The following is a 135,279-nucleotide window of genomic DNA, read 5'->3' as shown; positions in this document are numbered from 1 at the left end:
GTCTGCTCCCCCTCTAGAGCTGAGACCCACGGGACTAGCGGGGGACTCCCTGTTGGAGTCTGGCAGCCCTGCCTAGGCCCCTTGTGTGCCAGCCTTGGGGGCTGCCTCCTTGGCTTCTCTGTCTCCGGCCCTGTGCAGTGGCTGGCGCCCGCCAGTGCTGTTTACATGAGTGGTGATGGGAGCTGTGCCTGCTGGGGCCTCCTCAGCCTGGGCCGGGGCCATTCCTCCACGGCCCTTTCCCTGACTGCTCATTTTGTGAGGTTGTTGTTTTTTATTTGGTGTCTCTGCATTTCCATTCTTCTCCCCTCCCCCACCCTCTGGGCGTTGCTATGGGAATCGGGCTGAGGTCTTCGCAGCATCCTTGATAGACGGGTTTCAGGCCTGGGCAGGGGTGCAGATTTGTTGGCCGGGAGAGGGGGGTGCTTGGGAAGGGTCCTTGAGGTCTTGTGGTTGGAATCACAGGGTCCAGAGGAGGGAGAGCTGTCAGACACCCATCCCTGCCCTGCATCCAGCGTCCCCACTCAGTGCACAGCCCTGTCACTACCACCCCCTGCTGTCACTACTGTGGGCCTCAACTCCTGCTATCTTTGGCTGGGTTGCCTCCATCATAATGGCCTGGGCTCTGTCCCCGCTGCCTCCCCTTTGACCTCTCCTTTGACCTCTGCGGGTGGGAGCTGGCCACACAGCCTCCCCATGCTGGGCCTCTGCCTCCCGACAGTGAAACGGGGTGGTCAGAGCTACTGCCCATGGCGTGGTCAGATTCACACGGTGACACTGGGGACTGGCTCCCTACAGATGCTGGATGCAGGTCCATGCAGGGCCCTCGGCTTCGCTTCCTCTTACCTCAGTTTCCCCATCTTTGCAATGGCAGCACTTGGGCCATTGTCAAGTCACCAAAGCCACCTGCAGGTAAGCAAAGGGGAGAGAGGATGGGGGCAGGGGCCGAGTGGAGTTGGCGCGAAGCCACAGCCGCAGCCTGGAGCTCACACTGACAGCAGCCCCCGCCTGCCACCGGCCTCCTGCCCACCCCCACCCGGGAGCTCCGTGCCTGGAGTCCCAGTGAGCCGCGCGGGTGGCGAGGAAAGTCTCTGGCTGGGCTTCCGAGGCTGCCGCTCTCCTCCCTCCTCAGCCCCCACACTGCCCGCCGCCTGGCCAGGGGTGCGGAGCTTAGGAATGCGGCTAAGGGGCAGGCAGGGCAGGCTGGGGGTGGGAGGGCTCTGAGGGCCAGAGGCATGGTCTGCAGAGAGGGGCTCTAAAGAGGGTCCTCACCCCACCAGGCAGGCTCCAGGGACGTGCTTCCCCCTCAGACCCCACTCCAGCCCTGACAGCATACTGATAGAGCCCAGCCAGAGGCTGGAATGCTTCCTGCGTGGGGAAAAGTTGGGTTAAATATTGGGACGTATTGGGTGGATATACTGGGTTAAATAAAATATATGATTCAAATTAGTTTCACCTCTTTCTTTTCATTTTTCATCATGGCCACCTCAGGCTGGCAGCGGTGCTGTCTGAGCCCACAGGAGGGAGGGGCAGGGATGCCAGCCAGCCGGGCTGAGCTTTCTTCTGGGTGCAGGGCTGGGTTAGGGTCCAGGTGAACCCCAGAGGAGCGCAGGGGCTGCATTTGCTGATCTTGATCTTTCTGGGGAGGGCCAAGTACAGGGCGTCCCTGGTGCACTGAGGAGCCCCGGCGTCCCCAGCCAGCTTCCTCCCCTCTTGAGCAGATGGCCGGTGACCCAGAGGCCCTGCACTTGGGAGCAGGGTCAGCTGGGAGGCCTGTGAGGCCTGAGGCAGCCTGTGGCAGAAAGGCAGAGGAGGCGCTCTTCCATCTAGGTCACTTGGGGGAGCCAGCGGCAGCGTCGGCCACCCCTTCTTCTGGCAACCGGGCTTCCGGAGCCCAGGGCCACCTCCATGCTTATCCTATCAAAAATAGTGATGAGCCTCAGGGCTGGCAAGGAGCTGAGTGAGGAGCTGCTTCTGCGGCTGCCCCGTACCCCTGGTCTCCATTCCTCCCCGGTAGGCACTCCAGCTCCCAGCTCCTGCTGCAGGCCTGTCCCGAGACAGCCTGTCCTTCCCTCCCCAAGTCCTCCTACCTGCAGCCTGAACCACCTCCTGGGGGTGGCTCCTCCTGCTCTGGCCATGGCTCTCTCCTGGGTCCGTCTCCCCAGCAGCCCTGGCAGGAGGCTGCCCTGCCCCCGAAGCTTGAATTAAAGATGCTGAGGTCTGCTCGGCCTGAGTCCTTCCAGGTGGAAGGCAGAATCTGCATTCCTATCTATCCAGCCAAACGCCGCCTGGAGCTGACCAGTCAGGCCCAACTCTCACCAGACCCTGGGGGCCTGCCCTGTGCCTCAGGCATCCTCTCCACACGTAGGAGGCCACGCAGCCCCACGCTTTGGGCCTCTGTTGGCCTGGGCACCCTGATGGACAGTCCAGAGCTGGCCGTCAGGGAAAATGGTCCTGGGGTCCTCTCCCCACGGTGGCTGGGGCCCTTTTTGTTCCATTGAACCCTGATCTTTCTCAGGGTTAGGCCAAAGGACCAGGAGGGGCTTGGCCTCAGCTGCTTGTAGCCCCCTACCCTGGAGGATGACCCTTCAGCTCAGAGACCACCCCCCGCACCTGAGCATGAGAGGGCAACACGGGGCTCGGACCCTCAGGGGCTCTCTGGGCCGGGCCTCATTAGAGGACCCTCGTTCATGGTGTCCAGTCGTGCCTGGGTCCTGGACACTGGACACTGGCTCTGTTGGATGCTGGTGCCCAGGGGTCCATAGGGGACTTCCTGACTCAGATGTCTCAGGGCCTGCCCAGTGACAGTGCACAGTCCCCAAGCCTGCTCCTGTCCCTGGGTGCACTGTTTACAGCACCCTGCCAGGGGCTGCCATGCCCGCCATGTCCCGGGCATCCCGGTGGCCAAGGCCAGTCTCCATGCCGGGCAGAGTTGAAGGGCTAAAGAGCTTGGGCAGACCAGAGAGAGCATTAGCGTCCTGGCCACCCACTGTCAAGGGGCCCCTGTCTTCCATTGACTGGGAGATCTCTCCTTGTCCACCGTGGTAGAAAACCCATCGCCTGGTGACCGCGCCTGCCCATGGAGCGCCTGTGCAAGAGCCTGGGGCGTGTGCTTGGCTAAGGCCCAGAGGCAGCTCCCTTCTGCATCCCACCTGGGAATTCATTTCAGCTTTCTTCTTCCCTACATATGTGGGGTGCTCTGAGCTTTCCAGTTGTAACATTTTACTGGTTCCCTCATCAATGAGGTAACATTTTGAACATGTGTGTGTTTTATATTTGTATGTATGAAATGTGCACGCTTGGACCAGAGACCCCAGGGTGCCTTCTCACCTTCCACCCTAGCAGCCTTCTCCCCACCTAGGCTCACGGCCCTCCTGCTGCCTCGGGCTCCCCTAGGGCAGGGGCTGCCAGGGTGGGGCCCTCAGCCTGCCCCACCCTCCCCTCTCACAGACCTGCAGCGCCTGCCTGGGCCCCATTAGACCTGCCCTCATAGGGCTCTGGTGTCGCTCCTCTGGCACGGAGGGGCCTTGGGTACCAGAGACGACCCGACCCTGCTCCTTGCCCTGCCTTTGCTCCCCTTCATTGCTGGGGTCAGGGTCATCACCCCAGCACCCTGCACGCTCTCATCTCTGGTCCTAGACAGCCCCCGTCCTGGAGCCCCCACCCCGGAATTTCTCCTCCATCCTAGTACTCCAGTCTGCAATTCCATTTCTGGGCGCCTTGAGGTCACTTGCTTCCCTCCCAGAGTAGCCTTTGGCCATGGCTTCACCTATCTTCCACCTTTACATTCCCCAGGAGGGGTCAGGAGGGGTCCCTGCTCTTGGGAACTTGTGGGTCAGCCAGAAGAACAGGGCCAGTAATGATAACAGGAAAAACCCACAGTGCTTACTTAGGATGAGCCAAGGAGTCCTGGGTGATCACCCATTGAATGCCCCCACCCTTAAGGCCACCGTCACCCTCATGTCCCAGCTGGTGAGTGCAACCCAGTCCTGGTGCCAGCAGCCTCCATGGAAGCCCCTTGTCAGTGGCACCTGGGTGCTGGGGTCCCCGGAGGGCCCAGGCAGGCTCTGCAGAGAACTGAGGGCTGGCCGGGTGAGTCCATGGCCCGAGCATGAGCCTGGCGCCCCCAGGCATCGGTGCTACCTTCTTATGGGAGGTTGGGGATGCACAGGACCGAGGGCACCTGCCCTGCAGTGTGTTGAGAGGAGGGCCACGTGGCTGGCCAAAGGCGCCTGGGGTGGGGGTGCAGGAGGCCGGGGGAAGATGAGCAGGCTGCAGCCTTTGACCAGGGAGCTGAGGACCAGAGGGAGTGGGATGCAGGGGATGGGGCCGGGACCTTCAGGCAGGAGCTCCCCTCCCATCCCCAGCACTGGGGCCGGCGGGCATGGCTAGGCAGAGTCACCTGGGTCCTTCTCCTGGAAGAGAGGTCTTTCCTGCCCTGCCCTGCTCCACTCTCCCTCCACCTTTGCCTGTGTGGGAAAGGAAGGAAAGCAGAGAGGAATCTGAAGCCAGAAAAGGGCAGAGGACCAGACTGCCTGTTGGTTTCCTGTGCAGGCTCTGTCCCGGCCACCCCTGCCCTGGAGCTTGTGCTCTGACCTTTGGGCTCAGACTCCGCCATGGATACACCTGGTCTCCCCTCCACTAGACGGGCACTGGGGCCACCACGGCCCTGCCCTTGCACAGCAACAGGGTCTGGGCCAAACCTGGCGGAGAGACCCACAGGGGAGGGTGTTGATCCCAGGGCTGGCGTTGGGGAAAAGGCCAGGAAGGCACCCCCGGGAGCCTCTGAGTGAGCTCCTTTTCATCCCCACCATCTTCTCTAAGCACCTGCCCAAGAAGGGATTGACAGAAACGGACAGGGGAGGTGCATTTAACTCAGGGGCCCGCCTTCCAGGTCAGGCACCTGTGCGGGTGCCTCAAATCTGGGCAGTGGCGGCGGGGGGCCTGTCTTGTTTACAAATGGAGAAATGGTCATCTACCGGGTGCCAGATCCAGCTTCACAAAGACGGACTGAGGGAGAAATATACGGTCATGCCTGTCCCCTGGTGGGTGCCCAGTGGGAGCCACCTCCTCCTGGCAGGGCGGCAAGATGGGTGAGGGATCTCCTGGGCTGGGTGCCCACTGCAGGATGGGGAGGCCAGCCTCAGAGAGGGCCTCCCAGGTGGTGGCCGGTTACACAACCACGGCCCCCTCCACACACCTACAAAGCCCCAGGAGCCCCTTGGGGGAAAGACCCAGGCTTCCACTGTTGCCCTCCGCACACCATCAGTGACCCCCGGTGGACAACCAAGCTTTTTTAGACCCTCTGCTTCCCATCTGCCGAGACAGGATGGTGTGGTGAGGCTGTGGCCTGGGCGTGCCTTGGTGAAGTCTGTGACTGAGAGGAAGGGTGAATTTACCTGGGCAAAGGTGCAGGGGTAGCCAAGAGCAGAAGAAAGCTGGTGGATGGTCCTGGCTGAGGAGTCCCCCAGCCAGGAGAAGGGGCAGCAGCCTCTGGTTGAAGCCACTTGCTGGCCCAAAGCCCAGTGGGAAGCCCTGATCTAGCCCCTCCCAGCCCACTTGCCTCCTCAGAGCCAGGCCAGGCACCCCTGCCCTCCTGCCCACCCTTCAGGTCGTTAGAAGTCAGCTTGCCTCTTGCCCCACTGCCCAGGGAAGAGATGTGAGAGGAAAAACTTTTTTAAAAAGTAAAAATCCTGATCCATTCAAATATGAAGTGGACACTTGTCACGGAGGTTTTTTAACCCATTAATTCATGAAGTAGCCAGTAGGGAATTAAAACCAGCTCATAATTTTAAAACTAAAAAAAAAAAAATCTGTAGGCCCATGTGGTTTCACTGGATAATTCTACCCAATGTTTAAAGAATTAATGCCAATTCTACACAATCTGTTCCAGAAAAAAGAAAAGGAAGGAAACGGGCCCCATTTCATTTTATGATGCTAATATCACCCCAATGTCAAAACCAAAGACAGTACAAAAAAAAAAAAAGAAAGAAAATGAAAGAAAGCTGCAGACTGATAACCCTCATGAGTATAGCAGCAAAAATCCCTAACACAATACTAGCAAATAGAATGCAACGGCAGGTAAAAGTAATCAAACACTGTGACCAAGTGGGGCTCCCTCAGGATGAAAGGCTGGCTTGATTTGAAATTCAGGCAATGAAACCCACCATATTAACAGGCTATATAATAATGTTAAAGTAATTGATGCCCCAACAGTTTTTGATAAAAATTCTTAGAAAAAAATAGGAATAGAGATGAAATTCTCAACTTGACAAAGGGCATCGACAAACAAAAAAACAAAAACAAAAACAAACAAACAAAACGTACAGCAAACATCATGCCGTTGGTGAAAGACTGGATATTTCCCTTCTGAGATCAGAAACTCTTATTTCTCACAGTAATGGAAGTTCTAGCCACTAAAATGAGGCAAGAATAATAAATCATAGGCATACAGATTGAGAAAGAAGATGTAAAACTGTCCGTGTTGGCTGGGCATGGTGGCTCACGCCTGTAATCCCAGCACCTTGGGAGGCTGAGGCAGGCGGATCACCTGAGGTCAGGAGTTCAAGACCAGCCTGGCCAACATGGTGAAACTCTGTCTCTACTAAAAATACAAAAACAAAAAAAATTAGTCAGGCATGGTGGCACGTGCCTGTAATCCCAGCTACTTGGGAGGCTGAAGCAGGAGAATCGCTTGAACCTGGGAGGTGGAGGTTGCAGTGAGCCGAGATCGCACCACTGCACTCCAGCCTGGGCAACAGAGTGAGACTTCATCTCAAAAACAAACAAACAACCCAAAATACTGTCTGTGTCTGCAGATGACACAATTATCTGTGCAGAAAATAAAGAATCTACATAAAACTCCTAGAGCTGACAGGCAGGTTCAGCAAGGTTGCAGGATACAAAAATCAACATGTACAAATAAATTGTACTGCTAAATGCTAGAAGGGGTAAACAGAAATGAAAATACAATACCAGCTACAAGTGTTGAAATAAAGATGAAATGCTTGGCTGCAAAGCTAGTGAAGCATGGCCACGATGAAAGCCTTGTGGAGGGAATCCCAGAAGATGAGGTGAATGCAGAGAAATACCAGATTCATGGATTGGAAGACTTGACACACCGTAGAGGTCAATCCTCCCCAAAGTGATATTCAGGTTTAAAGAAATTCCCATCAAAATCCCAGCAAGATTTTCTTTCATTCTTTTTTTTTTTTGTAGGTACAGACAAGATGATTCTAAAATTTGTGTGGAAAGGCAAAGGAACTAGAGTAGCTAAAACAATTTTGGAAAAGCGAAATAAAGTGGAAGGAACATGTCTACCCAATTTCAAGACTTATTAAATAGCTACAGCCATGATGACTGTATGGTATTGGTAGAAGGAAGGACACAGAAATGGAATAGTACAGAAAACCCAGAAACCACTCATACTGCACAGCCCACTCCAGTCCTGCCTGCCCAGGAAGGGGGCAAAATGGTGAGTGGCAAGCACGACTGCGGACCAAACCTCTCCCTCCCCTCCCCTGGGGCCCCTTGAATCCCACTACACCGCACTGTGCAGGCAGCCCCTCCTGGGCGTCCCCACACCTGGCTGCATTCTCTGGGAGAACAGGGTGGGCCAGGAGCCCAGGGAGCTTCGCCAGCACAGCCTCGATGGGCCGTGGTCCTGGCAGTTGCTGACTCGGGCGGGACTGCGGTCTGCTGTTCCTGCCTTTCTTCCCTTGCATGTGCTCAGACCTGCATTCCAATTCCTCCACTGGTGAACCTGGGCAATGGTTGCCCCTCTCTGAAACACACTTTCTACTGTCTCCTCTGTGCAAAAGGGTCGCTTTAGCCCTGGGGACTCTGGGGGGCTGCCCATACCTATCCCATCTCCACTCAAGGAAGGGCTTGGAAAGGAGTTTCCTGAAAACCTCTGTGGCTTTGGGGAGATGTTTTTCATGATCACTACCATCGAGGGGGAATCTGGGGTTTTATGTTACCTACATCTTGCCTCCCTCCCCTGCCTATACACATGCTATAGAGGTAGTGAGCTCCCCAGCCTTGGTGGTAACCAAGAGGCCAGATGGCCCCAGGCCACAGATACTGTGGAAGACACTCTTATCCTGGGAATAGGGGATTGGCCTGAGGTTTGGGTAAGACCAGGCAGCTTCTCTCTAAGTGAGCCGGTCCTTTCACAGGTGCCTGGCTGATAGGCGGGTACAATCCCAGCCACAGAGAGGCAGCTAAGGGAAGAGATGAAGGACTTGCCATGTGACTGTCAAATTCTAGGGAGGCCGAGGGCATGCAGAGGCCACTGTGAGAGGAAATACGTCCTTCCTCCCCACCACGGCTCCCGTCATGCTCCTTCCTGCGGCTGGCACCTTGCAGCTTGTGCCAAGGCGGCCTTGGCTCCGTGTGTCAAAGAAAAAGGAAAATCATTCAAATAATAGCATCCGCCTCTGAAAGAGGCTGCCAGCTGCCTTCCCAACACCCACGCCCCTTCTTCCTCATCGCAGAGACCAGGTTTTGTCTGAGGTGACTGCGCACCTCTCCCAGAGCACCTCACAGGCTCTTGCCGTGTGGCCCTTTTCTTGCTGGTGAGACATGGGAAGCCATGGGGTAGAGCTTACAGGAAAGCAGTTGGTTCCAGCTGACAAAGACCCTTCACCTTCTCTGCTTCCTGGAGTGAAGATGTGATGGTTGGAGGTGAAGCAGCCATCTTGGAGGCAAGAAGAAGAAGAAAAAAATCTTGTTAAGACCGAAAGAGGCAGGGTCTTTGGTGGGGCATGGAGCTTCCAATCCAGTCCTAAAATGCCCATTCTTGCTGGTTACATGAGAAAATGCCCACTTATTTAAGCCAGCACAGTCAGGTTGAGGTCACCTTTGGCTGATGGAATTCTAATGGGAGCAGACGCCATTGGTACCCCTTGCTGCACCGTCTGGGCTCCCCTCTGACTCCTGCAGCCGTGGCCACCAGCTCCTGTGCGTGCTCACGGCTTTCCACTCAAGCTCCCTCTTCTTTCTTCTTTGCTTCAGGGCCACCTCCAAAGAAAGGGGCCTGACCAGCAGGTACAGGTGTGCAGTGCAGAGGAATGAGTGTCCCTGGAGGTCCCTCAACTCATGGGGGGCAGAAGTGAGTAGGTAAATAGATCAGCACCCTTGTCTCCAGGGCAACACATCCCTCTGAGGGCCCCACCTGCCCCCAGAAGTGACCAGCTCAACAAGGGACCCTGTCCGGCTCTTCGTCCTTAACTGATTGGGAACTGGCTGAAGGATTCCACATCTTCTGGCCAAACAGACATCCTGGAAGGGTGGCGATGAACCCAGGCCTAGCCCCCAACCCCTGCCTGGAACCAGGAACCATGGGCGGCAGGGCATAACTGGGGCAATGGGCATGGGGAGAGAGACGGGCCAGATTGGCAAAACTGCCAGAGCCACCGACACGCCTTGGCTCTGTGGGGCTGGCAGCGACTCCCTGAGGGAGGAGAGGAGCAGTCTTGGCTGGTCTGCCCCAGGAGGGCCGTCAGGCTGCTGGGAGAGCAGCTCCCAGGGCAAGCCCACCCGTGGTCCCTTCTGACGCGGCCAAGCTGTGTGCTGTGCACCTCTGAGCCCAGGAGGACGCCCCAGTCTGGAAATAAGAAGACTCGGAGGACAGGACGGACCCACCCTGGAGGGGCTCAGCCTCGGAGGACTTGCCCACCACAGAGGGGCTCAGCCGGCCTGTGTCCTGCTCCCCTCCTGGGGACACAGACCCATGGCCAGGACATCCCCTTGAAGAGGGCACCAGGTGAGGGCATCACCAGAAGGAGCCATGGCCCTCCGGAAAGAAGCAACCTGGAGCGTGTGCACAAACTACGCAAGCCACATGCCACACACGCACGGACCTGCCACACACACACACACACGCACACACACACTCTAGAGACCCTGCCACACACACACACACACACAATCCAGAGACCCCGCCACACACACACACACACTCCAGAGACCCCGCCACACACACACACACTCCAGAGACCCTGACACACCACACACACACACACTCCAGAGACGGGTGCAGGAGGGGCCCCAGTCCTGAAAGCTCAGCTTCCCTGATCCTCATCACCTGGCCCCCGCCTCCCCCCAGCGAGGCTTCTACCCCACGCAGCTCCGGGGCATTTGGGGACCCAGAACCAGGAAGAAAGGAGGTGGGAGGGAGACAGCAGGTGGTGTGTGGGGTGGGGTTGGGGGAGAACTTCCAGGGAGTCAGAGACAGACACAGGAGCAGCTGAGGCCTGGGTGGGCAGGGACGGGAGGCGCAGTGGATTTTTAGGACGTGCCCCCAAGTGCCCCTTGCAGAAACCTGAGAAATGCAAGGGAAGGACCTGGAGTTTGATGGGGCCACCTCGACCCCTCATGCTGTCTCCCAGCGGGGGCCACGCAGAGGCCACCATGACTGCTGAGTGGAAGGGCGTCCTGTGGAGTCCAGCAGAAGGAAGGGAGGCTCCCACCTGCATAGTCCCTTGGCCCTGTCAGCCTCCTCTCCTGGCTGCACTGCTGTGAAGCCTCCCTTCAGTCCTAAGACAAAACCTTAGCTCCTGAGCCCTGCGTTTCTAAAGGGCTCTGCAAACCGGCACCGACTCGCTGCTCCGCTGCGGAAGCCACATGGGTCTCCCAGGCCCGGCCACTGCGCCCAGCGCTCCTGCCCCTGGAATGGCTGCACCAGTCCCACTCCGGGCCTTCGAATGCCGTTCTCTATGCTGCGAGAACTTTTCCCTCCTCATCACTTAGCAAACTCCTGTCTGTGCCTTCAGCTCCAACCCAAAGCCCCTTCCTCCGGGAGGCCTGCCCTGATCCTCTCCACTGGCCCTTTTGGATGGTTCTCCCTTTACAAGCCTGTCTCCTCTCCTGGGCTTCGAGCTCTCAGGGGTGAAGACGACCTTGGTTACATCTTTTTCTCCCTTTCCCAAGCCAATGTAGGACAGAACATTCTGGGCACTCAATTATTCTATGCAGGATGCGTGAGTCGGCAGGTGACAGGCCTGCTCTGGGAGCCGTGGGCTGCAGCAGGGCTCAGCTGAGACGGGGGAGGAGCCTGTGCGTGCCCACCCTGTGTCCCACCCAGATGGGGTCCCTCCCCACGCACGAGCTCCATGATGCCTCTGCCACCCCGTGCCCCAGGTCCACGGTCCCCCATCCCCTCTGTGGACTTCAGGCAGCATAGTGGGGGGCACCGTCCATGGGTGAAAGGCACCGAAGGTCCTGCACGGGCTCCGCAGGGCCAGCCACTCTCTGGGCTTGGTGTCCCTTTTGTGAAGTAAGCTGTCACCAGTCAGGGCCCTGTCCCTCGCCGAGGGGCGCCCCGGGGGAGGCGTGGCTGTGTTCAGCCTCATCTCATGGAATCTGGATCTCCACGTACTCCACGTCTGGCTTTCCAGTCCATGCTAGTAGTGACCGGTGCACACTGAGGAACTCAGACCAAGTTCTGGGGACCTTGGGGGAGTCCTTTCTCAGAAACCAGTGGGGTGGCGGGGGAAGGGTGGCTATAGACCCCTGTCCCTGACTCCAGCCCTTCTCCTGGCCTCCCAACCCCCAGTCTGTCTCTGCCCTGTCCCTCACCCCATGATAGAGCTTCTCCCTGGGCTCCGGGCCTCCCCTGGACCCCATTCCAGGGCCCTGCCGCTCCTCCCCTCCTTCCGGCTCACTCACAGCTGCCTTGACCTCAGCCCGGCCAAAACGAAGCTTGCCCCTGACCCCCAGCCTGCTTTTCCTGAGATGCTCACCCCGCAAGGCCTCGGGGTCCCCAGGGCAGCAGCTCCTCCCACTCACTGCCCCAGGGTCCTGACTTTGCTGCTCCCCGCTCCCGTTTCTCCACAAAACCTCCCCTAGGCCTTGGCCGTGGCTACCGTCATTGATGCCACCCCCACTCCACGCCCATGGCGCCCCCAGCTACTCCTCCCCGGCCCTCTCGAAGTATTTCCCGGAGAGAACCTGACTCTCACCCATGCTCTGCCCCACCTCTGGCAGACCCCTTGGTCCCTGTGCCTGGCCGGCTGCACCCAGGTCCCCGAGAAGCTGTGTGTGGCTGAGCTCTGCTTGTCTAAGAATGGCCCTGTAAACCCTGGTTAGACCAACGGCTGCCTGCCCAAGCCTGGCCCTGTCACCTCTGTCCCTGGGTCCCCCTGGGCCAATTCCGGCCCCTCTTCTAGAGGGTCCCCCCTGCTGTCTGCAGGGTTTGTGGGGACTAGGAAACTCCTGTGTCCCTAGGGAGCCCGGGGGCCTGGGTCAGGGTCTCTGTCCCTCCCCCACTTCTGCCTCATCCCACCCTCACCCCAAATTCCCTCCGGAGGTCTGGGGAAGGAGTGAGTCCGGGGGTCCTGTCAGGGAGCAGAGGGGCAGCAGGCCTGCCCCGGGGTCTCCCTACAGTCCCAAAAGCCAGGCTGTCCAGCAGGGAGGGCGCCTGGGGCCCAAGCCCCTGAAGGAGGCCACCTGTGGTCATCCCCACCGGCCGCCCGGCAAGCCACATGCAGGGGCCTTCTCTCTAGGCCGGGCCGCCACCCCTCCAGCTCTGTGCCAGGACCACTTTCCATGGCCGGAGATGGGGTCCCAGACCGAGGCCTCAGCCCAGCGGCCCAGGTCCCAGGCCCCCAGTTCTCTTCAGAGCCCTGGGCCTATCTCTCCAGGAGCAGCTGTTGGCATGGGGGGGAAACCCCGGGGACCACACCCTCTACACGCCCTCCACAGCCACCTGGAGCCCGGAGCCGCGTCTCCACTCCCTTCTGTCCCCCAGCCTCACACACACCCCTGAGAGAGGCTCTGGCCATGGCTCAGGGAGCTCCCCGCTGCAGCAGTTATGAAGCCGGGATATTCTCTTAGGAACTCTCCCAGCTCCCCAGGGCGGGTGGTGGTGACAAGCATCATCAGAGGACAGCTCTTTAAAAAATAATAATAAAAAAACCCACCAAAACTCTATTACTGGACGGAGTTTCCTCAGGGACGTTGTCTCTTAAGAGTCTCCTAAAGAAGACTCAGGGTGACCCCACAGTGGCACTGGCTGTGTCCTAGCCTGGGTCATTCCCGAGGCCGCCAGCAGGACTGAGCGGCCACGTCCTTCTCCAGCCTGCCCAGGCCCGAGGCTGCTGTCACCAGCGTGTCCCATTGTGGGGAGTGGGAGAAGGCTTTACTGCTGAGTTTCCTGACATGGCAGTGGGTTTAGCCAGACCCTAGCTGTCCCTGCTGGGGGCTTGTAATCCCAGGAAAGCCCCTCTGAAGATGCCTGGGCCGTCTGTCATGAGCCCGAGGGCAGCCGCGTCCCCCGCCTCTGGACTGGTTCCATTCTTCAGGTCAATCCTGGACCCGCGATCTCAGGCAGTGGGGCTGACTCAGGGACTCGAGGGTGGACACGCACGATCCCAAATGACAGTGAGCCCAAACCCATGGCATGAGCTAAGGCGGCCACCCCATCGGTGGTGTTCTTGGAGCCCTCCAGCCTCTTCCTGGGGATGGTTAGGGGCGGGTGAGGGTTTCTGGGAAGGGAAGCCCATCCACAGAGCCCTGGTCAGCGGCCCCTCCTAGGGGACCCTTCCTCAGACCAACTGTGGGCTCCACTGTCTCAGGGGCCCTGCCTGGGTCAGGGTACAGCAGCTTCCTCAGTTTCCAGAGCTTCCTCTGTCTCAGCCTCAGGGCCACGTGTGCTCAGGAATTCCCTCAGCTGCCTGCAGAGTCAGTTGAGGCTGGAATCCTTGGGGCGAAGTTCCCCCGACCTCCAGATTGTTGAGAACTGGTCCCTCGTAAGCCCTTGGCTGCTGGACAGGCTTTCTCGGGAAGCAATCCCGCTGATCCTGCCGACAGTGGCTCTCTGGGTCTGGAGTGGATACCTGTGGGAAGGTATCACCCCCAACCCCGCTCGGTGGCAGTTGCTGGGCTCACCTGTGGGGGCTGCTGGGCAGCCTGGTCCAGTTCTAAGATCCCTCAGGGCATCTGGAAGTCTGTCCCCTGCAGCTGAGAACCAAATCTCACCTCAGGAATCCCTTCCCAACGCCTCCACAGCAGCCGCTGTGCAGAAGAGGCCTCTGGGGGCTCAGTGGCACACACGCCCCCTGAGAATGCCTCCCTTTCCGCTGCCGTCAAGGGAGAGTGACGTGGTCGAGGCTCTCCCCTGCCTGCTGTCTGGTCCCTTCTTCTTGGTTGGATGACGTCTAGGAGCCTAGCAAGCAACTGCCGTTTGGGGGTGGACGGGCAGACGGAGCGGTCACTCACGGACGGGCAGACGGGGCGGTCACTCACGGCGGGCAGACGGGCAGTCACTCACGGACGGGCAGACGGGCGGTCACACACGGACGGGCAGACGGGGCGGTCACTCATGGACAGGCAGACGGAGTGGTCACACACGGCCGGGCAGACGGGGTGGTCACTCACGGACGGGCAGACGGGGCGGTCACCCACAGCCGGGGCTGATCAGTCTCCCTAGCAAAGCTTCTGGGACAAGCGGGGAGACCCAGGCTGAGTGTGAGCTCAGGGGACAGCCCCTTGGCACCTCCAGCTCCATCCCGTGGCTGGGCCCAGCCCAGTTTAAATTTCCTTCGGTCAGGACAGCCACACTCTGGAGCTTCCTCCCAGAAAACTCAGCAAGTTTGCCCCAGGCTGAGAGAGGAGAGGGCCTGGTGTCCTGCTCCCAGCAGCCGCCTCTCCCCGCACTCACGAGGCCCCTCCCTGGCCCAGCAGCGTCTCCACCCTCTCCCACCCTCTCCTGGGAGACCTGACCTCTCCCATCTTCTCCTCAGGCTCCAGGGCCACCAGGCTCTCAGACCTCGGACCCCCAGCAGGGCAGAGCCTGTTGGCTGCCCCTCGGCTTCCTCCCCGGCTGGCCCTCCCCCACCCAAAGGGAGTGTTTGCTGGTTTGTCCTTTTCTTGCCTTAAAAAAACAAAAACATCAGTTTTGGCTTTAAATAAGCATTTTCTTCTCTGAGAAGGGTAAATCCATGCTCGCTGCAGACTCGTTGGACAATTTTGAAAAGGATTCAGAAAAAAAAAACCACCCGGAATCCCAGCACCCAGAGATAACTCAATTTTAAACGAGAATCATGAGACTTCTTCACTCCACTTGGATCCTGAGCGGTCCCAGTCATTAAATAGTCTTCAGAAACGTGCCCGTTCTTGCTCTATTTTTGAACATGTGTGGCTATTTTAAACCTGGAAAGAAGCCTTAAGTAGTGGATTTTTTAGACATTTCTAGTTTTTCCTATAGATTCACTCCCTGGAGGTGGGATTCACAGCCAAACCCTACGTGCCGTGGTCAGGGGGCCTGAGGGCGCCTGGCCACCCTTGGGAGTCCTCCCTGGGCAGGTGTGACGTGTCCTGCACTTGCGCCTGGGAGCTGGCTGCAATCCTTCCTAACCTTTAAACCTTACATGTAGCTAACAGACCTTTCTTCGCAGGTGCTTCTTCGGTTAGCCTGCGTGTCAGGAGGGCAGGGCAGAAGCGAGCAGGTTAACCATGAGGCGGGAGGGGCTGCATGATCCCAGGCAAGAGGACAGGAAGTTTGTGCCGAGGTTCCATGGCGTGGGGGCGGTGGGGGCGGTGGGGGCGGTGGGGGCAGGTGTCCTAGGTGCCTTCTTTTAAAGAACTGAAAAGATGGCCTTATGGCCTGGCAAGAGTGGGAGTGGGCTGGGCTGGGCTGGCCACGGGGCAAGGGGAGTCGGCAGTGGACGGGGCTGTAGGGTCTGGGGGACCTTTCCCTCGATAGCAGTGGGGCAGGGTAGGTGCTGGGGCTGTCTCTGGGCCACTGTGTGGCTGGGCAGCAGGGAACGGGGGTCTTGGAGGCTCTCAGGTAGAGGGCCCTCTGGGGTGGAGCCCCTTGGCTCATCAGCCTGGGGCTAGGAGACCAGGGTGGGCATCAGGCCTCCTCCATCTGGGCTCAGAGGCCACCTGGAAGCTTGTATGAAATGCAGGTTCTGGTCCAGATCAGATATGCTGAACCCCAAGGTGCATCTTAACAAGATCTCCAGATGACCCCCTAATGTTTCCAAGCTGGGTCTAAGGGTGGCAGTCCAGGGAGGGGCTGAGGGTCGAGGAGAGGAAGGTGCCAAGCCCTGCAGACCCCTAAGGGAGAGGGCAGATTGGAGGGTGGTAGAGAGGGCCTCAGAGGCAGGTGCAGCCCGCCTGGCTTCTCAGACGTGCGGCCGTCCGCCCAGCCCGCGAGGCTCTGGCCTGGCTGTGCTGTCCTGAGGCTGCCTGAGCTGAAGCTGAGCTCCCAGTACTGGGAAGGAGGCAGGACTATGCGGCAATGTACCACTGCCCCTGCTGTGCGGACTGAGACCCTGAGCTGGGGGGGAGGCTGGGGGGACAGGCATGGGACCCAGGGGATCCCCAGGGGCCTCTGAGGAGTCCCAGCAAGTGGGGCTCAAATGCTAGGCCCAGTGTGGCAGCCTCCTCCTCCCTTCTTCCCAGGTCCCACAGAGAGCCCTCCAGTGCTGCAGTGACCAGCGGTGTTGAGGGCCCTGGTACAGGTGGGGGCGACCTACTGTGGTGAGGAGACCAGGTAAGGACTGGGGTGACTGGGGGTCCCTTGGAGTCGAGCTCCGGCCCCGGCAGGCGTGAGTGACACATCCCTCTGTTCCCTGCGCAGGACCTGTCTCCCCAGGCGTGAGTGACACATCCCTCCGTTCCCTGCGCAGGACCTGTCTCCCCAGGACTCGGCAGCTCCCAGCAATGGCCTCCCTCTGCGCCTCAGGTGGGCTCCCTGCCGGCCGCCCCAGCAGCAAGGGCCCGAGCATGGTGAGCAGGGCTGAGCGGGCGGGCAGGGCCTGGCCTGGGGCCCGGGGCTCCAAGCATGGGCACCATGCAAGGCGGTGGCCAACGCTGACGGTCCGAGGCTCTCTCTGACATCATCCCTATTTCCAGCAGGACCCTGGCGGGCAGCTTTACCATTTCTTTTCTGATTCCAGAAGCATTGGTCATCTTTGCAAAAGCGTTTGTCAAATTGACAATTCACACTTGCCTTCACAGCCAAGCTTCCGGCCTCGTTCTGTTCACGAAACAGGAATCCTATCATTTCATCTGTGCAGCGGTGAACAGGCTCTTTAATTTCCACATGGAGACCTGTTTGTCACTAACTGATTTTGCAACGAGGAGGAGCGGCCAGCCCTGGGGCGTGAGGATGGCTTCCTCACACTCCTTGTCTTTGTCTTGCTGACAGTGGAGAAATCACACCTCCTTGTTGCCTTAACCTGCATTTCTTTCATTACTGGTGGGGTGGACCATCTTTCGATTTAATTCCTGGCCAGTCGGCCTTCTTCTTCTGGAAGCCTCTGTCCATGGCCATAGCCTGGTGCGGGTGGTGGTGCGAGTTCTGTCCCCCCCGGTGCGGGTGGTGGTGCGAGTTCTGTCCCCCCGGCACTCACCCCTTGTTCCGGGCGTGGTGGTGCTTTCCTCAGCTGTCTGTGAGGTGGGCTTTTTGGGTGAATTGTTGTCTACGTTGCTAACTGTGAAGGTACGTCCCTTAGGGCTGCCTCCGTTGCATCTTTAGAAACCCCTGTCTACCCTGAGACTGGGGTGATGAAACCCACATCTCCTCTGTGTTCAGTTTTCGTTTGGAATGTAGTCTGGTGGGGAACAGGGCAGGATGCAGGTAAAGTTTGGTTCCAGATGCTCAGCGGTTACTTTGGCGCTGTCCCTTGGCCCGCGCATCCGGCGTTGGCTTCAGGCTCTGGGTGTGGGTCTGCACCTGGTCCAGGCCCTGAGCCGCTGGGCCTCTGTGGTGTGTCCCGGCCCTGCGGGGGTGATTGGGCCTCTGCTTTTGGTGCTTCCAGCTTCTCAGCTACTTTCACACCCTTTTCCTCCATGTGCATTTTAAAGACAGCAGTTACATGGTCTGTCTGGAGCCTCTAGGGCAGCCCAGATTTTCCTGTGAGCTCCCAGCACCCACAGGGGTCCCAGGCTTGCAGGGGGCAGGAGGCCACAGGCTGGAAGGCAGGGCAAGGGGTGCCTCTCTGCCTCCTGGTCCCCACAGACCGCCCAGACCCAGGGCTCGTGGGAGTGTCCTCGGGTGAGTGCCTCCCCAGGGAGGAAGAGCTCCCAGCAGGATCAGGGCCATGGAAGTCATGGGGCAGAGCCAGGTGCTAGAGACTCTCCCAAACCAGCTGGTGGAACACAGCCCGGTAGGATCCCCAGCCACGCTCTGCACCCTCTGTGGCCCTGACATGTACAGAGCCATGGGGCTCCGGGGGGCCTCTGCAGGACTCACTGGGCAGCTGGTGGCCTTGTCAAGCCCGGAGCCCACGCCTCCCAAGGCCAGCTGCCATCACTCCGTTGTCGCCCAGGCTCCCACAGGCCCCGGCCATCCCTAGAGCCCCTGACTTTCCAGCTGGAAGGTGCAGAAGCGGTGAGGAAGTCAGGACCAACACTGTTGCTCCCTGCAAGGAAAAGGGCAGGGGGCGGCCCTGGCTGCAGCCACTCTGAGCCCAGCCCTGGTCTGTCTTCTCTTGACCTGTGGGGTAGGGAGGACACTGAGGCGTCCCCAGGGCACCAGCTCAGCCTCCTGGGCTTGTTCTCACACCAGGCCTGGGAGTGGGGGCAGCAGGACCCCCTTGTTCTGTGTGCCCCAGCCCTCTTTGGGGGGCCGTGCTCTAGACCTGCTAAGGGCCTGAGCCACTGCCAGAGCTTGTTGAGGGTCCCGGGGTTCAGGGGCCATCCTGGCCTCTTGCCTCTGCATTCCTGCTGCGGCCTGATTCATGTGCAGCCCCCACATGCCCCCCACCTCTCAGGGCTGCTGTCAGCCTCCTTCGCTCTGAGGGACAGATTACTTGGGGGCCAGGGCCTGGTAGACAGGCAGGTGGAGGCACCCCAGCAGGGCCCGGGTGCTTACAAAGGGTGACACACAGTGGGGCATTGGGGCCGACTGCCAACGAAGGCACAAGAGGTGGGACAGAAAGCTGCCCAGGTGGCGGGGACAGGCTGTGCAAAAGCCCTGGGGCCAGCATGAGGCATCACAGAAGGGCAGGGGCACTCCCAGGAGGGGGGGCAGGGCCAGGGCGTCCAGGCTTGCAGGCTGCCCTGTTAAGGGTTCAGCCTCTGTCCTAAGGGTCAGGTCTTTGGGGTGGTGGGGTCTTAAGCAGAGGAGGGTGTGGCCAGAATCACACTTGAGCCTGAGCCCCCAGCTGTGGGTGGGGCCTCACCCCGACTCTTTCCTTCCACCTTTTGAGAGTAGACTGTGTTCTCCACCTGCCCATGGGTCCTGGTGGGGCCATCTCTGTTCTGTCCACTCTGGGCCCTGTCCTGTCCCTAGCAAGAGGGCTGGGGGCAGGGAGTCCATGCCCTGGGCACCTTGTTCTGCCATAGCTGGCCAGGAAGGAGCAGGCGTCAGACACCGAGGACAGCGGCATCCAGGAGCTTCTGCAGCTCTTGAGCCTGGACCCCCAGCAGGCTTCAGAGAAGGTTGGCGCCCAGGTGTGGAGGGGCTGTCAGTCCCCTCCCCTCCCAAAGTGACTGCAGGGACTCCAAGCCCTCTGTATCTGGAAGGTGGTGGATGGACACGAGACCTCCCAATGTGTGGCTCCTGCACCCACGTGCAGGCTCTGGGGGTGCAAGGGGAGGGGAGCAGGCAGTGTCCCTGCAGTGAGAGCTCTGCCCAGGGCGTCTGAGGTCCCCAGGCTGGGAGTCCAGCATAGCCAGGGCTCTGTGCACAGCATGACCCAAGTGACAGGCAGGGTGTACAGCAGCACTCAGCGGGCTGGGGTATGTGCTCGGGACCCACAAGGAGCAAGGCCGACCCAGTCCTGGGCTCCGTGTTCTAAGGCAGCTCCCCCGGCCCCAGACTCAGGCGCCAGTGTGGACACCTCCTGCGGGAGTCATCAGGCTTGAAGTCCTGGGGCAGCCCCCGTGGAGCAGCCAGGGAGCAGCAGGCAGCCATGGGGCAGGGTTGGGGCCCAGCACCTGCTTCCCTCCAGCCTGGGTGGCTCTGCAGACGGACCTGTGAGTGCCGCTCAGAGAGGCAGGCTGGACCCGGCAGCAGCGTCCGCTTTGCCTTGGCATCCTGCCCAGACCTTCTTCTTCCACTTGTATGGGCTGGTCCTTCTAGACTGCGCTGGCGTGGAGCTGGTGCGGAAGCACGTGGGCTGCCTCCTGGAGATGCCCCACCAGTCCTCCGACCAAAGGGAGGTGGGTTAGCACCCTGGGGACCCTCTGGTCAGCACAGCCCTGGCCCTGCCTCAGATGGGCCCCTGCTGATCCCGGGCCCCTGCTGATCCCAGGCCCCTGTCCCTCACTTCACGATCCTGTGTGATCCTGGAGGCACTGGAGCGTCTTGTCAGGCACTGATTGGCAGGAACCACTGAGACCTGCCAGGCTGCGTGTGTCCTGGGCCCACCCTGGCAGAGGGGTCCCTGCTGGGAGGAATGGGACCCCCTGCCCAGTGCCAGCTGCGGCCCCCAGGGAGGGCTGGGAGTGTCTTCACTGTCTCTTGAGGACTGGCTGAAAGGGTCCCTGGGTCCCCAGTCCTCAGGGCATTGCGATTGCCGTGGGATGGACATCCGCCTCGCATCTGGAGGAGGTGTGGGCCCTGCTGGAGCACCTGGGCCGCACCAGCTTCCTGAGGTTGGCCCTCACGTCCTCAGACAGCCAGGTAGAGAGGCCCTGAGCATTGGGCTGATGCCGAACAGGGCGACGTGGCAGGGAGGGCCTGGGCCTTGGCCCCTGGGCCTGGGGAATGTCACCCGCATCTCTGAGCCTCAGTCTGCTCATTGATGACACAAGGGGTTTCCGGCCCCGCTGTTCTCCCTGAAGGGCTGGTGTGGGGGACCCAGGCTGGATCATGGCGAAAGCATCTCTGTACTTGCCTTGGCCACAGAGGTGAGTCCTGGGACCCCAAAGTGGGGTCTGGAACTGCACTTGGGCTGAGGACCAGTACCATGGGGCCTACCCTGACTCCAGGTGGTGTGTGTGGCTGGGCCTCAGTGTCCTCACCTCACCTGTGCACCTGAGCCGGGAGGCCATGTGGAGCGACTTCATTGTCCTGGCCGTCCCTGCCCTGGGGCCATGCTGGGAGAGAACAAGAATCGGAAGGAGGAGGTGCTGCCCGGGCATGCACAGGGTTCCCCGAGGGCCCACAAATAGAGGGGCTTCCTGGAGGAGGGGACTGGCACGAGTCCCAGGAACATGGTCCCACGCAGCGTGTGGACACGGCTGGTGTTTGTCCTGACCCTGTGCACAGGGCTTGAAGCTTTCTCCCCTGAGGGAGGGGGTGGGAGCTGGGTTGGTGTCAGGGGCGAGCTGAGAGCAGAGTCCCCCGAAGGCCCAGTTCCCACTGCCCGTCCCCCAACAGCCAGGCCTCGACCTGCACGGGAGATGGGTCAGCAGCACCACCCTGCTGTGCTATGGACAGATGGCCCTGTGTGCCAAGGAGAAGATCCTGCCCTGGTTGGACAACGTCGCCTCCAGGATGGTGTACTATTTCTCATCCAGCACCCACGTGAGTCCCCTGCACAGCAGGGACCGAAGGGCAGAGAAGGGCAGCGGAGATCGGGGGCGCACACTCAGAGCAGCTTAGGAGACATGCCCCTTGCCGTCACCTCCCCCGATCCAGCACTGACTCCCCCAATCCAGCACTGACTCCCGAGGCAGCGCTTACAAGGGGACGCAGGGCTCAGGTGGGGGATGTGACCAGGCAGAGCCCACCCCAGGTGCTGCTCCCTGACCCCAGGTCACCCCAGCATCACCTGCTGCTGTGGGTCCGGCCGCCTTGGCTGTGAGGTCTGGGGTGAGGCCTAACAAGGCCAGGGCAGAAGGCAGAGGGTGGTGGGGCCCCCTCCCCGCACAGCCCTGGGCCTAGGGAGGTGGGTGTGCCCTTTGCTTTAAAAGGCAACAAGTCAAGTGCTCCCACATCCGAACACTGCATGGGAAACACCAACAGCACGGCCGCTGCAGCTGCCTGGGTGCCTGGGGAGGGGTGTGGGGTGCGCAGCGTGAGGCGTGGGTGGTAGGGCACCTGTGTAGGAGGGGGATGTGTGTTGTGCATGTGAGTCCTATGTTGCATGCAGAGACCCAGCCGTCTCTGCTCTCACACATGGCCACTCCCAGGCCTGTTTGGGAGCCACCACTCAGAATGCACTGAAGGCCTTGCCCCCGCAGGTCCCTCTCATGACTGGTGAGGCACTGGGGCCACCCACCCCTGTCTCCCCAGATGGACCCTTCCCCTGTGGAAGGCCCTGGCTGCCAACCTCCAGCTGGCCCGCAAGGTGGTCACCCTGTTCTACACGAAGCTGAAACTGCGGCCCCCCAGGAGCTCATCAGCCCCAACCCCCAGGCCCAGCGCATCTCCCTGCTGGTGAGTGGCACCCCTGCCCCCGAGACACACTCACCCTGCGTCCCTGCCCCAGTCCCCCTCTGCAACGGCATTGTCATTCAGGGGCCTGCAGGATGCCAGGGTGACCCTCGCCAGTGCCACCAACTGCCCATCACCCTGGGCCCTCCTCACGGGCTGGGGCTGCACCTGTGGGGGCCTGTTGTCACCTGTGGGGGGCTGTTGTCACCTGTGGAGGTGGGCACCATGTCACTGCTCACCATGACTCCTGCCCCTGCACACACCAGGGACGTGCCCGGCACCTGGTGTGTTCACTGAGGGGTCAGCCTTGACCGCCGTCAGCAGCTGTCTCTGCATCCCTCCAGAGGGAAGGTCAAGCCCCCACTGTCATAATAAGCAATGCCTGGAGCACACTGGGGACAGCAGTAGCCCAGGCTGCCCTCAGGGACTCAGTCACTGGCAGTCACGCACTGTGTGGCCCCGTGGTCATCAGAACAACGAGGCCCCAGGGCTGGGCTTGGTGGGAGGCCAGAGGGAGGCCTGGGGAGCGGTAGTGAGGGTGGACACAGGGCAAGGGCATCTGTGGCTGGGCTGGCACGAGGGGCAAGCTGGGCCTGACTGCACAGAGCCCGGGGCCATGGCCAGCACCTGAGCCCCATGCAGGAGGCCACGGAAGGCTCCACTTAAGAGTGACTCCCTTAGCTCTGCCCTTTAAAAAGAGGCCTCTGGCCAGGCGCAGTGTCTCACACCTGTAATCCCAGCACTTTGGGAGGCCGAGACAGGCGGATCACTTGAGGTCAGGGGTTTGAGACCAGCCTGGCCAACATAGTGAAACCCCATCTCTACTAAAAATACAAAAATCAGCAGAGCGTGGTGGTGCGCACCTGTAATCCCAGCTACTCTGGAGGCTGAGGCAGGAGAGTTGCTTGAACCAGGGAGGTGGAGTTTGCAGTGAGCCGAGATCACACCACTGCACTCCAGCCTGGGCGTCAGAGCGAGACTCTGTCTCAAAAAAAGAAAAACAAAGAAAAATAAAGAGAACTCTGGGGCGAGGGAAGGGGCCACAGGAGGCTGCACTGCATCCAGGGACACAGCAGGCAGGGGGCTCATTGGCCACAGAACTGATGAGAGAACCGTTCAGAGGAAGTGCCAGGGGCAGGGCTCAGCAGCCATTCTCAGCCCGACCCTGCAGAAAAGGTGTTGGGGGTCAGCCTTGTGAGCTGGTGGTGGACACCAGAAACCAGGGGCCAGGACAGGCCAGCAAGACTGGGGTGGTCTCCAGAAAGAGCAGGTGGTCTGGGCAGAACCCCCCAGCCGCTGGGAAGGACACCTGGAGAGCTGGGGTGAGGGCCAGGCCAAAGGTCAACAGCTGGTGGAGCCGAGCTAGGGAGAGGGAGGCAGGTGGTGTGTGGGCCCAGGAGGGGCTTGGAGCTCGAGGCAAAGCCATGAGATGAGGGCCCTGCACAGGCACTCCTGGTCCTGCCTCTCGCCGTGGCTGCCTCTCCTGGCCCTGCCACAGGGCTACTGCAGGAAGGGGAAGCAGGAGCCAGCCCAGGTCCAGCCAGAAATCACCAAGGCTCTTGATGCTGACCCCAGGATGGGGCTAACCATGGGCTGCAGGGGCCGGGGGCAGAGAGGCCGTGCGGCTCTGCTCCCAGCCCTCATTCTCATGGGGCCTCATCTGGGCCTTGTTCTGTCTCCCACTGTAGGCCCTGGACACCATTTATGAGCTGCTCTACACCCAGGAGGACAAGCCCACAGTCCGCTGGGCCTTTGCAGGGGTTCTGCTGGGGCTGCTGACGCAGCTGCATTACCTATTTGAGCTGGGCATGCTGTAGGGCATGGCAGACTGCCAGGAAGACATCCCGGACATGGAGCCCCAGGGGCCCTGCAGGTGGGACCCGCGCCCAGGCCCAGGCCTTGCCCCTGCTCCTGGCTCCTCCCACACATTTGGGAGACCCTGGGATAAGCGCTGGGAACCCAGGAAGGAACGCACTCCAGCCCCACCTGCGGGCCTGTGGGGGAGCCGGGGACTGAGTCTCCATCTTGGCCAGGAGAGGACCCCAAGCGAGGGGAGCCCGGTGGTGACAGCACCCCTGGCCCCAGGTGGAGAGTGACCCCTCCCTGACCTCGGCCCCCAGGATGTGCCTGGAAGCCCTGAAGGGTATCTTCTGGACCACCGGCTACTGGGAGGTGTTTGCCTACCTCAAGCTACGGAAGGGCTGGGAGCTCTTCGAGTGCCTGGAAACCTACGCAGAGGGGGTGGCCCTCTTGGCCAGATTAGCCCCAAGCCCAGGCCCCAGACTGCACCCTGATGGGCTCCTGCCTGCACCCCACCTCACACTGGGACCCTGCACCCAGACTCAGTCTCCTGGGCCTGCTCCCTGAATACTGAAGTCAGCCAGGAGTGGGGGGTGTCAGGTGTCCCTCTGCCCCAGGCATGGCCCGAGAATGGGGCCCTCAGGAGCCTTGCACCTGCCCTTCCATCTGACAGGGCCACTTCCATCTGATAGGCCCATTATGACTGTGAGGTCAAGGCGGTCTTGGGGTAGGCAGTCATTGCTCTTCAGAGTGCCGAGGAGCGGGACAGCGTCGTGGCCATCCTCATCATCACAGAGGTCCCCATCCCGGTTCCCCTCTGCTTCTCACTGCCCTCTGCCCCTTCAGAAGCACGTCAGAGAACCAGCCATCCATTCCCCTCCTCCAACATAAAGGCACCCACCGGGTGCAGTGGCTCATTCCTGGAATCCTAGCACCTTGGGAGGCCTAGGCAGGAGGATTGCTTGAGCCCGGGAGTGAGAGACCAGCCTGGGTAAAAAATGGAGACCTCTTCTGTACACACATACACACATACATGCATGTGCACATACATGCATACATACATAGTACATGCATGCACACGTGCATATGCATACACATAGGTACATACATGCATGCATACATACACATAGGTACATGCACGCATGCATACACACACATAGGTACATGCACGCATGCATACACATAGGTACATGCACGCATGCATACATACACATAGGTACATGCACGCATGCATACATACACATAGGTACATGCACGCATGCATACATACACATAGGTACATGCACGCATGCATACATACACATAGGTACATGCATGCATACATACATACATACATACATACCTGGGCGTGGTGGTGCACACCTGTAGTCCCAGGTATTTGGGAGGCTGAAGTGAAAGTATGTCTTGAGCCCAGGAGGTCAAGGCTGCAGCGAGCTGTGATTGTGCCACTGCACTGCAGCGTGGGGAGAGTGAGACCCTGTCTCAAAACACACTTTTTTATAAAGGCACCCTAACTTCTGCCTTCTACGTGCAACACTTGATGGGTGTCTTGAGGGCCTCCTGTGTCTCACCCTCTGTCTCCCGCGGTGTACAGGCTGACTCTCCCTGGCTGCTGTCATTGACGGGCGGGCTAACTGTGCTGATCTCAATTCCTCAACAGTCCGGAGGTCTCCCAGTGGGCATCTTGGAGAATCGTGAACAACTTCCTGAGCATGGGCCTGAATCATCCCAGCCAGCTGGTGAGGGTCAGGAGCCTGAGGGGCCTCAGCAGTGCCTTAATGCAGCCCAAGAAGGTGGGAGGAGAAGGGACACTCCAGGAGGACACCCACTTCTATCCTAGGAAGCGGGGAGGAGGTGGTGCCGGGAACAGTCTCCGCTGCAGGCATCGCATTGGAAGGAATGGGTGGGGAGGGCAGCAGTGTTTGGGAGCCCCTGTGGCACTGCACAGGGCTGGGGAGCCCAGAATCTCTGAGCTGAGGTCAGTGCCTCCGGCCTCCTTTGTGCGTGGGAAGGAACCCCCATCAGCAGCCTCCCGCTGGGGCTGTGGTTCAACTGGGGCTGAGGTCCCCAGGCTTTTCTTCCCTCTGATTAGTGGTATGAAAGGAGGCAGGGAGTGGCCTGCAGCCAACCTCTGCCAGGGGCTCAATCATCCACCCTCTGCCCACTCAGCCACTTCAGAGGCAGTCGCTATGGGATGGGCTTGGGACAGAGCAGATACATTCCCCAGTCAGAAAGCTCACAGCCCCCTGGGAATCAGAAGAGCCCTGTGGCCAGCAGCCAGGGAGCCGCCCCACTAGGGGAAGCTTGGGGAGGGTTCCTGCACAGAGCAGCTGGGCAGGGGTCCCACATGCAGGGCTGGGTCTCCTCGCAGGTGCTCCTGCTCCAGGTCCAGCTGATGGGGCTGCTGGACAGCTTCCTGGAGACTGAGCCCGAGGACCTCACAGGCCTGATGGAAATCCTGGGTGACATTCTGCACCGCCTGGGCACCCAGGGTCTCGGTGCCACCAGCGTCATGATGGCCCAGCACCTGCTGCCCTTGGTCGAGGACCCGAGCAGGCCTGCCATGGGCAGGGGAACCAAGTCCTCCCAGCTCAGCAAGGGGCAGGGAAGCCAGGCTTGGGATGGGGACTGCGTGGATTGCCAGGGCCACCTGTGGGCTGGGTGGCAAAACAGCAGAAATGCATTGTCTCTGAGTTCTGAAGCTCACGAGTTCGAGATGAGGCGTCAACAGGGCTGGCTCTTCCTGGGGCCTCTCTCCTTGGCTTGTGGACGGGTGCCCTCTCCCCGAGTCCTCACGAGGCCGTCCCTCTGTGTGCCTGTATCCGACTCTCTTCCTCTTAGAAGGACACCAGGAATCCTGGACTGTGGCCCACCTTAATGATCTTATTTTACCTTAGTCACCTCTTTTTGTTTTTTTTGTTTGTTTGTTTTTGTTTTTGAGACAGGGTTCCCTCTGTCGCCCAGGCTGGAGTGCAGTGGCGCAATCTCAGCTCACTGCAACCTCCGCCTTCTGGGTTCAAGTGATTCTCCTGCCTCAGCCTCCCGAGTAGCTGGGATTACTTGCACACCAAGCCCAGCTAATCTTTTTGTGTTTTTAGTAGAGATGGGGTTTCACCATGTTGGCCAGGCTGGTCTCAAACTCCTGACCTTGAGTGATCCGCCCACCTCAGCCTCCCAAAGTGCTGGGATTACAGGCATGAGTCACTGCACGTGGCCCTCAATCACCTCTTTAAAGACCCTGTCCCCAATCACAGTCACTCCCGATAGCTCAGTACCAGGTTTCAGAGCTTCAGCATATGAATCTGGTGGCCACAGTTCAGCCCATAGCTGGGGCTTTTCTAAGAGAGGCCTGAGCCTGGGCCGGTGGCTGTGGGTGCTGGCGGCCTCTGGCCCTCCCTTGCACCCCTGTCCCTCATCCCTCTGGTCCTTGAGAGAAGCCCTCGGGTCAAGAAGGAGCCTGGCCTCCCTGGGAGCTCGATATGAATTACCACAGGACACCCATGGGGACTGAGGTGGACACCGTGCTGTGAGACCTCCTCTCTGTCTGGCAGGTCAGCCCCTCCAGGGCACCAGCAGACTGTGCAGCCAGGGACAGCAGGGCGGCGGAGGCCCCTGGGATCTTCGAGGGAGGGGCGTGGTGATGGGGAGGGGAGGCCGGACCTCCTGGGGTGACCTATCTTTCTGCTGCTCGCCCACAGAAGACCAAGCCCACCTTCCTACGCTGAGCCATCTTGCTGAAGCGGAAGTTCTGGAAGGAGCTGTTTAGCAAGTTGGCGTGGGGCCACAGGCTGGGCGCCGAGAACCACATTTTTATCTTCATGGTAAGATGTGGGCGCCCTCTCGGAGGAGGACAAGCGGGGCCAGGGAGGAGGGGAGGGCTGTGTGCGGTCGCCCAGCACCCTGAGGGGTGTCCATGTGAGGATGAAGCAGCTGCTGGAGGGCCCGGGCGGCAGTCGACACGGCGAGGGGAGCCTTGCGGGCCTCAAGTCCCAGGGCCGACCTGAGGAGGGCCCTCAGCTCCCAGAAGCCCACCCCACAGATCCTGCTGGGCCCAGCTCTCTGGCCAGGAGCACGGCTCTGCAAGAGGCAGATGAAGGGGACGGGGGAGAGCGAGAAACACCACTCCCCTATTTTCCAGCTGCCAATTTCATCTCTGACTGCATCTCTCATTCTGTGTTACAAGTGGGGAAAACAAGGCCCCAGCCTTGGCCAGGCTGCCAGGGCAGCAGCGCCAGGCTCTTCGGCAGGGCCAAGGTCGCCAGTGGGCCCAGCAGGCCTGATCTCCACCCGCACTGATCTCAGCCCACAAGGGGTCCCTGCATTTGGGCACCGGGTGCCCAGCGCTGGCTGCGGGCCCTGCCTCACTCCAGCTGCTGGGAGAATTCCTCTGCCTGAAAACCCCACCAGACTCCCAAACGGCTGGGGAGGAGCCCGAAAGCTGGAAGGTTTCCTGTTGTCCGCATCCCTGACCCTGCCGCCTCCTTCCTGCAAGGGGATGAAGGGAAGAGCCACTACCAGCTTGAAGGCAGAGGGAGGGGAAATCCCAGGGTGAAGTTCCTGAGGCTGCCTCCCAGCCACAGTGGCAGAGGTGAGCAGTTAGGGGTCAAAGAAGGCCATGTTTCTGTGGACAGGAGCAATCAGGGAGAGCTTCCTGGAGGAAGCAGAGGCTGGGGCTGGATGTGGGGAAAGGAACAAATGTTTCCTGAGAGGGTGAGGATGTAATTCTCAAAGGTAGGGGAGGGCGGGAATCTGATGGAGCAAAGATTCCCAGGAAGAGATACATTTGGCTTCTACAGGGAACCCTGAAAGCCAGCGAGCCAGAGCCGGCCGGGCCGGGCCCCTTAGCTGCAAGCCACCTGCGCAGATCCTCCTGCATCCTATATGAGGTTGTCTGTGTTTCACTTGGAAAAGTGTGAGAATTCTTTCTACGCGGTGCCTGCATCCTTAGCCAACTATTGGCATTGCAAATATTTTTACACAGTGACCTGTCTTTGGCCTTGTTTATGGTGTTTGTGGTTGGACAGAAGTTTTTGGTGTTAATGGAGCCAAATGTATTCCTTTTCTGTGCTTCGAGCTTTGGGGTCTTTTTTTCTTTTCGAGACGGGGTCTCTCTCTCTCTCTGCCCAGGCTGGAGTGCAGTGGCTATCCACAGGCACAATCCTAGCTCACTGCACCCTCGAACTCCTGGGCTCAAGCAATCCTCTCGCCTCAGCCTCCCGAGTAGCTGGGACCCCAGGGGCCCGCCACCACACCCAGATAATTTTTGTACTCTTTGTGGAGACAGGGTTTTGCGACATTGGCCAGGGTGCTCTCGAACTCCTGAGCTCAAGTGACCCTCCTGCCTTGGCCTCCCAAAGTGCTAGGATTAGAAGCATGAGCCACCGCGGCTGGCTGGGATCTTATTGAGAACTTCCTTCTTGCTCTGTGGAATTGTATTGGTACTGGGAGGGGTCCAGGAGATAGATCAGCAGTGACAGGCTCGGGGTTAAGATGTTAATAATAGAGCAGACTCTGAGGGCAGGGTGAAGGTGTGTGTGTGAAACATGATAAAAATAAAATTTAAAAAATGAAAGGGAAAAATGTAAGAAGGACCACATGGAAATTTTAGAACTGAAAAGTACAATAACGGAAATAAGAAAAATTCCCTGGATCATCTCAACAGCGTACAATGGAGATAAGAGGAGAAGAGTGACCTTGAAGGTCAATAGAAATGACCCGATCTGAACAACAGAGAGAAAAGTGATGGACCAAAAATGAATGGAACCTTAGGACCCACAACACTAACATTCATATTATCAGGCTTCCAGAAGAAGACGAGACAGTGAATGGTATAGGAAAATTCAATAAATAACAGCTCAAATTGCTTGAATCTTGGCAAAGACAGAAACTTACAGATTCAGATATGAACACAAAACAGGATAAACAAAGAGAAATCCATGCCAAGAAACATCCTAATCAAGCTGCTGAAAGACAAAAACATCTGAGGCCAGCCAGAAAAAAATGCCGTAGACATATGGAAGAGCAAGGATTTGAAAGACAGTGGATTTCTCACCAGAAACCATGGAAGTCAGGGAGCAATGGAGCAAAATTTTTTAAATGCTGAAGAAAAAGAAATGGTCAGTATGAATTCTATATCTAGTGAAAACATTCTTTGGGAATTTAGCTGGAATAAAGGCATCCTCAGATAAAGGAGGACTTGGATGTAATTCTTACACCTTATATAAAAGCTAGCTCGACCGTATCTAAACATAAAATGCAAACCTATCACACTTTTAGTATCAGAGAAAAATCCCTGTGACCTGGCAAGAGGTCTTACATATGACACCAAAAGCTCAATCAATGGGAAAACAACTTTGTTCTGCAAAAGATATTCTTGAAAGAATTAGAAGAACAGCTATGACAATAGCCAGCAAGGAATTCTCGAACCATTGTTGGTGAGAATGCAAAACAGAACAGCTGCTCTGGAAAATTGTCATTTTCTTACAAAGTTAAAGATACACTCACCATATGCCCTAGCAATTCCACTCCTAGGCCTTTGCCCTAGAGACATGAAGATATTTCTACATAAACTCAAGCATGAATGTTTATATCAGCTTTTTTCATAGTTGTCAAAAACTGGATATAACTCAAATGTCCTTCTATGAGTGAATAGATAAACTATAGCACACCCATACAATGGAATTCTACTCAAGAATTGGAAAGAGATGGGCTGGCTATGGTGGCTCATGCCTGGAATCCCAGCACTTTGGGAGGCCAAGGCAGGAGGACCACTTGAGCCCAGGGGTTTGAGACCAGCCTAGGCAATATAGCAAGACCCCATCTCAAAACAAAACAAAACAAGCCAGGCACGGTGGCTCATCCCTATGATCCCAGCACTTTAGGAGGCTGAGGTGGGAGGATTGCTTGGGCCCAGGAGTTTGAGACCAGCTTGGGCAATACAATGAGACCTTGTCTCTACAAAAACCGTAAAAAATTAGTTGGGCAGGGTGGTGTGTGTCTACAGTCCCAGATACTAGGGAAGCTGAAGTGGGAGGATCACTTGAGCCTGGGAGATTGAGGCTGCAGTGATCTGTGATTGTGCCACTGCACTCCAGCTTGGGCAACACAGTGAGACCCTGTCTCAGAAAAAGGAAGGATTGGTGCACAGCACCGGGATGGATCTGAGCAGCATGAATGCTGAGGGAGGGGCCATCCCAAGGGGCTGCACCCTGTGTGATTCCATGGACATGGCACTCTGGAAATGGGAAAAGTGCAGTGCAGTCATGTGTGCATCTCCGCCTGTTAGCCAGTGATGGACCATATGCTGCATCCCCTCCTGTTAGCCAGTGATGGACCCCATGTACAACGGTTGCCTCGTAGGATTGTAATGGAGATGAAAGTGTCTGTCACCCAGTGACATCCTAGTGGCCATTTCTCCCATGTGTGGTGATGCTGGTGTAAGCAACGCTACTGCGCTGCCAGTCTATAAAAGTCAAACTCATACAGTTATGCACATTACATGATACTTAATAATAAATGACTGTTACTGGCTTATGTGTTTACTATACAATACTTTTGTTATTTTAGAGTATACCCCTTCTACTTACATAGAAAAAGGTGAACTGCAAAACAGCCCCAGGCAGGGCCTTCAGGAGGGGTCCAGAAGAAGGTATTGCTGCCCTGGGAAGGGACAGCTCCATGCATGCCACCACCCCTGAGGACCTTCTAATGGGACAAGACATGAAGGCAGAAGACAGTGAGGTGGGTGATTCTGACCCTGTACAGGCCTAGGCTACTGTGTGTGTGTGTATGTTAGTTTTTAAGAAAAAAGTTTAAAAAGTAAAAAAATTTAAAAAAAATTTTTAAATAGAATAAAGCTTATAGGATAAGGATATAATAAAGGAAACTATTTTTGTACAGCTGTACTTGCTTGTGTTTTAAGGTAAATTATTACAAGAGAGTCAAAAAGTTATAAAAAGTAAAAAGTTTATAAAGTAAAAACGTTACAGTAAGATATCGAAGAATGACAATATTTTTAAACAGATTTGGTGAAGCCTACACGTACAGTGTTTATAAAGTCTCCAGTAGTGCACAGGGACATCCAAGGGCGTCCCATTCACTCGCCACTCAGGCACTGGCTCACCCAGAGTAACTGCCGGTCCTGCCAGCTCCACGCATGCTAAGTGCCCTATTCAGATGGGCCATTTCTAATCTTTTACACTGTATTTTTACTGTACCTTTTCTATGTTTAGCTATACAAATTCTGTGGGTCTTTTTTTTTGAGATTGGGTCTCACTATGTTGCCCAAGCTGGTCTTGAACTCGTAAGCTCCAGTGATCCTCCCAAGTAGCTGAGACTGTAGGTGCAACCACTGCACCCCGTTTGGACACACAATTTCCCACCATTGTGTTACAGTTGCCCACAGCGTTCGGTACAGTCACAGGCTGACCAGGTTTGTAGCCGAGGGGCAACAGGCTGCACCATACAGGCTCGGCGCGTTGGCTCTGCCTTCTAGACCTGTGCGAGTAGACTCTGTGATGTTCATGCAAGGAGGACGTCACATAAGGACACATTTCTCAGAATGCATCCTCCTCGTGAAGCGACACACGGTTGTACAGGGACGAAGCGTAGAGCAGTGGCTGCCCCGGAGGGAGGGTGGGGAAAGGATTTACTAGAAACGGACCTCCTGAGGGGATGTTGGGGGCTGGTGGCACTGTCCCACTCATGGTGACAGTTGCATGGGTCTGACAGAGCTGTGCACCGTCTGATGGTGGCAGTGGCTGAGTGTGTACGGCCTAACCCATCCAACACTTAAAATGGACGAATCTTAGTATATTGAAGTTGTACCTCCAAGTTAAACCCAAAATGCAAAATTCAAGTGTGCACACCAATATTACTCGCCATGCACAGAGAATGTCATTACATATGGCTTCGTCTCATCTGTGGTGTATGTTTGGCTGTATTTTATATTAAAATAAACCACGTCAAGAAAAAATTGAAAAAGAACAGACGAGATGTACATATAGCAACCCAGATGGATCTTTTTTAAAAAAGTGCTTATGGAAAAAAGTAAAAAACAGATTGAGATCTGTAACAATATAGTTTAAATAAACAGACACTTTGATAATTGTGCCATGGTTATATAAGATGTTAATGACGGGGGAAGCTTGTAGGGGGTAGAGCAATGCTTTCCATACAATCTTTGCAACTTTCTGTTGCCTACAATTATTATCAAATATAAAGAACACTTGCAAAAAAAAAAAAAAGACACATTAACGAAATTAGAGTAGCTGCTTATCGGTTGGGGGGCGGATTATGGAGATTCAAGAGAATAAATAAGCAAGAATGGGGCTTCCCATGGGCCAGCATGTGCTCCGGGAAGAAGGAAAGCATGGCATCTTAGAAGGAATGGTGACGAAGGAACGGCTAAACACGTAAGTCCGTATAACCAGGGCTGTCTACTGATGAGGATAATCCTGTCTCATTCATAGGATTATACATATAGAGCTCAAATGATAGACAAAGTTACCATGGAAGCCCAAAGAGAATGAGTGAAGTCTTCTGAGGAGGATCACTTGAGCCCAGGAGTTTGAGGCTGCAGTGAGTTATGATTGTGCCACTGCACCCAGCCTGGGTGGCAGAGTGACATCCTGCCTCTAAAATAAAGAAAGAAAGAAATACTTTAAAAATGCAGTCACTTCGAAAAATCAAAAAGGGAGTTTTGTGGTTCTTTTTTTTTTTTTTTTGAGAGACAGGATCTCACTATGTTGCCCCATCTGGTCTCACACTCCTGGCCTCAAGCAACCCTCCCACCTCAGGCTCTCAAAGTGCTGAGATTACAGGTCTGAGCCACCATGGCCAGCTGAGAAATGAGATTTTTTTTTTAAGTATAGTAAAAACAAGACATTGATGCGCCACTAAGACAGAGTACCAGATCCAAATACAGCAGCCATCACCCAAAAATAGGAAAAAAAATTAAAAGCCAGATTCTCTGATTGGATTTTAAAAGTCCAGTTCTATGCCTTTACATGAGACATACCTAAAATTTGAGAATAAACCCACAAAAATGTTATTTAACAAAGGACGATGAGGGTATTTATATTAATATCAAATGAGATAGACTTTAATTCAAAAGAAAAAAACATTATTATATAGGGAGATGGTTACTTCAAAATGACAAAAATTCAAATCTCCAAGAACATGTAATAATTCTAAACTCATATTCCTCAAACATACAAAGCAAAATTTGGTAGAATTACAAAGAAAAAAGAAACAATCTAGTATCGTAGTGGGAAATTTCAATACTTCTTTCCAATTCTTGACAGGTCCAGCAGATTCAAAATAATTGAAAGTTAAAAGAGACAAGAAATCCAAACTGAAGTGCTTCTCTTCCTCCCTCTCACATACTCAATACAGCACAAGACACTTCTGTGACCGGCTGCGGGGTCGCTTCCCCACACACTGAGCGTCCCTCTCACATACTCAAATACAGCACAAGACACTTCTGTGACCAGCCGTGGTGTAGCTTCCCCACACACTGAGCGACTCTGCAGTGGACACTTGCTGGGTATCCTCAATTCAATCCCGACGCCATCCATCTGGAGGTCGTGTCAGATCCCTCAAGTCAAGGACTCAGTCCCACGCGAGAACCCCACTTCCAATGCTAGTGCTTCTGACTAGCACCGTGGGAATCAGGGTTCCCACGACCCCCTCCTCGGGTTTGATGGATTGCTGGAGCAGCTCACAGAACTCAGGGACACACTGAGCTGCGTTTACCCATTTATGACACAGGCTGTGACGAAGGTGCGGATGGATGCACAGCAGGTGGAGGAGACGCGTGGGCAGGCACGGGGAGGGGCGCGGAGCTCCCAGGCCCTCCCAGCGCCACCTCCAGGCACCTTCGTGTGTTCAGCTATCTGGGGGCTCCCTGAACCCTGTCCTTTTGGGGTTTTATGGAAGCTTTATTAGGAATGCATGATTGATTACATCATTGGCCATTGGTGATCAACCTTCAGCCTCTCTCCCCCGCCCAGAGGTGGGGGGTGGGGCTGAAAGTCCCAACCCTCTAATGCTGCCTTGGTCTTTCCAATGACCAGCCCCATCTTGAAGCTGTTTCAGGGACACCAGTCATCTCATTAACGCACAAAAGAAGCCCTTGTCACTCTGAAGATTCCAAGAGTTTCAGGAGCTGTATGTCAGGAAATGGGGGTGAAGATTAAATATATATTTCACAATATCACAATGAGGTAGGAAGCAGGACTCAACTCTGGAGGTGGGGCTCAGACACAGGACCGAATTGAGGACTAGCTAAAATAGGGGCAGGGTAGAAAGACCTTTCCAAAATACATGCCCACCAATGTGCCTATCGGTTTACCTTTGCCATGGCAACACCAGAAGTTAGTACCCCTTTCCACGGCAGTGACCCACCAACCTGGAATTTGCCACTCTTTCTTGAAATTTCTGCATAATCTGCCCCTTAATTTGCATACAATTAAAAGTGGGTATAACTATGACTGTGGCAGTGCCTCTGAGCTGCTTCCCTGGGCTCACTGCCTATGGGGTAGCCCTGCTCTGCAAGGAGCAGTCCCTCTGCTGCGGCTGCACACGCCACTTCAATCAAAGGTGCTTCGAACACCACTGGCTCATCTTCAAATTATTTGCTGAACAAAGCCAAGAACCCTCCCAGGCTAAGCCCCGCTTTTGGGGGCTCACCTGCCCTGAATTAGCAAGGGTACAGAGGATTTGAGCAATAGAATTGACCAGCTTGGTTTAACTAACATATAAATAACTACGCACTCAGCAATTGTAAAAGAGGTGTGAATTATTTATAAAAATTAGTCGCATACTATGCAACAAAGCAATTCACTTATAGATTATATTTTATGACAACATAATCTGAAATCACAAAAAGATAGATTTCTTAAATCTCATGGTTTGGAACTTCAAAAACATATATAAAACAACATATATCCAAGAAAGCAATCATAATGGAAATTTAAAAACCAATACGATTGAATGGTAATGAAAATAATACATATAGAAACTTTCAGGGTGGAGCTCAAGTAACGCTTTGAGGGAAATTTGCAGCCTAAAATGCTTATATTAGACAATAACAAAGGCTAAAAATGAATGTGTTCAGCTTTCAGCATAAAAAGTTGTTTTCATTCCTAATAAACCCAAAGAAGAAGGAAGGAGGTTATAAAGATAGGAGCAGGAATGAGTGAAGTGGGGGCATAACACAGGGGAACCACAAAGGCAAAAGTTTGTTCTTTGAAGTGAATGATTAAATAAGCAAGTTGAATAACATAAAGAGAGAAGGCACAATTCAGTGTTAGGGGTGACAAAGGGGACCTGACTACAGACACATCAGAAATAAAAAAATGTTAGGAGCAATGTGATTCCTATAAATTTGAAAACTTAGTTGAAATAGTTGGATTTCAGAAAAGCACAATGCACTAGAAGTGACTCAAGAAGAAATAAAAAGCCTGAATAGCTCTGTAGTTAGTTGCTGACAAGAAGGACTCTTAAGGAGAAAGGCTGGAGAGTGTGGAGAGAGGGAAAGACCTGGTGTAAAAGACCCTATGAGGAGCTGATAAGGAGGGAGGCAGGCTGGGGCTGGAGGTGCTGGACCCAGCAGAAGCAGAGAGCACAACTTCTCCACCGTGAGCTCTGGGAGAATGAGAGAGGTGGGGCACATGGAGCCAGTGCAGCTTTGAAGATGCTGTAGGTGTCTCCCACCTGAGATCTGTGTCAGGGCCTGGCCTGCACTCAAAATTTATTTGACCAGCACTTAGAATAGTCCAGGCCCAGATAATTAATACATCAACATGGGGTCTTACTTCTTGTTTTGTTTTTGGAAATGGAAATTGCTGTATTTTTTCCCTGGTAATACTCCATCGTTACAAATACATCATGCACAGGTGCCCAGTGTAGACCAAAAATAAAATTCTAAGTCCTTCAACTGACTGAATGGACCCCCCTCTTGGCCAAGGGGATTCCAAAGAAACCTAAAAACAACAAGTTCAGGTTGTGATGAGAAGGAGGGATCAGACATGCCTCATTGCACTCTCCTCTCTTGGGAATTCAGGCACAAAACTGATCAGCATTAACATTAAACAGAAATCTTAAGACAGACCGAACAGACTCTTCGTAGAAATAACAGCAAATTCGAACCTGACTCCAGCATAGCTTAGCATAACAGTAGGCTCTGAAAGAAATCAAAGGATTTTACCCCAAAGTATATTTCTTTGACATATTTTGAAATGGCCCTGCAAGGCTGTCTCTTGTGGGTGAAATTTACATTCCGCAAAGAATCCTCTTCCCTTTCCAGGTCTTTTTCTGACCTTGAAGAGATTAGCTGAGAGTCTAGCCTAACATCTTTTAAAGGTCGAATAGGAAACATTTGCCATCTACTGCCTCTAAGGGTGGCCACCTATGAGACTTCATCTACATGCTAACTTTGGTCTCCACAAACTCTTAACTTAAACATGTTTTCTATTGATTCCAGGTCTTTAGATAATAACTCTTCCAACCAATTGTGAATCAGGAAATCTTTAAATCCACCTATGACCTGGAAGCTTCTGTTTCAGGATGTCCCACCTTTCTAGAACAAATATATACGTCATGTGTATTGGTTGATGTCTTAAGTCTCCCTAAAATGTAAAAAATCAAGCTGTACCCTAACGACTTTGGGCAGAGGTGCTCAGGCCCTCCTGAGGCTGTGTCATGGGTCATAATCCTTAAACCTGGTGAAGTAAACCTCTAATGAAGATGACGCTTATGTACACCACCACGACAGCCTGGATGCCTGGGTTCGAATCCCACCACTGGTTTCGCTCTGTGACTGGGCAAGTCACCTACTCTCTCTGTGCCTCAGTTTCCTTTTCTGTGCTGGGCAGTTGTTACAAAGGCCTGCATTACTGTCCCTCATCCGCTTCATCAGTGCCATGGGTAAGGGCACACGTCATTCTGTGCTTTCTCTGGTCTACCCTGAGGTCTACACTGAGGTCCCTTCTCTGGGAGCTTCTACTAGGAGTCCTTGAGCCGCCAGCATCATCTCTGCAAGCCTGGCACATACCCGGGAGGTGTTGCATCGAGACCCGTGGGCCACAGAGACCAATGGGACCCGTGAGATGTGAACAACCACTGCCCTCTGCACATGACTGCTGTTCCTCAGCCTGGACCCGCGGCCTGGCCTCCACCTCGCCTCTCCTCTCCGGGCCTGCTCGGCTCAATCTGCCCACCTCTCTTCCAATGGCTGCCTGTTCCTGGTGCATTGCAGGTACACACCTGGAGGCAGGGGCAGGTGGCCCCTTCCCAGAACACTCTGTGGCCTCTTTCCCCAGGGCCCCTCTCAGACTTCTCAGCTGTCAGATGCTGACAAGAGCCTCCTCTGAGCACACCCGGTGTGCGTGCCAGGTTCGGGGGATCCCCCGTCCTGCAGGAAGCTACCTGCCCCCCACCAAAGCCTGCTATAAGGCACATGGCTTTGAAGAGACTCACAGGCAGGGGTGAGGCGAGGCCAGGACAGTGAAGAGGGAGGCACCACTGAGGTTTGGGGCCAGGAGTGCTTCTGGCAGCCACAGGCACAGACTGCCTGGAGGATGGCAATAGTCGGGTGGGGGCAGGGACCGGGACTCTTCTAGGGTTGGCCAAGCAGTGGTCCAGGCCCCAGCTGTGTGACCTGGCCACACCCCATCTTAGTGACCTGTTAGTGACCTGGGGTTGGCCCAGAAGGAAATCCCCCACAGCAGCCCCGGGGTGGGGCCTGAGCGCTGAGCCCTTCTCTCCACGCCAGCAGCGGGTGGGCTGTGACTGGGAGCCTAAGCCTCCAAGGGATACAAGCCCTGGCCCATGCCGCCCACGATGCCAGCCTTCGCTCAGCGGCCACTGGTGAGATCAGCAGCCTCCAAAGCTGGCCCTATGTGGGTGCCGACTGCCACCCGCCTCCACCACCTCCAGGCTCAGCCAGGCCCCCTCTTCCAGGAAGCCTTCAAGGGTGGGAGGTCCAGTCTTTGCACTGCACCCTCCCTGCCCACCCTCGAGGTCCTGTCACCAGACTGTGCCCATCCCTCTCCTCCAATAAAGCAGCCCCTCCAGACCTGTCCCCTCCCTCCTCTTCCCTGCCCTGGTGCCCAAGGCACACCCTTGTCCTTCTGGGAGGTTAAGTGTGGCCCGGTGGAGGAACTGGGCGGAGTCCATGAGAAACTTCCCCTCTAGGGGTGGGGTTCCCTCAGCTCAGCAGGGGCAGGGAAAGATCAGGAAGGACACCGAGGAGAGGTGGGGGGTGGGCAGAGAAGGAGCACCCCACCCCTGTGCACACTGCAAGGCAGGAGGGGATGGGGTCCTGGGGCCCCCGGCACCTGAGCAGCCCTGGAACCTGGGCTTGTAGGCCACCCCCAACCCGAAACCCCTGGGAGGGGCCGAGGAGGTTGCTAACGGGGGTGCTGCCTCCTTCCTCCCCCCGCCTCCCCTTCCTGGGCAGGGTCCATATGGTGTTCGCAGAGAGCCATATTGAGCCCAGCGACACCTCCTCTGCCTTCCTGGGACAGCTGGGAGCCATCCCCCATTCCCCCAGAGGCTGGCCTGGAGGCCACCACGCTGCCCCCCAGCCCCAGGTGGGGTCCAGCTTCTCCTGGGGGCCGGGCAGGGGGCACTGCTCTTTGGAGCCAATGTCCTCTGCGATTTGGGGGAAGGGTCTGAATTTGATTATTCTAAGATTCCGTACGTTTAAATACAAGTTTCTAGGCTAGGAAATGCTTTGATTCCGTAATTATAAATTTCAGGACCTCTAATGGGAAGGGCTGCCATCTCTCAGTGGGCTCCGGGTGTCTAGAATGAGCCAGGCTGCCCAGGCCTCTGATCCAGCCGCTGACCCTCTGGGGGAGACCCTGTGGCACCGGGAGGGAAGGTTCTGGAACACAGCTGACGTGAGTGGTGATGGTTCAGGCTTCCGGCTCTGCCAAGGCCTTATTTGGAGGAGTTTCCGCTGTGCGTGGGGTGGGCGGCTCGCACGTTCACCAGCTATTCGGAGATGTTCCTCCCTCCTGATTATTTTTAGGACCTGACAAGATACTCCAGAGCCCGCTGCCTCCGACACCTTGAGAAGCGCCAAGTCACAGACTGCTGGCCCTGGAAGGGCTCTCAGCTGGCACCTGTGGGGAAACTGAGGCCCAGACGGGGAGGGTCTGAGGCAGGGCCAGGAGCGGGCCTGGGTGGCGAGGCACCCTGGGAGGAGTCTCACCTGTCTCCCGGTCCCTTCAGGGGCTGCTCTGAGCTGAGCCGGCCAGAGACACAGGATACCGGCGGGCAGAGGTGTGCTGCTTGGGCTGTTCAGAGGGGCCTGCACCATCACTGCAGGGGTCTGAGAGCCCCCCAGGGCCACAGGGAGCAGGCTGCAGAACAGGGCTGTGGTGGAGGCCCAGTGGACCCTCCACTTATGTACTCCCAGGTCTGGGCCTCTAGGTAGGTGCTCGGCCCTCGCCAGGGCAATGCCTCGGAGCCAAGAAGCTTGTGGGGCTCTATCAGGGCTGGGGAGACGGTGCCGGTCAGAAGAGGCTGCCTGGTCCCTCCTGACCCTGCTCACCTCCCAGGGCGGTGAGCAGCTGGAGGGGTGCGGGCAGTGCCTGGGTGAGACACCAGCTGCTCTGTCACCTCAGGGGCACTCTGCCAGGGGCCCTCCAGGCCCTGCACTCCAGACACCGCCCCTACCAGGCCCAGGCGTCTCCAGACCCTGCACTCCCACGCAGATGCCTCCCCTGCTTCCCGTTTCAGGACAGATCATAGGGAGCTGGGGGTGGGGGCAGCAGGGCTGAAAAGGGAACTCCTGGCTAACGGAAGGTTTTGGAACAAATTCTGGAGTAGGACGCACACCATGCAATTGCTCCTCTGGAGTTGAGCCCTCTGGGAAGCAGGGCCTGGGGAGGTGGGTGGGCCCAGCGGGAGGGTCTGGCCTTCAGCCTGAATGAGACCAAGAGAGGTTAGGGGATGGCTCCACTAAATGGTCACAATGCAGCCCAGACAGTGGTGGTAGTGGGGGGGCGGTCAGTCAGGATGGAGAAGGGGAAGAGGGAGAACCGAAGAGCAGAGTCTGCTGAGGGGAACAGGGGCCCTCATGTTGCAGCCCAAGGCATGCAGGTTAGACTCCAGGAAGGACTTCCTGACAGCAAACTCTATTGCTGGATTGGGGCCAGGGAAGTGGGGTGAGAGAGGTGGTCATGAAGGGCCTTGCCAGAAAGAGCCTCTGGCCTGCCTGGAGACAAAGCCACTTGGTGCAGGGGGTGGGGAAACCTTCTTAGGCTGGCTTCCCCTTCTGGCATTGTTTGTGTCGGCGACAGGAAGGGGAATGAGCAGATAGGAGTTAGGTGCGAAGGAGCTTCCTCCACATCTCAGGAGTGTGGGTGCTGACGAGACGCACAGCGCCTGGGTGGCTGCCACTCCTGTCTGCTCCACCTCCAGGTGACTCAGAGACTCTAGTTATTGTCCTTATGTATCCTTTCTTCCATCTACCCATCCATCCCCCATCCATCCCCCATCCGTCCACCATCCATCCATCCATCCACCCATCCATCCGCCCATCCATTCATCTACCCCTTCATCCATCCACACGTCCATCTATCCATCCATTCATCACCATCCATCCATCCCCCATTCATCCATCCACTCATCCCTCCATTCATCCATCCATCCATCTATCCATCTATCCACCCATCCACTCTTCCACCCATCCATCCTTCCACCCATCCATCCTTCCACCCATCCATCCTTCCGTCTATGCACCCATCCATCCTCCAGACACTCCCAGTTTATAGGAGTGAGGAACAGAGTAAGCTGGCAAGATAATAATTTCCAAGCCTATAAGCACCATCATTACAACAGAGATTGTGGTGGCTGCTGTCTTGGGCATCACCAGCACCCAAAATCACTCTCCAGCACCATCACCACCATCATCATCATTATCACTATCATCATCACCATCATCATCATCATCATTATCACTATCATCATCACCATCACCACATCATTATCACTATCATCATCACCATCACCACCATCATCATCATTATCACTGTCATCATCACCATCACCACCATCATCACTATCATCATCACCATCACCACCATCATCATTATCACTATCATCATCACCATCACCACCATCATCATCATTATCACTGTCATCACCATCACCACCATCATCATCATTATCACTATCATCATCACCATCACCCATCATCATTATCACTATCATCATCACCATCACCATCATATCACTATCATCATCACCATCATCACATCATCATCACCATCATCATCATTATTACTATCATCATCACCATCATCACCATCATTACCTCTATCACCGCTGCAACCATCACCACCATTATCACCATCAGCACTACTGTCACCATCATTATCATCATCATCACAACCACCCATATCTCCAGCCCCAGATCTGTCCACAAAACTGTCACCACCGCCTTTGGCCCCCACAGTGCTCCTGCCAATCACAGTGGCCTCCACCATTCTCAGCCCTGCAGTTCTCCCTAGGGCAGGTGCTGCTGACGATGACAGATGGAGGGTGTCAGAGGAGGTGGTCTCAGCTTCACCAGTGACAAGTTGCTGAGGAGAGTGGCAGTTGTACAAGGAGGCCAAGACAATGGAATAAACACAAGGCCCATGAAGATCTTTCTGGCAAACTGTTCAGCCCTGGACTCCACAGGAAAGAAGTAGCTTCGGGTGGGGGTAGTGGCAGATGGACGTGCCACTGGTGCCCGCAGGAAAGCAACCCATTGTGGGGAGGGTCAGGGAATTCGAGGTGGGGGAGCTGGGTTGCGGGTACAGCCTCATTCTCGATGCCGGTGGGACACCAGCCACCCTGAGCCTGCGTGCCTCACCTACAGACAGAATCATGGTCCCTGCCTTGCTCAGTGTCAAGAGCACATCACTCCGAGGAGCTGGATGAAGCAGAGAGGGAAACCAGCAGAAGTTTGGGAAGAGGCACCTGTTCCAGCTTGGAGCATCTCCATGGCCTCTGGCCCAAAGCACTGCCCAGCACAGGGCTCACCACGAGAAGGTGCGTGGGGCAGATGCAAGCAGGGCTCAAGGGTTGATGAATCTCCTGGGATGATCCCTGGCCAGCTTCCTGCTCTGAGAGACAGGTGGAAGAGCAATTTCTGTGATGTGTCATTGTGAAAGGTCACGGCGTATTGAACAGCTGTGAATACTGGGGTCAGGCAGGACATGGGGTATAGCCTCTCCTGGCACAGACATGGCCTTCTGGGAGGGGCAGGCCACAGTGAAGGAGAAACAGGACTCTGGCTGAGACTTCGTCTTGACCATGGGGACACTGAGCCGTGCCCCTGATCACATGTTGAGCCCTGACCTTGGCCACCCTCTGAGCCCTGATTCTGGCCACAGGCTGAACCCTTATTCTGGTCACAGGCTAATCCCTGACCTGGTCACACTGCGAGCCCTGACCCTGGCCACACACTGAGCCCTGCCTCTGGTCACTGTGTGTCTGCCCCAGCGGCAGACACACACAGTCTGTCTGACCTGCGTTGCTCCTGCTGCTGGTCACTCTGTGTCTGACCCCAGTGGCTCACGCTGACCTGAGTTGCTTCCTTTGCATGCAGGGTTGTGTGGCTTGGGTCCTTTCTTGTCATTTGTCGTTTTGTTTTGTTGCAGCTTCTCCTGTCACTGGGTGTGAACATGGGGCCAGGAGGTCAGGGAGCTGGCCAAGAACCTGCTCTGGCCACTCCACAAGGACGGGGTGACCTGAGTGGAAGCCCCACCTCCAGAACCTGCCCTAGGTTCTGTGCTGCCTTCTGCAGGAGGGGAGCTGAGCGCTCAGCGCTTTCTCCACCTGCTCCCAAGGGCCTCCCAGCTTCTTTCCGTAACTTAGGATGCGGAAGGGGCCACAGTCCACAGCCTCTCATCTGAAACCCTGGTGCCAAGTGGGATCTGTCCGGGTTAAGAAAGAAGGTGTGATGTGTGTGACATTTCACTTAGTATCCTGGGAGGGGCATAATAAAATGCATCAGCATCCCTGCTGCAGAACAAATGCACGTGTGCGTGCAGCTGTTCAAAGGAGCTTTAGATATACAGTGTGCCTCGGTTTCCATCAGGTTTCGTTGTCCAATCTCGTCAAAACATTCTGATTTTCTGGGGTGCTCAGATCCGCGGCTCAGGGACTGTGCTTCTCAACTGCTGGAACCCGGTGACTTTGCACCATCCCCTCTGGGCCACGGCAGACACACCACCCCGTTCCCGGTCATCCGCTCAACGTCCACCCACTCAGTGCAGTCAGTCATGGCCACACGTGACCATCTGTGATCACCCATGGTCACTGCACCCTCCAAGCACCTTCCCCGTCCCGCCCTCTCTGCTGGCGAGGACTCTGGGGTCAGGAGTGACAGGGCACAGTTGAGGCTGCAGGGGCGAGGGGGTGCCAGGCTGTAGCCGCCTCTGCAGCTTGGAGCACATTGCTCTCCAGGCCCAGGCTCTGTGCGGCATTTTCTCCCCGTCCTGGGGCCCTGCAGGGTGCAGCGCACAGTCTGAGGCAGCCCCTCCTTCACCGCTATTGTCCCTGCCAGCCTTGTGGCTTCCCCTAACCAGGCTCCCTTCCGGGGGCTCAGACTGCCCCCTGCCGGAGACACAGAGGAAGGCAGGACCTGCATCTCAAAGCTGCTGGGGCGGGAGGAGGGTGCGGGGAAGGAGGGGCCTCCTTCTGGGCCTGTGGGGGAGGGCCTAGGAGTGTTCACACATGCTCCCCATGCCTCCCCTGGACAGATGGGACCCAGGCCTGGGGACAGGAAGTGCCCCAGCAATGAAGAGGGGACCCAGAACTGTGCCTGCCCCAGGGCAGAGGCAGGAGCAGAGGAGGGCAGAGCCCCAGCTGGGCGGGAGGGAGGTGGGAGCACTAAGAGGGAGGCTTCCTCCCTCCCTTGGAGTCCCTGCCCCCATGTGCATTTCTGCTGTGTCAGACTGTTTTAAAGAATTGGTTGGGCCGGGCGCGGTGGCTCACGCTTGTAATCCCAGCACTTTGGGAGGTCGAGGCGGGTGGATCACGAGGTCAGGAGATCCAGACCACGGTGAAACCCCGTCTTTACTAAAAAATACAAAAAATTAGCCGGGCGTGGTGGTGGGCGCCTGTAGTCCCAGCTACTCGGAGAGGCTGAGGCAGGAGAATGGCGTGAACCCGGGAGGCGGAGCTTGCAGTGAGCCGAGATTGCGCCACTGCACTCCAGCCTGGGCGACAGAGCGAGCGAGACTCCGTCTCAAAAAAAAAAAAAAAATAAATAAATAAAAATAAAGAATTGGTGTGTTCATGTTGTCCCTCTTGAAAATGACTCAAGGAACAAGGGGAGTGAAATGTGCCCCCATCATGGGGCCTAAGAGTTGTGTGAAGCTCATGTGCTGAGAAGGGTCAGGGGGAGCCAAGGGCACCAGCACTTGGGGTTCCCTGAATGTTCCCTGAGCCCCAGGGAGAGGGGACGCCTTGGGAGCCACGTGACCACTGGCCCAGGAGTCCAAGGCCCAGACGTCCAGGCCCAGGGCAAGGCAGGAGCTACAGGGCCCACCTGGCCTCCCCTGTCCTCCTGGCCCAGGGATGAGGGGGCACCAAGGCCAGGCAGAGGACTTCACCCCAGCAGCCAGGGCTGGGTCAGGGCCCCGGGCCACACAGAGGGAGGCCACACAGAGAGGACATGGGTTTTTAATTCTTTTTATTGAAGAAAAGAAAAGGAGAGAAAAAATAGATTCCCCCCTGCTTCTTCCTGGAGGGGACTCAGTCCTGCCCCTGGGGGCCATGAGGGTCGGAGGGCTGTGCTCTCCACCTGGGTCTAGGAGGGGCCTAGGGCCCTGGAAGGTGTGGGGAGCTGGCTGCTTCCCGAGGGATGGGGGTGTTTAAAAAACGGTGCCAGGCCGGCCGGGCCAAGCAGGCTGGTCCTCCGCAGCAGGAGCTCGGGTGGGCACCCTGGAACGCTGGCCACACTAGGCCTGTCCACGGTCCACAGCCGTCTGCCCATCTGCCCGCTGGGCCTCGGCCCGAGGAGGGCAGAGTCTGAGGCACCTTCGGCCTCTGGTGCCCTGTGCCCGCTGGCTGGGCTGCCTCCTGTCCTGCATCTGGCTCTGGTCCCAGCACTGCGGGCCCTGTGCCTGGCCGCCGTCCGAGCGCCCTGAGGCCGGGGTGCGGGCCTGGCCCGCCGCCCGCGAGCGTGTCTGTGCCCGTCTGCGGCAGGAGCGGGCGGAGCAGCATCCCTCCTCCATGGCCCAGTGCGTGGCCGTCGCCCACCCGCTCAGACCTCGGTCTGGAGGTCGATGATGTCCTGGCCCACCAGTGGGATCGTGGCGCCTGACCTCTCCCACTCCACGCTGCGAAGCTCCAGCGGCGACGGCTGCAGTGGCTCCAGCTCCTTCTTCACCCACGTGGGCGTCCCGTGGGCTTTCCGGAGGCTCTCCCAGGGCCTCTTGTTGGGCGTCTGCTGCTTTTCTGGCTGCTGGGTGGCCCGGTGGTGCAGGAGGGGTGGGGCCCGGAGGGAGAGCCATGAGCCCAAGGAGTGGGGGGAGGAGGCAGACACGAATCAGTAAGGAAGGGACGGGAGGTGGGGGACAGGGGACAGGATGAGGCTTTCAGGACAAGAGCCCAGAACAGAGCCAGGCAGCGGCAGGCACAGATCCTCTCCCCAGCCTTGGCAGAGGTTGTGAACCCCACGGTCGGGTCAGGCTGTGGGGGCCCTGCCCTGGATTAACTCCACCCCAATCCAGACCCCTGGCCCCAGGAGCAGGTTCGTGACCGCTCAGCTCCCAGCATGGTCATGGCCTCCAGAGTCCGGCGTGGCAGGGTCAGGCCAGCCCTCAGGGACGGGCGAATGAATGAATGAATGAATGGATGGATGAAATGGGCAAATCCAGGGAAGAAGGGAGACGGCGGCCTGATCTATGGGCTCTCCCCACCCCGCCCCTCCCTGCCCTCCAGACCTTGCTGTCCGGGCCCAGCACCTCCTTGTCCTTCTCCGCCGCGTGCTGCAGCTTCCGGTTCAGGTCCTGGAACATGTCTTGGTGCCGCTTCCGGGTGTGCATGATCTTCTGCAGGCAGGGTCTGGGCAGTGAGTCCTGGGCCAGGAGGAGGGCATGGCCCATCCTGCCTGCCCCGCCCGTCCCCTCGCTGCCGGGGAGCTGCCTGGCCGTGTGGGAGCTCAGAGCACATCTGGCCCTAAGTGTCTGGGGGAGGGGGACACCAGGACTCACCTCAAAGTCCAGTTCTGCATACCGCGACTTCCGCCGCTGCAGGGAGAAGGGGTTTGTGAACATTCCCCAAGGGTCCCTAAAATCTCCTGACACGTCCACGCCTCTCCCTGCCTGAGACTGAGGGCATCAGGGACTTGCTCACCCCATGCCTGCCTTCAGGGACCAGACCAGACCTGGGGGCGCACTGAGGCAGCTCCTCCAGCTATGCGCTGGGTGCCCGTGAGCAGCACCAGGGCTGGGCTGGGGTGTCCGGCTCGCCTGCCTGGGACACACTCCCCAGGATCAAGGAGACCTGAACTTGGGGCCACATGGCTGGGTCCCCCAACAGAGAACTCAGGGACACAGGGCAGCATCACCAGAGGCCAGGAGCCAGGTGGTGGGAGCATATCCTGTGGGGACGGGCTCCCCCAAAAACCACATCCTACAGGCTGACTGAGGCCGGGTCAGCTGCAGACTCCAGGCTGACCTAGGCAGGTACGTGCTGCCAGGCTGCCCCGCGGGCTGGACTAGTGACCGTGCGAGGCGCAGCTCCTGCTCCATGGGTCCAGACTGTGGGTCCCTAAGCCCCTTTGAAATGGGGTGAGACCACCCTGCCAAGCCTAGGGTGGGGACCACATGGCAGACATACACAGCACACCCAGCAGGGCCAGGGGTGGGGGGTGCAGCTAGGAGGCAGAGCCAGCCCGCCCCGCTGACGGCGTGGGGCTCCCACCCAGCAGGGGTGACCCAGCTGCTACAGCCCTGCCCTCGCTGGCTGGGGTGCGGCCCACCCCTGCCCCCCTCACCTCCAGGGAGCTCACAGACAAGGTGGCGACATTCTCATTCTTGGTGCTGGGCCCCGTGCTGGGTCCCGGATGGGCGGCAGGCTCCCCGGGCTCCCCCAGGCTGGGGGGTGCCGGCTCCAGATTGGGCGGTGGGGGCAGGGGCTGCTGGGGAGGTGGGGGCGGTGGGGGCGGGGGCGGTGGGGGCTGGGCAGGGGGCGCCTCGGGGGGCCCGCCGCTGGGGGGCTGGCGGGAGGGCGGGCTGCGGGCGGGGAGGCTGGCCTCGGGGGCGGTGCTGAGGTGGATGAGGCGGGTCTGCGGCATCTGGTCAATGTGGATGCTGTACTTGGGCTCCTCCTTGGGCTTGGGCCGCAGCGTGGCCGTGGCCGTGGGCAGGATCACGTAGCTCGTGTCCAGAGCCTTCTCCTGGGCCCGGCTCAGCTCCGAGTCCAGCTTCTTGAAGATGTCCCCGTCACCGACGAAGGAGGACTTGGGCGCCTTGTCCCTCTTGAGGGTCAGTGAGTGGTTGGGGAAGTCGGGCAGCGGCCCGCCGGGGTAGCGGGGTGAGCCGTGCAGGTGCAGCTTGGACACGTTGGCCGGCAGGCTGTTGAAATTGGTGGGCGGTCCCTTGGCATGGGCCAGCTTCAGCTTCTCCTCCTCGGGCAGAGACGGCCGCTTCAGTGTGCCCGTGATGGTGGCAGTGCGGCAGGCCGCGATGTCCTTGTTCAGCACTGCAGGAGCCGCGGGGGAGACAGTGGGGACAGATGTGGGGGTGAGGATGGCGTACGTAGGACGGTCCCCAGCAGGAGAGGGGTCCAGTCTGCCCTGCGAGGCCGCCACCTCCTGGGAGACCCCGGCCAGGTCCTGCTGGGTCCCGATCAGAGGGCTGACTGCAGGTACCACCCTACCCAAGCCTGGAGCTACGGCCCCTAGGGTTCCTGTGTCCTCAGATGAGGCTGTCACACAGGGTGGCCCTCTCCACCGGCCCCAAGAAGACAAATGGCTGTCACCCACACACTGCCCTCCCTAGCACTGAGAAGAGCAAGCGAGGGCGGCCTTGACTCCCGGAAGCACAGGGACACAGGCAGAACGGCCTGTTCTTGTGGCAGAGCCCAGCCGGCCCTCCAGTGCTCCCGACGCCCACGGCCCTGGGCCTGGTGTGGCTGGAGGGCAGTGTGGGGGAGCCCAGTGGTACCGAGTGCAGCCGTGAGGCCCTGGCCCTCTGTCACGGCCCTTCCTGCATTGCTGCCCCTGGGGACTGCAACCCTCCCCACTCTGCCCTGAGGGCCTCCTGGTCCCTGGAGAGAGGTCCCCACACCCAGACACCTCTCGATTCAGGCCCAGCCGCCCTGACCTCTGAGTGGGGCTCTAGTTTGCCCCTGACTTCCTGCCAATGAATCCAGCCCCTACTGGCTGGCGGAGAGCCCCAAGCTGACCCTGACCCAGCCGCCTGCCCCTGACGGAGGGGTGGCCACCCTCCACACCGCTCCTTTCTCCAAGCCCCAGTCTCCAAAGATCCAGACCCCGGGGCCCTTCCTGGGAAGCCTGGCCTGCCCCCTGTGTCCTGCCCCGTGCAGGTTGGCAGATGGTTACCCACCATGCCAAGCCAGCCCTGGGTGCCTGTGTTCACCAGCTGCTCCCTTCAGCCACCTTGCCAGGCACACGGGCCCCAGGGTCACCAATGTCCCCTGAGCTACCTAGCCAGGGGTCACTCACTCTCCCGAACACAGGCTTCCCCGTCCCCCTCAGAGCTCAGCAGCCAGCTTCTGGTCCTGTCCTCTCCCCCACCCTCTGGACAGCAGCACCCTGCACCCATCTTCAGCCCCGCCCCTCCCCTGCACCCATCTTCAGCCCCGCCCCTCCCCTGCACCCATCTTCAGCCCCGCCCCTCCCCTGCACCCATCTTCAGCCCCGCCCCTCCCCTGCACCCATCTTCAGCCCCGCCCCTCCCCTGCACCCATCTTCAGCCCCGCCCCTCCCCTGCACCCATCTTCAGCCCCGCCCCTCCCCTGCACCCATCTTCAGCCCCGCCCCTCCCCTGCACCCATCTTCAGCCCCGCCCCTCCCCTGCACCCATCTTCAGCCCCGCCCCTCCCCTGCATCCATCTTCAGCCCCGCCCCTCCCCTGCACCCATCTTCAGCCCCGCCCCTCCCCTGCACCCATCTTCAGCCCCACCCCTCCCCTCATCCCCACCCAAGGGCGACCCGTCATCCTCCCCTTGAGACCCACATGCCCCACCCAGACAGCCACAGCACTCTCGGGACACGAGTCCCCCAGGCCACCCCAACCCGCAACCCTAGGGCTCCCGACCTCCCACACACCTCACACTTTGCTCCCCACAAGGCAGAATGAGCGCCTGGCACGTGAGGGGTCTGTGTGCCTCCCTTGCATGTACCCACCTTGGGGCAGAATAAAAGCCAAGCTCCCCCCAGGCCCAGGCCCCTCCTCCGCCCCCCCACCCTCCCCCTCTGAGGAAGCTCCCAGGCGCTCAGCACCAGCTGCTCATGGCGCATCCACCAGCTGCATGTGATCCAGAAGGCGCCACAGCCAGCGCATGAATGAGAGGGAATCAGGGGCTCAGAGAGGTCCACATACACCCAAGCCACCTGAGGCCCCAAGTCCTGGGGTCACCCCTCAGAGAGGCTGTGGGGCTGGTTCACAGGAGACCCCAAGGGGGCAGAAGGTGCTTTTTGTCCAGCTCCCATTCAGCCCAGCCCCGAAGTCACCTCCTCCAGGAAGCCCTCCTGGGGCCCAACTGGCACCGGCACACACTCCCCACCTGGGGCCGTCCCAGCTCCTCCGCCAGAGCTGTCTCTAGAGAAGGTGCTCTTCAAATATCTAAATGACCAGAGGGGGCACGGCCCATTGGCCTCTCCACAGCCCAGAAAGCCACTGCCTGTCACTGCCTCAGGACCTGGTTCACAGAACAGTGGTGGGGACAGAAATAGACCCTCGCAGTCTGATGCTTGGGGATGGGCGGTGGAGCTTCCTTTATTGGGCAGTCATTCCTTTTTTGCACTTGGTTCCAGGAAGCTCAGCACTGGCCGAGGGCTCCATGGTGGGTCCTTCTCCCCGCCTTCCTCTTGCTCCCTGTTGTCCCCCTAGCCTGAAAGCCCCACTCACTTCTCCCCCTGCTGGGACTGGCAATGAGGAAATGAAGGTGGCACAGAACACAGGGGCTAGAGGGGGGCGGGCAGGAGGTGGGTGGGGGGAGAGGCACTAGGGTGGGCTGTGCTCCTCGCTGGGGCCATGATGGAGGAAGAGGGGATGCCAGGTGGGCAGGGGAGGCAGCCAGGGGCTCCACAGGCACCTGCTCAGCAGGAGTGCCAGGGCAGTGTTCTGGAAGCTTCTGATCATGCCCCATGGACCCTCCTTCGGCCTTGGGGAGTGGGTGGGGTGGCCAAGATCACTGCCCTGGCTGGGCCCCCAGGGCAGGTCCCCTGGGTCTGGGTGGGCCTGATGGTGTGGCTGGGTGTGGGTGGGGGCAGCAGGAGTGGACAGGGACGGGTGATGTGGGTGATGCACAGGTGGAGGCATGGAGTGGGGCCGTGCAGGGGGCCGGGCTGGCACTGTCCTCTCACCTGTCGGGCGCTCACCTGATCTACAGGCCAGATCCACGTCCTTCTCGAAGTCGGTCTGTAGGACAGAGACAGCAGCACAGGGTGAGCGCCTCTGGGAGCGGGGGTGTGTGCACGCGTGCACAGACCGCTCAGGAGGGCACGTTGCTCCTGCTGCCCCGAGGAACCCCTGTCCATGTCCACAGCCCAGTGTCCCATGTGGGCGACCATGCCTCCCCATGCACCTGCCTGTGTGGTGGGCGCTTGTGTCTCTGGGTGGATGCATGTGTGAGTGTGAGTATGCGTGCATGTTTGTGGATATGTCTGTGTATAAGTGGGTGAATTTGTGTCCCCGTGTTTGCGTGTGGATTCAGGTGTTTGTAAACGTGAGAGAATGCGTCTGAGTGTTTTGTGCACGTACATGTGTGTGTATTTCTGTATGTGGCTCTGTGTGTGTTTCTGAGGTTGTGTGCGTGCACGCACATGTGTGAGAGACTGTGAGGCACACATGTGTGCTCTCTCTAAGGCATCTGGGAGCTGGTGACTTCCTGCCTCCTCTGGTCTTTTCTCTCCCCCCAGGCCTCAGGAATGGCTCTGGGCTTGCGGCACCGGAACTCTCCCCCTTGGTCCCCCACATCCCTCCAAGGGGGCCCCATCCAGGGTCTGGGGAGAGAGAGGCGGTGGAGGGGGTGTTGAACATGCAATTCAGGGCCAAGGCCGGCACCCACCACCCTCAGGCAGCCACACCAAGCTGACAGTCAGCTGGGGAGGAGTGGGCGGCCCAGGCCTGCCCTCAGGGAGCTCAGGACCCGCCCAGGCCTGGGGCTGTCCTTCTCCAGGGACCCTGGGGCTCCAGGGGACAGGCCTGCCCTTCACTGAAAACCTGGAGGCTTCTTCCCTGTAAATGCAGGGGTTGGGTTGGCTGGAGACAACAAAATCTTCCACCTGGGATCAGAGGTCAGGCCAGGAGAAACACTGGGGGAGGGGGAAGCTGTGTCCCAAAGTGACAAGCTAGCCACTGGTGGACACCTGCTCCCTGGCTGATGGAGACACTGAGGCATGGAGCTGTGAGGGGCCTGCCTGGACGTCACCCGAGAGCCGAAGTGGCCGCCTCTCACCGAAGGACCTCACCCTTACCCGGGGCTGGACATGCCATCTGCTGAGGCCCTGCCTGTGAGCTTCACAACCACCGTGAGGTGGCTGGGCACCCCAGGACCCAGGGAGCACCTCCTGCGCGCCAGCCGTGCAGAGTTCACCAGGGGCGTGGCCTGAGCCCCAAAAGGTGGCACGATGGGGCAAGAGTCAAGGAGGGCTCCCTGGAGGAGGGGACCCACGGGAGTGTGCAGGGTGAGCAACACCTGGGGTGGAAGCTTGTGCGAAGGACACAGGGGAGAAGCAAGACCAGCACAGCTGCAGGTTCTGCTTAGGACCAGGCCAGGGCGTGGATGTTGTCCTGAGGCCTGGAGGGTGGAGAAGGGGGCCTGGCTCCACCCCGCGTGCCAGCCCTCGGGTGCTGAGGCAGGAGGTGTAGTGATGGGTGTAGGTGGAAGCAGACTTGGTGACTAGGAGCCCACCATGGTCCTGGCTGAGCCCCAGGGGCACAGGGCTGCAGGAGGAAGATGCTGAGGTCGAGGTGTGAAGAGTTGAGGCTCCATGGGGGGCTGTTGGGGGCCCTTACGTGGGAACCGCCACTCGGGCCGCCCTCCCAGGGCCTGTGTGTGTCCTGGGAACGCTGTGCTGTAGAGGACAGGCCACAGGCACAGGGACAGACGCAGGCACAGGCAGGGGCGGGGGGTGCAGAACACAGGGCTGAGGACACCAGGGTGGGCAGGGGGAGGGGAGAGAGCCCAGAGAGGGTGAAGGCAGGATGGCCAGGGCCACAAGGGAGGGTCACCCTGCAGGAGCTGAGGACTGGGCAGCACCCAGGGAGTGCCAGGGAGGCAGCAGGTGGGAATATGTGGGGTAGGGGTAGGGGATGGGCAGGCTAGGCTGGACTCCTAGGTGGCAGCTGAGCAGGACATTCCTGGGTGGGGATGGAGGGCACCCAGGGTGGGCCTGGGAGATGTAAGGATGGGGACCTTGAGATGAGGGCTAGGATGCTCAGAGGGTGGTGTCCAGCCAGACGGGCACTGCTGCCAGCGGGGGTGAGTGTGGGGTGGACGCCAGCCTCCGCTGAGACCTCCAAACTCATCAGCTCAGGCCTTCCCAGCTGGAAACCCCAGACCAGGGGTTCCACTTGGTGAGCCTCAGTTTACCCAACTGCACACTGGGTTCAGAGCTCCTCTCAGCAGGGCTGCTGGGGCCTAGGGGAGCTTGGGGCACGGTGAGGGCCTGGAGGCACCCAGTGGGGGTACAAGGCAGGTGAGGCAGCCTGAGTCCCCGGGCCCTGAGTCCTACCATGAGCTGGGCGTGGCCGTTCTGGAAGGAGCCCCCTGAGTCCCCGTTGCCCTCCTCCTGCCGGTCAACCACACGGCATTTCACAGCGTCCTGGACCTGGGGAGGGAGAGCCGAGCAACTCAGTGGCAGCCACGCCCCCACCCTGTGCCAGCGCCAGATCAGATGAGCAGCACCTGTGGGGGGGGGGGCGGGCGTCTCGGGGAAGGGCAGGGCCCGTCAGCAGGAGGCCTCCTCACAGGGCCACCTCTGGTCTGCAGAGTCATGACCCACTGGGTGGAGAAGGGGAAACGAGACCCCAGGAGGGGAGGAGCCTACCCCTCTCGTCTGAGATTCTCTCTACTGTAGCTCCCAGCCACCGAGAGCTGCTGTAGGCCCTCGGGCCAGAGTCCGCCTGCGAGAACCTGCCCTGACCTGCAGCGGGCCGAAGATGTCCCCGGACCTGGCCTGCATCTCCAGCAGCCTCAACGTCGTTGCCTCCTCTGAGCCGGTGGAAAGCCTGGCCCTCACTGCCCTGGGAGTGTGGGGTGCTGTGCCAGGGACCCTGAGCCCGGCCCCTTCCCGGAGCCACCCCACTGGGACGGCACATTCTGTCAAGGGGGATTTCACCCTTCACGGCCACCCACTCTTCAGGGGGGACAGTGGTGATGACGGCAGCAGACTCTGTAGGAGGGGCTACAGGGGAAGACCCACCCAGCAACCAGCAGAGCTTATGGACAGGGAGCTCCCGAGGAGGTAAAGACTGGTTATCCGGGAGACATCATCTAGGAATGCCAACTGTCCCTCCTGTGGAGCCGGCAGCCACCTCCTGCGGGCTGCTCTGGGCAGCACACTGACACTCTGGTGGTAACAGTGTGTAAAGGGAAACCTTGGGGGTGGTGGGGGGGGGGCATGAAAGCCCAGAGGGCTTCCTGGAGGAGGCACCCAAATAGAAGTTGGCAGAGGCAGAAAGAGGGCAAGCTGGGGCTCCTGGCTTCCAGGCACCCACCTACCTACCCACTCAACCACGGACCTGTGGCCCCGTTCCCTCACCTAGTGCTCTGCTTCATGCTGCTGGGGGGCTGAGCACACCCAGCCCACCCCTCTCATCAGGCAGATGGGGACCGAGGCCCAGAGCGGGCGAGAGAATTGTCCATGGCCACACAGCTGGTCAGAGGCAGGGCCAGGCCTGGAAGCCAGGGTCTCGCTGGCCTCTGACCCCCGGACACCAGCTAAGGACTCCAGGCCGCCACAGCAGGTGTGCCTTCCTGCCATCCTCTCCCTCACGGACCTGCCCCGCAAATGCCTAGTGGGCACCTACCGTGTGCCCAGTCCCACAGGCAGGTAGGGAAGTGCTCTCTGTGGGCGAGCAGGGGAGCTGGGGCTCCCCAAGTCCCTCCGGTACCCTCTCCAGGAACGCCCGAGCCAGCCTCAGCCCAGGAGGTCCCGGCTTCATGGGCAGACGAGGGACTGACTTGCCCACCTGCAAGAGTGTCCCAGGCCACAGGGCCGGCTCGGCTGCCCGGCATGGCCTCCACCTGGCCCAGCCTCCTCAGCGTGCTCTGCAGCCCTGGCCACCATCCCCGAGGCTGAGGACCTGGGTAGGCAGCGTCCCTTGCTACCAGGCCCAGGCGGAAGCCCTCTCTGGGTGGGACCTTGAAGGCCCTGCAGCATGGAGCCCACACACAGGGGTTGGGAGCTCACTGCGGGCTTTGGGGAAGCCTGGCCCTGGTGTCCTCCTCTGTCCCCACCCACCATGGGAGCATGCCCGGTCCCCTCCTTCCCCGACCCCATGTGCCAACCATGACGCTTCTTGCACATCTGAGACCCCCAGTGCCAGCCCTCTGCTCCAGGCGGCCCTGGCCTCTGCCTCCCTGGAGCCCCTCCTCTCCGCTGTCTCCTTTGCAGCTCCCGTCACCAGTCAGTTGGTCCTTGGGGATTTGCCTAATTGTTTGAGAAATCTCTCTAATTTCCGTCTTTTCTATTTTGTGAGATATTTCGCCTCCATTTTCCTCCTTCTGAGCTTTGAGCTGCTCTCTGTTTTTAATTTCCACAAGTCTCTTTTTGTTCCTTTTTCATAGGCTACTGTTCTTGTTTCACAGAAGCCAGGTGCTGGGGTCCAGGAGTGTGGCCTTAGAGAAGAACCGCCTGGCCTCAAATCCCAGCCATGGTGATGAACTCCTGTGATGAGCTCCCTGGAGCTGTCCTGTCTGTGGAACGGAGCAGATGGCACCTGCTTTAGGAGCTGTCATGAGATTCACTAACACGAGTTCATTGCTGGGACCAAGGCCCGGCCCATGTGGCGCTCACCAGGGTGAGCGACTTCTCCCAGGTGAGGATAAGGAGGGGTCAGTGAGGTTTCTCCTTCCTAGGCTGCCTCTGCCCCCACGCTGTTTTCCTGCTTATCTGGTTGGGTCGCAACTCCACTAGGAGCTCTGCTGTCCTCATCAGGAGCTGCTGGGATGTAAGTGTGGAACGCTGCCGGCTGGTGGCTGACTGGTACAGGAGCTGTTTCACTGCTGGACTTCAGAACTCCGGCTCTTCCTCCTCCTGTCTTCCCTCAAAGTCAGATTGCCTTGAGAGGGGTGTTCGCACCTCCCCGCAGAGGTTTGGGTCTGGGAGGCCTGTGCTGACACGTGACCCAGGCTCAGCACATCCACTTCCCCGACTTGTTTCCAGGCGGCACCCCCATCTTCAGCTGTGCCGGCTGCTCCAGGCCAGAGGCCCTCTGTTCACTCTGCCCAGAGAGTGAGGCCCAGGCCGGGGAGGCCAAGCAGGCCAGCCCTGCCCTTCCAGGCTGGGATGGAAATCGCCACTTAAGGCCAGAAAACCAGGCCTCCCACGCCTGACCTTCCTGTGGCAGCCAGAGATCCTGCGGAGGGGGTGGGCCCCACTCCTGCCACCCTGTCTGGCTCCCTGCAGCTGGCCGAAGCCTGGGCTGTCTCCAGTCAGCTGAGAACGCACTTCTCATCCTGCTTCCCTGCCTGCCAGCTCCCCTGCTGTCAGCTTCTCCCACATTCTTCATCCTTGGGAACCTGTGTGCTTTTCAACAGCCCCTCTGCCGTCTCTCCAGGGGGACCCAGGAAGAGGGAGGTGGCTGCCCCGCACCAGGGCCTTCCGCCCTTCTGGCGCTGATCTGGAAGCAGGTGTCCTAGTCCACCCAGGTTGATATGCATGCTTTCTCACATCCCAGCCTCCGCAAGAGCATCCCAATCGTGGCCACCAGCCAGGCGGTAGTTGGGATGTAGTTTGGTGAAAACCTTCTAGTGACACCTTCTGGAAAGATCCAGAAAACGCCAGAAGCAGGAGTCTCTATTGCCCTGGAAGCTGTCTACTTCTGCTGCCGGCTTCCTCGCTCCTGTAGGCCCCTTGAGGATGGGGGCCCCGTGTGCCTTCGTACCCCACGCCCCCAAGCCAGTGCAGGCGCAGGGCATCCTTGGGAAGGTCTGCACTGCCTGGGCCGCTCCCAGGGAGAGTGGGGTGGACACGCTCACCCACAGGCCCCGCTCTGTGGACCACTGAGGCCTGCAGATGTGTCAGGGTCATGGAGGCTGCGCCCACCCACAATCTCCCTGCTGAGGTCCTTGGGGAAGGAGGAGGCCACTCGGCAGCCCCAGGACCCTCCTGCAGGAGCCGGGCCGGACAGAGGCTGCCCCACCCACCTCTCTACGGAGGATACAGTGCACCATGACGATGACAAAACCCTCCAGCGAGTCGAAGACGGCGAAGAGGATCTGGAAGAGGGCGGAGCGGCGGTCGGTGACGGCGAGCACGGCCGACATCCAGGTCAGCGCCAGCAGCGGCAGCACCACGCAGGAGCTCCACAGGGAGGCCCTGGGGACGGAGGGCGTCAGCGCTGCCGCCCCCGCCCCTGCCCCCAGGGACACCCTGCCCTGAACCCTGCATCTCCAGGCCTCAGTGGGGACCCAGCCCTAAGTCCCCATCTCTGTCTCTGGGGGCCTGGGCCAAGCAGCACTTCCTCTCTGGGGTGAGTCTCCCTAGGGGTCCACCACTGCCCAGGCTGCGTCTGCACCCTCTCTCCTCTCCAGGGCTCCCCCAATCCTGTCCCACGCTCTGCCCCTCCCCTCTCAAGCCCTTCCCCCAGGCTCCTCTCTCAAGCCCTTCCCCCGTCAACACTGAGGTCCCAGCACCCCCTCCCCAAGCCCAAGGTCTCTGAGGGGACCCAAGGACTCAGGAGGGAGGTCCTGAGAAGCTGGGCAAGGGGGAAGGGCTCTTTGGGGAAGATCCAGGTTCCTGACAGTCTAGGAGGTGACAGAGGAGGGGAGACACGCTGGAGGGGGATGGGATGTCTGGTGTGGGGTGGGCCAAAGAGGATCCCCTGGTCCAGGACCCTCAGACAGCCCACAGGCCACAGGCGAGGGGTCCAGGCCCTGAAGGGCAGAGCAAGATGGCCATGGTGGGGAGGGGAGGGTGGAGCCCAGAACTCAGAGACCTGGAGAGAGAGAAGCTTAGAGGGAATGAGATAGAGGACAGACGGACGGCCAAGGCCAGCAGGGGAGGAGCAGAGGAGAGACAGAGACAGACGGCAACAGACAGACCGACAGGTGCCTCCTCCTCTTCGCGGGCCAGCTCCGCCCATGCCTCTTGAGCCCCAGCAGCCACCTGCCTGTAGACCCGTCCTGTTGCCTCTGCCCCTCAGTGCCACCCCCCTCCCATGAGGTCCTCCAGGAGCCTCACAGCAGCCCTCGCCCCTGCAGCCCAGCCTCGCTGGGAGCAGTGGCCTGGGCCCCTCCCCACATCCACCCACTCGGCTCCGTGCGTGGCCTCTGAGCCTGTGCTCTCCTCCTCACAGTGGGGACACCAAGCTGCTTCCCAGGGCTGTGGGACACAGACAGAAGCCAGCAGGACCCCAGCCGCGGTCAGTGCTCGGGAGGTGGCCCCGTGCCTGTCCACAGGGGGCCCCACAGCCTGCAGGACTGTCATCACCACCCGGAATGGGTGCTGGCATCAGCTTCCCTCCTCCCTTCCTCCTACACAGGGGGAGCTGGGTCAGGAGGACTGAATAGGGAGTCGGGGGCCCAGATGTGGGGTCGGAATGCCAGGCAGGAGCTGGCACACCAGGGCTGGCAGGAGAGACGCTGGAATGACCTGGAATCTGCCAGGACAAGGGCCCCCAAAACCGCACGCTCTGCTCCTCAGCCCTCTCCAGTGTGGCTTGGCCACCAATGCTGCTCCCACCCTTAGTGCGGGACACCTGTGCGGGGCCCAGCCCCCGAGGGATATCTGTGTGCTCATCTTTCGGGACCTCTCAGCAAGCACAGCCAGCCATGCCTGCCTCCTGGACCCTCCTCCTCCTCTCCTCCACCCGGCCCTCTACCCCAGGCCTCGGCCTGCTTTTCTTCAGTGATGCTGTCCGGCGGTGATCTGTCTGGCCCCAGCCTCAGGCGTGACCACATACCCATGGCTAGGACATGTGCAGGCCCAGAGCCCGGAGCAGCACCAGGACAGAGGGCCTGGTGCTGCAAGGCCAGCGCCTCCCGGGTCTCAGGGTACAGTGGCCCTGGCCACGCACCCGCCCCTCCTGCTCTTGGGCATCGGATGGGCTCTAACAGCCTCATGGGACTCCCTCTTCCCTGTACAACTTTGGAGTCTGCTAGAGGCCCCCAACCTCCTTGGCCCTTCCCCTGGCCCTGGAGAGCCTGCCCCTGCTTCCCCTGCACACCCCGCCTGGGAATTTAGGCGTCCGGAGAGGCCTCCCTTGCCCATGACCGTGCTGCTCCCTCCAGGCTGCAGCAGCGGACAGGGCCCTGGCTGTCACTCACTGCTGTGTCCCTGCACCTGGCACAGAGCCTGTGACGAGGAGGCCCTCCATCAATATGCGCAGAGCCAAGGAAAGACTCACTGACATGGAGCAGGACCCCTCGGCTGCGGCCTCAGTCTTCCCATGGGGATAAGCTGGAGAATCTCTCTTCTCCCTTCCAAAGCTGGTATTCTTTGAGCCGGGACCCTGGACTCCTCTCCTCACCCAAGTCCTAAGGGAGGAGGTGCAGGGCCTCCCTCCCCATGGAGACTTCTTTGCCTGCTGTCAGTCACCCCTGCTGCTGCCCGTCAGGGGATACAGTGGTGCAGCTGGGTCTCCAGGCCTGACATTTACAGCCCGATCTGCTGCGGCTGGCAGGTGGCCTGGGGCCTGGGGACCCGTAAATTACTCCCACACGGCAGCTCAGCCTCTGTGGCTGGGAAACATTTCTGCAGAGAGCGGTGGGAAGGAAGCAGAAAGGCCCGGGAGCCGCTGAAGGGGAGGCCAGGAGTGCCCAGCTGCACCGCGCCTGCTCCTGTCTGGAGAGGCAGGTGCCCAGGGTGTGGGGAGAGGCTCTGGGTGACTTCAAAGGGAATATCCTTCTGGCCCCCACTTCTCTCTGACGGAATGAGATGGGATGGATCCCACAGGCCCCGCCGCATCTCTGGTGTTGAGACAAAGAAAGGGCAACACTAGTCCCAAAGAACCGGAAATTCCCGGGGCCTGGCAGGCCAGTGTGGACGCTGCCCAGCTCCAGGCTTGCTCCTCCCACCCAGGCTAGCCTCGCCCTGATTTGCATCTGCACAGCGCCAGGGCCCAGAGCTCTTCTCCCACAGCTCCTAAAACCCTGGGCCCCTAGTGCCTGGCTCAGGGAGCAAAGCAGGAGGGTACAGGGGTATGCGCCTGGGGGTACCGCCCTCACCTTGGGTTGAGGGAGGCAGGGCACGGACAAGATGACCCCTCAGGCTGGAAAGCCCAACTGGCCCCGCCCACCTGAGCCCATACCGCCCTGCCCTATGCACAGCTGCTAAGGCTGCCCAAGGTCAGCAGAGCAGCCCCTGACCCTGAACACTTCCTCCCGTTCCCTTGGCCCTGGCTGCCTCCTGCTCTCAGGCACACATGCGTACACAGACACACACATGCATTCACACACTCCCCTATAAACACACTTCCACATACACCACGCTCACATGTTCATACACACACACGCACACACTTGCACACACAGGCACATGCCCAATTATATACACACTCACACTTACACACACACTCTAACACAAAATATCAGGTTGCACTCACACAGATGCACACTCACATGTACACACACCGGGTTGCACTCACACAGATGCATGCTCACAGGTACACACACAGATGCACGCTCACATGTACACACACATAGATGCACGCTCACGTATACACACACATACATGCACGCTCACATGCACACAGATGCATGCTCACACATACACACAGTGGGTTGCACTCATACACATAGATGCACACTTGCACATATGCACACTAGGTTGCACTCACATAGGTGCATGCTCACATGTACACATACACTGGGTTGCACTCATACACATAGATGCACACTCACATGTACACACACCGGGTTGCACTCACACACATAGATGCATGCTCATACGTACACACACCGGGTTGCACTCACACAGATGCACGCTCACAGACACACAGATGCATGCTCACGTCTGCACAGATGCACACTCACATATGCACACCAGGTTGCACCCACACACACAGATGCACGCTCACACATACACACACCGGGTTGCACTCACATACATAGATGCATGCTCACACGTACACACACCGGGTTGCACTCACACAGATGCACGTTCACAGGTACACACACAGATGCACACTCACACGTATGCACACATAGATGCACGCTCACGCACGCACACATAGATGCATACTCATATGCACACCGAGTTGCACTCACACACATACATGCATGCTCACACATACACACACCAGGTTGCACTCACACAGATGCACGCTCACAGGTACACACACAGATGCATGCTCACATGTATGCACACCAGGTTGCACCCACACACAGATGCACGCTCACATGTACACATACCGGGTTGCACTCACACAGATGCACGCTCACAGGTACACAGATGCCTCCTCATACGTCCACACACAGATGCATGCTCACATGCACACTGGGTTGCACTCATACACACAGATGCACTCACACACAGATGCACGCTCACCCACCGGGTTGCACTCAAACACATAGATGCATGCTCACATGTACACACACCAGGTTGCACTCACACACATACATGCATGCTCACACATATGCACACAGATGCATGCTTACACGTACACACACCATGTTGCACTCACACACATAGATGCACGCTCACAGGTACACACACAGATGCACAGTCAGGTACACACAGATGCACACTCAAATATGCATATATAGATGCATGCTCACACGTACGCACACTGGGTTGCACTCACATAGATGCACACTCACAGGTACACAGATGCATGCTCACACGTATGCACACATAGATGCATGCTCACGCACGCACACATAGATGCATACTCATGCACACCAGGTTGCACTCACACACATGCATGCTCACACATATGCACAGTGGGGTGCACTCACACACACAGATGCACGCTTGCACACATCCAGGCACATTCTTACACATGTACAGACACTTGCACGCTTGTGGCATCAGAGGTGGCACTGGCGGCAGAGAACTCCACACTCAGTACACTTGAGAGCACGCCCAAGGGGGTACTGGGGCGGTTGGCTACAAGCAAAATTAAAAGCCTGAAATGAAAGCAAGTACTCTCACATGGGCACACACACATTTGCACACACCTGGTCATGCTCTCTCTCACATGAATGCACACTCATGTACACTCACATATGCACACTCATACACACACACCTAGTGATATGCATACACGCACACACCCAGTGGCATGCACTCACACACATGCACACACCTGGCCATGCTCTCACATGCGTGCTCACGTGCACTCACAGGGAGGGAGGCTTCCCATCGGGCAGGCCAGGGCCAGTCTCCTCGCCCCACCAGAGCTGCGGGGGTGTCATGGGTGCAGACCCCTGCCCAGGCACCAGCCGTCCTGGGCTCCATGCCAGCAGCACCGGGGTGGGGGTGGAGGTTCAACTCCAGAACCAACAAACCACAGCTTGCAGCCTGGCACACACTCGGGCCCCAGAGGGATGGGACTGACCACCACTCTTTCCCTACGGCAGCTCAGCCCACAGCTGCACTCCACCTGTGCCCAGGCACGGCTCCACGCCCTGCACACGTGGTGCCTTGTGCTGCCAGGCCTAGAGCAGGCCTGTGGGGAGGACGGAAGGGGGAGCTGAGGGCAGTGGATGGGGGAGACGGGAGTGGCCTAGAAACCCAGAGTGGACGGCAGAAAAGGAAGAAATGAAAGATAAACATAAAACAAACAAAAGGTGACTCAGAGCGCAGAGCCCCAAGGGTGGGCCTAGGAGGGAGGTGGCAGCGGAGGCACTAACATGGCGTTACTGGTGGCGTCGGAGGTGGCATCGGCGGCAGAGAGGACTCCACACTCGGCACACTTGAGGGCGCGCCCGAGGGGGTGCGGGGGCCGCTGACTGCAAGTGAAATTAAAAGGCTGAAACGAAAGCAAGCACTCTGCTCTCAGAATCCAGGCGGGAGGGGCGGGGCCAAAGTGCAAAACCAGCCACTCAGGAGTCCAGCCTGGGCCCCGACGGGGACAGTCCTGGGGGCTCTCAGCCACCTCACAAACTCAGGCCTGGGGCGCGGGCGCTGTGGTGGGCAGGGCTGAGGGCTGCACGTGGCGGGCATGGGGGGAAGACAGCGCGGGGTCCCTGTGCTCAGCAGAGGGTGGACCCTGCCTCCGTCTGCACAAAGCGGCAAAATTCCCAGACAGAGGCCACTGCGCCTTCCTCTCCCCTTCCCATGTGTCTGTGAGGGAGCTGACCTGGGCAGGGACCTCGTGCAGGTCCTCGTGGCATGTGTATGCCCACGCGTGTGTGCCCGTGCATGTGGGTGTGCGTGCACACATAGACAGGTGTACTGGGCGCCCCTCCACCCCAACCTTCATCCCTGTCTACGTGGGCAGAGAAACCTACACGGCCACGCGGGCGAGTCTGGGTGCACTCCTGGGCCGTGTGCACCTAACGCGGATGGCCCCTGTTGCACACACAGGGCGAGGTGGGCAGAGTGCAGGCCGCCTGGGCTTGGTCTAGTGTGTGCCCACCTGGGCTGGAAGCTCAGCTCCACCAGCCACTCACCCTCGCTAAACCTCCATTTCTCAGCTGTAAGATGGGAATATAACCATAGAATCTGCCACAACGGTTATTCTAAGAAGCAAACAAAACATGCGCCCTGGACGAGCACCCGAGATCACTGCCGTTTTTCTCATCAGGTAGCAGCAGGCAGTCTGCCATGCTCAGACCCGGGATGTGCAGCCCTGGGGACCTCTTCTGAGTGTGACCACTGTCTCGGGAGCAGTGTGGGACAGGGTGTTCCAGGGACAGGTGGGACAAGGCCTTAGAGAAGCCTGTTCCAGCTTCCGTTTCCCAGGCCAGGAGACAAAGCACTGGGACTCCCACCCAGAGTGAGACTCCAGGGCCACTGCAGGCACTCAGCATCAGAGGCCAGCTCGGCCGGTTCCTAACCAGGACCAGAACCCACAGGCACCCAAGGGGAAGGCTTCCTGAAGCGTTTGTTCACTGGGGACAGCAGGAGGAGCCAGGAAGAGAGAGACAGGAACAGAGAGAGAGACAGACAGACACCAAGCATCCAGGCAAGACTGGCACGGAGGGGAGGGGCCCACGCAGACACCAGCCAGGGCTGGATGACACAGAGCAGCAGGCAGAGGTGAGGGGCGGGAGGACAAAGAGGGGCTTGTCCGCTCTAGTCAGCTCCCCATGTCCCACAGCTTCCCCTCTGTGCCCAGGGCCCTGTCGCTGAAAGGTGGGTGCAGCCACACATCCCAAGCGCGTCTGTCCTGCTCCCGCGCCCTGTCCAGCTGCTGTGCTGAGAGCACTCCCTGGGCTTGGGTTCCCCGGAGGGAGGAGCATCAGCTCCACCTGTCCCCTGCACTGTCCTCCCCCCGATGAAGGTCCCACAAAGACAGGGAGTCCCTGCATGCACAGGTGACATCCTCCCCTTGGCCATGGAGCGAGCCTTGTGGTGGGGGAGTGGGGGGCCAGGGGGCCCTCAGCACCGAGCCTTGGGGGTGCCCTGCTGCCACCCTGCGAGCCGGGCAGAGGCGGGGTGTCCCTGCACAGTCAGTCTCACAGCTTCTGAGGACTTTATGGGGCCCACCCTGTCCAGGTCAGATGGAGAAACCGAGGCACGGTGAGAGGCAGGGGCTGGCTGAGCCTAACGGGCCTCTGTACTCAGTGCCTCCGTTTCCCACCCGCTCCAGGGTCCCTGGACCTGCAGTCTCAGATTGGGCATGGAGTGTTCTCCATCCCCCGGGAACCCGGGGCTGGGTGGGCTCTGGGTCTTGCACTCCTGGTGGGCAAGGAGCCGCGTGGCCCCGGTCCTACCCTGCCCGCTCCTTCAGCTTCTTGTCCGTGATGCCGTCTTTGGACACGAGCTTGTTGAACACCAGGATCCCAATGACCATGTTCACCTGCCGGGCGGAGAGGGGTGGGAGTGTGGGGGCGGGGGCCGCCGTAGGCTCAGGGGCTGACGCTGGCTGGACCGACGCTGGCTACGCCAACCACGACCCCCTACCCCACCCAGGGTCACCTCCCGTGCCTCCATCACAGGAACCCCAGTGCCTGATGGGACGTCAGGTGACCTCCAGCCCAGCTGCCAACCGTGCAGGGCCCTCTCCGTGTGTCACCCGCACCATCGGCACCTCTGCTGCACTCCTTGCATCCCTTCCACAGGGATGCTCCCCACGCACAGGGCCCGGAGGCCCTTGCCAGCCTGCAGCTGAGGCCTGTCTAAGGGACACCAATCCTGGCTCTCCCTGGGGTCACACTCCTCCTGGCTCTCTGCTCTGGGCAGGCCACCTCCTCTCTCTAGACTTCCTTCCTGATCTCCCTCTCCTATTCCCATCAGACTAACTGCCCACCCCATAAGGGCCCTGGCTGGGCGCCTGCACCCAGGGAGGCTCTTCTTGGCCTCTAATGTAAGTCTCCCATGCCCACCACTGTCCAGGCTACCACTCAAGACAAGAGCTGCTCCTGGAGCACCCCCAGGAAGCCACTGGCCCTGAGCATCCTGGGGTCTCCCCCTGTCTCCTGGCCTCCTCTGCTGAGGGGAAGGAGGAGTCTCAGGCCATACTCTCTGCTCCCCAATTGCCAGAAGCTCCCTGAGGCCCTCCTCCTGCATCCCCACTCTGCAGAAAGATGCTGCCAGGACCCCGAGGGGCAAGGCCTGACTTCCTGAGGCCCAGGTTCCAGAAGCTGGAGGCTGGGAGACCCCAGGACTCCACGGACCCCTGACCAGGCATTTCACGTCCCGAAGACCAGGGTGGTAGACCGTGTAGCCCTCCAGCTCAGGGCTCACGAGCACACAGCCGGCCTGCTTTCCACAACGGACGCAGAGTTCCCAGACACCCGCCTCACAGCCTTGGCAAGCCTGATGCGGGGTGGCCTCTTTCCTGGGCAGCCTAGTTTTCTGATGTGGCCGGAGCAGAGAAGAGAGGATGGGCACCAGTGACGAGCCACTGCCTGCAGCAGGCTCTGCCCAGCCTGCACCACGTGGCCCCAAGGACAGGAGGGGCCGCTGGGGCTCGGGTCCCACAGCTGCCAGGGTCAGCCTGCCTTCCTGACACATCCTGGGGAAGGGTGTACAGGGTGGGGCTCCTGTCTCTGTCCCCTTTCCCACAACCTCCATCCCCAGGTGCCTGGAGCACCGCCAGGCACCCCACGCCTCTCCCGCCTCCCGCCTGGGGAAGGAATAAAGAAGGTAGGATTCCACAGCCAGGACTGTGGAGAGGGGTCTGGGGCTGCCCAAAGATGGTGCCCCACTGCCCCTCCAACCCCTACTAGGCTCCCCAACTGCCCCTACAGGGTTAGCTCCCCCTCACCCCTCATGCACGTTTCTCTGCTAGGCCCAGCCTGTGCCTGAGGCCCCACTAGAATGGGGTGTGGCCCTGCATGGCGGCAGGAATTACTAGACGTGGATGGCCTCTCCTGGGGCGAGAGGGGAGGGGAGGTGAGGGTGGGTGTGAACCCTGGTGCTCTGCCAGAGTAGAGGGGTGGGGGCTGGCTTAGTGGGTTCAGAGCTGGACCCAGTAGAGGCCAGTGACCCCAGGCAGGTCCCTCAGGGTGCTGCAGCTCATCTGTGACCCCAGGACGGTGACCCTGCGTGCCACCTGCCACAGTCTTGCCTTTCTCCACACGAAGGTGGGAGGAGAGCGGGAAGGGAAGTACAAGGACCCACACAGGGAAGGTCCTCACTGGGGCCCCCCGAAGGGGCGAGCAGCCCCGGTCACCAGCCTCACATCTGGCGCTCTGGGGCCAGACACCCACAACCCAGGTCCAGCCTGCAGCTCCTCGCTGCTTGCATCATCCGTCTGTCCCCAGCTTCCTCTCATGCCACTCACTCACCACACCCGCAGGGATCTCCTGGCAGGTACACAGCTGGCACCCAATAATCAGGCAAGCCGAGACTCACAGGTGTGAAGGGCCACTACTCTGGCCCAGCCCCTGCACCGCATGCCGAGGGCAGGTCAGAGTGGGGCTGTGGGCACCCCCACCCCCGGTGATGAGGGCCATGAGGGCCATCCTGAAGGGACAGCAGGTGCACAGCCTGGGGCAGGAGAGAGCACCAAGGCCCAGGAGGCAGGTGGGGGCCCAGGTGGGGTTGCGGGGAGTGGGGCCCGGGTGCGTCAGTACCAGCACAACGGCGGCGGCAGGTCCCACGAAGGCATAGAGCAGTCCCCCCTCCAGGGAAAGCCAGCAGCTGGGGAGGAGACAGGCCATCAGCACCGCCCGTGTGCAGAGGGGTGTGCAGAGAGGTGCTGCCGGCCTCTCGGGAATAGGGGAGGTAAGCTGGGAAGTGGCAGAAGAAAACTAGCACTTATTAAGCGCCTTCGGCATGCAGGGCATGTCACACCCACTCTTTAGCCTTAGAATCCTCAGGAAACCCCAGGCAGCCATTGTCACCCCCATTTTACAGATGGGGACAATACCAGAGTGGGGGACCCACCTGCTTAGAGCCACACAGCAGGGGCAGCAGGCTGGCAGGGCAAAGGTCACCTGACTGTCCCTCCTTCCCCAGACCTGGGCCCTTCCCGGCTCTTCTCTCGGGGTCTCTGGCAGACCCTCCTTCCTGACGCGATGCTTGAATGCTGGGGCTGGAACCCTGGCCCACAAGGCTCAGGCCCCCGTGGCCTGAGCACCTGGTCCTATGCTCACACATCTGTCGTGCACCCTCCCCACCACCCACCCAGTCAGCAGCCCCACATTCTCCAGATCTCTGGACACCACCCGTGGTGCCCATGGAAATCTGAAACCCAGTAAGGACTGTTCCCTCTACCCTGAGCAGCCTACCCCATGTCATCTGTCAAACAAACTCCTCTTCATCCTTCAGAACCCCACTTCAATGTCCCCATCCCCTCCTGATCCACCCCTGACTCCAGCAGGCCAGGTATTTGCTTCTCTCATCTCTGGGGACAGTGTTTGGATTTCCCTCTTAGCACTCACCCCCTGGACCCTCAGCTATGTCTACTCCCTACTGCCACTCAGACAGGGCAGTGCTCCAAGGGGGTGCCACGTCCTGTCCCCAGGGACTCCACAGTGAGCCAGGCCTGCTGCGGCTCTCCCACTCAGCCAGCGTTAGTCACTTCCTCCTGCCTCTCGCTTCCCACTGCTCCCCTCCCTGCAGCCAGGCCCTCCCTCCAAGCCTCGGTTCCCCTTCCCCACCCCAGTTCTTCTGCCCATCCTGAGTCCCAGACCCTCTCTCCCTACCTTAGGAACCACATTGCCTCTAGGATGACCCCAAGCTTCCTGGCTTGCCATTTAAGGCCCCAAGAACCTGGTCCAGCTGACCCTTCAGGGTCTCAGTGATGTCATCTGTGAAATAAGCCTCCGGCCCCTGCCCTGCCTGCCACAGGCCTGCTGTGGGGGGTGTGCCCACTGTGCCCAGAGCTCTTGTGTCTCAAACAGCCCTCCCTCTCACCAGCACCGTGCAGAGAGGGGATCCTCACCGAACAGATGGGGAAACTGAGGCTCAGAGTGGCTAATGGACCAACTGACAGAGGGGGAGGCCCTGATGGCCTGGTTTCTTTCAATACTGCTGCCCACTGCTCGCTGCCAGGGAGAAGCTGGCTGACCAACAGGGAGGGGATGTCCAAGGGGCTCGGCCTCCAGCCCTTGGGGCCGCACCCTCCCTGAGCCTCTGTGAGATGGTCAGGGTCACACGGGGGGAGGACATGGCCAGCCCTCACCCTCCAGGGCGGCGGAAGTCTCTGGGGGGCCAGGTGGCCATCCACCACACCCCCAATGCCCCGACTCACTAGTTCATGGTGCTGTACCCTTTGGCCTTGGTGAATCCCACAGAAATGGCCACAACCAGTGCAGGGAGCCCTGGAGAAGGAGCAGAGAAAGGGTGTTGGCCCCACCCAAGTCCCCAGCCAGCCTCCACCTCCTCCTAGCCCTGCCTTGGAGGGCGGGGGCCAGGCAGGCGCTTCTGAAGCCCCCAACAGAGGATGGGGCTGAGCAAGAGATGGGGCAGGAGGTGAACAAGGCAAGGGCCTGCGAGCTGGGTGCAGGGTGGTCCAATGAGCAGAAAACACACAGGGTGCCCAGCACATCTGACTTGCAGAGAAATCAGGAATCATCTCTTTATAAATGTGCATCCCAAACAGTGCACCGGACATACTTGTGCTAGAAACGTTTTCGTTATCTAGACATGAAAGGGAACTGGGTGTCCTGTGCTTTATCTGGTGACTCCATGGAGGAACGAGGGCCCAGAGGAGGAAGCCCACCCAAGCAGTAACTGAGGCCTCAGGGGCCCACAGGGGATGGGGAGAGGAGGGGCTGCCACGGCAGAACAAGCAGTGGGGGCCAGGAGGAAGGATATCTGTCCAGGAGGGTCGGGGAGGCAGCAGCTCACCCCAGCCCAGGCAGAGGAAGCGCTTGCGGATGAGGCGGTTCCGGAGGTGGCCCGTCACAGCCATGTAGGACTGCCAGGCCTCGGTGAGCACCCAGCAGAAGGAGGACAGGAAGAAGAAGTGCAGGAAGGCGGCCACCAGCGTGCACACCACCTGCGTGGGGCCGAGGGCGGGGCAGGCTGGGCAGGTGCTCCCTGGCTGCACACCTGCCCCCCACTGAGTGCCTGGCTGCAGCTGGCAGCCCAGCACCCAGCACCCTCACTGGGACCCGACCAGGTCCCCAGGCAGAAGGCAATCCACAGATCACCTGGTCCCTGCCCTGAGATGGGTTGTTGACTGTCTAAGCCCCCTTGGGACAAACAGCTCCTCCCTCCCCATCTTCCTCAGCACCATTCATAGCCACACCAAATGCTAACCCAGGGGCCTTCTCAAAAGTCCAGGTGCCTGCCCATGCGTTCAGGAGGTAGTAAGCCCAAGGCCCAGGGAGGGCATATCACACCCCAAGGACACACAGCAAGTCGCAGGCAACCTCACCCACACCGCGGCCCTGAGCTTCTGCCACAGCACATGGCAGGCCCTGGGGCCAGGCCTTCTCTGTCTCACTGCGGGCCCGCTTGCTTTATTTTCTCTCCTACCTTGTCAGCGTGGCCCCTTGAGGAAGCAGAGGCCCCCAGCCAAAGGCTGCGCCTGCCACATTTAGCGGGATGGGGCTGGAGACCACAGGGTAGGAACCAGGGATAGGGGTTCTGGGGAGGGCAGGCAGGGGCCCACCATGAGCTGCCAGCTTCAAGGCTGGCAAGGGTGGGGGTGAGAGGGTGGACCGTGGGAGCCTCTGTCACCACAGTGCCACTCGTCTTGAGTGCCACTCCCCAGCCCTGAGGCAGCTTCAGCTGAGGCCGAGTCCACTGCCCACAGGGGGATGGGCAGGGCTGCAGCAGGCTCATCCTGAAGGGCAAGTGCAGCAGAGATGCTGGGACACAAGCTGCCCTTCTTGGCTGGCTGACCAGCCCCTGACAGGCTCCTGCAGCCACAGCAGAGGGTGGGGAACTCCCTGTAGCTGGGGCAGCCTCCTCCTGCCCCCACACCCGCCTGCCTGAGTTTCCCAGGGATCCCATGGCCCAGGCCCCTCCTGGGGTCCATCCTCACCACCCGAGGATGCTGGGAGGTGCATGGCAGGATGCAGGGCTGCCTACCTTGTTGCGGGTCTGGGTCTGCCCGATGAGGATGAGGGCATTGGAGGAGATGATGGACAGGCAGAAGTTGATGAGGATGACAGAACGCTCCGAGCGGATGTACCTGTGGAGAGTGCGGGGGCCAAAGGTCAGCACCCAACACAACCCCATCTGCACGGGGGCTGTGGTCCTGTGGCACCAAGACCAGAGCCCCACCCCACTTCCTGCAGGCATTGTCACCAACAGCACCACCACCATCACCATCACCATCACCACCATCACACCATCACCACCATCAAGCAACCACTACCACATCACCACCACCACTACATCACCACCATCACCATCACCATTATCACACAATCATTACCACCATCACCATTACCACCATACCATCACCACCAGCACCATCATCACACAATCACTACCACCACCACCACACCATCACCACCATCACCATCACCACCATCACCATCACCCTCATCACACAATCACTACCACCATCGCCACCACCACATCACCATCATCACCATTATCACAATCATTACCATCACCATTACCAACACAACCATCACCACCATCACCACCATCACAATCACTACCACTACCACCACCACCATCACACCATCACCACCATCATCACACAATCATTACCACTATCACCATTACCAACACAGCCATCACCACCATCAGCACCACTATCACCACCATCACAATCACTACCACCATCACCATCACATCATCACCATCACCACCATCACCACCAACACCATCACCATAATCACTAGCACCAGCACCAACACCATCACAACCACTACCACTACCACCACCATCATGCCATCATCATCACTACCATCATCATACAATCAATACCACTATCATTACCAACACAGCCATCACCACCATCAGCACCACTATCACCACCATCACAATCACTACCACCATCACCATCATCACACCATCACCACCACCACCACCATCACCATCATCACACCATCACCACCACCATCACCACCATCACCATCATCACACCATCACCACCACCATCACCATCACCATCATCACACCATCACCACCACCATCACCATCACAATCATCACACCATCACCACCATCACCATCACCACCACCACCATCACCACCATCACCACAATCACCCGCACCACCATCACCATCACTACCATCATCACCAGCACCAGCACCACCAACACCATCACCATCACTACCATCACCACCATCACCATCACCATAATCACCAGCACCAGCACCACCAACACCATCACCATCACTACCATCACCACCATCACCATCATCACCACCATCACTACAATCAGCACCAGCACCACCACAACCATCACAACCACCATCACCACCACCATCACACCATCACCACCATCATCACACAATCATTACCACTATCACCATTACCAACACAGCCATCACCACCATCAGCACCATCACCACCATCACAATCACTACCACCATCACCATCACATCATCACCACCACCATCACCACCATCACACCATCATCACCATCACCATCACCATCACCACCACCATCACCATCATCACCATCACCACCACCACCATCACCACCATCACCATAATCACCAGCACCAGCACCACCACTACCATCACCACCACCACAATCACCACCACTACCATCACCACCATCACCATAATCACCATCACCACCACCACTACCACCAACACCACCACCACAATCACCACCACTACCATCACTATCACCACAATCACCAGCACCAGCACCACCAACACCATCACAACCACCACAACCACCATCACCATCACTACCATCACCACCACCATCATCACAATCACCAGCACCATCAACACCATCACAACCACCACTATCACCATCACCATCACTACCATCATCACCATCACCATCACCATAATCACCAGCACCAGCACCACCACCACCATCACCACCATCACTACCATCACCACCACCACAATCACCACCACTACCACCATCACTATCACCACAATCACCAGCAGCAGCACCACCCCCACAATCACCGTTACCACCATCATCACCACAAACACCACCACCAGGATCACTATCACCACCATCACCAGCAGTCCTTGGGGACTGAGGTCCACCCAGCTGGAGAGCAGAGGGCACAGGGCTGAGCCTCAGGGGCTCTGACATGACCCTGATGTGCTGCATAACCTTGGGCAGGTCACGTTCTCTCTCTGGGTCCCCACTTCCTCGTGGGGACCACAGAACAGTCCCTGCCGGCAGCTCACAGGGCACAGGGATGGCCAGGAGAGCTCACCAAGGGAGATGCTTTGAAAACTGTCGGCAGAAAACCTCCTCAGAACTCAGGACATCAGAGCTGAGTTCAGAGCCCCTAAACCCCATTCCCCAGATGTTTTGTGAAATCCAGGCCCTAGGGGAAGGCAGGTCCCGGGAAGAGGAAACGCCATGGTCCCCCTGGAGCCCAGTGGATGCTGTCCCCTCAGGCTGGACAGTGGAGGGCCCCTGCCACTACCCACAGCCCAGTCACTGTCTCCAGGAAAGCTCGGCCACCCTCCCCCACTAGCCACATCGACCTCCCGATGCCCGACCTTGGGCAGCAGCCAGGCAGTCAGTTCCGATTATCGGCTGACATCGCTGCCTGCAGAGCCGGAGCCACATGTCCTCTGCACACGTTGGGAGTCCCCACTCGGCCCCATGGGCAGTGAGTGACCTTGAGTCGTTGCTCCCTTTCCACACTTCTACTCAATGGGACAGGAGCAGATAGCGGGGACTGCCTGGAGGCGTGTCCACACACTCAACAGGCATGTTACTGCTCAAACACGAACTCTTCTCCACATCTCCACACCTGCCCGGGTGGCCCCAAAAACCCACTGGCCACAATCGGAATGGACAGCAGACTGACAGCCCTGTGGCCCTGGGGAAAGGGGGTTTGGAGTGAAGAGTGAGCAGGGGCTTTGGGCCCTAAGGCCTGACTGGGGGTCTGGGGACGGCTGTGGCCTGGCCTGCAGGCCTGAGAGTAGACAAGGAAGTCAGGAAGTGCAGGCAGAGGGGGCACGCACAGCTGGGGCGGGAACTCAGGCTGGCATTGCCAGGGAACACATTCAGGGGAGGGATGGCAGGAACCGGGCCCCACCCCCTGCGTTTGTGCAGCATGGACACAGCGTGAGTGTCTGGGGTGCCCTCAGGAACCTGTGGCGGCCTCGGAGGGGCCACAGCAGGGCTGCGTCCATGGCAAAGGCGGAGGTGACTGGGAAGGTGAGGACAGAGGGAGGGAGGGGCACCCACGACCCCTCCCGTGACCTTGAGCGGAAGAGGCGTGGGATGCAGGAGCCATGGCCGCCGGTGCCCAGCACCTGGGCGGCACCCACCTCCACACGGACACGTAGATGATGACCAGCATGAGCAGGGTGAGAGAAGACACGCCACAGCCCACGATGAGCGTCACGGATGGCAGAGTCGCCTTCTCCATGTTCTGCGGGGACCGGGAAGAGACCGCGGGGCGTGAGGTACCCCACACGCCCACTCGGCAGACCCGAAGACTGAGGCCCGAGAGCCTGCAGCCCTGGGTCACACCCCCAGTGTCCGGCCCAGCCCTTCCTCACCTCCCTGCCCGGCCCCTGCAGAGAAGGGGTTTCCTCTACCAGCCCAGGCCCTCCAGAACTCCCTTTCGGGGCTGTGCTCTGTGAGGATGGACCCTTTGCCCGTGCCCCACAGTCATACGCCAAGCCTGACGCCAGGTAAGTCTTTGCTGCCATCATGTCTGGACCCCCATCAATTCCAGGCAGGCGCCAGCCCCGCACTGCAGATGGGGCCAGGGAGGTGCCAGGTCCAGGCCCACCCACACGCACAGTCCTCTCGGGCCCAGGCTTTGAGAAACCCAGGCGGAGCAGCCGCTTTGACTCCGGCCCACCCCCATCCGAGATGCCATCCAGCCGGGCCCTGACACCCCACACCCACCTGTCCCTCCACAGCCCCGATACAACCCAACCAGCTTCCTTGCACCAAAGCCCTCCCCCTCCCACCCCTCCCTCTCTGTTCGGCAGGTGACTGTGTCACCTCCACAGCCCCTCAGTCCCCTGCAGCCTCTAGGCCTAGCTGCCAGCCCTAGACCCAGGCATCCCCACCTCTAGCCCTGCCCCCCGTGACTTCCTCTCCAGCCACAGCGGCATGGGGGAGGTTACCAGCGCACTGGAGGGCACCTCTGCCCTGCTCAGAGGCAGGAGTGTGGGAGCTGGGGTATCATCCGGGTGCCGGGGTGACCCGAATAAAGTGGGCCCTTCCTCCTCACCACCTGGGGGGTACTTAGTTTAGGTGACTGCCCCTTCCTAGGGAGGGCTCCCACTCCTCCCTGACTCTCCTGCCCTGGGCGTCGTCCAAATGCCCCACCCAGCTCTGCAAAGGCCACTGGGCTGACCCTGGCCCTGCCCCTGGCCAGCCTCCCTTTCCTGACAGGAACGCCCCGAGCCCCCGATTCCCCTCAGGGCTCTTCCCCAGCGGTGTCCCCAGAAGACGCTTCCCCACTTCACATGACTGTGCCTCTGACCACTGCACTCAGCTCATCCCCTCCTCAAAAGGGCCTGGGCCTGCGACAGACCCCGCCATTCCCGACCCCTTGGCCCTGCACAGCCCCAGCACGCCAGGCCTGAGGACAGACAGGGAAGTCAGGTGGATGAAGGGTGTGCACAGCTGTGGAGGGGACTCAGGGTGACATCGCTTCTGTATGGATGAGTTCACCCACAGCAACTTCCCAACCCATCACCCGAGTCGTAAGCCAGGCTGAACCGCCATGCCTGGGGCGTGCCGGCACACGGCAGGTGGGTGTACGCCTCGGGGGCGTGAACAAAGGCCCCCTGCGCACAGAGCTTCCAGACGACTGGAGAATTCAGGAGAAAGGGGGTGTAGTCCATTTCCGGGCCCTCGGAAGGAGGCAGAGGTGGTCGGCCGGGCAGGAAGGCGAGGCCTGGGGAGAAGAGGTGCTTCGGGTACCCCCCACCCTGAAGCTGACGCCTTCCTGGCCCCCGCCCCAAGTCTGCTGACCCTGGCATGTTGCACTGTCTCCTAAAGCCCTGGGTAGCCCTTCTTGCCCCCCAAGATGCTCGACATCCCAAGTCAGCCCGGCTGCCCTGCGGCCCCACTCATCCCAGCCTGGGCGCCCCCTTTCCCCTCAGTCTCCACGCTGCCCTGTGCCCTCCATCACGAACATACTGCTCCTGCAGCCTGGACTACCCTTCCCTGCATTGCCTCCTCCAGACAGCCTTCCCTGCCTCCCAGGCCCTGCTGGCGTCCCCCTGATCCAGTTCAAAGCCCCTGCTAAATGTGGCTGCTATCACCACAGCCGAGTGTCCTCCATGTCCCCGATCCCCCGAGGGCCCCGCCCAGCAGGGATGCTCAGTCAACATCATGAGCCAGATGAATGAAGGTGGGGAAGGCAGAATCCAGAAAAATGGAGGAACCTGTCCAAGGTCACCAGGCGGCACAGCAGAGGGTCCAGCTCAAACACAAACCTAGGTTTCCAGACTCAGAGCAGGGCCCCAGGGATCGGGGGTTCAGCATCCTTGCCAGGATTCCTGGCTCAGCCTAGCTCGCCTCTGCCCTGGACAGGTAACCTCAGGGTCCCACCTATCCCAGCCTTGTTCTTTGCGGGCTGCCTCGCTGCCACCTCCCTAGGCCAACCCCCGTCCTCCTGCCCTCCTGGGCACGCCTGCCTCAGCTCCCAGCAGTCTGCACCTCGGCCTCCATGAAGCCAGCCGCCTGCTGGGCTGTGAGACCGAGGGCTGCGGCAGCCTTACCTGAATCAGAGTGTGACAGTGGAGCCCTGGGGAGTGCTGTTCGAAGCCCCTGCCCGGGGAGGGCCTTGCCCATCGAGGATTCCTCATCCCCCACACCCCCTTGCTCCTCCCACCCCCAGCTCCTCCGAACTCCATTCCAGGCCAAAATGAGGCCTAAGGTCCCCCACTTGGGGCTCTGTCCTCGGGGTGGTGCAGGCCACACGCCTGACGTGCACAGACACACGCACCTGGGACCCCCCCCCACACACACCTGGGGCCCACACACACGTGCACACACACACATCTGGGACTCACACACACACGCACCTGGGACCCGCACACAGATGCACACACCTGGGGCCCGCACACAGATGCACGAACCTGGGGCCCGCACACACACACACACCTGGGACCCGCACACACGCGCACACACATACACAAACACACACCTGGGGACCGCACACACGCACGCACCTGGGGCCCGCATACACGCACGCCACACACACACACACCTGGGACCCGCACACACAAACGCACCTGGGGCCTGCACACATACGCACCTGGGGCCCGCACACATGCACACACACACACACACACACACCTGGGACCCGCACACAAGCACGCACCTGGGACCCGCACACAGATGCAGCACCTGGGGCCCGCACACACACACGCGCACACACACACACACCTGGGACCCGCACACACGCACGCACCTGGGACCCGCACACATGCACGCAACTGGGACCCGCACACACACACACACCTGGGGCCCGCACACACGCACACACACAACTCCTGGGGCCCGCACAGATGCACGCACCTGGGGCCCACACACGCACACACACAACCCCTGGGGCTTGCACAGATGCACCCACCTGGGGCCCACACACACGCACGCACACACACACAACCTGGGACCCGCACACATGCACACACACAACCCCTGGGGCCTGCACAGACGCACACACCTGGGGCCCGCACACATGCACGTACCTGGGGCCTGCACACACACACACCTGGGACCCACACACATGCACACACCTGGGGCCCGCACACACGCCACACACACCCTGGGGCCCGCACACACGCACACACCTGGGGCCCGCACACATGCACACACCTGGGGCCCGCACACACGCACACACCTGGGGCCCGCACAGACACACGACTGACACCCCCCACACCTGGCACTCGCCTCCAGGGCCAAGCTGTGCTGCCCAAGCGTACCAGGTGCCACGGCTCCAGCTGCGCCTCCCCGGAACAAGAGTCGCCTTCTCTTCCTGTGCAGAAACACTGCCAACCCACTAGGCTTTCAAACGCCACTGCCTCCAGACAGGCCCCTCGAACTACCCCAGGTAGCGTTGCTCACCTCAGTTGTCCAAACTACGCTCTGGGAGGGCACGATGGGAACAGGGATGCCGTGCCCGGCGGGAAACCCTGCTCCGCACCACTCCTGCATGCCACAGCCTGGAGCTCAGGCCTCACACCGGTGGTCCTCCGGGATTGAAGTCCCATCACCCGGTACTTCTCCCACCAAAACTCACCTGCCAGCTCTCCCACCGGCCCCCCGATCCCTCCCAGCCTGGCTCATCAGTCACCGATAACTGTACCAGTGCAGAGCTGAGGCCCAGGGCTAGGAGACCAGCTGGACAGGGACAGGTGGGAGACAGGGCGACCCCAGTAAATGTTTCCAAGACACTGGGCTGGCCTGAGGCCGGCCAGCCACAAAGGTCACAGGCGGCTGAGTAAGTGTGTTGCGCCTGCTCTGAGGCTGGCTCCGGCCCAGGCCTCTGTAGCCATCTGCTTCCGCCTGCCCTCGTTAGGCCTGGCAGCCACAAGCCCGCCAGCTCTCCCACTGGTTCACCTGATCCCTCTCCTCCCTGCCTGGCTCATCAGTCACTCCCGACGGCCCTTGCTCAGCAGGTTCCAGGTGACGGAGAAGGGATGGGCGGTGGCCTGGGCAGGCCCAGGGGTCTGAGAACTGCAGGCCTCACTAGGAGTGGTAGACCAAGCCTGGCCTCAACTCACGCCGAGGGGAGGCAGAGCCAGTCTGGGCCCCTGCCGGAGACTGGCCCAAGCCAGGCACAGCACAGCCCAGGCCCTCACACATGTCAGGCCCCCTGCCCTGCCTGCCTTCCCTGACCTTCAGGCGCCTGGGTCTCCTCTCAGCATGGAAGTCATCACTTCACAGAGGCCCTCCCTGCATACTCGGTCTGAACCAGCCGGCCCCCTCCCACCGATGGCTTCTCCTGGCTGGTGACGGAGTGTCTGCCGGTTTCCACCCCATGAACTCCCACTCCCAATCGTCTCCTGAACCCTATATCCACCCTATGCCCCCTAAGCACTCATTTCTACCCACAATCCCACCTTCGTCCTGCCACTGCCCCAACATCATCTATGGCTCCCAAATGCCCACAAAACTAATTCCTGTCTCTAGCCATAGACTAATCCCTGAATCCCATCATACACTAAGCCCTGAACCCCATCATACACTGACCCCTGACCCAGATCATACCCTGAGCCCCAATTCCCATCACACCCTGGCCTGTGAATCCAGCCACACACTAAACCCTGACCCAAGTATATTCTGAGCCTTGATCTCAGTCATACTCTAAGCCCTGATCTTGGTCACATCCTGAGCCCTGAGCCCAGTCACACCCTGAGCCTCGATCCCAGTCAGGCTGTGAGTCTTGATCTTGGGTACACAATGGGCCCTGATTCTGGTCACGTGCTGGACCCTGACCATGATCACACCCTGAACCTGACCCTGCTCATACACTGAGCCCCGAACCTGGTTGCAAATGAACTGTGACCCTGGTTACAACCTTCCAATACAGTCTGAGGCACATCACAGAAGTAATGCCAACAACTGTCCTTTTCAGACTGTTTACTACACGCCAGACTATGTCAAGTGCCATAAATATATCACCTAGTTCAGTCCCCACCACTGAGACAGGTGGCATCATCCGCCTCACAGGTGTGACTCAGAGCGGTTACTCAACCTTCCAGCCGTCGTAGGCCTGCAGTGGCAGAGCCGGCATCTGCGCAGCCGCATCTGCACCGACACCCTGGCTCCAGGCCAGCTCTAGAGGAGGACTCGTGGGTCTCACCTCCCCTCGCTCTACCACCCTGCCCAGATCTCATCCCACCCTGGCTCCCGGGGTGCCCACGTACCCGCCTCTACCACCATCTCAGGCCCCTGTCCTGGTCAGCAGCCCCTGCAGGCCACTCCGAACCCCCGATGCCATAACCTCTGCCCACTCAGACCAGAGTCCCCACACCCGACGTGTCCATCCAACCCCAGCCAGGCCAAGCTGGGCAGCACCCCTCTCTCTCCTTGCCCAGCCAGGCTCACTTCTGGCCGCCTCCCCACCTGCCAGCTGGGCTCACTCTCCTCACTCCTGCTGGGACCCCTGGGTACCCAGGCCTGACTGTTCTCCTCTTACCTCCCAGCCTCCCACCAGTCCATTCTGTACCCGGCTCCTCACGCCCCTGGAGGAAGCTCAGGCTCCTCCCAGCCCCCCAGGCCTTGCTGGCCACCAGTCTCTCTGCCTCTCCTGCCTGCTGAGCCCACGCCTGTGCCCACTTCCCCGTAGCTTCATGCGTTCCTCACCCTGCAGTGGCTGCTACTCACCCCACAATGCTTGGCTGGTAAACTCCTGCACACCCCTCAGGACCCCACTCCAAGCCTCAGCCCCGTGCACTTCTCCCCACACCACACGCAGGAGGGGAGGAGGCTGTGGCCCTGCACCCAGGGCCCACCCGCAGCCTTCCTCCTTTCCGCCTGGGTGGCTGCAGACCACTGTGTGCGCACATCTGCCTCCCCCATCAGCCCTGGCACCCCAGCCCACAGCCCGCAGAGGGGTCGGCACGGTGGACAAAGGAACATGCCAGGGGCAGGCTGCACCCAGATAACAGTCTCCCTTTCACTCTCGGCCTCTCCCTGCCCAGCATCAAGGGGGCCAGCCCTTGCCGAGGAGGGAGAGGTGGTGTGGAAAGGAGAGGAAGACCCCAAGGGGCTCTGGTGCCATGGAACACCTGCTAGAGGCTGTAACCACCCTGGCTTCTTCCTGGCACTCTGACTCTCAGCTCACACCCCTGCTGGTGCCCAGAGCCCAAACTGAGCCACACATGTTCTGCCCTTGTAGCAGAGCTAACCACCCTCCCATCTCACAGATGAGGACACTGAGGCTCCCAGGGTCCAGGCAGCCTGCCCTCGGTCCCGTGGCTCTGAGAACACTGCCAGCCCCTGTGCTCCGGCCTCAAATGTCCTGTCTGGGATGGGGGACAGGGCACCCAACATGCCCGCTGGCATCCTGCCCTGTGAACACCAGCATGGGTGGGCTGGGCTAACACTAGAAGCGCCCCCCGACAGCAGCCGTGAACCCCCTGCCAAACAAGGCCCAGGACTGTCTATCTGGCTGCCTCCACCCCCGCCCCCCGCCGCTGTCCCACAGAGCGGCCGCTTCCTCCCCCTCGTGCACTGGGGCACATAGTGGGGCTCCTCCTGGAAAGGCCCCTTGGCATCAAGCCCCCTGCTGCTGGAATTTCAGGGGCACCCCCTTCGGCCCATGTACCTGCCCCTCTCTGAACAAGTTCCCTAAGCCAGGTCCACTCTGGAGCTCAGCCTGGTGACTGGGATGCCACTGCCTGGGGACTGCCCTGTTCCTGGGACTCTCTCCGAGTCATCTGTTTCCCTCCTCACAGCCAGTCCTGGGTAGTCCAGGTCCCCTCCCTTTTACAGGTGAGGAAACTGAGGCTCAGAGGGACTTAAGGCAGAGCCAGTCTAGGGTCACAGTTTGTCAGAGACAAGCCTGTGTTTCCAGACTCCAACACTGACCTGCTGCAGGCCTGACACTGGGCTGGGAGAAGGGGCAGACGGGGCACACACCACAGCAGGTTCTCTCCTGCCCAGGTCCTCCTCGAACACCCACAGGAAGAGCAGCACCCGGAGACCGGAGGCTGGGCCCTGCCTTGCCTGGTCCAGCCTTGACGGGGCCCAGAAAGGCCACCCAGTGAAAGCCATAATGTCTATGGCCTCCTACACAGAAGGCCACCTCTTCCAGGGAGCCTCCGGGATGGCCCTTCAGACTGCTGCCTGCCAGGCTCTGTCTGCAGAACCAGCAGCATCAACAGTCTCGCCTGAGGGGACAGCCCAAGCAGCGGTGCACTAGGGTCAGGGACACAGACCCCTGTCCATCCCAGACTCACCCAAGACCTTGAGTCCCTCTCTCTGGGCCTCAGTTTCCCTGCCTGTCAACAGAGGATTTTACTGGCAATGGCCTGGAGGGTCCCATCTGGCTCTGGCACTGTGGGAGACCCCAGCTGCCAACATCACCTGCCCCTCACTTTCCAGAGAACACAGCCAGGAGGCCGGAGTATCCGAGAGGCTGGGCGCTACCTTCTACATCAAACCCGGGGTTCCCCAAGGGCCAGCAACGCCACCTCCAACACCCAGGAAGGACAGGTCCCCTCCAAGTGCATCCTCCACCCCTGCTGCCCCCCAGGCTTCCACACGAGGTCTGGGCGGAGGTTACTTGGTGAGCACACGCCCAAGGCCCTTTCCTGCTCTGTGGGCTGTCGTGGGCCTCGGCCTGGGCCCCAGTAGAGGGCTGTGGCCCACCTCAGGCCAGGGGGTGCAGCTTGGCCGGCCCAAAGCAAGAGCCCACCCGCCCCAGGGAGCTGTGCCCAGCACCCAGGGCCCCTGCCAGCGGCTGGCCCCAGATGCCGTCTCCATAGAAACCGGCAGCCCCCACAGGAATCACAGGAACAAAAAGGAAGCCCCGAGGTGCTGAGGCCTGGGGGGCGGTGGATCTGGGCCAGGGCCCCTACCTGGGGCCACCGCCACCTCCACGGACGAGGCTCTACTTGGGGTGGGTGGAAGGGCTCCGCCAAGGCGGCAACTCCTCCTCCTCCCTCTCCCTGGCAGGCGGGGAGGACCAAGGGAAAGGGTAGCCCCTCCACAGGCGACGCCTCCCAGCCCCTGGCTCAGGACCCAGCCTCTCCCCAGGCCCAGGCTCCCTCGGAGATCCCGGGCCTCCAAGGCCAGGGGAGATGGGACCCACCCATCAGCCACTTTCCGGGGGTCCCGGCTCCTCCCAGGCCCGTCCCCAACTCCACACTGCCACCCGCTCGGCGCCCACCCACCCTCTCCAGAGGCGCATGGACCCCGCCGGCCGGGCCAGGCCACGGCGGCTGCGGGGCGCAGCGACCCCTCCGGGACAGGACGGGTGCGGGCCCTCCCCACCCGCAGGCCCGCCGGCAGCCCCCGCCCGCGCCCCTGCCCGGCGCCCCTCCCGCCGGCCCGGCCGGGGTCTCACCGCGTCGGCGCTGAGCTGGGCTAAGATGGCGAAGGTGGAGAGCCGGTCACAGAGGCAGCGCGTCCGGAGGGCGTCGAGGGGCACCGTGCGGCAGCCGCGCCACGACCAGGGCCCGAGCTGCGGGGGGGCGGAGGAGGAGGGTCTGGGGGCGGGCGGGACACGGGAGGGAGACAGGCGGAGCGTCAGCGGCGGCGGGGACGCGGGCGCCCCGGCCCCCGAGCGGCGGCTCCGCGCCCCGGCCCCGGCCCCGGCCCGCCGCCCGCACCTGCGCCCGCAGCCGCGCGCCCGCCCGCCCGCCGCCGCCAGGCCCCGCGGCCCGGGCGCCCATGCCGCGCTCTGCGCCCGCCGCCGCCGCCGCCGAGAGCCGCGGAGCGCAGCCCCAGGGAGCGCCGGGCGGGGGAGCCGAGCGAGCGGGGGCGGGGCGGGGGGCGAGAGCTGGCCCGGGGCCCGGCAGTCGCCCGCCCCGCGCCCCCGCCGCCCCCAGCTCCTCCGGGGCCCGCGCCCCCGGCCCGCGCGGGAGGGAGGGGGAGGCCCGGAGGGGCGCGTGGGCGCACGTGGAGCGGGGAGGGTGCGAGCCGGGTGTGGCCTGGGGCCGCGGGGCGGGTTCGGAGTGCGGCGAGGGGCCGCTCCGGAGCTCTCCGGCCCCGCGGCCCAGGGCCCCGGCTGGAGCTGACGACCTTGGGACCGCTCCATCCCCCACATCCACCTCCCCCGGGCCTCATCACCCCTGGTGCCTGCGGCTCATCTCCTGGGACAGACACAGCCTTCCCCGCGGGGAGGCTTGCCGCTGGAAACTTCCCTCTGCGGTCTGACCCAGCCGCCCGCTGTCTACGGGCCGCGACTGCCCCGGTTTTCATCCAAGCACGCATTTAAGCTTGTTACTTGGTGCACCAGGGACTGACCTGCTCTGCAAACCCCTCCTCCTTCTCTCCACCCCCAACCTCCTCCTCCTCCTGTTCTTCCTCCTCCACCTCCTTCTCTTCCTTCTCCGCCTCCTCTTCCTCCTCCTCCTGCTTTGGAACCGAATTCCCCCACCCTTCAAGGCAGCCCTTCTGTCCGGAAGCCACCGTGTCCCTCCTTCACAGACCTGGCCCTGGAGCCGGGCCTGCCTTCCTGCCTGCTGGGGCTTGGCTTGCAGAAAGTGCCCAGGAGGCCCTTCTGAGGCTGAGTCCCCAGCCCCACCCGGGGTCCTGGGCCTGCCTGGTGGAGGAGGGACTCCAGGCCTCCTGAAAAGATGAGCCCCAAGAGCTTGTGAGTGCAGCTCTGCAGCTACAGGAGCCCCAGCTGCTGGTCTCCTTCCGAACCCACGGCTGAAAAGGCCTCACTCCTCCCTAAGTAGCTGGGACCCAGCCCCTGCCCCCGGACTTCAGGAGAAAAGCCCAAATCAAGGGTCTTCCTATGGTCTGCCCTAAAGCCTTCATGCTGCAGTTTGACCCCATTCCCAACCCAGGAATGAGTGCGGCAAGGTGCCTTGCAGAGTCTTCAGCTCACCTCTTCCATCCCGTTCCCACTGTACCAACGGGGGCTGAGGCTAGGAGCCAGAAGGGACCTGCCCTGGTGCCCTGTGGCTGGTGCTCTCTCCAGCCTGCTATCCCCAGAGGAGCCTGGAGAGCCGCCCACACACGCAGCCCTGACCCCACACGAAAAGCCTGGGCGAGCCGCCTCTGATCAGACACCTGACTTTGAACTGTGCCTCGGCTGTGTCCTAGCTACGTGACCTTGGGAAGTTACCTATACCACCTCTTGCTTCAGTCTCCTCATCTTTAAAATGGGGGTGGGGGTGTCCAGAGGGAAGCACCCAGTCCACTCTGGACAGCGCTGAGCGGCACAGGGCCGGGCTCAGAGCATGCATGGGTCACCAGTGCCCATGTCTGATGGCCCAGAGCAGTCTCTATTGAATTGGGGATGTTGCTCAATCTCCTTCAGCAGCAGCACTTCCTGAGATTGGGGCCCAGGGGAGAAGGGACATGCTGGGAGCGGCTGGACAGGGAGACCCCTGCGAATACCCTTAGCATCTGCTTTTATCTCTTGCATCTTCTCCACTTCCTAGGGGAAGGACCTGCTCCTGTTTTACAGAGAAGGAAAACTGTGGCAGAGATCACAGACAAGGCAGAGCTGAGAGGAGGCCCGGGAGCCGGCCTCAGGCTCTGCAGGGCTGGCTCTGGGCTGTGTGACCCTGGGAAGCCCCCTCCCCTCTCAAGTGCAGTGTGAGGCCAGGTTCTTGTTTCACGGGCCAGGGTTTAGAAGCATGAGGCTCACCCATCTCCAGCACCCTCCGTAAAAGGAAGCCACAGAGGCACGTGGGAGCCTGGAAGGGCCCTGCAGCACCGTCAGGCTCGGAGGATGCCTCTGTCTGTGCCAGGGGCCTCAGCCCACGTGACCTTCGCAGGCTCCAAAGGGCAGCCATCCACCACACTTACCCAGCCACTGCGATGGCGGCCGGGGACCCAGGCTGCTCTATGTCCCCAACACAGGATGGCCCAAAAGTCACAGAGCTGGGGCAGAGAGACCCTTTCACCCTCTCCCTGAGCAGAGTGCAGATCCTGATAACCGCAGAATAGAATCCAGGAGCCAGGCAGGCTTTGGGGCTATGGACAGAACAGGAAAGGGAGCGTGGGGCCCCTGGAAAGTCCTGGTGCTCCAAATGACACCCCAGATCCTACATCCTGGCCAGAGGCTTTTCCAAGGTCTCATTCAGGTGCACAAGGAACATCCCACTCACCACCTGCGTCCATCCCCCACACCCTCCAGGGCAGAAGCCACTGTCCCCATGCTGGAGAGGAACAGGTGGAGCAGTGGCCTGAGACCCACCCCAGGCACAGAGCCACTAAGCCCTGGCTGGTGGGTGTGCAGCAAGGGAGGCTCAGGTAACTCCCAGGAAACCTGCACTGGCTGAGTGTGTTTCCTGGCTTGGGATGGGTCTCAGGTTGTCTCTGACGGTCCCTTGCAGACCTGCAGTTCAAGTCAAGGTTCAGATGTAGGCCCTGGGTGGGAGGGGGCATGCAGCCAGACACATAATAACCGGAATCCCGGCCCACTGCTGCCTTGCTGTGTGATGTTGGATAATCGCTGCCTCCCTGAGCTTCCATCTCCCACCGAGAGGGTCCATCCCCGTGCCTGGGGATGGGTGTGCGGTTGTGGTCTATGCCTGCCAGCCTTTGACCAGACACCAAGACAGCCAGCACAGTACAGGCCAGAGGGCACCCCAGGAAGAGTCCTGCAGTCCGCTTTTCTCTGTGCAGCTGATACTGGGTTCCAGTCACAGCTCTGCTTCTCACAGGCCAGGCACAGCACAACCCGGGCCAGGCACAGCACAACCTCAGCCCTCTGCTCACCTGCCTGAGGGTTACTGGGAGCACTTCGAGGGTGCAGGGAGCCGGGCTGGCTGGGGCCAGCAGCCTGGCTGGTTCCCAGCCACACTGGCCAGTCTGCAGGGCACCAGGCCGACAGCTGCCCACCACTGCCTGGGAGAAGGCCAGCCTGGGAGCCAGCGCCCGGCCCCCAGGGCTCCTGCTGTGGGTGCTGAGTCGTTTATCAGCCTCTGGGGGCAGGGAGAGAGACGGGCTGCTGCCTACTCTGCTGAGGGTCAGGCCACGGAGGGCCCAAGGAGGTACCTGCCCCTGGTCCAGAGAGCTAGCTGGTCAGGCTGGCAGCTCTGGAAGCAGGCAGCTCCCAGCCATTCTGTAAGGTCCTGGATCCTGGGGTGGGGTTCACAGGGACCCTGCAGGCCTGCAATGCAGGTGTCCCCCTCTCAGCCTCTCTACCTCCTCCGTCCTCCTGGCTCCACAGGCCTTGGCAACACTTGTCAGGGGAACAGCCTCCCAACACGCAGCCCAGGGACAGGGACCCTTCTCCTCGCCCTTCCCTTGCACCTCCACGATAATGGCTTCTACTCTGTGCTAAGGGCTTTCTGGCAGTTTATCATTTGATTTCTGCAGGAACCCTTAGGTCAGCTTTGTAAATAAAGAAACCAAGGCTCAGAGAGGCAGCGACTGTCCAAGGTCACACAGCAAGACAGCAGTGGGCCTGGAATCCAGTTTTTATGTGTCTGGCTGCATGCCCCCTGCCCCACCCAGGGCCTACAACATCTGAACCTTGACTGAACTGCAGGTCTGCAAGGGAATGTCAGGGGCAACCTGAGACCCATCCCAAGCCAGGAAATAAACTCAGCCAATGCAGGTTTCCTGGGAGTTACCCCAGCCTCCCTTGCTGCACTAGACCTCAGTCAAGGACTGGCCTTTAGCGGGACAGATGGAGGGGTGGGCCCTGAACTGAGGCTCTTGTGTGCATCTTAGATGCATGTCGACTTAGGCAAGGTGGCAAAGCCTCAGACCTCCCTATTTCAACAAAATCTCTGGGACGCAGCCTCTTGTACCAGATCCTGACTTACAACATCTGGAAGTTCCCCCGAAAGTCTGACTGAAATCCCTCCTGCTGCAGGGGGCACCTGTTCCCATCTCTGCAAACAGGCAAGTCATTCCCTCCTCGCACACAGCCACTGCTCCTGCACGTGGGAGACCATTTGCCACCTCTCTTTGAAACTTGGAATATCTGGGTCACAGAGCGAGGTCCCCTCCTGAGCCCAGGCCTGAGGAATCTGGGTCAGTTACACCTGCTCCCCACCCCCATGGGTTCAGGGCGAGAGCAGGAGCTGGGGCAGTGATGCCCCCCAGGACCAGCTGAGCAGGGGCCTGGCTGCAGCAGGTCTCCTTCCTGCCCACGAGGAGTGGGGACCTGGAGCGACCTGGGACCCTCAGACGGGAATCCCAGGGCAGGGCTGTGCCTTTCCCCCTAGATAGGGCCCCATGACAGGTCCAGCCACTGCCCATTCCTCTGCGGACCACCAGTGACCGCCACCATTGGGAGTCTTCCCACTCGGCTCCTGCCAAGGTCGCCAAGGACCTCCATGCCAAGAAACCCAAGGGACACAGTTCTGGTTCTGTTTACTCCACCTCGGGGTCGCCCAGGTGCTCAGTCAGCACACTGCTCGCACATGTGGCCCCAGGGCCACATTCTGGTGCATGACAGTCCCACAGGCGCCCACAGCCACACACTAAAGTAGGGCGCATAGCCAGGATGCCTGTGCGTGAATGAATGGGGAGGGCACGGCCAGCCCGCCATTGCTCACCTGGAGCCTTGGGTCCCCCTTCACCTCCCCCACCTCCCTGCAGCTGCCCACCAGCTAATCCCACCAGCCTTTATCTGAAAATGCATGGAGAGCCCCGCAGTGCCCACCCTCCACAGCCACCACCCGTGCCCCTGGCTACTGTGGCCGCCGCCCCTTGCCCTCCTTCGTCTGGCCTCCCAGGGCTCCGGTCATCTGAAATATGTCAGGCCACATGGCCCTCAGCTTAGAGCCCTCCAGCGGTTCCCTCTTCACTCAGAGCAAAGGCCACAGTGCTCCCAGGGCCCACAGGGACTGGCCCCAACCTCCCTCACCCAACCTCCCAACTCTCCCCTCTGCCACAGTCCCGTCAGTAACCACGGCTCCCAGCAGACCCCTCCAAACCCAGTAATGGCAGCAGCTCCCAGGCAGCTCCCAACTCAGTGTGGATCCCCACCTCACGTTGCCCTCAGCCCCAGTGCAGGGCCACAACCTTGTCCCCATTTCCCAGGGGAGGGCAGCTCAGAGAAGGCCTCCCCAGCTGGCTAGTAGGGAAGGACTGGGCCCAGCCCTGCTCGGGCAGCCCCCACAGGCACCTCCACTGAGCCCAGGGCAGGTAGGAGACCTTGGGGGAGCCCATCATGGCTCCTGTGCTCTTGGGGCTCCTGCCCTGCACCCCCGGCAAGCACCTAGACGATGCTTGTCCAGCCCGGCAGGGGGTCCAGCAGCCAGCTCTATTCTCACCCTCGGAGCTCAGCTTCCTCCTGTGAAATGTGCCCAGATCCTCACCCCGCACCTGTCCATGGGATGGCAGAGGCACAGTGCCCGCACAGGGCCTACTCATTCATGGGACACAAGGGGACAGTGATGGGGAGGGCGCACTAAGGGCCCACCCACCCACCCACCCACCAAGCCAGAGCCTTCACTGCATTCACGATGCCTCCTGCCGGCCCACGAAGCAGGTGCTATTATAGGACTGTGCGCTGTCGGGGTCCCCTTGGATTTGATGGGCTAATTCACACTCTAGTGTGAATGACTCACAGGGTGTCCTCCCACATAACAGAAAGAAGCCAGGAGTGGGCACAGCACACCGCAGTGGGGGAGTTCAGGCGCTAGGCAGGGAGTGGAAATGGTGTCTCTGCAGGCAGGGGTTTCGGCTTCTAGGCCTGGCCTCCCCAGTGTCCCTTAAACCAACACTCGGCTGGATCACACCTGGGTACAAGCCCCTTAGTCATGCTTCACTCATCGGAGTGCCTGGCTCCCACCTCTGCCCATTGACTTCTTGGCCACAGATCAAGACTGGTATCGTGTCCTCCTCCAGGAAGTCTACCTGGATAACCAGACTTCCCCCCTGCCCTTCCATGAGCTCCTGGGCATTGCTCCTGACCCTTAGCCAGACCCTTCCCCACTGCTGTGCTGGGCTCCCCTCCCTGTGTTCTGCCTCACCCAGCAGCCATAGCCCCCTGCGACCATCCCAGAGGGGCCTCCCTTGGCCCTGGTGGCCCTGCCTCTGGTGGCCCTGCCTGCACAAGCCAGCCCAGCAGGTAACCCAGCAAGTACACACCCTCTGCCGCCTCCAGGCCTTGGTCCTCGTGGTCCCCTGGCCACAGGCCCCACGTCCTATGTGATTAGCCTCTCCCTCCAGGGCTCCTTGAGCCACTGCCTCCCCTAAGAAGCCTCCTTGACTCCCGCTCCAGGCCCAGCCCCTGTCTGGCTGCCAGTCTGTGAGGATCTCCAGGGCAGGCCTGGGTCAACTCTAGCCCCTCCAAGCTCAGGGCCTGGGGGCAATTGCCTGGGGTCCTGAGGGGCTCCTGGTCGCTGTGACCCATCGACCTTCGCATTTGAACACCTGCCTGGCCTGGATCTTACTGAGCCCAGCTTGCCAGATGACGCTGGAGCCTGCTCAGGCCTGGCGCCCTGTCTATGGGGCTGGCTCCTGGGCTTCTCCCGGAGCTGCCCATATCTGAGCCTCCCTCGACACCGACAGGTCCACAACCAGGGCCTCCAGGGCTTCTCACGATGCAAGATGCCAATCTCCTGGCTCCCATCCGGCGCCGCCACACTGAGTCAGGGCTCCTGGCCACGGGCTACCCCTGAGCTGGAAACCCAGCCCTCCCCAGGGTCCAGCAGCTCTTCTCCTGACCTACTTATCCACCTGAGCAGAGGCACAGAGGCCCCAGGCTGTCTGCCAGGCAGAATGGGGCTCCTGAAGAGGGCAGGGTGCTGGCTGCCCAGCCTGGCAGAGAAGTGACCTGGAGCAGGAGGGCTGGGGTCCTGCAGGGCTGCTCAGCATGCTGCCCCTCCCCAGCAGGAGGCTGGCACTCAGAAGCCTGCCCCGAGCCCTCTCCCCTCTGCAGACTCGCACCTGCTGCACCTGCAGCCCTGCTCTGCCTGGCCTGTCACCTACCCCTGCCGGTGGGGAGCCACTGCCCAGACCTCACACCTTTTTACGCTCCAGCCATTGATACCCAGTGGGAAGGTCAAAGGGTCAGCACAGTCTCTCCCCAAGTGCCTCCCTGGCCTGGCCTGTGCCAGGCCCTGTACTAGGCACTGGACATCCCCACGAGCTCTGCCCTGGCTCTAGCAGATCCCAAACGTTCCCCCCATTACAGCCAGCCCAGCCTCATCTCCTCCCAGACCGCCATGACCTCGGAAGCACTCCCTTGGCTCTCCCGCCATTTCCTCACCCACCTGGCCTGCTCTCTGCATGGCTGCTGGGCTCTGGCTCCTTAACTGTGTCATGGGGGAGTCTCGCTTCCCTCGGGGGGCTTGAGCTGCAAATTCACCTAAGAGCTGGGCCTACCACCACCACCACTTGTCACCACAGCCTCCACCCTCATAGCTACCACTGAGGCCAATCACTATCAACACCATCTACAATACAACCAGGACCACCACTGTCACCATCGCCACCACCACCCCCCATGTGTTATCAACAACATCATTACCACCAGGTCTCACCACCACTACCAACAATACCATCAGCCATATCACACCACAATCATTACCTCAAGATTCGATCATCAGCATCATGCCATCAACAATACTGGCACTACCACCAACAGCAGCAACACCCACTCTGTCATCACCAATAACACAACCACTGCTAGCACACCTTCACCACCATCGATGACACCATCGACATCATAAATACCACTCTTTCTGCCACCATATCACAAACACCACCACTACCAACCCCATCATCAGCACCAAAACCATACACTACCAACAATGCGGTCCTCACTACCACTAGCCCCAGCATCACCATCACCACCATCACCATCCCCATCTTCACTACAACCACCACCCCATCATCAAAACCACACAACCATCAGTACCACCACCCTATCATCACCACCACCACCATCTCTGCCTCCATCCTCAAAACCACACAACCATCACTAACACCACCCCACCATCACCACTGTCATCAAAACCACACAATCATTACCACCACCCCGTCATCACTACCACCACCACCACCACCATCACCACCACCACCTCACCTTCATCATCAAAACTACACAACCATTACTACCACCACCCCATCATCACCACCACCACCCCATCTCCATCATCAAAACCACACAACCATCACTACCACCACCCCATCATCACCACCACCACCCCACCTCCATCATCAAAACCACACAACCATCACTACCGCCACCCCATCATCACTACCACCACCCCATCATCACCACTACCACCACCACTGTCATCATCAAAACCACACAATCATTACTACCATGCCATCATCACCACCACCACCACCTCACCTTCATCATCAAAACCACACAACCATCACTACCACCACCCTGTCATCACCACTACCACCCCATAATCACCCCCACCACCCTACCTCCATCCTCAAAATCACACAACCATTACTACCACCACCCCATCATCACTACCACCACCCCATAATCACCACCACCCCACCTCCATCATCAAAACCACACAGCCATCAATACCACCACCTCCATCATCACCATCACCACTGTCATCATCAAAACCACACAATCATTACCACCACCCCATCATCACCACCACCACCACCACCACCATCACCACCACCACCAACACCATCACCACCACTGTCATCATCAAAACCATACAACCATTACTACCACCGCCCCATCACCACCACCACCACCACCATCACCATCACTGCCCCGCCATCACCATCAGCACTGTCATTATCAAAACCACACAATCATTACCACCACCCCATCATCACCACCACCACCATCACCATCACCGTCATCATCAAAACTACACAACCATTACTACCACTACCCCATCATCACCACCACCACCCCATAATCATCCCTGCCACCCTACCTCCATCCTCAAAACCACACAACCATCACTACCACCACCCCACCATCACCATCACCACTGTCATCATCAAAACCACATGATCACTACCACCACCCCATCATCACCACCAGCACCACCACCATCACCATCACCACCACCGTCATCATCAAAACTACACAACCATTACTACCACTACCCCATCATCACCACCACCACCCCATAATCATCCCTACCACCCTAACTCCATCCTCAAAACCACACAACCATTACTACCACCACCCCATCATCACTACCACCACCCAATAATCACAATCTCTACCCCACCTCCATCATCAAAAGCACACAGCCATCACTACCACCACCCCACCATCACTACCACCACCCCACCATCACCATTGTCATCATCAAAACCACATGATCATTACCACCACCCCATCATCACCACCAGCATCACCATAATCACCATCACCACCATCACCACCACAACCATCAGCATCACCACCAACACCATCACCATCGCCACCACCACTGTCATCATCAAAACCACGCAACCATTACTACCACCACCCCATCATCACCACTACCATTCCATAATCACCCCCACCACCCCACCTCCGTCATCAAAATCACACAACCATTACTACCACCACCCCATCATTACTACCACCACCCCACCTCCATCATCAAAACCACACAGCCATCAATACCACCAGCCCACCATCGCCATCACCGCCACCAGCATCACCACCACCACCCCCCCACCTCCGTCATCAAAATCACACAACATTACTACCACAACCCCATAATCACCACCACCCCGACCACCATCACCATCACCACCACCACCATCATCCTCACCATCACCACCACCACTGTCATCAAAACCACACAACCATCACTACCACCATCCCATCATCACCACCACCACCCCATCATCACCACCACCATCCCATCATCACCACCACCACCCTACCTCCATCATCAAAACCACACAACCATCACTACCACCATCCCATCATCACCACCACCACCCCATCATCACCACCACCATCCCATCATCACCACCACCACCCTACCTCCATCATCAAAACCACACAACCATCACTACCACCATCCCATCATCACCACCACCATCCCATCATCACCACCACCATCCCATCATCACCACCACCATCCCATCATTACCACCACCACCCCACCATCACCACCACCACCCTACCTCCATCATCAAAACCACACAGCCATCACTACCACCACCCCACCATCACCATCAGTGCCACCACCATCACCACCACCACCACCGCATCACCCTCACCATCACCACCACCACCACCACCGCATCACCCTCACCATCACCACCACCACCCTACCTCCATCATCAAAACCACACAAACATCAATACCACCACCCCATCATCACCACCACCACCACCATCAAAACTACACAACCATCACTACCGCCACCATCACTATGACCACGACCACCACCACCACTGTCATCATCAAAACCATAGTGATGATTGCATCGCTACCATCACCTCCATCATCACTACCACCACCACCACCACTGCCATTGACAGCACAGTCATTACCACCACTGTCACCACAACCGTCACCTTTACTGTCCCTTCACAGTCATCACAATGACCACCAGTCACCCATGGTCACCAGCATCCCCTCCACTATGAGCACATCATCATTCTCGTCTCCAGCGCTGCCATCGCCTCATCAGAACCAGCTCCATCACCGTCCCTGGAACTGACACTAGCCTGGTCACAGTCACCAGCATTTGACAACAAGCGTTTATCCCATGCTCACCATGCCCAAGGTGCAGTGCAAGCAGAACCAGGCTGGCAGGAGGGACGGCCACCACCATCACCAGCAGCAGGGCATCCACGCCATCAGCACTGCCTGTCACACCCAACACCCCTGCCCTCCAGAAATCTCTAGGCTGACCCCGCTCCCTGCAGTCATCTCTGGTGACCTCCAGATTGTTCCACCATCCCCCTGCTTCCAGGCATCTCTGCACCAAGGGTAAGGTCAGAGAATGGACACTCACGGACACTCTGCCCTCCCTGCTCACGTGGAAGTCCTTCTCTTTGTCTGCCTCATATCCTGCCTTCCCACATCCTTCAGAACAGTCAGTCACCACCCTCCCTCTCTGGCCTCAGGGTAACACTGAGGGGCCTGGAAAGGTGGGGCTTTGATGGAGCCTCTTCTGCTGCCTTAAATGAGCCATTGTGCTCCTGGGTGGAGGGACACGGGTGCTGAGCGGAAGAGGCTCACGGCCTTCCAGGCCCATCCCCGTGGCCCGGACCCCTGCAGCCACCCCTCCACCTGCCCTCGCCCCCACGAGGCATGGCTGAGAGGAGCTCCCACAGTGGAGGAGGGCACGGGGGTGGGGGGTGGGAGAGGAGCGGTGCGAGGGGCGGGGGAGGAGCGGCGCCGTGGGGGGTGGTGGAGGAGTGGGGTGGGGGGTGGTGGAGGAGTGGGGTGGGGGTGGTGGAGGAGTGGGGTGGGGGTCGGTGGAGGAGTGGGGTGGGGGTCGGTGGAGGAGTGGGGTGGGGGTGGGGGAGGAGCGGCGCCGGGAGGGGGCCGAAAGCAAATGTCCAGCTTGCCTGCCCCGATCCCAGGCAGCGCGGGACGGGAGCCATGGGACTGGCGTCTTGCATTGTGAAGAATATGAGAAGCCCTGCGGGCCCCAGTCACAGACCTGTCAGTGCTGAGGGAGGCTCAGACACGGCCCAGGAGCCAGCCCCACAGGCAGGGCACCAGGCCTAGGGCTGGCTGAGATGGCTGCCGGGGGCCATCTAGGTGCAAAGGAGCCAGGTGGGCATTGAGGGGTCGCTCCACCTGGGCACAAACCCATAAGCCTGCTGTGACCCCATTCTGAGTGCCGGCTTCTGGTCCAGGTCTGGGCCTGTCTGGCTCTTCCAAGCTCCTGGCAGAAGGCCTGGCACTGAGCAGGCACCCAGGAAGTGGTGGCCCTCTCCTTGCACGCCCCTGCCTCCCCCAGCTATTCCAGCTCTGCTCACCTTCAGGGCCAGAGAGCTCACCCTGTCTGCTTCTAAAAGGCAGCATGAGGATGCAGGCAAGGGGCCCCCAGAGGCCCAGGGCCTGAGCAGCCCCACCCACCCCAGCCGCTCCCAACCCCACCTCTGGCAGACACCTTGCAGGCAGCGCTCCCACCGCAACGCTCAGCCTCTGGGCCTTTGAGGCGCCTGGGGCCTGGCATGGACTCCAGCTCCCTCTTCATAGCCGGTACACGCTCCCTTCCTCTAGGAAGCCCACTCCCAGAACTGGCCCCGAATCCCAGCACGTGGATGGCCGTACCCCAAGTCTCTGGCCCCCAAGGGTGGCGCTCTGTTGAGCAGCTGCCTGCCGTCCTCTCAGAAGCCGTCCTGGACTTGGAGGGTAGGACGGTGCCCACCTGCTGAGCAGCCCGACTCCCCTTCTGTAACACTCACAGCAGCCTGGCTTTACAGACACGGAAGCCAAGACTAGAGGAGGGGAAGTCACCCACGGCCACCCCCAGTGGAACAGGGCCGGGCAGGTCACCACCCCGCCAGTGAGGAAAAAAACCACGGCCAGTGAAAGGGCTGGGAAGCAACGGGCCGGGGCGGGGCTGGAGGCCCCTGCCCCCCTCCCCAACTGCCAAGCTACCCTGTGTGTGTATGCCAGTGAGGGGCCTGCCTGGAGTGGGCATTCCCAGCCCACGGGCTCCCCCACTTGGCACAGCTAGGGTGGGTGGGGAATGGATGGCACTGCCCAGCAGGAACAGGGTGAGCAAAGGCCTAGCAGCCTGTGGCTGGGGCAGGCCTGGGAGCCACAGCCAAGCTCCTAAGAGAGGGAGACGGAGGCTGGGGCCCCAGGGAGGCAGTGGCACAGAGGTCTGGCAGGCAGACTAGCGGGTCTGTTACGCCCACCGGTCCCCTCCCCCAGCCATGCCTCATGGGGGCTGTCACAGGCCATGCATCTGGCAGACTTTCTATAGAAGAAAAAGAATGGAGGCAGGAGGGGTAGTGTGGGCAGGAGAGGGGTGGGCAGGGGGCCGGTGTGCGGGGAGTGGTAGGCAGGGGAGGTGCAGCGGCCCTGGGCCCTTGCTGGTGGCTGGTGGTCTCCAGTTGCCCAGGAAGCTCCCTGGACTGGGAGGAGGGCGGAGACTCTCACTATAGTGGCCCCTCATCTCCTGTCCCATTACACAGTTGAGGAAACTGAGGCCTGGGTGTGCACAGCCAGTGTGGCCAGATCCACGAATTCTGTGCTTGAGGGAGGGGCTGCCCTGGCTGCCAACCCCAACTGGAAGACCTGCACGCCCCCAGCCCTCAGGACACAGGGGCCCAAGCAGGCACCCGGGGCAACTCACAGCTGTGTCCTGGGCAGCCTGAGTACGTGAGCCAATGAATGTGGAAGCCCCCAGCCCCAGAGAGGGGGTGACCCTGTTAACACGGGGCACACTCGGACTCCCTGAACAAACGCCTCCTGAGGGCTGCTGTGTGCGTGGAGCCACAGCAGAGACCCAGGCCCTGCCCTCAGGGGCTCCTGCTCTGCTGGGGTAGGGCAGACAGAACACACACACAGATCCAAGGATTTGCTGCAGATCCGAGCCGCTGCCAGGAAGAAAGAGATGGGGTGGGGTGGGGGCAGGGCAGAGGGCAGAGAGGCCTGGAGCACGTGGAGAAGAGGGCACCGGGCAGGGACAGATGGGGTCCCGGAGTTCCCAAGCAGGCCCTGTGGGGGAGTAAGAGGGCCTGGGGAAGGGCAGCTGAGAGGCCCCTGGGCCAGGCAGAAGAGCTGGGTCCATTCCCAGATGCAGAGACCTTGGGCAGGCCCGAGGGTCCGTCCTGGACTGGGAGGAGGCTGGCCCACTCCAAGTTCAGGCCATGGGGCTTGCCCGCAGCCGTGACCTGATGAACTGGTCCATTCCCTCCAGCTCTGAAAGCTGCCACGAGCCCCTGCATGGGCGAGGACCCTGCGCCCAGAGAGAACAGGCCCACACAGGCCTCTGCCAGCCCCTGCTGCCCCTACCCAAGGACCAAGCAAGAGGACATTCAGAGAAAGGGGTACCCGGGAAGGGGCTGGTGCCAGGCCCAAGCTGCTGCAGGGGCAGAAGCTAGGCCAGGGTGGGCTCAGCTTCGAGAGCAGCGCTCCACCCCTCCCCCATCCCCCAGGCCCCACCCAAGCTGGGAGAGGCTCATCCTCCTCCTTCCTCCTCGCTCATGGTGCAGATACAGAGGCTCTTCCCAGGCCACCAAAGAGGCCTCTGTGTTGGGTGCGTCCCCTCCCCCTGCACCCCTCCCCTAGCCTCCTCTGCCCCCATCAGGAACCGGCCGGCGTGGGAGAGACTGAGCTGGGAACCGGCTGCTGACAGCGACCCGGGGACCCTGCCAAGTCTTCCTTCCGCTTCCCCCCCACACCTTGGCCTGCCCCCTCACTGCCCTCTCCAAGGAAACCAGGAAACGGGTGGGTGAGGGAGAAGCTCTTAAAGGGACCAGGATGCTGGCTTGGGCAGGGGTCCCAGGGAGGGACCAGGGTCTGGGTCCCGAGCCAGGACAGCTGAACCTGACGGGGGCCCCACAGGAGGCAGGGCTGGAGGCCCGCGCAGGCCAGATGGGAACAACCCATGAGGTGGCCCTGGATCTGCTAGTGAGCACTCTGGGCCTCAGTCTCCTCAGCTGTAAAATCGGTTAGTAAAGACGTGTGAGCTGAGAAAGCCTGTGTGCACTGAGTGAGGCAGCTCTCATGGTGCCTGGCCTGAGGCTGGGCTTCAGGAAAGGAGTCCAGCAAATGTCCCTCTCACACGTCCTCCTTCCAGACACGCCTGCCAGGAGAGGACCATGTCCGGCAGAATAAGGGTTCTGAGAGCCCGCAAAGTAGGGAAACTCCCAACCCAGTTGGACAGGAGTCTCCTGCAGGACTTCTCAGGTCATGATGGTCAATACACACCTGGGAGCACATGGAGCGCTGCCCTTCCTAAAGCCATGAGGATGCGCTGGCTTCTAGCAGAACACCCCATAAACGCTAGGGTAGCATGGCAAGGGCTTCAGGTCTGTGGCCCGGCTTGTACTAACATCCCCGCTCTGGGACTCCACTGAACCACGTTTCGAGTAAAGATAGAGTGCGTGATCTCTCAGGATCTTGCTAGCTCTGACTTTTATACTCGGTAAAACTCTGGGTTATTTACATTTTTTAGAGGAGTTTTAAAAGACCGAAAGATATTTGCAGCTCTTACGTGGGAAACACCCAGGGAGCTGTCCTTTCAGGACCACAGAACCTAACTCCCAATGTGTGCTACTGGCCTCCATCAACTTCCTGTCACCTACCAGCCCATCCTTTTCTCCACCCATCATTCACTCATCCACTCATGTATCTAGCTACCCACCCAGCCATCCATACCTCCATTCACACGTCTAGTCACCCACACATCTATCCACCCACCTATTCACCCATCTATCCATCTACACATCCAGCCAGCCACCCACCCATCCATACCTCCATCTGCACATCCAGCCACCCACACACCCATCTACCCACCCATCTATTCACCCATCCACCCATCTACCATCTATACATCCAGCCAGCCACCCACCCATCCATCCATCCATACCTCCACCCACACATTCAGTCATTCACGCACCCATCCACCCACCCACCCACACACCTATTCACCCATCCACCCATCTACCATCTATACATCCAGCCAGCCACCCACCCATCCATCCATACCTCTATCCACACATCCAGTCATTCACGCACCCACCCACCCATCCACCCATTCACCTATTCACTCATCCATCTATCTACCATTTACACATCCATCCAGCCACTCACATATCCACCCACCCATCCACCCACCCACCTATCCATCCATCCACTCACCCACCCATTCACCTATCCATCCATCCACCCACCCACCCACTCCTGCACTCATCCACCCACCCATCTACTCATCCATCCATCCATCATCCACTTCTCCCCAATATATGTCCAAGTCCTAACCCCCAGAACCTACGAATATGATTTTATTTGGAAACATGGTTTTTGTAGATGTCATTGAGTTAGGGATCTTGACTGATGCCCCACTGGGTTTGGCGGAGGGGGCATAGATCTATGATTGGGGTCCTTACAAGAAGAGGAAAGTACAGAGATACACAAAGCAGAAGGCCAGGAAAAGACAGCAGCAGAGACTGGAGTGACGCCACCACAAGCCAAGGAACAGCAAGGATTTCCTAGAGCCACCAGGAGCTGGAAGAGGCAAGGAAGGAATCTTTCCTAGAGCCTTCGGAAGGAGCATGGCCCTACTAACACTTTGATGTCAAAATTCTGGCCTCCAGAACTGGGAGATAATAGATATCTGTTGTTTTAAACCACCCAGTTTGTGGTAATTTTGGCAGTTTGTTAGGGCAGCCCTAGGAAACTGATTCTCTATCCCTCCAGCCACCTTCCATCTTCTCTCCTTCTCTCAGTCACCCATCCATCCACCCCTATCTCTAGCCTTCCATGCATGCTCTCATCCACAGTCCGCCCACCCACCCTTTCCCATGCCAGCTATCACTGGTCACTCACCCAGCCATGCGACTGTTCTTCCGCTGCCTCCCCATCCCCCAGCAACTCACAGCTGCACCCTGGGTGCATCCCTCTGGCAAACAGCCGGTTCCCACAGATTATCCACACCCCCGCTTGTCCACACTGCCTACCAAGAACCCCCTCGCACATCCATTTCTGCATTCAGCCACGTAATCACTGCCTTGCTCATAAACCACTGTTGATTCTCACTGGGTCAGGGCTTAATTCTAGGGATACAGACATGACTTTGACATAACTGCCACTGTCCCCCCTGCCCCACTCCAGTAGAGACACCTGTGGTCAAGGAACTATACAGGGATGGGCTACGGTAGGGGCAGTGTCTATGGCTTGGAACACATGGGAACTCTGCAACCCCCACCCCCCACTCTGCTCCCCATTTCCCTCCCTAGCATCCCCAGTCCCCAGGCCCTCAGCACCACAAGCCAGGCTGGTGCAGGGGTGTGGGGGAGCAGGAGGACCTGAGCCATGCTGCCAGGCCAGCATTCAGGACTGGATGACCCAGGGTGTTTGGGCCTGGGAGGTTGGGGTTTGGTAACAGATCTGGTGGCTGGGGTGCAGGGACACCAGGTGCTCTTAGGGCTCAGGGTTTACAGAGCATGAGCAGACATCATGGGCTTGAGTGTGGAGCCCATGGGTGCAAGTGTGTCTGCACAACTGGGGTGAGGCAGGCAGGTGACCTGCATTGCAGTGGAAGCCTGTAAGTCTTTCTAGGCTGAGCAGGTCACATGGTCAATTGCTGTATGTGGCTGGAAGAGGAGGTGGCCCTACAAGCATGTGACACACACAAGTCATTCCAGCTAAGACACCAGAGCAAGACTCAGCCTGTGACCAGAATCAGGGCCCAGTGTATGACCAAGGTCAAGACTATGTGTGGCTAAGATCTGGGCTCAATGTATGAACTGGGCCAGGGCTCAGCCTGTGACCAGGATCAGGGCTTAGTATGTGACTAGGATCAGGGCTCCACATATGATCAGGATGAGGGCTTAGTATGTGACTAGGATCAGGGCTCAGCCTGTGACCAGGATCAGGGCTCAGTGAGTGAGTAGGATCAGAACTCAGTGTGTGAACAGGGTAAAAACACAGTCTGAGTTTGGGATCTGGGCTCTATCTGTGACTAGTTCAGTTATGAATAACAATTATGGCTCTTAAGAGTTCACTACTTCTCAGCTGATGGTGACTGATGGCTCTCACTCCCCTCCCGCTACAAACCACTGCACTCCTCACACACAGAACCCCTCCCCAGACGCATGAGACTGTTTCTCATCCAAGTGCACACCGACACAGGTTGCACGACCAGCTTGGACCCAGTCCCTTGGTGCCCTGGTGGAAACAGACCTGGGCCCCGGCCCGTGGTCTCCACTTCAGATCAACTGGGAAACTCAGCTCCCTGGAGACAGTTCACAGGGCGAGGAGTGGCCCCTGCAGCAGTCGAGGGAGGTGCCATCCAACTCAGAGCGGAGGGGAGGCGAGGGGCAGAAGGAAGGGGACCTAGGTTAGCTCCAGTCCCTCCCCGCCAGCCACGGCCCGCCCGCTAGGGCTCCAGGCTGCCCAGTTCCAGAGCCGACGGCCTCGATCACTGTGCTGTGCTTTCAGCGGGACTGCAGGAGTCTCGGCCTCAGCTCCTCACAGGCAGCAGGTGTGCAGCGTGGCCTGGCTCCCGGGCAGGGTCAAGGACCCAAGAGGCAACTTGGGCACAATGCTGCCAGGCACTGCATGGGCCACACCGGCACCTGCCTCCTGTCCTCCTGTCCTGAAGTCCTGGACCCAGGCACCAGGACCTTAGCACTCAGCGCATCCAGCCCGTGATGGGGTCGGGGGAGCACCCGGTGTGACTGGCGGGTCCTGGGCCTTCCCCACACCTGTGACTTTTAGGGTCGACGGAGGCCACGCGGACGCCAAACACCCTGAGGACTTGACGGCCGTCCTGCTGTCCCTGCCCCTGCCTAAAGCAGGCAGACGCTGGCCATAGGGTCAGGAAGCCAAGGCTCCCAGGGCACAGGCTCTGCCCAAGGCCATGCGGCATGTCCTCTTCGGCCGCAGTCTGGGTCCCTGGGGCAGTGTCCTTGTCCCGGCTCACTGGACAGGCCCCTCACAGCCTGCTGCCCTGGAGGACAAAGGGGATGCTTTCCTTTCTAAAAAGCAATTTACTCTGCAGGCCCCCCAGGGGCCCACACCCTCCATCTGGTAAGACTGCCTGGGGACTGATCCCCAGGGAGCAATCGGAAGTACGGGTGGAGCTGTCCTGGGAAGGTCGCTGGTCATGCTGGTGTTTATGTTGGCAGAGAGGGAAGGCTCCTGAAGGCCACCAGCAGGGGCTGGTTGAGTGAACCAGGGTGCAGCCCCCTGAGAGTTGCCGCAGCCGGCGAGCAGCCCGGATGGAGGGTTTCTGCACTGTGGGGAGGGGCCTGTGCTGGTGGAAGTGCTAGGGCTGTGGGGGTGAGAGGCCCAGCTGCAGCCCCCGCACTGCCACCCCCTGAAAATGCAAAGCCCAGGGGTGGGCCTGGGTCATTCAAGCAGGGGGGCTTTTTTCTTGCATTTTCTTTTTCCACCCTTATGAGAACTAGAGAGCTGGCTCCCCAGGGCTGCAGGGCACCCAGCTTTCCCCAGCCCGGCTGCCAACCCCAGACCCAGGGCAGGAAACATAGCAGAGTCCACCGTGTTGGGTGCAGAGAAGGCAGGAGCCTGGCATGACCTGCCAATCCCATCTTGAGACCTTTGCCCTGGCTGCTCCTTCCCCTGTGACGCTCATCCCCAGACACTCACGTGCAGAGCTGTGCTTGCCAGGCCTCTGCCGAAACCCCCACTCCCCTCCCCTCGGAGGCATGCGTGACCCCGCTTGCAAAGGGCCTTCCACACCCACATCCAGACCCTGCTAGCTTCCCTTCCCAGCCCATGCACAGCCGGGCATCACCACACTGCTCCGTCTGTCCCTGTTCCCCAGCCCTCCTCACTGGGGAGAGGAGGCTAAAGGCTGGGACCTGCCAGAATAGTGCCCATCAGAGGGCAGTGACTGCCGGAGGAAGGGTGGTGAGCAGTGGGCGATGGGCAGATGGATTAAAGAACAGGCGGACGGAAGAGCGGGTGGATGGGTGGTGGGTAGAGGGTGGTGGCAGTGGATATAGATTAAAGAACAGGTGGACGGAGGAGAGGGTGGATGGTTGGTGGGTGGAGGGTGGTGGCAGTGGGTATAGATTAAAGAACAGGCGGATAGAGGAGAAGGTGGATGGGTAGTGGGTAGGTGGAGAGTATGACACCCAGCCCCCACTAACTGTCCTCACCCTGCCGTGGCCTCCCCTGAGCCCCTGCCTGCCTCTGCCTGCTCCTCCTGGCCGGCTCCCTGCTCCTCATGCCCTCAGCCTCCCTGCCCTTGCTCCAGCTGTCTCCTCCTGAGCCGCCTGCCTCCCTCTCCCTGCCTTGTCCTCCAATGCCTGCCACTCACGGAGCCTTCCCTTGTCACTGAACTACCCACTACGCAAGGGACCATCACATGTGCCACTGGCGCCCAGGTGGCCACGCTGACCACACACACACTCAACCCAGGAAAGGGGTGCAGGGAGGCCTGAGGCTGGTGATGTCAGAGCAGCCAGGAGGGACTGGGGCTGAGGGAGACAGAGGAACATGCTCGGAGGAGGTGGGTGGCAGGGTGTACACACCCAGGTCCCTGACCACACACTGAAGACCCCTCAGGCTGGAGCCGCATGTCGGGACCCGACTGCCATCGCTCTATCCATCTCCCCATGTCCTGGCCTAGCTCAGCCCTGGGCGCTGGCACTTTGGGCCTTTACACAGACTCTTCCTCTGACTGGGTGAGGTTCTCTTCACTGCCCCCGCCTTGCTGCCTGGGAGGATGGCCCCACTCTGGCACACCCACCAGGGCCCCAAGATGGCACCCCACAGCCTGACTGCTCCTCATGGAACACCACATGGGGCATGGAACTTGCTCCAGCTGTGCCACAGCGCCTGGGCCAGCCGGCACCCAACAAGTGCTTGGCCTGCAACTGGCACAGGACATATGGCCACTGAAGACCCCAGGGGACCACGCCCCCATCTGATGAGCCTGAAGTTCCAGTTCCACCCCATGCTGCCCTGGTCTGTCACGGCAGCTTCTGCAGCCCCTCAGCGCCTGGCACCCACCTGGAGACCTGAATGCCAGGATTCCACCTGCTCTGGGCATGGGGCTGGGGGCAGGTGGCAGGCCAGGACACCTGCCCATCACCTAGCCTGGGGTTGAACCTCCATGTCCGCTCCTCCCTGAACTGTGGACATCCCTGGGAGGGGGTGGGAGGCAGCCTGGGGGACTCAAGAGCCAGACAGTGAGTGACAGGTGGTGACAGGGAGGCCCATGCGGGTACACAGACAGCTGGGGGCCAGCGGCCAAGACCTGAAACCTGCACCCCTCCCCGACTGGGCCATCCTCCCACGAACCGCACCCCAAACCCCCAAGGCCATGAAATCCAAGTGAACTTACACATCCGTCTCATCCCACAGGATACAGGTCTGGTTGGTGGTGCCCTGGGAGAGAGGGGAGAAGAGTCACGGCCCCTGGCAGCCAGGACCAGCCCCCACTCTCGGGTCACCATGGGACCCACCTAAAGGTCTGCTGCCAGGCTTGCTGCCTCTGCGGGTCCCTTAACAGACTGCGTTTTGCGAGGAGGAAACTGAGTCCAGGGTGGAGACGGCAGTGGCCCAAGGTCACCTGGGCTTGGCACAAGCCCCCACCACCCATGTGGCATCGAGCAGCTCCTGCCCCCCCCCCCCGCCAGAGCCCAGGTCCAGTGGCCAGGCTGGGCAGCAATGGCTGAAGTCCGTCTCTGGTATGAAGTAGGGTGATGGGAAGACCCATCCCCCGGGGCCTAGAGAGCAGGGGTCACTGGGCACACAGTGGCCTCTGTAAGCACCCTGCACTGCTCTGACGTCCTGCTAGCGTTCCTGGGACACAGCCTTGCCAGGCCTGCCACACACTAGCACTGCCAAGATGGGGCTGTGACAGCAGAGATGGCCAGAGCTCCTGAGGGTGGCTCTCAGGTGTGGCCTGCTCTGAGCAGCTATGAGACTCAGTCCTCACCCAGCCCTATTGTTCCCACTTGATAAGGGAGGGAACCATGGCACAGAGAGGTTGAACAACTCTCCCAAGGTCACACAGCTAGAAAGGACAGGGCTGGGTTCTCCCGTGGCTTCCTACAGCCCTGGCCTGGGCTGGAGGCCTGGCACTGCCCAGTCCTGGTGCGGTAACCCAGGCAATGTGTTCCTTGGGGGCCCTGATTCTCGGCCCATCAGAAGGGCATCTCAGCCCCTACTCCTCTGAGGCCCGAAGAAGGGCTCTGGAGAGCTCCAAGGAGCAGGGTTGGGACCTGGCTGGGCTCACATGGCAGCCGTGGCCTGGAGGCCGGGGCTTCACGCCAGGGAGTCCCGGGAGGATGCTGCTGTGCTGAAATCCCAGGGGCCCTGCAGGCGAGGCCCGGCGTCAGCCCTGGCGGTGCCGGCAGAGGATGTACTTACACCCCCAGCTTCTCGGTGGCCAGGCGTTAGGGGGCCAGAAGTCATGGGATGGGCTCCACTTCTCAGAAGGGGAACAACCAGGCCAATGGGGACTGGAGGGCAGAGCGGTTGGAGCCCAGGTGGGGAGTCAGGCACAGATGGTATTTCAGCACCTCACTTGCTGTGTGACCCTGGGTAAGTCACCGCACCTCTCTGAGCCTGTTTCCCCACCTATAATCCAGGAATAAAAGCAGCTCTCGCAGGTTAGAGCTGTTGTGAGGAGGCCCCAAAGGCTTAGTGGCTGAGGAGTGGGACAGAATTCACGCTCACGCATTTCTGCAGGCATCAGAGTGCGCACGCGGACGGCACTCACATTATACATGTGGGCAAACTCGATCTCCAAGGGCGTGCGCAGGGAGCGAGGCGGGGGTTTTACGGTCACGGAGATCACCTTGGAATTCAGGACCGTCGTGTTCCTGCAAGAGCCAGAGGCACAGGTGTCAGGGGAGCCCTCCCAGCCCAGGCTCCTCCAGGCCCTTCCCCAGATGCCCCCGAGGGCCCCATACCCCTCGCCACCCTCCACCCCCAGCCCATCATCCACACTCCTCCAGGCCCCCTGGCCTCCTCCTTCACATCCTGTGGCTGGGGTCCTGCCCACTCCACCTGCCCTGCGCTGCCTACCTCTGCAGGGCCAGGAAGCTGCCCAGGTTCCTGTAGAGCACGGTGCCCACCACAAACACGGATGCTTCATCGGCCTCTGGAAGAAAGTGCAGTCAACCCCGGCCCGCCATCCCCACAGCCACAGTGGGACGTGGCAGCCTGGCCTGGACCCCGCTGTCACTGGCATCTGCTGCCCATCTTCAAGGTCATGTCCAGGGCCCTGGCGGATGGTGAGGCCCACCCACCCACAGACACAGTGCTGCAGCCAGGGAGCTGGGGCAATAGCCAGGTGGGAAGAGGGAGTCCGGGCCATTCCCTGGGGCATCCTGAGAGCGGTGGGCAGGCAGGACATGGCTCTGTTTCCGGTAACAGGGTCCTTGACACGTGACTCCCTGTCCCTCCCTGAAGCGAGGTGGTTCATCTTGACCCCTCTGCTTGGGCCTCAGGGTTGATCTGCAGGCCCTGGCCCCAGAGAGGGCAAGGAGGGCTTCCTGGAAAAGGGGACCCCCTTGAGAACCGTCCAACTCTGAGGCAGCAGCTAGAATCCACGGGGGTGGCGATCGTCCGCCTCTGGGGCCCACGTCCCCCATGAAGTTCCCCCCGACTCCCTGGGCCCCTCACCTGCCAGCCCCGTGGAGAAGACACTCTTGGACACAGTGACCCTGTCCTCCGGCACCTTGGCCCAGTCACCCGTGGCCCGCCAGCCCTTCATGGGGAAGCTGATGTCAGTGGCTCCGCTGGCTGGGAGCTTATGGATGCTGAGGACTGGGTGCAGGGTTGAAGGCGCGAGAGACAGAGAGGAGGGAAAGTCACAGATGTGGCGGGGCCTCAGCTGTGGGAGTTGAGGTGCAGGCCTGGCAGTGCAGGGTGATGCTGCGGGGTGCCCATGGCGCAGAGGCAGGAGTGTGGGGGCCATCGGCCCCAGCCCCAGCCCCCAGGGTACAGACCCCAACTCCCTGCACCCTGGGCCCTGTGCAGGCTCCACACTCCCTGGGTGGGCCTTGTCCCCAGAACCTCGGTGAGGTCCAGGAGCAGAGACAGCAAGGAGCACCAGGCAGAGGCCGGGCCGGGCCTGGTCCTGCTGAGCTGGAGCCTCGGTGAGGGGCAGGGAGCCTGCCCCTCCCACCCTCCATGGCCCAGAAGGTGGTCAAAGGCAGAATCTGGGGTCTGTCCTGTGGCCATGGAGGGATCCACAGGGACCAGGCACCTCCTCAGCGCCCCCCACTCCCTCCTGGGACAGGAGAGCCCAGCTGCCCTCCAGCTCTGTGAGCTGATCCCACCTCTCCTCCCTCTGTAGAAGGGGATGGGGACTGCCCTGCCTCAGGGCTCAGGCATCAAAGGGCAGCATGGGCCACGGTGAAAGAGGGGATCCAGTGTTCCTCCCATTCTGGGAAGGAAGGCATTGGGGGTGCGGAAGGGCCCTGAGCTCAGGGTGGATGGGCATGGGGATGAGGCAGCAGGTTTAGGGGCAACTGGACGTGGGGACGAGGCAGCAGGTTTGGGGCAACTGGATGGGAAGAGAGTTTGGGGAAGTGCCGCTGGGGTGGAAGCAGGTGCTGACAGGGACCCACCGCTCTGGGGGAACCTGGCCCTGGGGCCGTGGCCTCAGCCCTCACAGGCCCAGTGGAGCCTCAACAATGCAGCCCAAGATGGGGCAGGAGGGTGGGGGAGAGGAGGGAGGGGAGGGAGAGGAGGAGAGGGAGAGGAGGAGAGGGCATGAGCATCAGTAGCGCCAAATGCAGTGGGTGGCATGGATGCCCGAGAAGAGGGTTTTGCACCATGGATGTCACTGGCAGCCCCAATGGAGGGCAGAGGGAATTTGGACTGGGTGGGCACCCAGTGAGGGGAGGGGCAGGAGGGACCAGCAGAGAATCGGGGGTGAGGACAAGAGGAAACATCAAAGGACAGGTGGCCTGCAGGGGCAAGGGGCTGCTGGGAAGCTGCAGTGGGGAATGGGGGCAGATGGACGCTGGAGCAGCACCCTGGAGCAGGCGAAGGGGTGGGAGGCTGGACACAGGGTCATTGAGGGGCGGTGGAGGGCTGGCATGGGCACCAGGGTGGGCTGCGGCAGGTGTGCCCGGGTAAGGGGCAAACTTTGAAATATTTCATTGGAACAAGATGAAAAGTGGCAGAATTATTGAAATAGTAGCAATCAGTCTTGTTGATGTTTCTAGCTGAGGCATTTCACTATGGAAAAATCACAACTTTGTCTTTTTTTGTTCCTTAAAGAGACAGCCTATTGCTCAGGCTGAAGTGCAGTGGTGTGATCACAACTCATTGCAGCCTCGACCTCCTGGGCTCAAGCAATCCCACCTCAGTCTCCCTAGTAGCAGGGACTAAAGGCGCACCATCATGCCTGGCTAATTTTTTTAAAAACATTTGTAGAGACAGGGTCTCACTGTGCTGCCCAGGCTGGTCTCAAACTCCTGAGCTCAAGCGATCCTCCTGCCTTGGCCTCCTAAATTGCTGGAATTACAGGCATGAGCCACTGCACCTAACCTCTGTCTTTAATTTAAAAGGTTAATGCTAGTTAGCCTCCCAAAGACATTATAATAACAATGTCGATCCATCTTGGCCATGTTTTAGTGGGACTTGCTCGAGTACAATAGGCGCGAAGCTATGGTTTCCACCAGACACATCTGAGTGCTGCCTGCAGTACAGGCCTGGTCGCATGGATGTTAGGGTTGCTAACTTAAATGTCCTCGGACTGTGACTGTTTTAGGCCTGGGGATGGGACACCTCGGGAGTGCCAAGCACCTTCTGACGAGATGAATATTGAAATGGACATTCCTATCGGTGAAACCACTGGGTCATCAACCCGGTCATGGAAGGCCTCTGGGTTTAAGGTTGGCTGCAGGGATCAGAGTTCGAGCCTTTGTAGTCTGTCTACATGCAGCTTCTGTGTCACTTTGGCCTACAGCTCTGACGGTCGGGAGGGATTATTTCTTTCATCTGGTTTGCATAAAGAGATGCAATGGGAAGCCGCTTTCGCTGGCGTCCAGTTCTTGGCAGCTGAGTGAGGGAGGGATGTAAGGGTGGGGGCGTGGGCAGAGAAGCAGGGTCCTGGGAGTGAGTGAGGCTGAGCATGGGTGAGTGGAGCATATGGGATGCACGGGGTGTCTGTGGTGTGCTGTAGCTTGAATGTGTCCTGTAAACGTTCACATGTTGGAAATTGAATCCCCAATTTCATCTGCTCATGGTACTTGGGGGTGGGGCCTTTGGGAGGTCATGAGGGTGGCCCCCACGATGGCTTTAGTGGCATTACAGGAAGGGAGACCTCAGCGGGCATACTTGCTCTGTCTCTCATGGGCTGCCTCTGCCATGCTGTGCTGCAGCAGGAGGGTGCTCACTCAGAGCTGGAGCTGTGATCTTGGACTTTCCGGCCTCCAGAACCTCTCATCTTTATAGATTACCCCTTCAGTGACAGCAACAGGAAATGGACTGAGACAGGGTTATGAAGCATGTGGGGTAACCACAGTGCTCAGGGTTTGAAGCGGGTGTAGGCCATTCCAGGGGCCGTGGGCTGTGCCGAGTGCTCTGGGAGTTGGCCACCAGTTATGTCCTGGGCACCAGTGTAGGCACTGGGCAAGGCCCCAGGGTGTGTGTGCTGACAAAGCTCAGCTGATCCTGGTCATATCACTAGAGGTGAAGCATCCCCACAGGGGAGGTGACATTCTCCCTCCTTGGTACTCTGTGGATCACAGCTGGGGCCAGCGCCCACTCCTGGGTCCTCTGCTTTGAGATACTCTCTGATCAAGGCAGGGAAAGTTTGGGAAATGTGGCTTTTGAGAGGTATTTGAGGGCACTGTAGTAACAGTCATTAAATAGAATTGCTGTGAGTGTTTGTAATGACAGCCACCTTTTACCCTGGGGTTCAGGCACTCACTTGTCTCATCAGTCTCTACCTCCCCATGAGGTGGGCACCGTTATCATCTCATTTTAGAAATGAGAAAACTAAGACTCGGCTGACACCACGGAGCTGGGTGGAGTCCAGGCCCCTCTGGCAAGGCACTGCTGGGACTGACAAGCAGGGAAGGTGTGGGTTGCACAGCCCCTGCCTCTAAAGCTCCACAGGGAAGGCACTGCGGGTGACAGGCAGAATGAGCTCTGGCCCCCGGTGGGTACATGCGAAGCGCTAGCTGGGGAATGGAGCTCCCGGGTCCACAACCCCTGGGCTGTGTCTGATCTCCTAGGTCACATCATCAACCCTCAGGAGACTGAAAACAGGACCCATCTGAGAAATCGGCTGGGAGGGCCCACAGAGGCTGTCTGGTCACTGCCCCTTTATACAGATGAGGACGCTGAGGCAGAAGGGCCTGGCCCAGGGCTGCAGAGCAAGGCACGGGGGGTGGCAGCAGGCAGGCAGGCTTACCCAGGTTGTCTGTCACCTGGTATGCATCCCTCAGGTCCTTCATGCGGAAGCCGATGACGTCCACAAAGTCCTCCACCAGCCGGAACAGCTCCTTGGCGTTGGGGCCCGCCTGGAGGGCAGGGGGTGAGCAGCCCAGGGAGGAGGCCCCACTGTCCCTTAGCCCCTGCCTCCTTCCCTTCCCTGTCCCTCCTTTTCTTCTTGGCCATTTCCTAACATTTCGAGGAAGTGGGGCTGGTGACCTCTCAGTACCCCACTTTGGGGATGAGAAAGCAGATGCCCAGAGGGGCTGCTGTGCCCCACCCATGGGAAGCCCAGGATGGGGGAGAGTCTCTGGATACCCACGGCCCCCATGCCGGGTGCCACTCGGGGCTAGGAGTGGCAGCTGGCTGGAGGTCAGCCTGGGGGAGTGAGCACTGCCCACTGCCCCAACGTGAGGAGGGCTCTATGTCCCAGCCGCCTCGGCATCCTCATGTGCTCAGTGTTTTCCGGAACCTTCTCACTGAGCCCCAGGAAATAAATGACTGTCCTTAGACAAATGAGGAAATAGGCTGGGAATGCTGAGCTTCCTCAGTGCCGTCAACACCAGCAAGAGGCCGTCCTGGGATCCAAACCCAGAGCACCCAGTGGGACCCCACCCCAGGCCGACTGGAGACCAGGGAGGCACCAGCTGTGCCTGCACCCCTCCTGAGGCTGCTGACCATAGGGGCCCCAGGCCCTACCAGCTGGGCCTCCTCCCACTTGTCCCGATTCTCCTCTGCCAGCAGGTTGCTAAGGATCTGGACAAAGTTCTAGAAAGAAGAGGAAGAAGGGCCAGTGACAGAGAACAGGGCACAAAATCACCGTTCACTGTGACCAGGGTCAGGATTCAGTGTGTGACCAGGGTCAGGGCTCAATATGTGACCAGGATCAGGGCTCAGTGTGTGATCAGGGTCAGAGCTCACTGTGACCAGGGCCAGGGTTCACTGTGTAACCAGGATCAAGGCTCAGTGTGTGACCAGGGTCAGGGCTCAGCGTGTGACCAGGGTCAGGGCTCAGCATGTGACCAGGGTCAGAGCTCACTGTGACCAGGGCCAGGGTTCAGTGTGTAACCAGGATCAAGGCTCAGTGTGTGACCAGGGTCAGGGCTCAGCGTGTGACCAGGGTCAGGGCTCAGTGTGTGACCAGGGTCAGGGCTCAGTGTGTGACCAGGGTCAAGGCTCAGTGTGACCAGGATCAGGGCTCAGTGTGTGACCAGGGTCAAGGCTCAGTGTGACCAGGATCAGGGCTCAGGGTGTGACCAGGGTCAGGGCTCAGCGTGTGACCAGGATCAGGGCTCAGCGTGTGACCAGGGTCAGGGCTCAGCGTGTGACCAGGGCCAGGGTTCAGCGTGTGACCAGGGTCAGTGCTCAGTGTGTGACCAGGATCAGGGCTCAGTGTGACCAGGGTCAGGGTTCAGCATGTGACCAGGGTCAGGGCTCAGCGTGTGACCAGGGTCAGGACTCAGCATGTGACCAGGGTCAGGGCTCAGCCTGTGACCAGTGTCAGGGCTCAGTGTGTGACCAGGGTCAGGGCTTAGTGTGTGACCAGGATCAGGGCTCAGTGTGACCAGGGACAGGGCTCAGCGAGACCAGGGTCAGGGCTCAGTGTGTGACCAAGATCAGGGCTCAGGGTGTGACCAGGATCAGGGCTCAGTGTGACCAGGGTCAGGGCTCAGTGTGTGACCAAGATCAGGGCTCAGGGTGTGACCAGGATCAGGGCTCAGTGTGTGACCAGGGTCAGTGCTCAGTGTGTGACCAGGATCAGGGCTCAGTGTGACCAGGGTCAGGGTTCAGCATGTGACCAGGGTCAGGGCTCAGCGTGTGACCAGGGTCAGGGCTCAGCCTGTGACCAGTGTCAGGGCTCAGTGTGTGACCAGGGTCAGGGCTTAGTGTGTGACCAGGATCAGGGCTCAGTGTGACCAGGGACAGGGCTCAGCGAGACCAGGGTCAGGGCTCAGTGTGTGACCAGGGTCAGGGCTCAGTGTGTGACCAGGATCAGTGCTCAGTGTGTGACCAGGGCCAGGGTTCAGTGTGTAACCAGGATCGAGACTCAGCGTGTAACCAGCGTCAGGACTCAGCATGTGACCAGGGTCAGGGCTCAGTGTGTGACCAGGGTCAGGGCTCAGTGTGTGACCAAGATCAGGGCTCAGTGTGTGACCAGGGTCAGGGCTCAGTGTGACCAGGGTCAGGGCTCAGCGTGTGACCAGGATCAGGGCTCAGCGTGTGACCAGGATCAGGGCTCAGTGTGTGACCAGGGTCAGGGCTCAGTGTGACCAGGGTCAGGGCTCAGTGTATGACCAGGATCAGGGCTCAGTTTGTGACAAGGGTCAGGACTCAGAGTGTGACCAGGATCAGGACATGGTGTGTGACCAGGGTTGGGGCTCAGTGCATGACCAGGATTAGGGCTCAGCATGTGACCAGGGTCAGGGCTCAGTGTGTGACCAGGGTCAGGGCTCAGCATGTGACCAGGGCTCAGTGTGTGACCAGGATCAGGGCTCAGCTTCTGACCAGAGCTCAGCATGTGACCAGGGTCAGGGCTCAGCCTATGATCAGGGCTCAGTGTGTGACCAGGGTCAGGGCTCAGTGTGTGACCAGGGCTCAGCATGTGACCAGGATCAGGGCTCAGCTTATGACCAGAGATCTGTGTGTGATCAGGGTCAGGGCTCAGCCTATGATCAGGGCTCAGTGTGTGACCAGGGTCAGGGCTCAATGTGTGACCAAGATTAAATGTGTGACAAAGGTCAGAGTTCAACCTATGACATGGGTTAGGGCCTGGGCTGTGGCCAGGGTTGGGGATCCATCTCTAAGGTCGAGGAGGGCTCCCCAGACACCTTCCCGACACCCTCTTCCAAAATCCCCCTTGGGGAGCCCACCTGTACGTCCCCAGGGGTGGGGCTGTAGTACGCTCTCCGGAAAATCTCTGTCATGTTCCTCAGGACATCGATGGTGGACAGCAGGTCCCCGCTGTAGCTGGTCCCGTCCTGAGAGATCTCCCCCCGGGTCTGGATGCCCTCCGAGCCCCCCTCCCCGGGCAGCCCTCGCTGAGCCTTGGCCAGGTGCTCCCGGGTCTGCGGAAGACAGAGAGGGCGGGTGCCTTCACCTCTGTGGAACACATCCAGGCAGCCACCCAGGACCTCCCACGCCTAGGACCCTCTGCAGGGTCCCAACCTGTGTGGCCAGGGTGATTGGGCAGGGGTTGGGGACCCCCGGGAACTGGCCCTCACCATCATCTGGATGTTTCTGTAGTCAATGGAAACACAGCGGATGTAGGTGGGGGGCTCCCAGTAGGCGATGCCTTCCTCGTCCAGCTCACACCGTCGCAGGATGAGTCCTGGGGAGACCACCCCCTTCTCAGGTGGACGCCCACTGCCTGGCCCAGGAATCCCACCCTCGGCCCCTGGCAGCAGACCCTCTGGATGGGACCCTGTGGCCCCCAGAAACAGGGAATCGCCCACGGCCTCACACGAAGAGCAGAGCCCACGCAGGGACCTCGTTCCCTTCATCAACACATTTCCAGCTGCTACCTGCCCCAAGGACTCAGGACCTGGCAGGAGCTAAGCCTTCAGGAACCCCACTGCATGGAGGTGGAGATCTCGGCCGAGCAGGGGCTTCAGCGTTCAGCCATGACCTCTTTTGGAGCCCCTTCTAACCAACCCAGAGCCCTGGAGGGAGCCAGCACCCTGGGCCCCTGCCTGGCTGCATCCACAGGGCTACAGGGGCCTCAGCCTGGCCCGGAGACACGGGGGCAGCCTTGGGGTACCGCTGGGCATTAAGGAGACAACAGCCTTAAACACGGCACACCCTGTGATACAGAGCTCACTCCTAGGACATCATCAGAGAAACAGGGACAGCTGAGTGTTTACAGGGTGGCGGCAGCCACAGAGAACTGTCGCAGCCCTGACACCCAACAAGAGCTGCAGGACTGGATGCAGAACCTGGTTTAGATGGGGCCAAAAATGAGTGGCACTGGGAGATCCCGCCATACATGAGGACCAAAGGCCAGGGGAGGCACGCCACCGTGCGGCATTCATATGCTTCATTTTGCTTCTCAGCATTTGCAATCTGCTACCAAGAACATGCCCTGTTCTGTAATCAGAAGAGTGAGGGAGGAGCAGCAGCCGCAGCTGGCAATACGGGGCCCCCGCCGCCGTCCCCCACACCTCCCCACAGCAGCTCTGAGCAGAGGAATCCCAACTGCCCTCATCCTACAGATGAGAACACTGAGGCTCAGGGAGGTTAAGTCAGTTTCTGAATGTCACACAGCAAACAAGGGCAGAACCAGAGTTTGAACCTGGGCTCCCATCCTCCCTGCCTGCTGCCTGTCAGGGACATAAAGCACCTGCACTCCTTCAAAAAGGAGGGGTGAAGGAGGCCTGCCCCTAGTGCAGCGAGCCCTTCCCCATGGAGCCCTGCTTTCTCCTTGAGGCTGGCATTCAACGGAGACCTCCTCTTCCTGTCCCTGCAAGCCCAGGGCAAGGGCATTCACTTCCCTGTGCCTCAGTTTCCCAGCTGTAAATGGTGGCGGCTTCTTGGGTTGCTTAGACTCCGTGGACATCTTGCGTTAGGGGCCGAGCATGGGTGCCAGCCCCTAGCGAGTGCTCAGAACAGCGGCTGCCACAGAGTTCTCACTCGGTGCCTTGGGCTCGCGGCCCCGCCACCCTGCGCCAGCGCACGCAGGCTGTCTGGGCTCCGTGTCTGGGCCGCCTCCCGGTGCCAACAGCACCTCAGCGTGGGCATCACCGTGAGGACAGGATGGGAGCCCCCATACACCACGTGCTCTCCAGCCCTCACCTGTGGCGTTGCGGGGACACCGGACAGCAGCCACCTCTCCCGCTGGGGTCTCCTTCCAGATCACAGCACCAAAGTTGTCCTCGTCACAGATCTCATGGGGCTCTGCCAAGGGGCCCGGGACAGGGGTTCAGGAAGGGGTACTGAGAGCCGGCATCTGGCTCTGGAAGGTGCAAGGTACCTGGAGCAGGCATCATTATGAGGATGGGACGGGAGCCCCCAACACACCACGTGGGTGACAGCTGAGCCCGAGCCCGCCCGATTGCCATCAGCCCTCCCCAGAGCCCAGCCCAGAGGGGAGGGGCCTCACCGGGACACCGCTGGGTGCCGCACTGCCGGTACTCATCCTGGGGGCCCTGGCAGGCTGCTCCCCGAAGAAGGGCCCGGAGCAGACACGCTCCCGTCGCTGGCTGCCAGCCCCACACGTGACGCTGCAACTGCCCCATGACGCCCAGGCCTGCCACTTGCCATCCACTGCGGGGCGCGGCCAGACACAGGCCACAGGCGACAAGGAGGGCGGGGTCCAGGAGCCACAGTGACATGAGGACACAAAGACAGGGACCCACACAGAGCCATGTGGCAGTGAAACATAGGGACCGAGGGATGTGGGGCAGGAGGTCAGAAGAAGGGAAATTCAGACCAGGAGAGGAGAAACCACTCATCAGCCTGATACAAAATAAAGCAAATACCCCACATGCAGCCCACCCCACCACCCTCCACACCTCACTGTCACCCCACTACCCCACGGCCACCCCTCCACCCTCCACACCTCACTGTCACCCCACTACCCCACGGCCACCGCACCACCCTCCACACCTCACTGTCACCACACTACCCCACGGCCACCCCTCCACCCTCCACACCTCACTGTCACCCCACTACCCCACGGCCACCCCCCCACCCTCCACATCTCACTGTCACCCCACTACCCACGGCCACCTCCCCACACTTCACTGTCACCCCACTACTCCACAGCCACCCCCCACCCTCCACACCTCACTGTCACCCCACTACCCCACGGCCACCACACCACCCTCCACACCTCACTGTCACCCCACTACCCCACAGCCACCCCAACACCCTCCACACCTCACTGTCACCCCACTACCCCACGGCCACCCCACCACCCTCCACACCTCACTGTCTCCCCACTACCCCACGGCCACCCCACCACCCTCCACACCTCACTGTCACCCCACTACCCCACGGCCACCCCACACTCCGCTTCTCCACGACACCCCAAGTCCCACTGTGCACCCACACTCCACTTCCCCGCAGACACCCCAAGTCCCACTGTGCACCCACACTCCACTTCCCCACAGACACCCTAAGTCCCACTGTGCACCCAAACTCCACTTCCCCACAGACACCCCAAGTCCCACTGTGCACTCACACTCCACTTCCCCACAGACACCCCAAGTCCCACTGTACACCCCGCTATCCCACGGCCACCCACACTCCACTTCCCTATGGACACCCCAAGTCCCACTATGCACCCCGCTACTCCACAGTCACTCCACACTCCACTTCCCCATGGCCACCCCACACTCCACTTCCCCACAGACACCCCAAGTCCCACTATGCACCCCGCTACTCCACAGTCACTCCACACTCCACTTCCCCACGGCCACCCCACACTCCATTTCCCCATGGACACCCTAAGTCCCACTGTGTACCCCGCTACCTCTCGGCCACCCCACATTCCACTTCCCCATGGACACCCCAAGTCCCACTGTGCACCCCACTACCCCACGGCCACCCCACACTCCACTTCCCCATGGATACCCCGAGTCCCACTGTGCACTCCACTACTCCACAGTCACCCCACATTCCACTTCTCCACAGACACCCCAAGTCCTACTGTGCACCCCGCTACTCCACAGTCACTCCCCACTCCACTTCTCCACAGTCACCCCACACTCCACTTCCTCATGGATACCCCAAGTCCCACTGTGCACCCAGCTACTCCACAGTCACCCCACACTCCACTTCTCCACAGACACCCCAAGTCCCACTGTGCACCCCGCTACTCCACAGTGACCCCACACTCCACCTCTCCACAGTGACCCCACACTCCACCTCTCCACAGTCATCCCACACTCCACTTGCCCACAGACACCCCAAGTTCCACTGTGCAACTTGCTACCCCATGGCCACACTCAACTTCCCCCAAAGACACACCAAGTCCCACTGTGCACCCCACTACTCCAGGCCACCCCACACTCCACTTTCCCCACAGACACCCCAAGTCCCACTGTGCACCCCGCTACCCCATGGCCACCCACACTACACTTCCCCATGGACACCCCAAGTCCCACTGTGTACCCCACTACCCCATGGACACCCACACTCCACTTCCCCCACAGACACCCCAAGTCCCACTGTGCACCCTGCTACCCCACGGCCACCCCACTCTCCACTTCCCCATGGACACCCCAAGTCCCACTGTGCACCCCACTCCTCTCCCCACGGCCACCCCATGCCCCACTCTCCTCATGGCCACCCCACACCCCACAGTGCACCTCACTCATCCTGCAGCCACCCCATGCCCCGTTTCCCCCACAGCCACCCCAGACCCCACTGTGCACCCCACTCCCTCCTCAGTCACATGCCGGGGCCCATGGTTACCCCCACCCGCTGTGGGGCCTGTCGCCCTCCTAGAGGCTCCTGCTTGTTAGGTGCCCCCGACCCCTGCCCGGCGCACCCCTGACCTGGGCACTGCTGCAGGAAGCAGTCTCGGGTCTCCACCCAGTGGCCCTGGCACTCAGCGCCCCCGTAGGAAGGCCCGTTGCATTCACGCGTGCGCTGCTGTCGGCCCTGGGAGCAGCTGGCGGAGCAGGCGCTCCAGCTCGACCACTCATTCCAGTTTCCATCCACTGCCCGGCCCGGGGGAGGAAGGGGACGCAAAGTGGGCGTGAACACCCGGCACCCCAATGCCTGGCTTGGAATGTGGGTGTGAGCACCCTGGGTGCTACCACCCCACACCCAGCCTGGGACATAGGTGAGGACACCCTGGGGGCCACCACCCCACACCCAGCCTGTGACATAGCGTGAACATCCAGCTTGGGACATGGGTGAGAAAACCCTGGGGGTCACCACCCCACACCCAGCCTGGGACATGGGTGTGAACACCCTGATGGCCACCAGCCGGCACCCAGCCTGGGACATGGGTGGGAAATGCCCCAAGGTCACACCTCAGTCTGCTTCCTGAACCCAGTCTGAGATTCCAACCTCTGAGCACCCTGAGGTGGGTCTGGAGTGGGCAAAGCTGTGCTCCTGGGCCTGGCCAGTGGCCCACTGTGACCTCCCCTTTCTTCCCTTCCTCCCTGCCCCTACGCCCCCCCTCTCACCTACCAGGGCACAGGGCAATGTTGCAGAACTTGGTTTGCTTCTCAGGGCCCTCACAGGGGTTGCCCCCAAACTGGGGGGGCCTGCAGGTGCGCGTGCGATCCCGAAAGCCACGGCCACAGGTGCTGGAGCAGAGGCTCCAGGGCGACCACTCGTCCCAGGCACCATGCACTGCAGAGGAATGGAAGGTGCTGCTGCCCTCTGCGGCCACCATCCCCGCTGCCCTGGCCCCCCCTGCCCCAGCCCCCCGCTGCCCTGGCCGTCTGCTGCCCCAGCCCCACGTCCCACCTACCTGGGCCCACCGCAGAGTTGTTGCACAGCCGCTGCTCCCGCAGGGGTCCGCTGCACTGCGTGCTGTAGGAGGAGGACACGCAGAAGCGCGTGCGGGTCTGCCAGCCCTCGCCGCAGGTGCTGGAGCACACGCTCCACGGGGACCACTCCTCGGCTGCTGGGTCACCTGCAGGCCCCACTACAGCGTCACAGGCCTGCCGCCCACGGGGCTGCAGTCAGACCGGGGCCAGACCCCACAGCAGGAGGGCTGCCCTCCTGGGGAGCAGGCAGCAGGGCTGGGGCAGAGCCCCCGGGCCTTCGAACCAGGCTGATCTCAAGAACTGGCCATTTCCCCTGCAAGACTGGGAGCCCTGAGGGCTGGCTTGTGCCATCCCTGGGCCTCTGGGGTCTGGCCAGGGACAGGTCTCTTCACCTCACACCAGTTCCCCTAATGCCAGTCAGTCAGGAGACAAGAGCCCTGCACCTAAGGGTTTAGTCTAGTTATGGCACGTTATTCAAGTTACTACCCACAACTAGCCGCGATTGATAACTTACAGTATTTTCCCAAACCCTAGTCCCACCCACCCCCCTCCCGCCAGCTCACCGGTCTGGGGGGCTGGGAACCCAAACTGCTGCAGCTCGTCCCCCAGCTCCTCGCGCCGCCGGGCATCTGTGGACCGCAGGGACTGGCTCCGGGAGCTGGTACGCCCAGCGGCTGCAGGACGGGCTCAGGTCAGCACAGGAGCGGTGCTTTGCCCCCGTCCTCTCTCTCTGTGGCCACAGTGCTCTGAGTTCACCAGCACTGGGCCACCTGGCTCCACTGGGCAGCTGGGAAGCCAGGGACCAGAGTGCCCAGCCTGGCACCAGCCCTCATCTGGTCACCAGGGGACCCTTCCTGTGGGTCCTGTCTCCCATACCCCGCGCCACCTCTCTCGCTGCCTCCATCGCCCACAGGCCAGCGTTCACCTGCAGGACGGCTGCTCTCCCCTGCCTGGCACCCCAACAGCCCCCTGCCTCCCTCCCGCAGCCCAGCCGATGCCCCGGGGCCCTCCCCAGGCTGCTGAGAGGAGCTCTTCTCCCCAGGAAAGTTCACCAAGGAAAAAACAGCCCAAACAATGACAGTCTCATTACAACGTGATTTAACTTCATGGAAGCAGCTAAAAAATGCATGGGGTCATTAGAGAGCCTTATTACAGAAATACATTCTGGAGGCAGTATCCGGCTGGGGCAGGCGGGCTGGCTTGGCCAGAGCTCCCACAGCCAGCCTTCCGCAGACCCTCCAAAAACCCCAATCCACAAACGAGAAGAAAGCCCCAACTAGTCCCACTCAGCCCCAAGCACCACCCTCTTCGGGGCCCTCACCTCTGCTCTCCCGGCTAGGCCCCCCTCCCCCGGGCCAGCCCCGAGGTTAGGTCCTGCTTCTCAGAGCGCAGACCCACCCTATTCACTCTTCCTGCAGGCCCCGCCCAGCGTCTGCCAGGCCCAGGCCCCGCCTCTACCTGGTCCCTCCCCAAGCCCCTCCCTCCATCGGCCCCTTCTGCTCCGGGCCCTACCCCTGCCTGCCCCCACCAGCCCCTTCTGCTCGAGGCCCCGCCCCGCCCCCACGGGCCCCTTCTCTCCAGGGCCCCACCCCCCTCTCCTCCCTCGCAGGCCCCGCCTCTCCAGGGCTCCGGCTCCGCCCCGCCCCGCCCGCACTCACGGCCGCAGGCCTCGCGGTTGCACTGGCGACCCTCCTCCAGCACCCCCTCGCAGCCGCCGCCCTCCACGCCTGGCGCGGGCAGGCAGGTGCGCGTCCGCGTCTGGAGGCCTCCCCCGCAGTCCCGCGTGCATTCGCCCCACAGGGCCCACAGCTTCCAGCCGCCTGGGGGGAAACCAGAGGGCGGGGATCAGTGCAGGGCAGGGGCTCGTGGCCTGGACGGGGTAAGTCATGGGGGTGCTAAGCCCGCCGAGGCCGGCCCGGGTGGGGAGGGGCCGCAGGGCCGGGGAAGGCCTGGCCTGGGAGGACCTGGGGGTCCAGTGTCTACCCAGCTCCCGGGCCCCCTCTGGAGAGCTCAGGTCACATCTGAGCCTGAAGGGTCCCCGTGTGCCAGCCGCCGCTGGGCAGGTTTGCTGCCAGGATGATGAAGGGATGACGACCTCCGCCCACCCGCGGGCTGCCTCACAGCACAGCGTCCTGATGGTGAGCAGAGGGTAGAGGGGCCTGGCCGCCAAGGCTCTGGTTCCTGGCACGCCGGGAAGCCCTCTCCAGGCTCCATCCAGTTTCTAGCCAGGCCCTGTTCATCAGAGCCTCAGTTTCCTCATGGGCTCAGCGGAGGGTCACCATCCTCATCATCAGGGCTCCACATCTCACACCCCAGCTGTGACCTGAAGCCGCTTTCTCACCCCACGCAGGGACACCAGTGGTGACGAAGGCCTCACACCTGGTGTCCAACCAGGGCCTCGAACCCAGGGCACAGCCTGACTGAGCCTGCCCTGGACCTGGCCAGCTGGCCACCGGAGGAGGAAGCCTGGGACAAATGCCTGCAGGCCCCTCGCCACCATTCCCCTGCCCTGACCCCAGCCACTCTGTTCAGCTTCTCTAGTGAGTCTTCCTCCATCCCTGCCCCACAGTCCCCGCGGCCTTCACGGACCTGTGTTCCAGCAAACCAGACCTCACGCCCCAGGAGTCTCCGCTCCCCGGGGGTCCTCGTGCTGCCAAAAACACTTTGGGCCGCTTGGAGTGCCCATGGTCCTGGAGCACTGGGTAGCCATGGAGGAGCACAAAGCAGGAGAGGGCCACTGCCATCTGTGGGCCAGAGAGGGGCAGCGGCACCAGGGGGCCGGGAAGGGGCTGCTGCGTCCAGGCCTCTTGCTCGGGCCTCCTGCCCAGCACTCTGGGCTCAGGCACACCCGGTGCAGCAGGGTCGGGGTGACTTGGAAAGGGCATGCAGCCCTTGCCAAGTGCCTGCTCCTGGCTACGGTGGCAAGGAGGCAGCCAGCGGCCACCATGAGGGGACCCACCACGGAGCTGGGGCCACTGCCCCATGCTGCCACTGGGGAACACTGGGGATCCGGCCGCTCGATCCCAGGTACAGCAGGGGAGGCCCCAGGGGCAGCAATCAGGCCAAGCACAGGCCACCCCGACCCACCAGAAGGGCCCCAGGGCCTCTCGGAGCCTCAGAGTAGGGGCCCTGCCTCCCTCAATGGGAGTGTGGACTGCAGGAGACCCCAGGGGAGCTCCAGCCACCAGGTTCCCCCAGTGGCCCCACCACCCACTGGCCTCACTCTCATCATTTACAACATGAGGATAATGGCTGACCTCCCAGGACTGACCAGTGGGAAGTCAAAAAGCAAAAAAGGATGTGGAGAGGACGGCGTGTGGCATTGTCACTTGGGTCAGAGTTGACTCCTGGGGCCCCACATTGATTTTCGGCAAACTCAGTGTCCAGCCAGAGCGCACCCTACCTGCCCCACTTCCCCGCACCTATGCCAGGAATGGCCAGCAGGGGGTGCCAGGGGCACGGGGATGAGACCCAGGAGAGGGACTGACCCACCACAGCTGTGGGAGGCCTCATTCTCCCTGGTGGGGTCCATAGGGTAGGGGGAGTCTTCCAGGCCCCCACACCTGCTGCAGAACCCTCTCCCTTCACTCACAGAGCCACACTCCCCAGGTCCCAGAGAGGAGAGCATCTGGCTGAGGGTGCACAGCAGTTGAGCTGCCTCCTCCACAGCGTGCTTGGCCCATGCCATGCCAGGGGAGGTGGGGGACCCAGCACAGCCTCCAGGACACAAGGGCGGGACAGGGTGGCACCTGTCCACAGCACAGGAACAGGTGACGGGCCTTTCGTGGCTGTCCTGTTACATGCCCTAACTCAGGACAAGGAGAGGAACCTGGACTTGAACTGGTGGTCAGATTCCAAATGCCCCCATCCCCCAGACTAAGGCCTCCTGCTAGGACTGTCTGGGGCCCCGGGGCTCCGGGCCTCAGTGGTCTCACCTGCTGAAGGCATCCCACCCCCCCCGATTCTGAGGCAAAGGCACAGACGGGGTCCTGAGAGGCAGGCCTGGCAATGGGTCAGGGTGGCACGTCCTGCGGCACTCCCCTCGCCGTCCCAGCCCAGCCCCCATGCGGAAGCCTGAGTGACGTGGAAACTGGCAGTGGGCGGGAGAGAGAGGGTGTCCAAGCCAGGCTCATCGAAGGATGCCACTCGGTTCCCATGGCAACTGCTACAGCGCGCAGCCTTTCAGGATAGACCCAGGTGAGGCCTCAGCTGCCAAAACACCCACTCATTTCAGGGCTGGTTACCTTGGTGACCCAGGTGGTGAGGATGTGGTAGGGGGAGAAAGGGTGGGGGCACATCAGGAGAGGCTGCGGAGGGGCGGGACACTGGCCCAGAGGATGGGTCACCCTGCCCCCACAAACCAAGCCCAACCCTGGTCACATACTGAACCCTGACTTTGGACCTGTGCTGAGCCCTGATGCAGGTCACAAGCTGACCCTGGACGCATACTGAGTCTCTATTCTAGTCACACACTGATTCCTGACCCTGGTCACATATTGAGCCTTGATCCTTATCACAGACTGACCTCTGATCCTGGGCACAGAATTCCTGATCCTGTCACATACTGAGCCCTGATCCCAGCCACAGACTGATCCCCCATCTTGGTCACACTCCTGCTGCTAATGAACGCTGAGAAAATGGTAGCTGTTATTTTTATTCTTGTTTTGTTTTTGATGTGTGTCCCCTCACAGAGCTGACACTCAGTAAACGTTTGTCCGGTGAATTCGTCAATGCCGGGCTGAGCCCCTGGGAGCCGCAGTGCAGGGTGCAGAGGTGTTCAAGCCACCCTTTGCTGGGTGGCCACAGTGTGTCTGAGCTGGGTGGGCAGTGAGGGGCAGCAGAGGAGCAGCAAGCAGGCTGGGGGGTGGGCTGCCCCTCCAGGCCCGGAAAGAAGCCGCCTTTCTTCCCCCACTCAATGCCAGCTCTGTCTGGAAGCCTCATTTCCATCTCATTAAGGGGATGAATAGAGCCAATTAACGGCCCCAGGCAGCCTGGCCACCCAGGGGAGAGGGTGCTTGGTGAGAGGCCTCCCGGTGTCCTTCCCACCCTGGCGCCCCAGACTGGAGGCTGTGAGCTCCCCACAGCCCGCGCCCCGAGTTGGCTGGGATGGGGGTGCAGGGGGGCGCAGGGGGCATCCCTCCCTCCAGCTGGGCCTCCTCAGCTTCCGGGCTGTTCTCTGGAGGAGAGCTGTGCATTTCTGTCTGTTGCCAGCAGAGGTCTCCCGAGTCCAGCAGGTCCGGCAGCACCGGGGCTGGAGGGTCAGTTCTGCCATTCCCGCCCTGCTCTACCACCAGGTCCCAGGCACCCACAGCGTGCCCCAGGGATGACCCCACCTCCAGCCCAGCCTCCGAGTTAGGGTCTGTCCTGGGGCACCCAGACTCCTCTGAGATCTGGACCAGGGCCCCCTGCACGGATGTGAAGGGAGGGCCCCGGAGGGTGGATGGGGCTCCCTGTGGCCTGATTCAGCCCACCTGCTGCCAGCAGCTCCTACTGGCGGGGCCCAAGTGGCTGGCCCCCCTTCCTCCCGCCACAGAGGCAGGCACCAGCAGATCTCAGGATAGGGCTGAGAAGCCAAGCCCACCATCTGGCAGGCCACTTCCCAGGTGAGCTGAGAAGAGCGAGGAGCCTCGTGCAGCAGTGGGGCTCCCCTAAACCTGTCAAGGCTCCCTCTCCTTAAACCCTCATGCAGGCCCTGCAAGCAGGTACTGTCCCGTCTCCAACTCTCAGGAGGGAAACTGAGGCTCCCTGAGCTGGCCGAGTCTTCGTGCTTCCTTTTCTTGAGCAGGCAGGTGCTCCTTGGCCTGAGAATGGTGCCCTGTTTACAAGCCTGAAAGCCCAGGGCCCATCCCGGAGAACTTGGACAAGTCTCTGCCCACCGCCCAGGCCCTGACCCTGGCTGTCTGCTGCCAGCTCCACATCCTTTCTCCCCATCTTTCTGGGGAGTGGAACCAAACCACAGTGCCCTGACTCTCAGCCTCTCTCGCAGCCGGGCAGGCGTGCGGTGCGTTCTGGCTCTGAGCAGAGGAGCTGAAGGGCTGACGGCATGGTGGGCCCAGCATATCATTCCCATGGGGCCCCACCCTGCCATCCCCATCTGAAATGGGTGTTGTCTGTGATGGGGACTGAAGCCTTCTTGTTTTCTAGATTTTTCTAAATTGGCCCTTGTGCAAAAAGAGTGGCTCCCCTGTCCAAGCCAGAAACCCCTGACAGTGGAGACCTTGGCACCTTCCCAAGCCCCTCGGCGCTCCCTGTCACCGTGAGACTACCTGGAGCCCCAAACTCCACTCCAGTCCTGACTCCCCTCCAAATCCCAGCCAAGGCTTTGCCGCTCCCTCTGCCCCTGCACACCCCAGGGAGGCCTCCAGATGCCTCTTCCCAGGACTTCCCAGGCTCCTGGGGTTGGGGCTGAGCCTGACTGTGTCTCCAGCAGCCTCGAGAGTGAGCGTGGGGTCACTGGGCAGGTGGGCCTGGGCTGACTCTCCCTGGAGGCAGGGCAGGGACGGGGAGGTCACCCCATCTCCGTGGCCGGTCACAGCCCCTCGGCCAGCAGTAAGCCTCCCACACCCCTGCGGGATCCAGGAGCCCAACGGAATGTGTGGGTTCACCCTCCACACCCAGTTCCAGCCCAGCCTCCCATACCCACTCTGTGTGGGCACACGGAGGACACACACAAGGACATACACACGAGGACACACAGGCACACACACCACACATAGGGACGCAGGGACACACACACACAGGGACACACATCACAGAGGGACACACACACTAAATTGGCCCTTGTGCAAAAAGAGTGGCTCCCCTGTCCCTCCTTGTGCAAAAAGCGGCTCCACACACACCACACAGGGACACATAGGGACACACACACACACGAGGACATACAGGGACACACACACTTGCTCCCAGGCCCCAGGACGCTGCTTTTTCATGATCTTCCATGTCGCTTGTGCAATAAAATTCTTTAATTAAAACATGAATATTTAAAACAACCCTTGAGAGAAAGGGCCCCATCTCACCCTAGGCGGAAAAATGCAAAGGGAGGCAGTGGCGAGGCAGCGATGAGGGCCAGACAGAGCCGGCGGGAGAGGGGCCTGACAGCCTGGGGGGCGGTGGGGCGTGGGGCAGCGCGAGGTGGAGGGGAACAGTTGCTTGGCCTGAGGAGTGTTTGCAGAGTCTGACGCGTGACGTGGCCATGTGGCACTTGGACAGGCCGTGCGGGGGGCAGGGCTGAAAATGGGCCACGAGCTGGCCTGGGCTGCCTGCTTGCTCCCGCACTTGGCTGTGTGTTGCCTGCTAGGGACAGCGATGGATGGACAAGCCCGTCCCAGTGTCCCCGGGCCCACGGCGAGGGCACAATGCTCCCTGGGCACAGGTCTCAGCTGGCAGGATCTGGGGGTCAACTCTGCCTCCACTCAGCTGTGTGTCTTCTGAATGGTCACCTGCCTCTGTGGTCCTCATGCCACCCCATCCCCCCCACACACGCACGTGCATGCACAGACATGTACACACTCACATACATTCACACACAGGCACGTGCACAGTCACACACATGCACGTGCACACACACGCACTCACGTTCACACGCACATGCGTATACACACATTCACACACATGCACACACACTCATTCACACGCATGCGTACATTCACACATGCACGTGCACACACATGCACTCGCATTCACACACGCACATGCATATACACATTCACACACATGCACACACACTCATTCACACACATGCACGTGCACATACACACATTCACACACATACACATTCACACACATGCATGTGCACATTCACACACACGTGCACATACACACACATTTACACACATGCATGTGTGCACACAGTCACACATGCATGCACACATTTACACACATGCACGTGCACATACACATTACCACATTCACACATTACCACATTCACACATATGCACACACATGCACGTGCATATTCACACACATGCCCGTGCACACACACACTCACACATTCACACACATGCACATGCACACACACACATTCCACACATGCACATGTGCACACACATTCACACACATGCAGGCACGCACGCACACACACATTCACATTCACACACATACACGCATGCACACATTCACACGTGCACACACACATTCACACACATGCACATGTGCACACACGCACTCACACACATGCATGCACGCACATACGCACACATGCACAGCTCTGAGCAGAGCTCACCGCAGATGCCCTAGTGTTACCACCTGATGGCAGTGTCAAGGGGCTCTGCCATCAGCCTGCCACTTACAAGCTGTGTGGCCCTGGCTGCTGCCTTAACATGTCTATGCCTGGTTTTCTCCAACTTGGACTGAGTGCCTGCTGCTCCCAGGTACTGTTCTACACGCTGGGGGGCACGTCAGGGAACTGGCAATGCCTGCTTTGTGCTGCTTACATCCTGGTCTGGACAATCAGAAGTGGACATAGCAAATAAGGGAAATTATGCAGTGTGTTGAGAGGTGACACATGCGTGCAGAGACAGAGGCAGGATAAAGGGTCAGAGAGTGGGGCCAGAGCTGCTGCCATTTTAAACAGGACGGTCAGGGTAGCCTGCAATGAAAGGTCACATCTGCGTGAGGACTGGAAGGCGGGAGCCCCGCGGGTCTCTAGGGAAGACTGTTCCTGGCAGAGGGAACAGCTGTGCGAAGGCCCTGAGGCAGAGCGTGCCTCCACAGGAGCCTATCTCCCGTGAGGGTGCCTCTGGCACAAAGTAAACACTCAATAAATGACTATTACTACTGAGATCACTTTTGCTCCTGTGGTCCTGGAAGCATCAGGGCCTTCTGGGCACAGAGCATGGGCACTAGAGTCTGAACTGTTTCTGGGCCCGGATGCCCACATTCCCCCCCATCCTGCACAAGATGACGAGCTCCCTGCTTCATGCTGCCAGCAGCCGAGTCAATATGTCCTCTGGCTGTCTTTCCACAAGATCAGCGGCCCCTGCCCCACAGCCTTTACCTGTGTTCTGTCAAAATTGCTGCATAGAGCCCAGCCTTGATACATACATTCACACCATGCATGCATGTGGCACACACAAGCACGTGCATAATGTACTGCACACATGCACACACACACACACACACACATACATGCACCCACACTTACATGGGGGCACACACACATATAAGCATGAGCACATATGCACACACGTATGCCATGCATGCGAACGCGCACATGCCACACTTGCACACACACATGCATGAACACACATGCACACACAACATACTTGCATGAATGCATGTGTGAACACATATCCTCCCACCTCCTTCTGAGCACCACTTCCAAACATTCCCTTTCTCAGAATCTCCGTGCACACCTCAAGCTGCTCGAATATCCCTGCCTCCAGTCTGTCTCTGCTCCCTGAGCCCTCTAGAGTCTCCCTGCCTAAGAATACGCGAGGATATTGATATTTCATCGTCAACATCGCTTCTGCTTAGAACGCTTCACCCCAGTTCTCATTCATCAGGGCAATCTAGGAAACAAGATATTTTTACTCTTCCTGTTTTAAAGATGAGGGGCCTGAGGGGTTGAGAGAGCTGATGGAATTGGCCCAGGGACACACGGCAAGCCGGGTCAGGCTGGGATTTGAACCCAGGCCCTGGGGCTTTGCAAAAGTGGCTCAGAAGCTATTTTCAAGCATCCATTGCCCCATCCTGGCCCTGTCCTGGTGCTCCAGGTGTCAGAGCTGCCTGTTCACATGACACTGCCAGCTGGCTGCCTCACAGGCAGCTCACACTCAAGTCCCACTCTGACCTCCAGATCTTCTTCTCCCCTGCAACCCCCAGCCCCACTTCCTCAACTCAGCTGACATCCTCATTTCTGGTGGGACACCTGGGAGGGGTTCCCTGCCCATGTCCACATCCTTTCATCAGTAAGTCGATCATCAGCTGTACCCCAAGGCCCTCTTCTTCCCTCCCGCTGCTGCTGCTGCTGTGTCCTGACCAAGCCAGTGGCAGTCCCCTCCTGAATGCCACCACCGGCTGCCAGCCCGTCCCAGGCTTCCCCTCGGGGCTGACATCTCTTCTGCACTCACAGCCCAACCACTAGCTCTTCTGCCCAAAGCCCTGCTAAGGCCCTTGGGTTCCCAAGATAACGTGGGATCTCCCACGGGAGGTCCGACCACCTTACACCATAGGGTGGCTGCACTCAGTAGGTGCCCAGTGAGGAGTGAAGCTCGGCGCTTCCTCCGACACCCACGTCACACGGTGCCCCAGCCTCTCCACGCGTCACACGCGTCTGTCCCGCCAGCTCTTTCCAACAAGCTCCACGCTGCTCCGAGCACTGTTAGAAATGGCAGAGCTGCTGCCCCCTGATGCTGCTAACGACCAGCTCTTCAGTAGTGGGTGTAATCTTGGGCCGGGCCCCTGAGACCCATCAGTTGGAGGAAAACACTCGGCAGAGGAGTTGGTATTCTGCCAAGGAAGGAACCAAGGCTCCGAGGGGTGAAGTGACCAGGAGTGGCAGACCAAGAAGCACGGCCAGGTGTGCCTGTGAACGCTGGGCCCAGTCCTCCTGCAGCCTCCCACCTCCCAAACCGTCCACCGCCCCATCTCTACTCCCTGAAAGAGCCGTCCATACTCTACTTCGTTCTCTCCCCAGTCCCCCTCAGATGCTCATCCCTGCCACACCACAGAAGCCGCCCTCGCCAAGGCCACAGTGACCTCCACTCTGCCTGGTGGGGCTTGGTCCTCAGTCCCTCCCACCCAGCCGCTGGTGGCACCTGACGCAGCTGATGTGCCCACCTGTCCTGACACAGCATGACCACTTGGCTTCCTGGCCCCCCACTGCCCAGGGGCGCTGCCTCCCTCCTCCTCGGGCCACTGGAGGGGTGGGCCGAGCCTCACGCCTGTCCCTCCTTCCCCTGGCCCCTCTCTAGCCCCACTCATGGCCTCACAGAGGCTTCTCATCTGGGATCCGTGGCCCGCGTTGTGGGTAGAACCATGCTCCAGCATAACTGGCTTCCTTTGTAGCCCTGTGCAGCCTATTTTGTGACTTCAAACACAAAATTCGGAGGAAGAGTCCACAGGCCTCACTGGCCCCAGAGAAGTCAAGGATGCTGGATACCCCTAAAGGTCCCATTGCCCCAAGATGGCCTCCAGCCTCGAGCACACAGCCCGGCCTCACCCCCAGACACCTGATGTATGCAGTCAGCCCCTGCCTGGCATTGCAAACTCAAACCCCTCCAATCCCCCAATCTTCCCAGATGCTAACACCAAAACCCTGGGCTTCCTTTTCTTTCTTGCATGTCACCCGTCAGCAAGGGGTCTCCATGCCCTAGGTGTGTATGGGACCCATCTCCTGCACTGAGGCCCACTGGGCCCCACAGGGCTCTACCCCGAGGACCCTGCTCCTATGCATGCTCCTGTCTCATTAGCAGGAAAAGCCAGTGTCCCAGAGGCTGGCAGCCCCACAGGACTGGCCCCTGCCCCTCTGTGCTCTCCGGGCACAAAGCCGCCCAGGCCTCTGCACTTGCCGTTCTCTGTTCCTGGCATGAGGTTCCCCCACCTCTCCCAGAGCTTTGAACAAGGTCCCCGGTACTCGCAGCCTCCCTGACCTCCAGGTACAATGGCAACCCTGCCATGAGGGGCTAGCCCTGCCCGGTTCTTGTGCAAGGCTCTCATCGCTGCCCAAGGCCCGGCTGCTCGTGTCTTCTTGCTTAGGGCCTTCCTCTCTCCCTTACGAAGCTGCCTGAGAGCAGGGCTCTGGAGGATCTTCACTGCTGCAGCCCCGGCCCCAGCACCTAGAGCGCGTGGCAGATGTGATTCATCCACCCAGAGCATACTCAACCCGAAACCTCATCTCCTGACCACGTCTCACAGAGCCCACCTGCCGACCTTTCCACGCAGCCCGAGTCCCCAGGACCATCATCCAGCCCCAGGGGCTCCTGCAGCCCCAGCCCTCGGCCGTTGCAGCCTCTGGCCCATCAAAGTTGTCCTGCCGGAGAGAAAGGGCGGGCCCTCTCCCAGCCGGGAGGATGACCCTTTCCCATCCTGGAGGGAATTAGGCCTTCAACGCTTAACAAGCACCCGCCGTGTGCCCGGGCTGGCCCTGCACACCTCCAGTGACCTTCACTCTTACTCCGTGCACAGGTGGATGGAGCAGGCGCCTGGGAGGGTGCCAGGGTGCACACTTCCCAGACAGCGGTGCCAGCAGGGCAGCCCTGCGGAAGAAGACCCTGGCCCACCGCCCCTGCCCACCCACCTCCGCCTGTCCGCCCACCTCCTCTCTCCGCCCACTTCCCCACATCCGCCCGCCTCTCCTGTCTGCCCACCTCCCGCTATCTGCCCACCTCCCCTGTCCGAAGGTTTCCCCGCCAGTCACTCACCTGTGACGCCGTGCCCGCCCCGGTCCTGGGTCAGGCTGGTGAGGCAGTTTTCAGGGCCACCAGCCACCGCATCTCTCAAGCAGACATCCCCGCGGGGGGCCAGGGGTCCCGTGGCAGGGCCGCCCGTCTCACCGCCCAGGCAGGCGCAGGGGGTCTGCATGATCCCGCAGGGGTGCGAGCTGCGGCTACCGGCCAGACACGCGTCCAGCCAGCGGCACAGCATCTGGCAGGCGGCACGGCTGGGGTTGCGGTTCCCCACCACGAGGTACTCCACGGAGAAGTCGTCGCTGGGGCCTGGCTGCCCGGCCCGGGGCCGCAGTTCGTCGTCCTGGGGCGGCTGCTGGCGCCGCATCTGCAGGAACTGCTTGCTGGCCTGCAGGAAGGCCAGGGGTGCGGAGGGGTCGCAGAGCCGCAGCACCTCGTCGAAGCTCTCCACGCCCAGGTAGGTGCGCGTGGACTCGAGGAAGGAGTCGAACTGGTAGGTGCGGACGCGGCCGGGGCCGCTGCAGGGCACTGGCGCCTTGGCCACCTTCATGTAGAGAGTGTAGCGCCGCGGGTCCGGGTTGCGCAGCGTCCAGGAGCAGCGCGAGGCGTTGGCCGGGAACACGGCGGCCGCCGAGAAGTAGCCGAAGAACTTTCCCTGCACCAGCGTGGCGCACGGCTCGGGCCCGGGCCCTGCGTCTGCTCCGGCGGCCGCCCGCGCGCGGCGTCCCAGCAGCAGCAGTAGCAGCAGCAGCGGGGCGAGGATCCAGACGGGGCCCGGGGCGGCGGCCTGGCCCCTCATCCTAGCTCGCGGGGCCGCCGGGGTTCCGCGGGCTGGGCAGGCAGGCGCGGACCAGACCTTGACATGCCAGGGTCCGGCGGCGGGCAGGGCCGGCCCGGTGGGGGCAGGGAGGCGGGGCAAGGGTGGGATGGGAGAGGGCCCGCTTCAGGTGACAGAGAGGGCAGCAACGGCTTCTAAAGTCCAGGGCCCTGGTGCCAGCCTGTGGCCACCAGCAGCAGCTGGAAGAGAAAGAGCAGAGGGTCAGAGTGAGCCCCTGGGGAGACGTGGGCTCTGGGCATGGGGGTGGGCTCTCTCAGAGGAGGCAGCTCAGCCTGCTACCAACGAGGGCAGGAGGACTTTGGGCCGCAGACACAGGCCCTGGCACCCTCCCAGGCACCTGCTCCGTCCACCTGTCTGTCTGCCACTCACCAGCGTGACCACCTGCAGGGGCAGTGGCCCAGCTTGGGGAACAAAGTACCTCCGTCTCCACCCAAGCCTGAGCAGGGAGGGGCTGGCAGTCCACCTGGGGCTTTTGGCGGTACCCCTTTGCCCAGGCAGCTTGGCGTGGCTCCTGGGGGCCCTGGCCTGCCTGCCTGCCCACTCGCTCACCACGCTGTGCGTGGCTGCCCCTCTGTGAGTGGAGGGTGTAGCTCTCTCAGGCTCTCTCTTTCTTGCTGACCTTGGTCCCGCCTCTCTAACCTTCCTCCTTCCCAGGAAGATTCTGCAAACCCCATGGGAAGGGAAGTGGGCCCGGAGCATAGGAGAAAGGTTACTCGGGCCATTCCCCAGCCCCCCATCTGGCCCCCGAGCCCTTTCTAAAGGCGTGGGGAGCAGGAAGGCGGTGCAGAGCCTCAACAGCAATGACTGAATCTTTGGGGTGGGGGGGGGTTCAGATTTGGTGCCCCCCAAGACTGCCCTCTGCAGCCTCCAGCAGCCTGTGCCCAGCTGGTGCTCCTGCCAGGAAGCTCTTTCGACCCTCCCACGTGTGCCCTTGTGCCCTAAAGCTACAGGCACAGGGCCTAGGGAGGGATGGAGGGGGGATGGAGCCACCAGGAGCCACCTCACCTCTGCCCTTCCTCTGCAAGGCTAGCATTACTTCCTATCATTCATGCTGGGAAAACTGAGACACAGAGAGAATCCATAATCTACCCCTGTCACAGTGAGTGGGTGGGAGAACACATACGTGAGCCCCAGGGTGACCCCAAATTTGTGCCACCAGGAGACACCTCCCAGCTCCAGGAGAGGGCCCAGGTTGAGTGACTGCCCACTCACAGCGGCACGGGCGAGCAGAGGCACAGCGAAAGCCCTGGATCGGGGGCTGCCCTAGGCCCAGCGGGCATCCACCTCGCTGTGAACCTTGGCGAGCTCCTTCTGCCTACAGACCTCAGTCTCCTCACCACCCCCAAGGCCTCTGGCCAGGCCGTCCATCCCACCCAGCAGTTGCGCCGGTGCGGGAGGGAGGGGGGCTGTAGCCAGTCTCCCGCCCCCAGGCCACCCGGCCTCCTGGTGGGGATGCCTCCGCTCTGCTGACCGCACAAATGCCGGTCGCCCGCCCACGGGACTTGCCGCTTCCTGCTGCCCGGGCCCAGCTGGCTGGCAACACAAGGTCGGTCACTGCTCTGCAGTCCCCTCCTGGCGTCCTTCCTGCACAGCCTTGTAGGCAGAGCAGGGAGCTGGGCCCAGGCAGCCTCGAGGCCTGGCCCCAGCCTGAGCAGAGGCTTTGAGCCCCTGGGAGCCAGGAGGCCGGAGGCTGGACTCAGGCCGTGTTCCTGACTGTGGAGTGGCCTCAGACAAGTTTCTCACCACAAAGCCTCAGTTTCCCCATCTGTAAAGTGGGACGGGCACCCCACCGCCCTCAACAAGAGGTTAAGAGCTGGGTGGGGGAATTTTAGCCAGGGGGGTGCAGGAAGTGCTTCCAGCAGGGGGAGGAAGCTGGCTGGGGCTTCTGGATCTGGGGACAGACATGGCCCAACCTGGCCCTCTGTGGTCTCATTCCTGGCAAACATTCTGGGCTCCCAAGAGAAAATTTTTTTAAAAAGGGGCAAACCTACAAAACAATCTTCCCATCCTGGTGCCTTCGTGGCAGACCTGGGAAGACGCCGCCATGTCCCTTGCCTCCTGCAAGCCCTCCTCCAGCCCTGCCCCCAGACACGCTTGGCTGCATGGGCTTGGACAAGGCGTGGAAAAGCCGGGCTGTCCTGGACGCCCCCTCACCATCTCATGGAAAGGGAGCGGCTGTGGGCAGGTCCCACAGCCAGAAGGCCTCCCCAGCCTCACCTCGAGCTACAGTCCCGGGGTGAGCCCAGTCCTGGGTGAGTGTCGGCAGAGCCTGGCAGAGAGCCAGTCCCACCTGGTGCTGACCCCACGTGGCCTTGACTCCTCCACAAACCAGCCAGCCTCACTGCCCCATATGCCCCTCCAAGTGCCAAGGAGGCCCCAGGCAATCCTGTTAGCCCTGACACTGAGTTGGTGTCACCCCCAGATGCACCGCCTTCCCCCAGAGGGACGCGCATAGCTCAAGATGCCAGGGCCCACCTCTCCCCTCCTCATCCCAGGCCCTGGCAGCTCCACCCCATAGCCTTCCCAGGGCGGAGCAGGTGCTGGGGGCCTGCGGTGCCAGGAGTGGGCACAGGAGCTGGGGTGTACAAGGACCAGCTGCTGGGGGCCTGCGGCTGGGCACAGAGTCTTTAGGGCCTCAGTCATCCCATCTGGAAACTCGTACAGCCTGGCAGCCCGGAAGGGGAGCGCAGCCTCATAAGCCCAGCTGGCCACGATGCGGCTGGTGTCTGCAACGCCGTGTGGACTGTGCAGGCCTGGGAGGGGTGTCCCAGGACAGGCTCCAGCTTGGTGAGAAAACATGGAAGAGTCCATCCCAGGTTCACAGGGAGATAGGATGTGTGCCAGGCACTCTGTCACTGAGGCGCCCTGTTACAGATCCATTTTACAGACGGGCATGCTGAGGGCTGCAGAGGGGCCATGCCTTGGTGGAGGCTCACAGCCGGTACCAGGCGCCTGAGCCTGGAATCCAGCTCAAGC

At 60.0% G+C, this 135,279-nt stretch overlaps 1 protein-coding gene across 1 annotated transcript; it reads right to left on the bottom strand.

Moving 5' to 3' along the window:
- Window positions 1–45,762: 45,762 nt before the first annotated feature.
- ADGRB1 (adhesion G protein-coupled receptor B1) lies at window positions 45,763–132,388 on the bottom strand. The gene is given in 31 exon segments (XM_030794987.1): window positions 45,763–46,550; window positions 47,035–47,142; window positions 47,305–47,340; window positions 48,090–48,796; window positions 51,663–51,702; window positions 54,021–54,116; window positions 57,659–57,830; window positions 65,336–65,421; window positions 67,643–67,709; window positions 69,265–69,334; window positions 69,864–70,014; window positions 71,055–71,157; window positions 74,409–74,512; window positions 83,132–83,273; window positions 104,613–104,656; window positions 105,996–106,098; window positions 106,304–106,379; window positions 106,904–107,047; window positions 110,655–110,763; window positions 111,374–111,442; window positions 113,545–113,739; window positions 113,896–114,002; window positions 115,463–115,564; window positions 115,770–115,832; window positions 115,835–115,933; window positions 118,171–118,335; window positions 118,814–118,978; window positions 119,100–119,264; window positions 119,682–119,792; window positions 120,777–120,938; window positions 131,481–132,388. Coding segments are annotated over 31 exon segments (4,743 nt in total). The 5' UTR covers window positions 132,265–132,388; the 3' UTR covers window positions 45,763–46,352.
- Between the last annotated feature and the right edge of the window lie 2,891 nt (window positions 132,389–135,279).

The sequence above is a fragment of the Nomascus leucogenys genome, chromosome 16 (assembly GCF_006542625.1).
Source record: "Nomascus leucogenys isolate Asia chromosome 16, Asia_NLE_v1, whole genome shotgun sequence".
In the NCBI taxonomy this organism is placed as follows: domain Eukaryota; kingdom Metazoa; phylum Chordata; class Mammalia; order Primates; family Hylobatidae; genus Nomascus; species Nomascus leucogenys.
This window is presented reverse-complemented; position numbering and strand designations above follow the sequence as displayed.